General features: G+C 40.3%; 4 protein-coding genes, 1 long non-coding RNA gene, 1 other non-coding gene and 1 pseudogene across 8 annotated transcripts in view; 5 read left to right on the forward strand and 2 right to left on the reverse strand.

Annotated features, from left to right (window-relative positions):
* The window catches only part of LOC136676615 (uncharacterized), a 43,762-nt gene extending 8,784 nt beyond the window's left edge, over positions 1–34,978 (reverse strand). Inside the window, exons 1-2 of the long non-coding RNA XR_010796306.1 lie at positions 34,899–34,978; positions 28,579–28,754 (exon numbers count right to left, since the gene is read on the reverse strand). This is a non-coding gene — a long non-coding RNA (uncharacterized lncRNA). The remainder of the gene's footprint in view (positions 1–28,578; positions 28,755–34,898) is intronic.
* LOC136677564 (5.8S ribosomal RNA) lies at positions 17,798–17,951 on the forward strand. Its single transcript, XR_010796370.1, has one exon. It is a non-coding gene; the product is annotated as a 5.8S ribosomal RNA (ribosomal RNA).
* On the forward strand, positions 18,218–24,027 carry LOC136677574 (28S ribosomal RNA; annotated as a pseudogene).
* Positions 34,979–66,880: 31,902 nt separating the features above from the next.
* LOC136677381 (calpain-1 catalytic subunit-like) lies at positions 66,881–94,780 on the forward strand. The gene is made up of 22 exons (XM_066654904.1): positions 66,881–66,896; positions 72,710–73,071; positions 73,527–73,596; positions 76,030–76,148; positions 76,426–76,559; positions 77,873–78,041; positions 79,381–79,461; positions 80,652–80,737; positions 82,179–82,253; positions 85,036–85,196; positions 85,755–85,912; positions 86,592–86,603; positions 87,334–87,545; positions 88,573–88,612; positions 89,585–89,650; positions 89,728–89,785; positions 90,061–90,125; positions 90,915–90,983; positions 91,074–91,152; positions 92,999–93,112; positions 93,214–93,272; positions 93,611–94,780. Exons 2-22 carry the CDS (start codon positions 72,817–72,819, stop codon positions 93,632–93,634), a joined length of 2,106 nt encoding a protein of 701 aa, XP_066511001.1. The 5' UTR covers positions 66,881–66,896; positions 72,710–72,816; the 3' UTR covers positions 93,635–94,780.
* A 204-nt stretch (positions 94,781–94,984) lies between these two features.
* Positions 94,985–102,506, forward strand: LOC136676608 (splicing regulator SDE2-like). 2 transcript variants are annotated; one of them, XM_066653716.1, is made up of 7 exons: positions 94,985–95,242; positions 97,624–97,741; positions 98,169–98,280; positions 98,577–98,746; positions 99,722–99,827; positions 100,962–101,364; positions 102,142–102,506. In XM_066653716.1, the coding sequence occupies exons 3-7, from the start codon at positions 98,180–98,182 to the stop codon at positions 102,358–102,360; spliced, it is 999 nt and encodes a 332-aa protein (XP_066509813.1). In that variant the 5' UTR covers positions 94,985–95,242; positions 97,624–97,741; positions 98,169–98,179; the 3' UTR covers positions 102,361–102,506. The 2 variants fall into 2 exon arrangements, with proteins under 2 accessions (XP_066509813.1, XP_066509812.1); XM_066653715.1 differs by lacking the exon at positions 94,985–95,242 and adding an exon at positions 96,383–96,814.
* Positions 95,218–96,676, reverse strand: LOC136676612 (small ribosomal subunit protein bS1m-like). 2 transcript variants are annotated; one of them, XM_066653722.1, is made up of 2 exons: positions 96,585–96,676; positions 95,218–96,317 (listed from the first exon to the last, which is right to left on the reverse strand). In XM_066653722.1, the coding sequence occupies exon 2, from the start codon at positions 96,003–96,005 to the stop codon at positions 95,439–95,441; it is 567 nt and encodes a 188-aa protein (XP_066509819.1). In that variant the 5' UTR covers positions 96,006–96,317; positions 96,585–96,676; the 3' UTR covers positions 95,218–95,438. The 2 variants fall into 2 exon arrangements, with proteins under 2 accessions (XP_066509819.1, XP_066509820.1); XM_066653723.1 differs by lacking the exon at positions 96,585–96,676 and adding an exon at positions 96,438–96,459.
* A 1,484-nt stretch (positions 102,507–103,990) lies between the features above and the next one.
* LOC136676610 (WD repeat domain-containing protein 83) lies at positions 103,991–112,155 on the forward strand. Its single transcript, XM_066653719.1, has 9 exons — positions 103,991–104,295; positions 104,818–104,938; positions 105,579–105,684; positions 106,375–106,423; positions 106,572–106,698; positions 108,631–108,698; positions 108,798–108,906; positions 110,962–111,076; positions 111,725–112,155. The coding sequence occupies exons 1-9, from the start codon at positions 104,193–104,195 to the stop codon at positions 111,884–111,886; spliced, it is 960 nt and encodes a 319-aa protein (XP_066509816.1). The 5' UTR covers positions 103,991–104,192; the 3' UTR covers positions 111,887–112,155.
* The last annotated feature ends 17,360 nt before the right edge of the window (positions 112,156–129,515 follow it).

The raw sequence follows: 129,515 nt of genomic DNA on the forward strand, positions 1-129,515 counted from the left end.
AAGTTATCCAACAGATGCAGCTCTTCCACCCAGTCTTTCCATTCTTGAGCAACTGCGAGCGGTATAATGTCGTCCTTATCCCCTTCTGGCACAGATCTTGAAGAATCTTCTTGGCTGTGAAAATGACAGGAGCAAGAAATCCCAGAGGGTCATAGAAGGAGCTCACTGTGGAAAGGATTCCTCTGCGGGTCAATGGTCTGTTGGGATGGATATACAGAACTTAAACGCATCTGACTGCACACACCACCACACTCCCAATGCTCGCTCAACAGGCAAAATATCACAGTCCAAGTCTAAGTTTTTAACTTCCTTTGCCCTTTCCTTCTCAGGTATTATGGCAAGAGCGCGGCGGCTATTAATTATTCACGTTGTCAGGCAGATGCCGCCCTTGGCTCAGATGTCTCCAAGGCCCTTATAAAGAGATATGGCTTCCTCTTCTGAGGCGAGACAATCATCCACATAAAAACTGTATAGGATGGTGTCAATCACCTGCTGGCTAAACTGTGCCTTGTTCTCTTCTGCACATTTCCGTAGATCATAGTTAGCACAGCTCGGAGAAGAAATTGCCCCCAAACAAATGAACACCCATCCTATACTCTTGCATTCTCTGACTGAAATTGCCACCAGGCCACCAGAAAAATCTCAAAACTTGTCAAGCATAAAAGCAGAAATTCTGTTGGCGGTGACTGTTGATGGACATCCTGGTCTTCCACAGCATTCCCTGCCAAGTGGCCCATTTACCGTCCAACCAAGCACAGTCTTAATGGCAAAAGGTCCATCATCTACACTCTGGACGACCTCCAGAGGTTCCAACGCTCTAGGCATGTTCATGCCAATCAAAAGCTCCACTTGCGCCTCAATTTCTGGCAGATAAACACGCTTCAAATGTGGCCAGTCATCCAGATCTTGTTGTCTTGGGATGTTACACACATTAACAGGCATTCTATGTTGAGTGAAGATATCAGGCATTTCACAGTAAACATCACTCTCCAACCCAGCAACTTCCAATTCAGTCACAATGAAACTGTCCACCATTTTCTCTTGTCCCATGGTGCGCAAGAGAATCTTGGTCTTCCTCCCAGCAAGATCCAGTTTGTCCAGAAGACCCATTGTACAAAATGACGCTGAACTCCCCTGGTCCAAAACGGCATACGTTTCCACTGTTCTTTGGCCTTTCTTTGATTTTAATTTAACTGGTACAATGGCAAGCTTACAGTCTTGTTCACCAGCCCCAGTAAGGCCACTAGTCTGGACTGTAACGGGAATGTTATCTGCTTCAGTGTCAGACTGGACCTCTTTCTCCTCCTTGTGATGGATACGAAGGATACTTGGATGTCTGAAACAACAAATTTTACATAAAAGGCGTTTTCTACATTTTTTGCTGATATGCCCAGTACACAAAGAGCCAAAACAGATGCCATTCCTTTAAAGAAAGGAAATCTTTTCATTTTGAGGTTTCTTATTACGCAGAGAGCATGACTCCAGCGTATGTCCACCCTTACAGAACAGACAAATCTTCACAGAAGTGTGATGATCTTGAGCCTCTCTTTGTCCCATCACACTAATACCGGAAGTATGTCACAGCGGCTACTGTGCCGGTACACACAGCAGAACAGCTGGTTTTACCATAATTAAATATTGGATGTGTTTGTGTGTTAAAGTGTTGTGATTTTTATTGTACATGGCATGACCAATTACCATGAAAATCATCCATGGTCCAAAATATCCAATATTCAACACTTTATATACCTGTAGTCATGAAAAGTGCATTTTTTTTATAAAAATGTACTAGCTAACATTTTTCTATTTTAATTCCAATTTTTTTGTCTTCTCTTTTTTACTTATTGGAACTGCCTACACATCAGAGAAAATGTTTGGCAGGTAAATTTCAAAATATTGATTACAGCAAGGGCGGCACGGTTGCGCAGCAGGTAGTGTCGCAGTCACACAGCTCCAGGGTGACTGTCTGTGAGGAGTTGGTGTGTTCTCCCCGTGTCCGCGTGGGTTTCCTCCGGGTGCTCCGGTTTCCTCCCACAGTCCAAAAACACACGTTGCAGGTGGATTGGCGACTCGAAAGTGTCCGTAGGTGTGAGTGAATGTGTGTGTGTCTGTGTTGCCCTGTGAAGGACTGGCGTCCCCTCCAGGGTGTATTCCCGCCTTGCGCCCGATGATTCCAGGTAGGCTCTGGACCCCCCGCGACCCTAAAATTGGATAAGCGATTACAGATAATGGATGGATCATTACAGCAAAAAGCAAGCCTAGACAAAAGAAAATAAATAAAAATTCAGGGGGGGTCCCATTAATGCTCTGTGCCAAAACCTTTAGATGGTTATCTGTTATACGAAAATATCCTTTGATGCAGTGAAGGGCAGGAGACTTTGGAATTTGTTAAGGATATTAATATTCTGAAAGACTAAATTATCTTACTTTATTCCAGAAGGAAAATTGTGATTGCTGGAATTCTGGTTATACATATAGATATTTTTATTAGAACATGCTGTGTTGGTCCCAAATATATTTTAAAGAAAATATATTTTGTACTGAATATATTTATAATAGATTTTTTTTATATTAGAGATTTTGTTTTTGTAAATTGATGTCACATTGATCTGCCCCAGTAGATTAATGTTGATACACAGTGTCAGCCAGAGCTGTTTCAATTACATTTTAGAATACACAGTCATATGATAATATTATGACCACAATATTTCTGTCCATTCTCTCAACTTCACTGACCATACAGCAGCCCTTTGTTCTAGAGTTACAGACTGCAGTCCATATGATGCTTTGGATACTTTTTTGACCCCTTTCATGCTTCAATGGGCAGGTCCCTACCAGGTGTTGCTGCAATCAATAATATAGCACAGAGCCTGTAGTAGCAACGCCACTGACACACCCACGTCTCGTTTAGTCTGTTTTCCTTTCTCAGCACATGGCTTTGTTTTATTTATGTTCATGCCCCGCCTTTGTTCCGCCTCCTCGTCTTTTCCCTTGTTATCCGTTTCAGGTGTTTCTTGTTTGTTGTGTTATTTAAGTCCCCTTCCCTCACTTCCTGTTGTCGTTCATTGTTCCTTGTTTCGTGTGCCATGTTCAAGCCGTGTTATTCTTCGTGTTCCTTGTTTTGTTAGCGTTGGTCTTCGTATGGTTTGCCATGTTAGTTGTTCTTCGTGATGTTCGCTTTGTTCTTTGTATTCTTCTTCGTGTTGTTTGCCTCGTTTCTCATGCTCGTTTCATGCCCGCTTCATGCCGCCTAGTCTGTTAATGTTTGTCTCGTTTATCTCTTATAAATAAAGTCTGTGTTATTAGCGTTTGCGTCCGCCCTCATTCAGTCCGCACCCCTCAGCCCTAACAGCCACAGTGTTTTTGAATGTGTAATTCCTTATTTCTTAAATTGGTTTGTAAAATATGTTATATAAACAATTTAATAATGTTAAATAAATTGCTTGTAGTTCAAGAATTTTCTGATGTTTTACTGGTCAACACACATTAATAATAAAAAGTCAGTATTACCTTTTAACAGCCAAAATGTGTCACTACATAACTCCAAGCTCTGTGGTTATTTAACAAAATAGGATTACTCATTTAGCCAGATAACTTTAATATTATCCATGAGGAATATTCAGCTCTTCTACAACTGCACAAGCTTAATTTTATGTTTAAATGATATGTTTAAACAGAGAAATCCATACTGCTCTAGTTTGGTTTTCCCAACTGAGCTAAATGTATATTGTTAGTTATAATCTTGAGATAAAAAGTGAGCAGAGCAGGAAAACGTGGAAACTGTGCAGAAGGTCAGCTGCATGGTAGTGTCAATATCTGTCTATTATAAATGTCGCTGTAAAGGTCGCAATAACCAACTCCAATTTATATTGCATACAAAAATAAAATTATTTGTATAATATTGACAATTGCCCTGCAAAGGACTGGCGCCTCTCCAGGATGTGCTCCTGCCTTGCGCCCATTGATTCATAAAACTTATAACTTGACAACAAAATATCCAGCTCTGACATTTGTGCTCCATGACTTTTGCACGAGTGCTTCGAGTTCTGCCCATGCTCTCTGAGGTTTGTGCGCGAGCTCTCCGTTTTGTGCGCCTGATCCCTGAGTTTTGCTAGCAGTTTTGGCACAAACCTCTCGCATGGGTGGGTTTTCTCAGGGGTGCCTTCCCATTGGATGTTGAATTTTTAAACCCTGAGAAAACCTGCCCACGCGAGAGGTTTGTGCCAAAAATGCTCACAAAACTCGGAGTGCTCGTGCACAGAGCTCGTGCAGCTTGCATACAAAACTCAGAGAACTCACGCATAAAACAGAGAGCTCGCGCACAAAGCTCAAAGTGCACGGGCAGAACTCAAAGCACTCGCGCACAAAACGTCAGAACTGTCAGAAAAAGTCATGGATCACAAATGTCAGAACTGGATATTTTGTTTGCAAGTTATAAGTTTTGTTTGAGATTATTTTTTTGTGCGATTCATTTTGGCACAAATCTGATTCCATACAAATCTGATTCCATAGACTCCGACCCACAACGACATTGAAGTGGACAAGCGGTTACAGACAATAAATGAATAAATGAATGAACATAAGACCGGTGTGTGTGTACACCAGCACAGTAGCCGCTGTTCTGCAGTGTGTACTGGCACAGGACCCAATGTGCTGCTGGGTGTACTGGCACAGTAGCCGCTGTGCTGCAGTGTGTACCGGCACAGTAGCCGCTGTTCTGCTGGGTGTACCGGCACAGTAGCCGCTGTGACATGCTTCCGGTATTAGTGTGACAGGACAAAAGGGGACAGCATAGTAACATCTCGGATACAGCTTCTACTGCGCTATTGTTTGCCATTTATCTTTCAACATATATGGTAACCTTTTAATCACAGCAAGCATGTTGGCAGGTGTGTTCAATTCAGAGAGGCCATGAACCTCTTCCATCGCATTGCAACACCCACGAAGATGAAGAGCCTTTCCATCATCTGATCTGATTAATGGCCATGAGTGGACCTTGTTCAGATAAGCAGATGCAATTACATGTTCATTTCTAAAATGATCATACAGCAGTTTTCGCTTTTAAATATCCAGCACCATTAGACATATGTTGACAGCTCTTGATGAGTTCATTGGGCATCCCCCTGGTATACTGTGCAAGGTAATGCAGGCAATCGTCAGCATTGCCTGTTTTTGCTTCTCTGACCTGTTCAAATGAACGCATGAAGGCATGGAAGTGCAGAGGATTGCCATCAAAGACTGGAATTTCTCTTTTAGACTTTGTTGATAGATCAGCATACTAGTTAATTCGCTTTGTTTTTCCATAATGGACAAAAGGTTTCCACTGCTTGCTGGGCAAGCAGCTGGCTGCAGTGGCAAACCCGGTATTGTGCTACATGGTCTTAAAAGATTAGAAGGCCCCATTAGGAGAGGTGCAGGCTTATCCCTTTTCATGCCTTGTTGCACTGATTTTACTATAGGCTTCACATTTCTAATAGTTGTATTTTAAATTAAGTGTCTGTGGAACAAAGGTCTCTACATCAGCATTCAGGATTTCAAAAATTGTTTTCCTTCGTTTTAAAATATGATTCCATTCCAGATCTAATTCTCAGCACATCGACCTTTGCAACAGTTGCAGTGATGTCTGCTTCAAGTTGAAGTTGTTCTTTCTTTCTCTTCAATTGTTCCTCCTGTTCTTCAATTGCATGTTTTCTTTGAGCATATGTTGACGTGCGTGCAAGGCAGCCATTTCGGCTTCTGCCTTGAGATGTGCAGATATAGCTGACAATACCTTTGAGCTTAACTTACTGCCTTGATTTGATACACTATCGGATGGCAACACATCATCATAGATGTCATGCTGAAGATTAAGAAACAATTGAGGTTCCTTTTCAGCGTGGTCTTGACAACCCATGTCCCCCTCTGATGGGGTTTCCTGGGATGGCACAGTGTCAAAAAATGGCCTGCTTGAACATTTATCAACCTCAGAAAGCCATATTTTAACATCCTCAATAAAACCTTTATTGTACTTTGTGATGCTTGAAAACCATGCATTTTGCTTATCTTTCTCGTCAGATGGAATTAAAGGCAGCAGAGATTCATGCAGTGCACTGCAGTGAACAAATATCTAAATATTTGGGGCCAGCCATATTGCTCAGAAAATAGTCGTTCGCCAACTCGTGCATACATGGTGTCACTAATAGCAAGAAGTGTACACAAATAAACCAGTGAATTTGAGGTGTAAGCTGACAAAAATGAACTGTAGCTTTGCCATGCTTCGTTATAAGTAGGTTGCTGTAGTGTGTTAGGCTGTTTTAGGTTTCGTTCAAGACTTATGTTGACAAGGCTGAATACATGTGGAATGGAGGATGGACTTTATCGCCACGTTTATCCAATAAATATGAAAATCTGAATCTCAAAATTATAAACCGAATACCCAACTAACGAATATCCGGAGCCAGTCCTATTTCTGTAGTTGTTTTGTATCGTCTAAATACAGAAGTCAAAGGACTGTTAATTAGCTAAGTAAAAAGTGTAGGCACAATAAGTTTTAGCCTATACCTTTCTGTTTTTATTTGTTTTGTTTTGACTGCCATGTCTATTTGTTATCATTATCATTGTTTTCTTTTTGTGAGTGCAGTATGCTAACTCACTAATCTCGAACCCCGAAGTTCTTTTACATGTGACACGTATCAGAAAATAAAAGGTCTCGAATCCAAAACTTTTCATTTTTATCTTTACTATGAACTTAAAATCATACAAAACAAAAGATGAATTCCTGACTTCTAAATTAAGTAGTGTTACGGTCAAAAGACTGTGTTACTCCTAGGCTTGAGACTTCTGCCGTCTTCTATGCACCCTCACACATTTATACTAAACTCAGCAACCCATCAGATTGCATCACATTAAAACAATTACATTTCAAAATTCTTATACTATAAATTTACTTACTATAATGTTGCTGACCATAAATATATCTCAAAATTATGTTACAAATATTAATAAAGTATTAAATCCAAATTTGCTATACAATAAACAAAAATGGCTCTAACACTTTTTAGGCAATTCATTTTTATTCTATTCATTTTGAAAAACAAAATAAACACTAAATTCACTAATGTGCACAAAATTATAATTGTCATATTAATATTAACTTGTTTTCACCACCTGTAACTTACCTGAGTTGTGTTTCCCAAAAGCATATACTATAACTACATTAGCAAACCTAGTTTGAATGATGCAGTTGCAATGCAAGTATTGTTGGAATCACCGGGGTAACTAATAAAAAGAAAACTCTTAAATTATCACAAGTAACAATTACATTTTTCTAATAAAAATTACATTTTTTATATCAAAAATAAAATTTTTACTAGTAAAAACAATAAATACTACAATATTTACTAGTAAATATTAAATTCCTGATATCAGAAATTAAATTTCTTCTAGTGACAATTGAAATCTTGCTAGTAAGATTTAAATTCTTACTAGTAAAAATAGCTTTTAAACTAGTAACAACTGAATTTTCACATGTGCAAATTGAATTCTTAATTCAAATTGAGTCTTAGATCTGGCAACCCGTTTGGCTGTTTCTGTACCCGTTTGGAAGCTGTTTTGATCGCTCGGGTTTTCCTGTTTACTCGTTTCCATTGTTATTTCTATATTTATATCTGTTTTTATAACCTACTAACCATCCATAGATCTATCTTTTAGATTGTCTCCGCAGGAATATTCATTACAGAGGCACTAAAACTGCCACCGGACCCTGGAGTAACGTTCTTGGTGTAAGTTACTAAAATTCACTAAAAGCGGTAAGTACCTGCAATTCCATGGCTACTACTGGCTGTTTTGCCTGCTCAGAGTGTGGCATGTTTAGTTTAACCCCCTTTTCCACCTCTAGCGATAAATATAGTGGTTGTATTTGTAGTAAGTGTCAGCTAGTTAGCTCCCTGGTGGATAAAGTGGACCAGCTAGAAGTGCGCATCCGGAGCTTATTATTGTTGAGGGATAAACAGCGAGATTCAGTGTTAGCAACTCCGGGTGCCTTAGGGAGAGTTAGCACCCCCACGACTCCGGCGTTAGAGCCCTCACAGCGGGGTGAATGGGTGACGTCTCGGCGTCATAGCCGGAAAGCTAAGGCTGATGCTAACGCTGAGGCCAAAGCTAGCCCACCGGGACACCACGCTCCTCCGATTCGCGTGTCAAACAGGTTTGCCCTGCTCAGCGAAGCACCCGCTGAGGAGCCTGTTAAGAGTGCTCTGGTTATAGGAGACTCTATTGTTCGGCACGTGAAATTAGCTACTCCTTTAGGGGCGCCGGCAGTAACAGTTAGCTGTTTATCGGGAGCCAGAGCGCCGGATATTAGTGGCAACCTTAGACTGTTAGCTAATAGGAGATATTCGAGGGTAGTCATTCATGTAGGGGCCAATGATATTCGTCTGCGGCAGTCTGAGGTAACTAAGGGTAATATTAGAGAGGTGATTAAACTGGCCCAGATGATGTCCGATGCCGTAATCTGCTCTGGCCCCATACCAATGCGGCGTGGCGACGAAGCTTACAGCAGACTTTGGGCGTTAAACTGCTGGATGTCCAAGTGGTGTTCCGAAAATCAAGTGGGCTTTATAGACAATTGGTTACGTTTTGAGGGCAAGCCTGGTCTTATAGGTAGGGATGGTATCCACCCCACGCGGGAGGGTGCTGCCTTACTTTCTTGCAGTATAGCACATAGTCTTTTAGTTAGTCAGCAGAGTAGTGTAGATAGCTGCTGACAATCCAGAGCCGGGACCAGGCCGCAGACAGACAGGCTAAACCGACCGTCTGCGAACTGTCTTGAGACGTCACCCAGGTTCAACTGTATTGAGACTGTGTCTTTCCCCCGAACTAAATGTAAAAGTAGAAAAACAAAATCAGCCTGTTTCAGCAACCTAATCAATATTAAATCATACACAACACCTAGCAGCAACACCTCAGAACTAAAATTTGGGTTACTCAACATAAGATCACTAAACTCAAAAGCACTCATCGTAAATGATATTATAAGTGATCATAAATTCAATGTTTTCTGTCTCACGGAAACGTGGGTTAAACCAAATGAATATTTAGCACTAAATGAAGCCACCCCCCTAGGCTATAATTATGCACATAGCCCAAGAATATCAGGCAAAGGAGGTGGAGTATGTGTAATTTACCAAAATACCCTAGAAATTAGTCTTAAACAATGTGTCACCTTCTCTTCTTTTGAGGTTCTCTCCACTATTATTACAAATCCGGTCACAAAAAAGGACGCATTTTTATTATGCAACATTTACAGACCACCAGGGCCTTACTTAGAATTTCTGAAAGAATTCAGCGATTTTGCTACAAACCTAGCGGTGTGCAATCATAAAGTTATAATTGTAGGAGATTTCAATATCCATTTTGAGAAGGAAAGTGACCCACTAAAAAAGGCATTTACCTCAATCTTAGACTCTATTGGTATTACTCAAAATGTAACAGGGCCTACACACTACTACAGCCACACTTTAGACTTAGTTCTGACACTAGGTCTTAACATTGACAAAATTAATATCTTACCGCAATCCTCAGCAATCTCCGATCATTACTTAATTTCATATGAGCTACGTTTTAGCCATAATATATGTAAGAACCCTCGCTATTCTACAAGGCGTATAATAAAACCATCTACCGCCCTACAATTTATAGAAAACCTACCAGAACTATCGACCCCAGTTCCAACTCCATCAGACCCAATGGACCTAGATGTACTAACTGATTACCTAGAAAATACCTGTCGATCTACTTTAGAAAAGGTAGCACCACTTAAACATAAAAGTATAAGACAGAAAAAGCTCGCACCATGGTATAACGATAAGACCCGTACTTTAAAACAAACATTACGAAAACTAGAGCGGAAATGGCGATCAACCAAGCTTGAAGTGTTCCATTCTGCCTGGAAGGACAGCCTTATAGAGTATAGAAATGCCCTCACTAAAGCTCGCTCAGCATATCTGGCCTCGCTGATCTCCCATAATAAAAATAATCCGAGAGCACTGTTTAGTGTGTTTTCTAGAATTACAAAAAATCAAGCAGGTTCTGAACAACTAATTCCAGCAACTCTCACCAGTAAAGATTTTATGGACTTTTTTAATAATAAAATTGAGAATATTAGACAACAAACTCTAGCCACAGGATCAAATCCATCCTGGCTGCCACCTGATGTGAATGAAATAAAACATAATATAACTGTAAAAGAAAGACTTGAAACCTTTTGCCCACTCCCACAATTAGAACTAGAGAAGATTATCACCTCCGCAAACTGTACAACTTGCACACTTGATGCAATTCCCACAAAGTTGCTCAAAGAAGTACTACCAGCTATTATTGATCCTCTTTTAACTATAGTAAACTCATCGCTTAGTCTGGGCCATGTACCCAAAGCTTTTAAACTAGCAGTTATTAAACCTATGATCAAGAAACCAAATCTTGATGCTAGTACACTGTCTAATTACAGGCCTATTTCAAATTTGCCATTTCTGTCTAAGATCTTAGAAAAAGCTGTGGCCCAACAACTTAGTTCATATCTACATAAGAATCATATATATGAAAAATTCCAATCTGGATTCAGGCAACATCATAGTACAGAGACAGCTCTAGTCAAGATAACAAATGATCTTCTTCTTGCCTCTGATCAAGGCCACGTATCCCTGTTGGTGCTTCTTGACCTAAGCGCAGCCTTCGATACAATAGACCACAATATTCTCATAGAAAGGTTAGAAAACATGGTTGGAATCACAGGGACAGCCCTATTATGGTTTAAATCTTACTTAACGGAACGTTATCAATTCGTAAAAGTAAACAATCTAAATTCAAATTATTCTAAAGTAAGATTTGGAATTCCACAAGGCTCTATTTTAGGACCATTATTATTTACATTATACATGTTACCGCTAGGCACAGTTATAAGAAACCATGACATTAACTTTCACTGTTACGCAGACGACACACAATTGTATATTTCAGCCAAGCCCGATGACAAACACAGATTAAAGAAAATAGAGGACTGTGTAAAAGACGTGAAAGGCTGGATGTTGCGTAACTCCTCCTCCTAAACAGCAACAAAACAGAGGTCCTGCTTTTGGGTCCAAAAGTGACAAGAAATAAATTATCAGACTTAATTTTAAATCTAGCTAACTTTCCAGTTAAACCTGGTTCAGCAGCAAAAAATCTTGGTGTCATAATTGACCCGGATTTATCATTTGATCAACACATAGGTAGTATCACTAGGACAGCTTTTTTACATCTTCGCAATATTGCTAAGATTAGAAATGCCTTATCCCTTCAGGACGCAGAAACATTAGTACATGCCTTTATTACTTCAAGGCTTGACTACTGTAACGCACTACTGTCAGGATGCACCAGCAGCAATTTAAGAAAACTTCAACTAGTTCAAAATGCTGCAGCTAGGGTCCTCACTAAAACTAGAAAATTTGAACATATCAGCCCAGTTTTATCATCACTTCATTGGCTGCCTGTTAAATTCCGCATTGACTACAAAATTTTGTTATTAACATATAAAGCTCTACATGGGCTTGCTCCTGAATATCTTCAAGATACAATTTCCTATTATGAGCCCCCACGTTCACTCAGATCACAGAATACTGGATTTTTAAATGTTCCCAGAATTCAGAAGGCCTCAGCTGGGGGAAGAGCCATTTCTTATAAAGCCCCCCAACTCTGGAATGATCTTCCAGAAAATGTTCGGGACTCAGACACAGTCGCAATCTTCAAATGTAGGCTAAAAACTCATTTGTTTAGTTTATCATTTGGTAGCTAATGCTCCCCCATAGATAAAGGCGGCAGATCTGGGGGGTCCATGGACACAGGGAATTATAGTATACTGAGACGCTGGTGCTGTCGTCCCGCCGCTTCTCGCGATCACTCAGGTTTGTTGACGGTGGAGCGGAGGGATGCCAGTGTTTCAGGATGCTCCCGTGTCTGTGTGTCCTCCTGGTTCTCTCCTTTTAGTTAATGCTGTCATAGTCAGATCTGCCGGAGTCATTAGCCACACTCTGGAAATTTTCATATTTTCTACTTTACAAACACAAAACAGTTCAAAACTAATTCCATCCCTTTACATCTTTCTGAGTAAACGACTGCCCACCTGTCTGTCTGGACACTGATGGATGACTGTCGAGATCCTCCTCCACGCTTCAGACGAGCTGCCCACGCTCCAGCAACCACCAAGTGCCTTGAAGCTGTCCCTACACTGAAGTTCTCATGGACTACTAACTATCATCACCAGTAGATTGACCAGAGGAGGATGGGTCACCCCTTATGAGCCTTGGTTCCTCCCAAGGTTTCTTCCTCAGCTGGGGGAGTTTTTCCTTGCCACTGTCGCCCCTGGCTTGCTCACTTGAGGGTTTTACATTTGTCTTTACATTTCATGTCAAATCTTGTCTTACTGGAATTCTGTGAAGCTGCTTTGTGACAACATCAGTTGTGAAAAGCGCTATATAAATAAATTTGATTTGATTTGATTTGATTTGAATTCATTGAATCAAGAAAAAATTATTAAAAGCTAAAATTGCTTGTCATAATATCTTGCCTTTTGTTTTGAATAGTCATAATTCCAATTAAAGACATCTTAAATTCCATCCATATTAAGGATTTCTTAAATATATTTTAAGATATCTGTAACTAAATTGTAGATATCTGAAATTAAATTCTAGATATCTTGAATGAAAATAATGACTAGTCAAATCTAGGTTAGAGATATCCAAAAATATATATTGCACATATCTGTAATGTACATTCAGTCACACAAAACTAAAATGGCTTTCCATAAGATCCTCAGGATGTCCACTGTGTTTGTCTTATGGGATTTAGTCAGTAAAGTCACTTCGCACTGCAAATGTTAAAATACTAAACCATGTTTTATGCCCGTTTGGCAATACATAAAAAAAAGAATCAGAGCAGTAAAATTGGCGTTTAATTTGGAAGAAGACATTAGCTTGTTGCTACGTCACAGTAAGAAACTATGCAACACCGCAGAGTTGTGCTACTTTGTCGAAATGTGTTACTTTGCAGCTTTGCGCATGCTCAAACCCAAAAATGTTTACGTTTTCATTTGTTGTACATGTTAAATATGTTTTTCTCCTGTGCATTACACAATCTTAGTTTATTATTTGCTTGAGTGTACCAAAACGGTACAACACGAATTAAATGTAAAAATATATAAAATTATGGGGCGTTTCTCTTTCTCGGTTGCGTTCGATGTCACCCGTCCGGGCTTATGGACCAGTAAGATCATTGAGACGAATAGCGTATTACTGACGAAATTAGTCCCGGTTTCCAACCCAGGTGCCGGGCAGAGCGATGGGGAGTGGTCCCCAAGGTCCGTGGGGCCTGTCAGTGGGGTCACTGTCATAAATCAGAGTGGTTTCCACTCGGTCCGCCTCGACCGGGTACCTTTAAGGTCGAGTCCCAACCCCGGATCTCATATCACGGTGGTATTGGGACGGCCTGTGGGTCTATAGGCCACTGACCATCTGCCCACTTGTGGGGTGGGTGGAACGGGCCGCCCCGTCGATTGTGTTAACCCGGTTAAGCCCGTTTCCACCCCGATGATTCGTTCGATGTATGCCTGGGAAGGTAAAACATTCCTGGGCATGGGGGGTCGAGCGTATGAGGGGTTTCCCCCGTCCCGAAAGAGTCGTTTTACAACCGATGATTCGTTCGATATGCCTGCCCGGGGAGGGTCAACTTCCCTGGGCACCGGGGGGTCGAACGTATGAGGATTTTCCCCCTTTTTAAACCCATAAATTTGCCCGTGCCTTTTTAAACCCATAAATTTGCCCGTGCGCGAGTCGACGGGGCCGCGTAACCCCCGAGGCGTTGGCCGGCGGTTATCCGCCGGTCCGTGGGATCTCCCGACGTGGGAGCGCACCACCGGGCCCCGGCTGGAAATGGCCGGAGGCAAAGAGCGCATTAGAGGTGACACGGATCGGTCTTCCACAGACTGCGGCTGGAAGTTCGCAGGGTCGGTCTACAGATCGACCCTTCGTCTTCTTAAACGCAGACTTCCGTAGGCTCCGGGGGCGAACCGTAAACCTATGCCGACCTCCTCGCGCTTTGAGGGGGCCAGGATTCTCTTCCATTCTCTTCCCTTAACGGCCGTCCTTTACGACCGTTTGAGCTCGGTATACGCGGAGCACCAGGGGCAGGCTTCTAAGCCGAAATACCGTGCTTAGAACGATCCTCCCCGCCTTGTGCTCCCAGCCTCCATGGCTCGTGGATGCCCGTAAGAGGCGTCCGCTTGTCCAGAATTGTTCCGAGGGGGACTTGGTCGGTCGATCCAACAGTAGGTCCGTTCAACGTCCGCGTCGGTGGTGCCTTAGAGTCGGGATCCGTTTGAGGGAAGGACCCGTCCCCTAGCCTGCACCGTCCGGGCGAGAATTATACGTTTTCCAAGTTGCGGAGCCGATTGCAGACCCCCACAGCGGGGTCGCATTCAATCCTCTTCGCTGGTGTCCCTTGAGATTATTCTCACTGGCACCATGCGCCCCCTCTCTTTCCTCAGCCAGGGTTTGAGATCCAGGGGGATCGGTCTGGTTGATCCTGCCAGTATCATATGCTTGTCTCAAAAATTAAGCCACGCTAGTCTAAGTACACACGGGGTACACACTAAGTACAGTGAAACTGCGAATGGCTCATTAAATCAGTTATGGTTCCTTTGATCGCTCCACACGTTACTTGGTATAACTGTGGTAATTCCAGAACTAATACATGCAAACGAAGCGTTGGAAGGGTTCTGGGGGTTGGCGTGAAATATTCTCCCGGCCCCTGTCCCCCGGATACGTGCATTTATCAGAACCGAAAAACTCTCCCGGCTCCGGTCGGGTCGCTTTGGTGACTCTAGATAACCTTTGGCCGATCGTTAAGCCCTCCGGGGCGGCGACGTATCATTCGAGTGTCTGCCCTATCAATTTTCGACGGTAGGCTATGGGCCTACCGTGGTGACCACGGGTAACGGGGAATCTGGGTTCGATTCCGGAGAGGGAGCCTGAGAAACGGCTACCACATCCAAGGAAGGCAGCAGGCGCGCAAATTACCCATTCCCGACACGGGGAGGCAGTGACGAAAAATATCGATGCGGGTCCTATGATCCTGTGGAGCGTAACCGAAATGAACTCAATCTACATCCGTGAGTGAGAACCCATTGGAGGGCAAGTCTGGTGCCAGCAGCCGTGGTAATTCCAGCTCCAATAGCGTATGCTAAGATTGCTGCAGTTAAAAAGCTCGTAGTTGGATATGGGGACGGGTCTCGGATCTCCTGGACAGTCCGGATGGGTGGGAAGCTCCCTTTGGGGGTGACCCTCCGTCTCGGGGTGGATGTTGTGAGACTCAGTCCCTACCACCGGTATCCTCTGCTCACCGGCGGCGGAGAAGCCCTTAGCTGGGTAATTTCACTGCGGTGCGCGGTGGGTTGGAGGGTCCGGAAGCGTTTACTTTGAACAAAGCAGAGCGCTCAAAGCAGGCTGACACGTGCCATGTCTGACTGAGCTAGGAATAATGGAATAGGGCCCTCCGTGGGGCGTCGGGGTCTCTCTTTCGGTACCGCTGGTCGTTCCGGAGTGGGGCTCCGGGGCTTTCACGGTCCTATTTCGTGGGTTTTAAGGACTGAGGGCAATGATTAAGAGGGACGGCCGGGGGCATTCGTACCACACCGACAGAGGTGAAATTCGTTGACCGGTGTGGGACGGACGAAAGCGAAGGCATTTGCCAAGAATGTTTTCATTAATCAAGAACGAAAGTCGAGGGAGCGAAGACGATCAGGTACCGTCGTAGTTCCGACCGTAAACTATGCCGACCCACGATCCGGCGGCGTTAGGTTAGCGACCATGACCCGCCGGGCAGCGTGTGGGAAACCACAAGTCTTTGGGCTCTGGGGGGAGTATGGTTGCAAAGCTGAAACTTAAAGGAATTGACGGAAGGGAACCACAAGGAGTGGAACTTGCGGCTTAATTTGACTCAACACGGGGAAACTCACCCGGCCAGGACACGGTAAGGATTGACAGATTGATGGCTCTTTCTTGATTCTGTGGGTGGTGGTGCATGGCCGTTGGTAGTTCGTGGAGCGATTTGTCTGGTTAAATCTGATAACGGACGAGACCCTGTGCCTTAAAAAGTTACACGGCCCTCCCTGGGTCCCTGTGGGGGCAGGCGGCCCGAGGGGTCAGCGGTCGGTGGCCGAACTTCTTAGAGCGATCCGAGGCGAGGCAAAGCCGTATGAGATTCGGGGCCATAACAGGTCTGTGATGCCCTTAGACGCCCGGGGCCGCACGTGAGTTACACTGGCTGGTTCAGCGTGTGCATCCATCCTATGCCGAAAGGCCTGGGCAATCCTATGAACGCCTTCCCCGCTGGGGATAGGGGATTGTAACTTTTCCCCTTGAACGAGGAATTCCAAGTAGTCGCGGGTCACCAGCCCGCGTCGATTAAGTCCCTGCCCTTTGTACACACCGCCCGTCGCTACTACCGATTGGATGGCCTGGTGAGGTCCTCGGATCGTCCCTGAGGTGCCCCTTTGCCTCGTTGAGGTGGGAAGTTGATCGAACCTGGGCATCTAGAGGGAGTAAAAGTCGTAACAAGGTTTTCGTAGGGGAACCTGCGAAAGGATCATTAACGGTGACCTGGCCATGGTGGGTGCCCGCCCTCCATGCCAGTAGCCACTCGGTCTTTAAGCAAGGCCAAATCCCCCGGTGGGTACCTTAAAGGTATGGACCCCAGACACCTCGTACCTTTCGTCGTAGGCTAAAGTGAGTCTCCCTCCGGGGGGGACGGAGCGAGCTGACCTCGGAACTCGGGGTTATGGGAGGACCGCCTTTGGGTGCATAGGTTGCCGGCCACCACCCCCGTTCGGGGGTCTCGAGTGGTAACGGAGCCGGCCGCCGGTTGTTAAACCAAACCATTGATCGTTAAAGGCTTTAATTCTGCATGCGCGAGTCAAAGGGGCTAATGCAACCCCCAGGGCGTTGGCCGGTGTTCGCCGGCCTTGTTGGGATCTTCCGGACGGGAGCGCACCACGGGCGAAACTCTTTCCCTCTCGGGTTAGAGCGGAGCTTAAGAGCGCATGCAGGGATCGGGAGGTGTATATCGGCAGCTCCCTGGGCTTCGCGAATGACGGACCGTATAAATAGTCTGAGACCCGTGCGCGAGTTGAAGGGGCTGATGAGCCCCGGATGTGGAACACAGGTGGGATCTCCACCCAGCCTCACCCTCCGTGGGGACTTGGGAGCGCACCACCGGGCCCGCTCATCCCCTCCGGGGGGAGAGCGTGGCTGGAGCGCACACCGGGTACAAACTTTAGACCGGGACCCGTACGCAAGCTAAGGCAAACTTACCCCGATGGCCGTGCGCGAGTTGACGGGGCCCAGAGAAACCCCCCGAGGCGTGGACCGGCGCAAAGCCGGTCTTAGTGGAATCTTTCAGATTTCCCAATTGCTGGGGACTTGGAAGCGAACCACCGGGCCTCGCTGGAAACAGCGAGGTTAAGAGCGCACGCTAGCCATCTACACACCCGGGTGTCTTGGTCTCCTAACACGTAAAAAAGGAAAGGTTGGGCACCACCGAGGCGATCCATCTGGATGCCAAGCCGGGTTTAATGACCCCCAGCCCGGGGTCACCCGACCATAAAATTCCCTTTGTTCATGAATCCCTTCCATCTCATCCAAGGGACGTGAACCTAACCTAAACCCTTAAATTCTGTTGTTCAAAAGGCTTTAACCCAAAGTCCCTTCCGTAGGGGCGGGCAAAATGATACAACTCTTAGCGGTGGATCACTTGGCTCGTGCATCGATGAAGAACGCGGGAAACTGCGTTAAATAATGTGAAATGCGGAACACAGATCATCGATATTTCGAACGCACATTGCGGCCGCGGGGGTCCATCCCGCGGCCACGCCTGTCTGAGGGTCGCTTTACCCATCGATCGGTCTTCCTAGACCGCGGCTGGAAGTTCACAGGGCCTCCACCTCGGACGGCCCTTCGTCTTTCTAAACCCAGACTCGGTTCTTAAACCACCGTGTGGCGAGAGCTCCGGACGTAGGGAGAGCCATTAGGTCCGGGTCCCATCCCTTATCGTCTCTCCCCGCTGGGCTTCCCGCCGTTGGAGGGTGGGCACCGTAATACGGCGAGCGGCCGGGGGGTTCGCGCCCCGCGCCCCACAAAACTGCCTCGTAGCGCGACCTCAGATCAGACGAGACAGCCCGCTGAACTTAAGCATATCAGTAAGCGGAGGAAAAGAAACTAACAAGGATTCCCTTAGTAGCAGCGAGCGAAGAGGGAAGAGCCCAGCGCTGAATCCCTCTTTCCCCTGACCAAGGTGGGCCGGGAAATGTAGCATACGGAAGTCCGTTTAGTCTCGGTGCGGACGTGGGACCAAGTTTTGCAAGGAAGTGTCTTCCATAGATGGTGAAGGCCCGGTATCGCCCCGCCTCCCGCCGGGTAGATCGGGCTTCCCGGAGTCGGGTTGCTTGTGAATGCAGCTCAAAGTGGGTGGTAAACTCCATCTAAGGCTAAATACCGGCACGAGACCGATAGTGAACAAAGTACCGTGAGGGAAAGTTGAAAACAGTACTTTGAAGAGAGAGTTCAAGAGAGCGTGAAACCGTTGAGAGGTAAAGGGTCGGGGGACCGAGAAGACCGCCCCGCGGGATTCAGCTGGGCGGACGGCCCGCGCTCGTGTGGTTCCGTGACTTGGAGGCGAGTTCATCCGGGCGAGAGAGGGGGCGACCCCACTCCCTGCTCGGCCCTGAGCTTCGCCTCCCGACTTCGGGCCTCTTGGGCGTATGAAGGCTCGACCCGTCAGGTGCATTTTCCCTGCGTGGTGGTGAGTCGCGACCGGCTCCGGTTAGGCTTGGAAGGGCCCAAGGGTGAAGGTAGGTGCGTCCGGAGATGGGGCCCACACGGCCACGGACACGGGCGTTCCGCTACAGCCCCTCGCTCCGACTTTGCCGATAACGCCGGGGCCGCGGAGCAATGTCCTTTCCGCGTTCTCCCCTCCTTCGGGATGGGGATGGGGATGGGCCCCCCCCCCGATCCTTCGGTCGAAGCGGGCCGGTTGGGCTGTCCTCAGCCCCGGGCTAGGCCCGCTACGGCGATACGGGGGGTGATCCAGGCACACAGCACCCAAACGCCTAAGGTCAGTGGCTAAGTTCGTACCCCAGCTGACCCGTCTTGAAACACGGACCAAGGAGTCTAACGCGTATGCGAGTCAAAGGGCTTGAACCCCGGAGGCGCAACGAAGGTGAAGGCCGGCGCGCATCGGCTGAGGTGGGATCTAAGACACCCCGTCCATGGTGGGTTGACAGCGCACCACCGGCCTGCTCTCCACCGAGTGGAGAGTGGAGCAAGAGCATACGCGGTGGTACCCGAAAGATAGTGATCTATGCCTGGGCAGGGCGAAGCCAGGGGAAACCCTGCGTGGAGGCCCGTAGCGGTCCTGACGTTTAATTCGGTCGTCCGACCTGGGTATAGGGGCGAAAGACTTAACGAACCATCTAGTAGCTGGTTCCCTCCGAAGTTTCCCTCAGGATAGCTGGCACCAAACTCAGTTTTATCCGGTAAAGCAATGATTATAGGCTGCGGGGCCGAAACGGCCTCGTCCTACTCTCAAACTTTAAATGAGTAAGAGGCCCGGCTCACAGGCTCGGAGCCGAATGATCGAATGATGGTGCCAAGTGGGCCACTTGGTAAGCAGAACTGGTGCTGCGGGATGAACCGAACGCGTGGGTTAGGGCGCCAGACGCGACGCTCATCAGACCCCAGGAAAGGTGTAGGTTGATATAGACAGCGGGGCGGTGACCATGGAAGTCGGAATCCGCTAAGGAGTGTGTAACAACTCACCTGCCGAATCAACTGGCCCTGAAAATGGATGGCGCTGGAGCGTCGGGCCCATACCCGGCCGTCGCAGGTGTCACAATCCCCAATTTGAAACACAGACCGTACGCCGCGACGGCGCTGAAGCCTCTGGCGTGAGCCTGGGTCGAGCCGCCGCGGGTGCAGATCTTGGTGATAGTAGCAAATATTCAGATGGAATCTTTGAAGGCCGAAGTGGAGAAGGGTTCCACGCCGACAGCGCTTGGCCGTGGGTTAGTCGGTCCTAAGGGATAGGCGAACGCCGTTCGGAAATGCTGGGGCGATGGTCTCGTCTGCCTCTCGCTGACCGAAAGGGGATCGGGCCAATATCCCCGAACCTGGGAGCGGGGAGATTGAGTGCCGAGAGGCGCTCTCATAGCGGTAACGCAAACGAACACGGAGACGTCGGTGGGAACCCCGGGGAGGATTCTCTCTCCTTGCTAAAGAGCTGGAGCCCCCTGGAATGGGATTGTCCCGAGAAAGGGGCTCAACGCTCTGAAAGCCGCATGCATCTGTGAGGCAGCCGGGACATTCCCCATCGGCCCTTGAAAATCTGGGGGAGGTATAGTGAATTTCCCCCCAGGCCGTACCAATATCCGCATCAGGTCTCCAAGGTGAACAGCCTCTGGCGTGTTGGAACAATGTAGGTAAGGGAAGTCGGCAAAACAGATCCGTAACTTCGGGATAAGGATTGGCTCTAATGGCTGGGCTCGGTCGGGCCCTTTAGCTGAAGCGTAGGCCGAGGGCCCGGAGCGGCCTGGCTCCGGGGAACTGTTCTGGTTCGCCCTTGCCCTGAGGGTCATGCGGGCAAAAGCGCACGGCGCCCGGGTTGACTCCTGCGTCTGTCGGTTAAAGTGCATGGGTCGCAGCCACGCGAAGAAGTCGATGTTCCCTCCCGGCGGTGCTTAGGGGACTCGGTCGGTGACGTTGGGAGGCGGTCGTGGATGGGACTCCATAGGGGACGAACCTCCGCCGCGTTTCATCTTCGGCCCTTCCTTCCCAAAGTCGGCCGGGCTCCGAGGCCCATCGCCGGGTCCCGGCCACACTCGCGAGCGCGGCCTTCCGTTCTCCCGTTCGGACGTGGGGGGGAAGACTCGGGAGTTGTGTGCGGATGCGTCGCCGGCCGTAAGGGCTTGGGGGGACCAGAGCGGTGTGACTGGAGCCGGGTGCGACGAGCCGAGGCCTCGTGGATCTATCGGGTGTGAGTCTCGCCAGCTCCGAGGCGGTTCTCTCGACCGGCACCCAACAGCCGAATTAGAACTGCCACGGACCAGGGGAATCCGACTGTTTAATAAAAACACAGCATTGTGAAGGCTCTTGGACGGTTTTGACACAATGTGATTCCTGCCCAGTGCTCTGAATGTCAAAGTGAAGAAATTCACCCAAGCACGGGTAAACGGCGGGGGTAACTATGTAAATAAACCCCGGAGTTCGTTAAGGTGAGCAGGGTGGTAGACCCAGCTCCAGGGACTCCGAGTCAAAGCATTGTGTGCCTCCACCTCCTCGTGGTAAAACCGGGCAACGTCCTGTGCGGTCAGGGAGGCTAAGAGAGGCTTCCCATGTGACAGACTGACCGAACGTTCACATTAGCCAGGTCTCCCCGGGTACTTTGCGCTAGCAGGTTGTAGTGCAGGTACCCAAGTGCTGGTTCCCTGGGGCGGGGACCACCACTATGGCAAGCCCCTCAGGGTGCAACGTCCCTAGCTGGTGTTCGATCACCGAAGTTGCTTAGGTCTCGAAGGGCATCTCATAGGCTCCGAATGGCGTTCCAAAACCCTATAGGTTCCGAGGGCAAAGATGGTGCTTGGCTAGGAGATGTCTCTTCTGGGAACATCTCTTTCGTGGGTTGGTATGATCTATCCTCGATAGATCCCAGGTGTTGGTCACCTATTCCCGGAAGGCTGCTGGCTGACTTTGGGCTTGGGTCTCCGACCCACACTTTATTAGGTAGGGTGAAAACCCATCCTCATGGGCAAAGGACGAGTTGATTCTCTTTGGTGTGCGCTGGTGACAGTCGATCTATGAGGCTAGAGGCAAAGGCGTGAATAGGTCAAGCTTCCTAGCTGAATGGACGAACTGTGCTGGTAGCATATCGGGGGTGATCGCCGACCCTTGGGCCCATGAGGTAACGGCAAAACGGCCGTCCCTAGTGACGTGTGGACGAGTATATAACCTACCAGTCCTGTGTCGGTCGATGGCACGATGGGATGGCTTAAAGACTCTAACGCAGTGACTACACTGGGAAGGAGCGCCAGCCTGGTTTCAACTGAGGCGAACATGCCGGCACGGTCAGGCGCCATACAGAACAGGGTACAAAACAAAAATAGTGACTCGGTGATGGGGAACTTCTTCCCGTGATGGGTTCTTCATCCCCGACCACACGGTTGGTCCCCTGCTAGGGTTTGACTGTAAGAGCAACGCCACCCAGGGGAGACGTTGTTCACATCAGGCTGGTAACCTGCATGACAGTCTGGTTGGTTGGCCCAATGCGGACCCAACATGTGTGGTCTAGCCGGTCAGACTCCCTTACAAGGGAGGGGTGGTGGTTAAGTTGGTTCCGTCATGGCCCGTTCTCTTCTGTGAGTGGGAAGGTATCAAGGTATACAGTATCGGCTCCGATCTAATGGCGTGCGGGCTTCCCCGCCCTCCCTCTCTGTGGATACCCGGGAGAGGTCACGGGCGAGGCTAGCCTGGTTGATCCATTCAGCTTCACTATGTTTGACGTTGTAATAAATACGGCCGGATTCGACCTGTGTTCAAACCCCTGCTTGTGTTCACAGGTAATCCACCGTGGACAAGGTATCGTTTCGAATCCGATGAGACCGAGAAGACGACACGGACCGAAGCGTCTTCTCGGAAGAAGGAAGAAGGATGTTCTATCTCTAGGTCGGGCTCAAACGGATCAAGAGACACTCAACGGCGCTGCAGGGGGCAGCGTTAAAACCTCCGAAACAGAGTAGCCCGCTCTGCTGTAGATAACCAAATGCCTCATCATCTAATTAGTGACCTGCATGAATGGATTAACGAGATTCCCACTGTCCCTACCTACTATCTAGCGAAACCACAGCCAAGGGAACGGGCTTGGCAGAATCAGTGGGGAAAGAAGACCCTGTTGAGCTTGACTCTAGTCTGTCACTGGGAGGCTACATAGGGGGTGTAGAATAAGTGGGAGGCCTGCCAAAGGCCAGCACCGGGGCGGGCTGTCCGTGAAATACCACTACTCTTACTGTTACCTCTCTAACCCGGTGAAGGTGTCGGTGGGAACCCTTTCCTTGCTGGGGGTTCCTTGTTCGAAGGTGCTAAGCCCTGGGTGGGTCGCTTGGCAGTGAGTCCAGGTACACTCATGTTGCGGGCTTCCCTGCCCGGGGCGAGTCCCTCCGGGGACAGTGACAGGTGGGGAGTTTGACTGGGGCGGTACACCTGTCAAAGCGTAACGCAGGTGTCCTAAGGCGGGCTCAGGGAAGGACAGAAACCTCCCATAGAGCATAAGGGCAAAAGCCGGCTTGATCCTGATTTTCAGTATGAATACGGACCGTGAAAGCGGGGCCTAACGATCCTTCCATCTGCTTTTTGGGTTAGATGTCGGCTCTTCCTATCATTGCGAAGCAGAATTCGCAAAGCGTTCGATTGTTCACCCACTAACAGGGAACGTGAGCTGGGTTTAGACCGTCGTGAGACAGGTTAGTTTTACCCTACTGATGTTGACCGTTGCTCCGATAGTAATCCAGCCCAGTACGAGAGGAACTGCAGGTTCGGATACATGGTACTCGCGCTTGGCTGTGCAGCCACTGGTGCAAGGCTATCATCCGAGGGCTTATGACTGAATGCCTCTAAGTCGGAATCCCGCCTAGAAGGAGCGATACATCCGCGCCCAGCATCGGTGAGCTTGGTCTTGGATAGCCGCGGTGGGAGGCGGTTTCCTCCCCACCGCCGGTGACGAGAGCCGCATGACACAGGAACCGGACCGGGGCTAATGAACGCCTCGGTCCACCTCCCTCCTGAAAGCAAATGTCTCTTGATCCGGGTGTGAAATGACTCGTAAACGACCTGATTCAGAGTGCGGGTGTCGTAAGTGGCAGAGCGGGTGAATAAACTGCGATCCATTGAAAGTCATCCCGTCCACTCAAACATTTGTCGGGGGAAGGCGAATGCCTAACACCCCCCCGGCCCTCTGGAGCAGTCCAGGTCTCGCAGTGGGTGAAATTGGACTTGGTGCAATTTCTGAACCTCTGGGTCTCTGGGGCGCGGGCCCCGAGAGTCCGTACACCGGTTAGAGGGAGCCGGTGGCGGGCTTAGGGAGGCAGGTTGCACCCTTAAAAAGTCCTGGATGTACCTCGCAGGTCTCGCAGTGGGCGGAATGAGACAAAGGAATATTGACGGAGCCGAGGAGTGCTCCGAGTGGCCGAAAAAAGTGCTCCGAGCCTGGGGCAATAGAGAACCGTAATTCACGCGGTTTAAAAACTCAGGTCTCGCAGTGGGCGGAATAAGACTTAAAGGAATGATGACGGAGCCAAGAGGGGCCTCCCCTGGAGGTCCCATGGCCGAGAAAAGTGCTCCGAGCCCGGGGTGATAGAGAACCGTGAATGCCGCGGTTAAAAACCCCAGGTCTCGCAGTGGGCGGAATGAGACTTAAAGGAATGATGACGGAGCCAAGAGGGGCCCCCCCTGGAGGTCCCTTGGCCGAAAAAAGTGCTCCGAGCCCGGAGCAATAGAGAACCGTAATTCACGCGGTTTAAAACTTCTCCCAGTCTCCCAGTGGGAGCTCGTTCCAGCGGGGCGGGCTGGATGGTTTAGTCCGAGGAGGAGGGCTTAAGTGAGGGCCGGATAGGTTTGAGTGGTGCGCTGGGTTCCTGGAGGTTGAGCCCCGGAGGTTAGGAGCGGGGCGATGGTGTGAGTGAGGCCGAGTTGGGTGAGCAGGGGTCAGGCATGGGTGTGGGCGGAGATGGGGGTCTTATCCCCGGAGGTAAGGACCGTGGGGGCAAGCCTGAGATTGTCCACCCCGGGAATAGTGAACTAAATTCGGCAAGGCGTTGTTAAAAAGGGGGGTCAATTCCTTTTTTTATTCAATAGAAAGGCACAAAGGGTCTCAGATGTGAAAATTCAATTCAGCCGTCATTTTTTGATCAAGTGCTAACCCTAATTTTCCATTATTAACTAAGTTGCTATCTCAATATTGTGAAATACTAAGTCAGTATTTTAAGATACTGAGTCAATGTTTTGAGATGCTATGCCATGTAATTTGCTGGATATTATATCATTGGTATAAAACAATTGAACCGAGAACATGTATCAGAAAAAGCTGTGACTTATATGAGGAGTTAAATAAGTATATCATTCAGTAATAAAAATAGTCTGGGGGGGGACCTACACTTTCTTCTGGAGGGGGCCAGAGATGTGATGGAAAGGAAAGAGTAGAAACAATTAAAGGCCCACTATGGCTCTTTTTGTGTAAAATGTGTGAATGTTGATGGTAAGCAGGTGGTTTCTCACTCATCTCTATATGTTCTTCTTAATAGTTAAGATAAAAAGGTGCTTTCGCCAAACTTGATGTGAGGGCTTAAGTGTGGGCCGGATAGGTTCGAGTGGTGCGCTGGGTTCCTGGAGGTTGAGCCCCGGAGGTTAGGAGCGGGGCGATGGTGTGAGTGAGGCCGAGTTGGGTGAGCAGGGGTCGGGCATGGGTGTGGGCGGAGATGGGGGTCTTATCCCCGGAGGTAAGGACCGTGGGGGCAAGCCTGAGATTGTACACCTCGGGAATAGTGAACTAAATTCGGCAAGGCATTGTTAAAAAGGGGGGTCAGTTCCTTTTTTTATTCAATAGAAAGTCACAAAGGGTCTCAGATGTGAACATTCAATTCAGCCGTCAACCCTAATTTTCCATTATTAACTAAGTTGCTATCTCAATATTGTGAAATACTAAGTCAGTATTTTAAGATACTGAGTCAATGTTTTGAGATGCTATGCCATGTAATTTGCTGGATATTTGTAGCCCTTTGTCTCTTTTTCCTACCCTCTACTAGACAATAATAGAAACAATCTCAAAACAATGAGATACAATCACTTATGTCTCAAAATAATGAGGATACTGTCTCAATATGATTACATACTGTCTCAAATAATGAGGATACTGTCTCAATACAATCACATACTGTCCCAATACAATGAGGGTACTGTCTCAATACAATCAGATACTGTCTCAAATAATGAGGATACTGTCTCATTACAATCACATACTGTCTCAATACAATGAGGATACTGTCTCAATACAATCAGATACTGTCTCAAATAATGAGGATACTGTCTCAATACAATCACATACTGTCTCAATACAATGAGGATACTGTCTCAATACAATCACATACTGTCTCAATACGATCACATACTGTCTCAAATAATGAGGATACTGTCTCAATACAATCAGATACTGTCTCAAATAATGAGGATACTGTCTCAATACAATCACATACTGTCTCAATAAAATCACATTCTGTCTCAAAATAATGAGGATACTTTCTCAATCCAATCAGATACTGTCTCAAAATAACGAGGATACTGTCTCAAATAATGAGGATACTGTCTCAATACAATCACATACTGTCTCAAATAATGAGGATAATGTCTCAATACCATCACATACTGTCTCAAATAATGAGGATACTGTCTCAATACAATCTCATACAGTCTCAAAATAATGAGGATAATGTCTCAATACAATCACATACGGTCTATAATGAGATACTATTTGAAAATAATGATAGTACCTGAAAATATTGAGATTGCAACTTAGGCATAAAAAAGTGCTTTATATATTTATTTATTCTATTAAACTGCTCTCAAGAAGTATTTATAAATCTTTTCATTGGTATAAAACAATTGAACCGAGAACATGTATCAGAAAAAGCTGTGACTTATATGAGGAGTTAAATAAGTATATCATCCAGTAATAAAAATAGTCTGGGGGGGGACCTACACTTTCTTCTGGAGGGGGCCAGAGATGTGATGGAAAGGAAAGAGTAGAAACAATTAAAGGCCCACTATGGCTCTTTTTGTGTAAAATGTGTGAATGTTGATGGTAAGCAGGTGGTTTCTCACTCATCTCTATATGTCCTTCTTAATAGTTAAGATAAAAAGGTGCTTTGAGTTTAAACTTGATGTGAGGGCTTAAGTGTGGGCCGGATAGGTTCGAGTGGTGCGCTGGGTTCCTGGAGGTTGAGCCCCGGAGGTTAGAAGCGGGGCGATGGTGTGAGTGAGGCCGAGTTGGGAGAGCAGGGGTCGGGCATGGGTGTGGGCGGAGATGGGGGTCTTATCCCCGGAGGTAAGGACCGTGGGGGCAAGCCTGAGATTGTCCACCCCGGGAATAGTGAACTAAATTCGGCAAGGCGTTGTTAAAAAGGGGGGTCAATTCCTTTTTTTATTCAATAGAAAGGCACAAAGGGTCTCAGATGTGAACATTCAATTCAGCCGTCATTTTTTGACCAAGTGCTAACCCTAATTTTCCATTATTAACTAAGTTGCTATCTCAATATTGTGAAATACTAAGTCAGTATTTTAAGATACTGAGTCAATGTTTTGAGATGCTATGCCATGTAATTTGCTGGATATTTGTAGCCCTTTGTCTCTTTTTCCTACCCTCTACTAGACAATAATAGAAACAATCTCAAAACAATGAGATACAATCACTTATGTCTCAAAATAATGAGGATACTGTCTCAATATGATTACATACTGTCTCAATACAATGAGGGTACTGTCTCAATACAATCAGATACTGTCTCAAGTAATGAGCATACTGTCTCAATACAATTACATACTGTCTCAATACAATGAGGATACTGTCTCAATACAATCAGATACTGTCTCAAATAATGAGGATACTGTCTCAATACAATTACATACTGTCTCAATAAAATCACATTCTGTCTCAAAATAATGAGGATACTTTCTCAATCCAATCAGATACTGTCTCAAAATAATGAGGATACTGTCTCAAATAATGAGGATACTGTCTCAATACAATCACATACTGTCTCAAATAATGAGGATAATGTCTCAATACCATCACATACTGTCTCAAATAATGAGGATAATGTCTCAATACAATCACATACGGTCTATAATGAGATACTATTTGAAAATAATGATAGTACCTGAAAATATTGAGATTGCAACTTAGGCATAAAAAAGTGCTTTATATATTTATTTATTCTATTAAACTGCTCTCAAGAAGTATTTATAAATCTTTTCATTGGTATAAAACAATTGAACCGAGAACATGTATCAGAAAAAGCTGTGACTTATATGAGGAGTTAAATAAGTATATCATTCAGTAATAAAAATAGTCTGGGGGGGGACCTACACTTTCTTCTGGAGGGGGCCAGAGATGTGATGGAAAGGAAAGAGTAGAAACAATTAAAGGCCCACTATGGCTCTTTTTGTGTAAAATGTGTGAATGTTGATGGTAAGCAGGTGGTTTCTCACTCATCTCTATATGTTCTTCTTAAAAGTTAAGATAAAAAGGTGCTTTGAGTTTAAACTTGATGTAATAAGTATGTCATCTTAAGCCCAGTCCTGCAGTCCTTCTCAAGGTCTATACTTTGACTTACAGGAGGAAAGACTAGAAAGGTTCTTGGTCAGACGTGTGGGTTTCAGTCAGACATGTTTTTGTTAAACAAATCAAAGAACCCCTCACCTGTCGTCCATCTGCAGAAGACCTTCAGCACCAGGTTTGTCATGATGCAGATTAAACTGAAACCTTGCAACAGAGAAACCATCTTTAATGTCCCCCTGCTGATTTCTTGGGGAGCTGTTCCTTCAGCGTGCTGGATTTTCTTACCTCTTTGCCAGGTCTTATGTCATGTCCTTGTGCTGAATTCAAAGAGAAAACACAGTTCAACACTTAGTAGGATCCCTCTCAGAGGAAGGCAGCACTGTATAGTTTTACCTTAGAGCAAAGAGACCTCACCTCCAACCTCACATTAATCAAACTCCTTGGAAGGTTTTAATAAAAAAAAGATGTGAATGTAGATCATGTGCAGTTTGAAGATTTAACACATTCAACACATTCTTGTGTTGTCTTCTTGTGTTGATTAAACATGAGCATTTCACAGACTGTGATGGGCCAATTTAATCTGTTCTCTCAGGATTAATTACCCATGAGCCTAAATATGTGGACTGTATTATCCTCACTTTCACAAGATTATGAAGAAAAAGAAAACTCCAAAGAGCAAAATGATCATAGAGCGTCAAGGAAATGTACAGCATTTTCAACACAGAGTTACTGTGTAATGCTTCACTTCTACAATTCAACTTTAGTTATCAAATTAATGATAATGCCAGGAGATTTCAATAGAATACATTTTGTGATCACAATCATTCATTCATTATCTGTAACCCTTATCCAGTTCAGGGTCGCGGTGGGTCCAGAGCCTACCTGGAATCATTGGGCGCAAGGCAGGAATACACCCTGGAGGGGGCGCCAGTCCTTCACAGGGCAACACAGACACACACACACACATTCACACCTACGGACACTTTTAAGTCGCCAATCCACCTACCAACGTGTGTTTTTGGACTGTGGGAGGAAACCCACGCAGACACAGAGAGAACACACCAACTCCTCACAGACAGTCACCCGGAGGAAACTCACGCAGACACAGGGAGAACACACCACACTCCTCACAGACAGTCACCCGGAGGAATCCCACACAGACACAGGGAGAACACACCACACTCCTCACAGTCACCCGGAGGAAACCCACACAGACACAGGGAGAACACACCAAACTCCTCACAGAGGGTCACGCGGAGGAAACCCACGCAGACACAGGGAGAACACACCAAACTCCTCACAGAGGGTCACGCGGAGGAAACCCACGCAGACACAGTGAGAACACACCACACTCCTCACAGACAGTCACCCGGAGGAAACCCACGCAGACACAGGGAGAACACACCACACTCCTTATAGACAGTCACTCGGAGTGGGAATCGAACCCACAACCTCTAGGCCCCTGGAGCTGTGTGACTGTGACACTAACCTGCTGCACCACCGTGCCGCCCTTGATCACAATCAACCAGCAACAAATTAAAATAATTGGATGATAAAGCTAAACTTTCATTAACAGTGTTAGAGAGGATATCAAATATTGAGCTCCAGAAATTAATACGTTTGGGACAATCCCAGAACAAATGAATTAAAGTTATTTGATTCAGAAAATGTATAAACTTCATAACTTTATGCCTCAGGCATATCCAAGATAAATGAATTCCCTCCATCATTTTTGATCAATAAACCTACTTCTTTCTCCCACCGATCTTTAAGGGAATCAAGACTTGTCATGCTCCGTCATTAGCAAGGAGTATATATCTTTATCTTGCCTTTGAATGAAGTGATGTCTCTTTTTGAGTCTAGGAGTGTGTCTGGGGGGTTGCAGGGAATTAAGTGATATTCATAGATACAAAGCTATGAATCTGTATGTATCTGAAGAAGTGTGTCTTGAGGATATTAAATGTCTCAACAATGTGATCAAGAGAGATGAGCTAATGATCTATAAACATATCTGTAATTGTATAAATCCCACGATTATATGGATTATGCAAGGACTATATGAAGTGTCATTCAAAGATGGCAAGAAAGCATGGTTCTTTGCAATGTGGGCAAGTACTGAAAACTTATAATCCAAATTTTGTTATAGGTTCAGAGTATGTCAAACTAGAACCTAATAAGGCACACAGTGAAGTGTTTTTAGATTTTGCCAGTCAGGCTTCTTTCTGTTCCCTCCTGTAAGAAAGCTTTTGAATATTTGCTGCCCAATAATAAAGCTGAAAGTTTGGCAGTTATGTCTCTCCACATTCGCTGCAATATAGCTTTATTTATACGTGGATTCTATTTATACCATTATTATAGTCAGAAGAGAGCATTTTTTAAGACTTTTTTTAAGACAACATTTTTTGAAAAAGGTTTTTGTTAAAAATACTGGTCTACTTTGAAACAAGTAGAGTTTACAGGGTTAATTCTACTTTGCAAAGGCAGGTACAGAATCCCAGTGATAAATATCCCCCTTGAGAGAGGACAAAAAAAAGAGAAAAATGTGCAAAATATGGATAATCAAGTTTGTGTGTGACCACAACACCAAGGTATTTCATTTTTTCCATGCTTGCTTTGAGCAGCGCTGTGCAGATAAACGAGGATTCTCTTGCAGCTAAATTTATGAGCATCAATTTAATGTTTTGTGTAAAAATCTTATAGCCATATTTTTTATCCAAATTCCTTTAGGAGATTAAGCATTACAGGAATAGAGGAAGAAGCCTCATACTAACATTCATTCATTATCTGTAAGCGCCTATCCAGTTCAGGGTCGCGGTGGGTCCAGAGCCTACCTGGAATCCTTGGGCGCAAGGTGGGAAAACACCCTGGAGGGGGCGCCAGTTCTTCACAGGGCAACACACACATTCACTCACACCCTCACACCTACGGACACTTTTGAGTCGCCAATCCACCTACCAACGTGTGTTTTTGGACTGTGGGAGGAAACTGGAGCACCCGGAGGAAACCCACGCAGACACAGGGAGAACACACCACACTCCTCACAGACAGTCTCCCGGAGGAAACCCACGCAGACACAGGGAGAACACACCACACTCCTCACAGACAGTCACCCGGAGGAAACCCATACAGACACAGGGAGAACACACCAAACTCCTCACAGACAGTCACCCGGAGGAAACCCACGCAGACACAGGGAGAACACACCAAACTCCTCACAGACAGTCACCCGGAGTAAACCCACAAAGACACAGGGAGAACACACCAAACTCCTCACAGACAGTCACCCGGAGGAAACCCACACAGACACAGGGAGAACACACCAAACTCCTCACAGACAGTCACCCGGAGGAAACCCATGCAGACACAGGGAGAACACACCACACTCCTCACAGACAGTCACCCGGAGGAAACCCACGCAAACACAGGGAGAACACACCACACTCCTCACAGACAGTTACCTGGAGGAAACCCACACAGACACAGGGAGAACACACCACACTCCCCACAGACAGTCACCCGGAGCGGAAATCGAACCCACTACCTCCAGGCCCCTGGAGCTGTGTTCGTACTAACATATCATGTGCATAAATGTTCAACCAATTTCATTTTAGGTCATTTTGACGTCTTATGTCATTTTAATGAAATGGTTTATTTAAAAACATACTTTAGTTATAGTCTGTGTTGTAATTAATGAGACACACCAGAAAGTAGTGTGTATGGGTTTACCATACTTTGTCTGTGTTGCCCTGTGAAGGACTGGCGCCCCCTCCAGGGTGTATTCCCGCCTTGCTCTGGACCCACCGTGACCCTGAATTGGATAAGCGCTTACAGATAATGAATGAATGAATGAATGAATGTAATTAATGAGGCACACCAGAAAGTAGTGTGTATTCAAAAGATCACATCTAAACGTAAAGAATGTAAAACATATGAGATCTAGAAAACAAAAGTGTGATGTATGAACCTAAAGATGTTCTATTTACACTCACCCACCAGAGGGCAGACTGCCACTAGGGCATCTAGGGATTCTGAATGTAACCAGTGTGGCAGTAGTTCAAATAAATGAGTGAATGAACCAGCAAGAAGTTGTCCTCCTCGCTCTGTGTCTCGAGTAATAATGTTTACTTAGTTACACTATAAGGGAGCAACATAACAAAAAGTTTACCAAATGCATAAGCTTCCCAGTGACAATCACAGCAAATATGTGAACGTGCAGCACAAATACACACATTGTGAGATTAGAGCAGAATATTACTGCATTTATTTAATGCTCCATGAAAACATTTAATATATTTCGAATACATTTCAGTTACAAAATATAAAGATCAATTTCCATCAGAAATCACCTTTAAATGCAAAGAAAGAATGCTATGAAATATCTAATAATATTACTGTATAGTTTTTGAGTAAAATGCATCCAAACTCCCTGTAAATGGCCACTGAGTTTAATAATGAGTCGAGTTCACTGTTTTCCAAAATGGTCATTTCTAATAAGTAAAACCTACAGATATCAGTTCCGTGTTTGTCACACTATGTACCTATGAAATATGAAGGGATATTATTGTATAAATTTTCAGTAAAGGGCATCAAAGCCCCATAAATGGACATTGTTTTTAATGATTAGTCAAAATTAATACCTAATTAAATGGTAATTTCTAATAATTAGTCCATAAAACCCATTTCAATGTTTAGCGCACGATGTGCCTATGAATTATACATTGATTATAACATTTTAGGGAGTCTGTCAAGATGGATATTTTCATGTTAAGGTGCTTGGTTAATGTAACCTAATCATACTTGAACTTCAGCACATCATGGAATGAAGTACTAGTTTAACTGTAAACACAGTTCTTCTGTTAATAAGTTCAGTTTATTAAAGTACAGCCAGGTCCCTTAAGTATGTAAAAAATTACCTGATTCTTCGTTATTTGTTTTAAAGATTAAACAACATATTTATAAATATGGGCAAAAACATTACTTCTTACAGCTGTCTTTTTTCTGTATACGTGACTTGCACTACATCTACAGCATTTTAGCTGATGCTCTTACCCAAAGGGACTTACAAGGTCACTTTATTTACAGAGGTGGGCCAGTGCTGTGTTAGGAGTCTTGCCCAAGGACTTTTGTTGGTGTAACACTGCAATCCCCCAGACCAGGAACCCCAGTGTCACTTATGGTGTGGCAGCTCACTGCCAGGTAGTGGCATTATCCATTGTGCCACACCAACAAGCTGAAGTACAGTACAACTGTGGCAAATGGATTCATTGACTATTTATTAAAAATGGCCAATTTACGATGTGTTTAATACAACTTTTTATTAAAAATAAATAAATAAATACAAAAATAGGAGGATTATTTGGGAGGATTTTGAATGGCATTTACTTAAAAGCTGTACAATATCATTACATCATAATTCACCGTTACATGCTACGATTAAAAAAATAACTAATACATTTTGGTTTCATTGAGTGCTGTATTGAAATGACCATAATAGTATTTTGTATGCCATTTACTCAAAAACTGTACAGTAATATCACTTTATATTTCATAGGTACATAGCACTGTAAACACTGTATTAATATCTGTTGGGTGTATGGACTACTTACTAGAAATTATCATTTTATTAAACATGGAATCCCTGCTGAAAAAAACTTCACCAGCTTAAATCTTAACCACCTTATGGTATGTTTTCATTTAAATTTGATGGTGGACTACAAGAATGATCAACCTGACCAACCCTGAGAGCAAGGAGACGGTGGACCACTGTTGTTCCACTGAGGGCAAAGTTGGAGGTCCACTAGTGATTTACACAGCGTTTTCTGGGCGGACCACTGCTGATTAAACAGAATTTTACACAAAATGCCACATTTTAGCACTTTTCAATTCACAGTCCAGTTTACATTTTTCCTTCATTAGGTTCTTTTTGTTATTCTTTATTAATAAGATTAGTAAATCATTTTAATCAGCACAGTGTCAACATTTTTATCATAATCATTTTATATCATAACTCATTGTTATATCTCTCATAGTTGTTGGTAATATTTGTATTAGTGTGTTTTCCGGAATAAAATTCTCTGTGAATGTAGAATCTGTTTGAGGAGATTATAAATGAGTTATATCCGGTACAGGACTTTGACCATCAAGGGCAACTACCAGCTAAAGCTGGTCTTCGACTGGATTTTTCAGCAGGGACATCGATGTTATAAATGTATATATCAGCTATATACTGCAGACTCAGTGCTCATGTCCATTTCACATACTATGATTTTATCTTTAGTTATATTTATCTCGTGTTAATCTTTTCTGAACGCAACTTTAACGTATGTCTTACCGGACGAATTTGTAATAATGTATCTTCTTCAGAATTACACACACACCGTACAATAAAGTATATGTAACAGTGTGAAAAATTGTTTTGTAGACTGTTATGGGGAATCTGAAAGGCAAAAGTAATAACTTACGGTTGTTTATTCTCCAAATCGCTTAGTTATGGCCAGAAGGCCACTGCGCCTGAAGAGCTGAGCTCTGATTAAGGCAGCCGCCCTTTGAGAACATACGGTTAAACTAGCCGCACGTCAGCTTTTAGTGCGCGTATACTAGTGACAGAGCGGTACTCAATGCGCGTGAAGACCTGAAAGTAAGTCCTTCATTTTAAAGGAAAAGTAACCGCATTTAAGCGGTTTATATATTGGTCATTTCTAGTAAGTAGTCCATACAACCAACAGATGTCAGTTCAGTGTTTACTAGGCACTTATAAAATATGAAGTGATTTTACTGTATAGTTTGTGAGTAAATAGCATTCAAACTCCCCATAATTGTCCATTGTTCTTAATGATGGCTCAAGTTTACTGCTTTATAAAATGGTTATTTTGAATAAGTAGTCCATGCACCCAACAGATATCAGTTCAGTGTTTGTCATACTATGCACCTATGAAATGATTGTGGCTTCTGACATGGTGAAATGGCGGGGTTGGCTACACTCACACAAGGAGAGCACAGTTCACAGACAGTCACCCAGAGCGGGACTCTAACCCACAACCTCCATGTCCCTGGACCTGTGACTAACCACCGAGCCGTCCCGGCGGGTAACAGACTAAAGTTGGTAAAGTTGGTTTCATATTCAGATTTCTTTCTTCATTAGCCCCTAAACGGTGCATCATGCAAATGAGGTTACAGTTGCAAATTATTGTTTTTGGGATCCAAAGACTAGCACCTACAACTCAGTTTATGTCAGAAATAATAATAGAGCTGTTTGATAGTTATTTACGGAGCTACTAAAGTCTCATAGTGGAAAAATATTATTTAGAGACTTAATCCGTTCCCTCAATTTAGTAATTTGTTCCCTCAATTTAGTAATCTGTTCCCTCAATTTAACAATCTTTTCAGACGGACATGACACAGGCTATGCGTTAGGACCTTGTTTGATCTCTCCTGACCATTCCTTATTTACACCACAACCACTTTTTACAACTAAAACAGTAATAGTTCAGGAGGAAGGAGTGACTCTGAAGGGACTCATTTCGTTTTTAACTGAGCGAGTTTGGCGCGGCACATTCAGCTGGAGGTGGGGCAGTGGGCTCCGGCACAGAGTCGCGGCCAAAATCACATCTCAGTATCAAGCGAATTGTTGTGTAAAATCAAATTGACCCGTTATTGTCTCTATTTATCCGTTACTACATAAAAAAAAAAAAAAAAAAACAAAAAAAAAAAAAAAACGGGGCTTTTGTGGACCGAATTGAGTATGAACCGAGGAAAATGACATCAGGCAATACCTCATATTGTCCTAAGATTTAATTTGACTCCTCATTCAATGTAATGAGGCATTGTGTGATGATAATGTCACTTTGGGGATTTGTGACCCCGAGTTTTGTAAAAAGGACACAGTTACACACCTAGTGAGTCCATTATTGCTGGTCAGAACCTAATGTTGCCCAATTTTCTCATGTCCATAACTCAATCCATGCAATGTTTGTTTGTAATGTTTGTATGTTTGTAATTAATTACATAAATTTTTGATACATTTTTTGATAAATAATTTGATAAATTACACCAACGGAAAAAGGACAGTTCGAGCGTTCATGTGTCACATTCATCTTGTATCTGTTTATTAAAAGTATTGTACCTTTATTTCGGAGGCTACACTTTGCTGCAGACAATACAGAATGAAGAAAATAGTTATAAACATATAAACACCTCTGCATAATGCTAAATTAATCAAATAATTACAAATAAGCAGCTTTACAGCGTCACTGACGGTGTAATCCTCTACACAGCGTGCTTATTTTTTATGGTTTTATTTATTTTTTTAAACATTCATTCTTGAAAAACAATGACAATAGCAGACCCACTGGATTTTACTGAATAATTTGCTTAATACTGAGATGTGATTTTGGCCGCGGCTATGTGCTGCACAACAGGAGCCCACTGTCCCACCTCCAGCTGAATGATCAGTTAAAACCGAGTCCCAGCGGATTCAAAATTACTCACCCTCTCCTCGACCTGAACTATTCAGCATTTAGTCGATTAAAACATGGTCGTAACGTGTAAATAAATAATGGACAGGAAAGATCAAACATGTGTCCTAACGCATAGCCTGTGTCATGTCTAAACTGAGGGAATGAATTATTAACTTGAGGGAACAGATTACTATATTGAGGGAACGGATAATAATAATCATACACAGGATAAGATGTAAAATATTCTATGCCAGTCCATTAGAGCTTCACATAGGGCCCACCTCACTCTCTTCCTACCTGCAGCCACACAATTTCTATTGTTCCAATCCTACAGCTACACCCTGTGGTTGCTGACCATTTATGATCCGATCAGCATCCAGCTTCCCTTAACATCTACGGTTACTCATTGAGCCCAGCCAATGAGTACTCAAACCACCCACTGTATCACTAGCTGTAGATTCCCAGGTTCGATCGACTTCCCATCTCCCTGAGGCAACCCCCCGCTGAAGGGATGCCTCGGGGACCGTCTGAGGACCTCACCTAGGCATCCGATCACTAGTAGCGACGGGCGGTGTGTACAAAGGGCAGGGACTTAATCGACGCGGGCTGGTGACCCGCGCCTACTTGGAATTCCTTGTTCAAGGGAAATAGTTGCAATCCCCGATCCCCAGCTGGGGAAGGCGTTCATAGGATTTCCCGGGCCTCTCGGCGGAGGATGTATGCACATGTTGAACCAGCCATTGTAACTCACGTGCCACCCCGGACGTCTAAGGGCATCACAGACGTGTTATTGCTCCAACTCTCAAGCGGCTTCGCCTTGCTGCAAATCACTCTAAGAAGAGGGCCGCGTAACTGTTTAAGGCTTGGGGTCTCGTCCGTTATCGGATTTAACCAGACAAATCGCTCCACGAACTACCAACGGCCAAGCACCACCACCCACAGAATCGAGAATGAGCCATCAATCTGTCAATCCTTACCGTGTCTGGGCCGGGTCAGGTTCCCCGTGTTGAGTCGAATTAAGCCGCAAGCTCCACTCCTGGTGGTGCCCTTCCGTCAATTCCTTTAAGTTTCAGCTTTGCAACCATACTCCCCCCAGAGCCCAAAGACTTGTGGTTTCCCACACGCTGCCCGGCGGGTCATGGTTGTTAACCGAATGCTGCCGGATCGCGGGTCGGCATAGTTTACGGTCGGAACTACGACAGTATCTGATCGTCTTCGATCCCCCGACTTTCGTTCTTGATTAATGAAAACATTCTTGGCAAATGCCTTCGCTTTTGTCCGTCCCACACCGGTCTATGAATTTCACCTCTGTCGGAGTGGTACGAATGCCGCCGCTGGTGAGCAGAGGACACCGGTGGTAGGGACTGAGTCTCACAACATCCACCCCGAGACGGAGGGTCACCCCCAAAGGGAGCTTCCCACCCATCCGGACAGCCCAGGAGATATGAGACCTGTCCCCAAATCCAACTACGAGCTTTTTAACTGCAGCAATCTTAACATACGCTATTGGAGCTGGAATTACCGCGGCTGCTGGCACCAGTCTTGCCCTCCAATGGGTCCTCACCCATGGTGTTATATTGAGTTCATTTCGGTCGCGAAACCCTCTAGCAAAGCCACGTGTCACTATTTATCATCACTATCTCCCCATGTCAGGAATGGGTAATTTGCGTGCCTGCTACATTCCTTGGATGTGGTAGCCGTTTCTCAGGCTCCCTCTCCGGAATCGAACCCAGATTCCCTGTTACCCGTGGTCACCACAGTAGGCCCGTAGCCTACCGTTAAAAGTTGATAGGGCAGACACTTGAATGATACGTCGCCGCCCCAAAGGGCTTAACGATCGGCCAAAGGTTGCCTAGAGTCACCAAAGTTACCCGACCGGAGCCGGGAGGGTTTTCGGTTCTGATAAATCAAATCAAATCAAATCAAATCAAATTTATTTATATAGCGCTTTTCACAACTGATGTTGTCACAAAGCAGCTTCACAGAATTCCAGTAAGACAAGATTTGACATGAAATGTAAAGACAAATGTAAAACCCTCAAGTGAGCAAGCCAGGGGCGACAGTGGCAAGGAAAAACTCCCCCAGCTGAGGAAGAAACCTTGGGAGGAACCAAGGCTCACAAGGGGTGACCCATCCTCCTCTGGTCAATCTACTGGTGATGATAGTTAGTAGTCCATGAGAACTTCAGTGTAGGGACAGCTTCAAGGCACTTGGTGGTTGCTGGAGCGTGGGCAGCTGGTCTGAAGCGTGGAGGAGGATCTCGACAGTCATCCATCAGTGTCCAGACAGACAGGTGGGCAGTCGTTTACTCGGAAAGATGTAAAGGGATGGAATTAGTTTTGAACTGTTTTGTGTTTGTAAAGTAGAAAATATGAAAATTTCCAGAGTGTGGCTAATGACTCCGGCAGATCTGACTATGACAGCATTAACTAAAAGGAGAGAACCAGGAGGACACACAGACACGGGAGCATCCTGAAACACTGGCATCCCTCCGCTCCACCGTCAACAAACCTGAGTGATTGCGAGAAGCGGCGGGACGACAGCACCAGCGTCTCAGTATACTATAATTCCATGTGTCCATGGACCCCCCGGATCTGCCGCCTTTATCTATGGGGGAGCATTAGCTACCAAATGATAAACTAAACAAATTAGTTTTTAGCCTACATTTGAAGATTGCGACTGTGACTGAGTCCCGAACATTTTCTGGAAGATCATTCCAGAGTCTGGGGGCTTTATAAGAAAAGGCTCTTCCCCCAGCTGAGGCCTTCTGAATTCTGGGAACATTTAAAAATCCAGTATTCTGTGATCTGAGTGAACGTGGAGGCTCATAATAGGAAATTGTATCTTGAAGATATTCAGGAGCAAGCCCATGTAGAGCTTTATATGTTAACTGCTCGGTGGCAGTTAGCTCAACCCAAGACGGAGGAAGAATCAACCCACCGGCAAAGGAGTTCGAATGCAACCTCCGGTGTGGGGGTGTCTGCAATCGGCTTGGCTACATGGAAAACATATGATTCTCGCCCCAGACGGTGCAGGCTTGGGGCCGGGTCCTTCCCTCAAACGGATCCCGACCTAAGGCACCACCGACGCGGACGTTGAATGGACCTACTGTCGACTAAGTCTTCCCCCTCGGAACAATTCTGGACAAGTGGACGCCTATTACGGGTGTCCCCAAGCCATGGAGGCTGGAGCACAAGGCGGGGAGGATCGTTTTAAACACGGTATTCGGATTAGAAGCCTGCCCCTGGTGCTCCGTGTATGCCGCAACTCGAATGGGCGTAAAGGACGTCCGTTAAGGGAAGAGAATGGAAGAGAATCCTGGCCCCCCTCAAAGCATGAGGGGGGGTCGGCGTTGGTTTATGGATCACCCCCGGAGCCTATGGAAGTCTGCATTTAAGAAGACAAAGGACCGATGGGTGGCTGGCCCTGCGAACTTCCAGACGCGGTCATGGGTAGACCGATCGGTGTCACCTCTAATGCGTTCTTTGCCACTGGGTCTTTCAAACGGGGCCCGGTGGTGCGCTCCCAAGTCCCACATGTGAGTGGGAAAGGCTGGGAGATCCCACATTAGACCAGCGGATAGATACACCGGTCTACACCTTGGGGGTTATATGGGCCCCCTCGACTCGCACACGGGCAGAATTGAGACTTTAAAAAGGGGGAACCCCTCATACGCTCGATCCCCCATGCCCAGGAAAGCTGTCCCCTCCCGGGCACATATCAAACAAATCACTGGGGAAATAAGAAAGGCTTTGAGACTAAAGAGGGGGAACCCCTCATACGCTCAATCCCCCATGCCCAGGAAAGTTGTCCCCTCCCGGGCATATATCGAACGAATCAATTTGGGGGAAATAAGACCCCGCACCCGCGTGATACGATATCCGGCCTTGGAATTCATGCCACTTAAGGGACCTGGTCGGAGCAGAAGATCAAGAATGAGCACTGGCAGAACTGGTGAAAGACTTCCATAGACACTAGTGATTCTAAATTTAAGCCGAAGGAGTGATGCCCTCCGGTCTAAAGTGGTGATAAGCCCGGCCTCCCCTCTGGAGGTGTTAAATTTTAAAGCGAAATATTTCCATGTTCACTTTATAAGCAAATACAGGTACCCCCCTCACGCCTTGTAGTGAGTCCGAGGGGGTGCATCACTGTCGGTCAAACGAACGAGGTTCCAATGCCTGGATGTCTAAAGGGCATATGCCTTTACAGACTGGTCCCGTCGGGATATTATGGAGGCATTAAAAAAGACGAAAGTTTGGGTAACAGCAATGGCAATATGCTATGCACGAGGAGTGGCGTCCCTCTGGGCTTAAGGGGATGGTATGGCACGGCCTCCCCTCAGAAATTTTTCAAGTTTGAATTTTAGACTTCCAGAGGGGAGGCAGAGAATACCAACCCCTTTGCCAAGAGGGTCGCCACTCCTCAGGCTTAGCTATTCGCATCACAGGGGTGTATGGAAGTCGTTCACCAGTTCTGCCAGTTCTCGTTCTTGAACTTAGAAATTTTTCAAGTTCGAATTTTAGACTTCCAGAGTTCAAGAACGAGCACTGGCAGAACTGGTGAAAGACTTCCATAGACCCTGGTGATTCTAAATTCAAGCTGGAGGAGTGACACCCTCCGGTCTAAAGTGGTGATAAGCCCGGCCTCCCCTCTGGAGGTGTTAAATTTTAAAGCGAAATATTTCCATGTTCACTTTATAAGCAAATACAGGTACCCCCCTCACGCCTTGTAGTGAGTCTGAGGGGGTGCATCACTGTCGGTCAAACGAACGAGGTTCCAATGCCTGGATGTCTAAAGGGCATATGCCTTTACAGACTGGTCCCGTCGAGATATTATGGAGGCATTAAAAAAGACGAAAGTTTGGGTAACAGCAATGGCAATATGCTATGCACGAGGAGTGGCGTCCCTCTGGGCTTAAGGGGATGGTATGGCACGGCCTCCCCTCAGAAATTTTTCAAGTTTGAATTTTAGACTTCCAGAGGGGAGGCAGAGAATACCAACCCCTTTTCCAAGAGGGTCGCCACTCCTCAGGCTTAGCTATTCGCATCACAGGGGTGTATGGAAGTCGTTCACCAGTTCTGCCAGTTCTCGTTCTTGAACTTAGAAATTTTTCAAGTTCGAATTTTAGACTGAGTATACTCATATATATATATATATACTACTGTGAAAAAGCCCTGTACAAGTAATATATACTTATTAATTAAAAGTAATATTTGTTTAGGCACACCCAAAATTTCCTTTGCACTGGAGCCCATAAGACACTAGGTTACACCACTTATGATTTTAATGTGTCAAAATGTAGATTAAAAAAATAAAATAAAATGACATTAAATGCTAAAATATCATTCAGTGGCAGCTTATAGCCTGTGATGTTCCAAAATAGCAAATGCTTTAAATACACACTAATATTGTATTCATTTATACATTATATATACCTTTTTGATGTTCACTTCTGTAAGAAAGAAAATTCTTAAATGTTGGTAATATAAAAATAAAAATTTTAACATATATTAATCATCAACATCAACCCATATCTGTTTTTTAAAATCGTTTCCATATGGGTATATATGGGCCTTTATACTGGTAATGAGTTTATTGTCATATATGTATGAGGACTGCGACAGCAAAGGCAAGTGGCATAAAACCTGTGCCAAATCTACTGTGATTATTGGTTGTGTTTGTGTGTAATTTGAATAATACCAATATTGTATATTGTACTTCCAGTCTTCACTGTTACCTCTGTCTTCACAGTTGTGGCAGTACGGTCAGTGGGTGGATGTGGTAATTGATGACTTGCTGCCCACCAAAGGTGGTCAGCTGTTATTTGTTCACTCAGCTGACAAAAATGAGCTCTGGAGTGCACTGCTGGAGAAGGCCTAGGCAAAGTGAGTGGGTGTGATATAATTCAGTAAATCTTTATTAATAACTTAAATGGGGCAAGCTAAAGCCTTATTTAGACACAGCTACATCTTCATGAGGACATGTGGTTATGCACTTATTACCAGAGCATCTCTTTGATTTTAAATCCTGAATGCACCATGTCATATTAATAGCCTTCTACACTACTACTTCGCTGCAACTTCGACTGCTACCAGTATGGAGCTGGTCAAGGAGGCACTGTAACATGAATGGTACAAATCAGGAGGTTGTTCAAGCCTGTGGTAAACTTCTGATGTTTTACTATGTACAACAGTCAATCGTAGAAAACGCTTCAAAAAGACTGCTCAGAAAAGCAATATTATAAAAGAAATATCCTAAATGTACAGAAAGTAGCTCAAATATTTTACAATAGTTTTCTGTGTTTTTTTAAATTGTATATGAAATCAGTAATGCTACAAAACTTCTTTTTTACGTATTTGGACAATAATCACTAAATACATTTTACAATATATTTGCAGTATTTTTGTTTTCTTAAAGTACAAGCAAATGTATGTAAAATTACTTGTCTGTAATGTCAAATATTCTTTCCATACTTAATTAATTAAGGTTTTTTACTTTGTAATTTTAACATAAATCTTATTCAATTTAACTGTATGTGTAATTTCAAATTCAAATACTGTAATTGCACACTCAGGAGTACCTGCACATTTAGCTGCTTCCTTCACACTGTGGACATATCTGCTTTGCAACCCATTCTCTATACGTCATAAGAATGGAAATATATATATATGTTTTTTTTCCCCTGATTTTGCTATATTACAACATGGAGTTAATTACCATTAGCTCATTAACTCATTACCATTTCACATTGTCATGCTGAAACATGGGACACCAAGGTAGCAGAAGCATGCACTGAGGTGATTATAATTTAATAAACACAAGCACACAATGACCAACTACATATGTACAAGCTAAAACAAAGTAGGCAGGATGATAGCACTAAGTACACTGGTGGCACCAGGAACAACGATGAATTGTCAGAGCCTACACTGACAGAGCTTAAATAACTAGACCTAATAGGATAGGGTTGGCTGTTACATAAGCATAAGACCAAACCAACCTAAAACCCATAAAAAAAAACAATGATAAAGATTAGTCTTACTAATCAGATTCTTACTTTGAGCAAATTAGAGGCAAATTAGGCCATCGTGTTGGGTGACATTACATATAGCAGAATTAGCTAGAATTAATTATTAATTATTTTTAATGAATTTAATCTGACCAGAAAGTAATAATTCCGTACAAGAAGGTTGCACACACAAACTAATAACCAAGGATTGGTTTTATCACACAACTGGTTAATTAAAATATCAAATAATGAATATTGATTATACATTCACATAATGGAATGGACTACAGCAATACATGAGGGAGGAGTGAGATTAATACATGATGGAATTATTGTATGATAACCAATACTCTAAATTCTAAAAAAGCTATAGTTTATCCCAGTAATATACCACACCACTCCTGAGTAATGAAATTAAATGGGCCACACAACCTTACATATTCCTGGAGTAGCATGGAGACGATGCGCAGCACTTTACAGACTCACAGGGCTTTCTGGAGCTCCTCTCAGACACAGGCCTTGTAGCACTGCAGCAGTGGCCATTCCTTTTCTTCCGCTGGGCATTTGTTCAGAGACACAGCCTTGGACATGGCACCCACTTCATTGGAACAGTTGGCATTCTGAGGGTGCATGTGGGGATTCTCCTTCACAGGGTCTGCTTCCTTGTGAGTGCCATGTCCATGCATATCTCTCCTGGGCCTTTGCTCAGAGACACCACCTCAGAAGGTGATCATTATGAGAGTTCATGTGACCTTTTCCATCACAGTCCTGAATCTTTTCTCCCACCGCTTTAAGGGTTAAGAGGCCTGAGGTCTCTTTCATGCTTTGGGCATGGCATCGAGTGCTGAACTTCTGTTGTTCCTCTATTTTCCCCATTTCGGTCTTGCATCTCTGTTCTGTTCTCAACTCAGAACAGCATTGCCTACAACCCCTCCAAACTCACTCTTTGATTCTGAGAGAAAAACTGACTTTTCCGCTGACTGACTGAAAAAACGCTTATGGTTTTAAGCCAGCTCTCAGGAACCCCACCTTGAAGGCATAATTGGTCCTCAGGGATTGAGGAAGGTAAATCTAATTCTGATTGTATGTTCTTTTAGACTAGAAACTCCCTGGAGTAGTGACATCACATAATTTATGACATTTGACAAGACAAAGGAACAGCAGAATTAATCCTGGACTTTTTCTGTTAACTGAGGAACCAAGATTTCTGAATCATGCTTTTGCAATTATTATCTAACAATATTCCTAATGCAATCTTATTACACATGAGTCTCTCATGTGAGCATATAATTTTAGGATAGCCTATAGTGATTATGTCGATTGACAAATTAATTAAAGATGTAATATAAAAGATTATGTTAACAAAAAGTAATATTCAGGCAAAACCATGTTTTACATAATTCTTAACCAAATAGCACACACAACAGATAGCTATGTGAAGATGTTGGTGATTCATAATTAAAATGTAATTTTGAACATATCATTATAATTCCCTTTTGATTGTCCAACTGGAATTCATTTTATACAGTCTTATTCCATATGCAACAGTTTTAAACCAATATGAATTAAGATTTAATTCCATGGTTTGAAAAGTTTTTTGATTAAACAGTTTTACAGAGAGCAAAAGTTGATCCTTGAGGTGTCTCTGCCATCACCAAAAATTCTTGATTTTCTTGAATTCTTGAATTTCTTGACACCTTTAGAGGCTTTAGAGGAGTTGCCTGTAGTGTTCATTTTACAACCCTACAATCAATTTGATCATACAAATTTAGAGATAATGTGTAAAAAAAAATCTGCCATTTATTTGGAATAGAATACCTTTATTTCACTTTTATTTTTTAAGTGTTTAATCTTAATAATTCAGTAAATATCTGTAAAATAATGGTGCTTCTCTGTAGAATGTTTAATGAAAATTTCTGTAAATATATTGTTTTCCCAATTAATTTAAATTAGGATATTGGACTTTTGTGGTTTTTGTTTGGCAGCCATTTCTGCCAGTCATTTGACTTTTCGTTTTTTTTTTTTGATTGATTGATTTGTTTTTAATTATTATTATTACAGTGAATTCTTCTGACAGATTTAATGACTCATAATTCTTTTATTCTTTGAACTTAACAGTTAAAAAACTAATTAATAATACACTTATAAAGTGTTTTGTAATAAATGAATGCGTTTTATAAAATTTCATATAACTTGAAACATCACACAACACTTTGGGACATTCACAAGAGATAATCATCTTAAAAATAATCCAGAGAGTGATTATGCCAGAAGCATTGTATGGTTAATCATGGTATTCTTATTTATTGTTTATTTTAACTGTGCTGTTGCTCTTGTTTGAAAGCTTGGATTAGTGCATTTTTGAGGCTACAAATCAGTTAGACCATTAGAGTGTATCTCTTTTCTTATCAGGGTGAATGGCAGTTACGAGGCTCTGGTTGGAGGCCATGCTATTGAAGGCTTTGAAGATTTCACTGGTGGAATTGCAGAACGCTATGAACTCAGGAAAGCTCCACCCAACTTGTATAATATTATGAAGCAGGCCCTGAGTCAAGGCTCTCTGCTGAGCATGTCTATATATGCAAGTATCTAATAAGAATGACTTCAAGTATAGTCCTATGTTACAGACAGGTGACAAATTAAGGCCAAACAACATTTCTTGGAATATTGAAATGTCTTTACACTTGTGGAGATTAGGGGGAATTCACCTGATACATTTTTACTACATCTCTGATCAGTGCTTATAGGATTCATGTTTGTAGTAACTTTAATACCTCTCGTGTAATTATAAAAGGACTGTTCTTTCAGACAATCTCATTACATCTTGCGTGAACATTTTCTGTCACCTCAGGAACATATCACACAAATACACTTGCATCATGTACATTTAAAATGCTTTTATTTATTTGTTTGTTTCTTTATGGCTATATTTTATGGATTTGACATTCAGAATAAAGAGGGTCATGTTTTCAGTCACTTTTTCACAACAAAATATAACAGATAAACACGGATAAGGAGATTTATTAACATTGCATGCACAGCTCAAAATTAAGCTTCAGCTATTAATGAAGATATTATGACTGCAGCAGGTCACCCTCTTTCATCCTAAGAAGACACATTTTACAACAAGTTCTTTTTAGACAACTCTTCTAATTTCCTCACAATCGTTATACTCCACTACAGTCATCAGTTTAATTTACAATGATCAGGGTAGCCCAAATTTTTCTGCCTCATTCACATTCTTCAGGGTCACAAAAATCATTGTATTTATCCACAATCATTAGATTTATTCACAATGACCAGAATAATCCAAGATCTTCAAAATCATATATATATATATGATATACATATTCATATACATATTCAGTCATCAGGTTAATATTTTTACCTTACACCCAAAATCAAAATAATAGAGCTAAAAAAATGCAGCTTCTCTGTCTCAATGGTGTGTGTTGCCATTGTAATGTACACAAAATTATGTTCACCAGTAGGGCTGTAAGTCAGGCATGTTCAGTAGAATATTAAGAAAACAGCCACGTAGTTCTCAGGGAGGTATGATAAGAGCATTTAGATGATTTTTCAAAATGTGTTCAAAGGGCCTTTAAATAGTTTGTAGTAAACTTGTTGTATTTACTGTCACAGATAACTACAATTATATTTGTCCATTGATATTCATCATCAATATTTCATGCACCTCTAATAGGACGTAAATTTAATTGTATCATGTAGTTCTTCTCTCTGTATATCAGCATATATCATACACAATTTTGTTATACAGTATTTTTAAAACTTTACATTTTTCGTATCACATAATAAGTAGAAAACATTTAATGCTCCAATATGTTGCATTTTTGAGCAGGGCAAAAATAATGAAACAGAGATGAAAACCAATGAGAAGCTTGTGAAGACACATGCTTCATAGAGAGATATATATATTATTATATATTTTCATTCATTCATTCATTGTTTACAACCGCCCATCCAGTTCAGGGCCATGGCGGATCCGGTGCCTACCCGGAAACATTAGGCGCATTTGCGAGAACACACCCTGGAGGGGGTGCCAGTCCTTCGCAGGGCAACACACAGTCACACATTCACTCACACCTATGGGCACTTGAGTCACAAATGCATCTACCAACGTGTGTTTTTGGACTGTGGGAGGAAACTGGAGCACCCAGAAGAAACGCAGCCGGACACGGGGAGAACACACCAAACTACTCATAGACAGTCATCCAGAGTGGGGCTCGAACCCACAACCCCAGGACCCTGGAGCAATGTGACAGCAACACTACCTGCTGCGCCACTATGCCACCCATATCAGTGGCAGATGCTGGTCTTTCAAGGAGGGGAAGCTCAATTTCTGCCTACATCATAAAATGTGTCGGTTTATTTATACATAAAATTTACCCTCCGTTCCTTTTCAAGAAAATGATCTGTGACCCTGTCATACCAACAAGGGGTCTTTTCCAGGGACTTGACTAGTGTCCTCTCAATGGCCAGCAGTGCTAGGCTGCTTAAACGGCCTTGGCCCGTGTGAAGTGTGTCCGCCTGTGAGTGCTTTGTGACGGTGGAGGGGCTCAGCAGCACCCGCTGGACAGAAACTGCGATAGAAGTCAGAAAGAGTGATAGAAGTCAGTTTCCAATAACAAGCAGCTACAACGATTTGTCACTAGTCGTTTTTAACAAAGAAAATGCTGCTAAAAGGATTAAGAAAATCTCCGGTTAAACTCAGAACAGAATGAAAATGTAATGCTCCCACGGATCTTTACACCAAAGTATCACTGATTCGCTCATTTCGCTGTCAATCAAAAAGGGATTCAGCCTCAGACAGATCATCCAATCATTATGCAGAAGCTGAGCGTCCGGGCCAGCCGAGGCCAGCCCACTGCCCCAGAGACCCCCAGAGACATTGAGCGTCCGATGGGCGGGACAAAGCCCAGCCTTTATCCAATGACTCATCTCGTTTCGCTGCACATCGCTGTTTCACTATTGAACTCTGTGGACGCTCACTGTCCACACTTTTTAAAGCACTGTCTTTACCAGTGATAAGAATCTGATTCTGAACAAAAGTTGAGCGCGTTGTAGTGCATATTTATTCAATGACATGTACACATAACAGTATATATTTGATCACTTATTTTTTGACATTTTAGGGGAAGCTGAGCTTCCCTTGCCTCTGTGTTGCAGTCACACAGCTCCAGGTACCTGGAGGTTGTGCGTTTGAGCCACACTCCATGTGACTGTCTGCGAGGAGTTGGTAGGTGGATTGGCGACTGTGTGTGTGTGTGTGTGTGTGTGTCACCCTGTGAGGGACTGGTGTGTTCCTGCCTTGCACCCAGTGATTCCGGTTAGGCTCCGGACTGGACCCACCGCAACCCTGAATTGGATAAGCAGTTTCCGACAATGAATGAAGGAATGAATGATAGTCCTTCTACAAATTCACATGCACAATCCAGGTAAGAAGAAAGGGAGGCTTTCTGACAGTCTAAGCCAGTGTTATTCTAATCCTATTCTATCTGTTCAAACAAACTTGATTCAACTAATTTTGTGAGTAGGGTGTTCTAGGACCTGGTTCTGATGCCAAATTAAAGCATATGTGATCATCTGAACGCAAAGAGTAATACATAATACTCTAAAACAAGGACATACTTCTATAAAGAATCATTTAAAACCATGCAAAGAAACTAGATGAAGTACAGTGAACTTCTCTGAATGTCTGTTTATATTCTTAGTTTTAAGTTGAGCCAAATTTCCTGAAAGGTTGCACCACTATCTTGGAATTCATTATACCATAACTACATTACAGTGAATTTCCATCTTATTAAGTTCACTTGTAGCTACATGCACTGACTATATTGTCATATACACCCACTATGACTGAGTGGTCATGGTAGGTTTGCTGAATATTATGATTATTGCAAATCACCATTATTGCACCATTTCTCCCATGTCCATTAATGGAAAGGAGCTGCTTTAAATATTTATTTGAATAGTGGGCCATTTTCTACAGTGTTACTTGAGGGTTTACACCTTTAAACTGATTATAATCTAATACTGTGCTGAGTACAAAACAAATAATACAGTCCTATAATTCTGTAATCAAATTAAAATAATGATTGTAGACATGAGAGACCTAATGGATTTCATAAGTTTGCAGTTCCCCCCATAATCAGATTACGAAAAATATATAATTAAAATATCAGAAGTGCTATGTATTTCGTTTTCACTGAAACCTAATATTTTAAATTATATAACTAGTAGAGGGTATCTAGTTCTGTTGGAGAGAAACTATGCCCTTTTTTCAAATCACAAAAGCTGCTTTTCCTACATTCACCTTCCCACAAAACATAGATCAACCACTTGCTTGTTTCTGCCAACTTGCTGCGTACGCCCCTCCCACTTGCTGGCCTCCGGCCTGCAGAGATATGTAGTTGTGGGCTCCTTTTAAGTTGGCCCCTCACGTCCTAAAACAACAGTGCAGTGGCTTGTTTGCTTGCTGGCCACATTTATGGATCAGGCTGCATTTGTTTTTGGTTCGGATGAGACATCGCCTTTCAAATATATGCAATGTAAATTTAAACAAATTTTTTTAAACAAAAATTTAAACAAAGGATTTTATTTTCGCATAAAATTATGGTATATCTATGAAAAACAAAAACATGTATTTATGAATGTGACTGTATTTGTACAAATTGCAGACCGTGAGACACAGATGTGGATTAACGTTTGCGCATTTGTAAAGTTTTTTGAGACTAATCACTCTCCATACTAATGTGTGTGTGTGTGTTTACAAAAATTGGAGTGCGTTCATGTGAACCTATGCTAGCAATTCCACTGCAAAAGTGTTTCTTTTATGATTTCCCTACCTTCTTTTAAAAGTTACATAGTGCAGATTCTGCAGTGCTGGGCCCTGTGAATCACAACAGCAGAGGCTCATTTTCATATTACTGTTTCATATTCAGTGAAGTATCATAATCATTTTAAAGCTGTAGAGTAAACATATTAAACACATATTGTAGAGTAGGGTTCCTCAATAGGCAGCCCACAAGAGTAAACCTTTGGTCCACCACAAACAATCACAATGAGTTTATGTCCAATAAGTTTTGTGTGAAATTTTAGTGAAATTCCTAATTTTTCAGCTCTACTGCTAGGATACCGGTGCTCTTCAGATGTGAAACTGCTTTTCTGTAAAGTCACTTACAAATATCTCAGATATCTCAGAAAGCATTTCGCACCAGCCTCAACATGATGGCTTTTTTATGCTTGCTACTGAGATGGTGACTCAGCAAGTACTTTGGCTTTCCAAATACAGAACAACCACAGCATCCTCCCATCCTGTTTGTACTTTGTATTGAGAAACAGCCTAAGTGAAATGTAAAAACCCAGTGTGCCTGGGACTTAACGCTACTTGTGCCAAAAAAAGCAAACCAATCAATGAGCACCGCCCCAGTTTCAGGTCTCTTGTTTCATCCAACACTTCTTTCATTGACAGAGTAAAATCAAATAACTGTAGTTAGTTAGACCTATTTACATAGAATTAATAGTAATCATAATAATCTTAAAAACAATAGCTTCTGCTTTTGAGAGTAAAATCCTACCCGATATAGAAATATCACCTTGTAGCAACAAATTTATTTTTTCTAATGTTGAGAACAAAAGGTTCAAAATTGATAGATGATCTTTTTTCTAGGACATTACATATTGTAATTCCTAAATATTTAACTTAACGTTTGACTGGAATATTGCAGTTTACCAAGTCAGTGTTGGACTTAACAGGAAGCAGCTCACATTTCTTAATATTAAAATAAAGGCCAGAAAAAGACTTAACGTCATTCAATACACATAGAATTTGTTGCTTATTTTTTTTTTAATCAAGTTGTGTCATCTGCTAGTTTGCTTATCAAGAGAGTGTATTCACCATAATGTATACCTTCTAAGAGACGTGAGGCTAAGAGCTGCACCAGTAAAAGTAAAAAAAAATAAGATGAGATTGGGCAGCCTTGTCTGATGCCTCTATTTATATTAAATCTTTGTGTGGTATCATGTTGCAATATAATTAATTACTGTTTTTATCTGTTTTTATATAAAGTTTGAATAGTATTAATACAATTTGGACCCAAACCAAACACATTTAAAGCTTTGAAGATAAAAGAATGGTCTACACAATCAAAGGCTTTATAGTATTCAAGGAAAAGTAGAAAACAATCATCGGCCCAACAGATCAAGCACTAGTCTAATATTGTTAGAAATTAACCTTCCTGATGAAGGCTGACTGAATTTCATCAATAACATAATCAAGAAAAATATTCATTCTTTTCAAATATATAGAAGCAAGTATTTTATAGTCATTATTTAAAAGGCTTACAGGGTGCAAATTTTCCAGTTGTGTGCAGTACTTCTGAGGTTTAGAAATTAATTTTATAACACTTTGTGTCATAGAAGAAGGAAGTATAACACAGTTAAGGCTTTCCTTGTAAACCTTATATAAAAAGGATTAGATTCCTTTGGAAATTTTATATAAAATTCAACTGTTAAGCCCTCATTCCCAGAAGTGTTTAGCTTCAATTTATCAATTGCATTGGTAATTTCTTTAGGATAGGAGATTCACATACAGTCCTATAATCTTCCTATTAGAGTAATATTGTTTAGGTTAAGTGAATTAAAGAAGAAAGATAAGGCCTGTTGAGAGGATTTTTGAATGATACAAATCCTGACAGAATGATTTACAAAATAATCAAGCGATAGAGTTATACTGATTATGCTGTTTCTCCAAATTAAAAAAAGTAACATGTAGGCTCACAAGGGGTGACCCATCCTCCTCTGGTCAATCTACTGGTGATGATAGTTAGTAGTCCATGAGAACTTCAGTGTAGGGACAGCTTCAAGGCACTTGGTGGTTGCTGGAGCGTGGGCAGCTGGTCTGAAGCGTGGAGGAGGATCTCGACAGTCATCCATCAGTGTCCAGACAGACAGGTGGGCAGTTGTTTACTCGGAAAGATGTAAAGGGATGGAATTAGTTTTGAACTGTTTTGTGTTTGTAAAGTAGAAAAAATGAAAATTTCCAGAGTGTGGCTAATGACTCCGGCAGATCTGACTATGACAGCTTTAACTAAAAGGAGAGAACCAGGAGGACACACAGACACGGGAGCATCCTGAAACACTGGCATCCCTCCGCTCCACCGTCAACAAACCTGAATGATCGCGAGAAGCGGCGGGACGACAGCACCAGCGTCTCAGTTTACTATAATTCCCTGTGTCCATGGACCCCCCGGATCTGCCGACTTTATCTATGGGGGAGCATTAGCTACCAAAAGATAAACTAAACAGATGTGTTTTTAGCCTAGATTTGAAGATTGCGACTGTGTCTGAGTCCCGAACATTTTCTGGAAGACCATTCCAGAGTCTGGGGGCTTTATAAGAAAAGGCTCTTCCCCCAGCTGAGGCCTTCTGAATTCAAAAATCCAGTATTCTGTGATCTGAGTGAACGTGGAGGCTCATAATAGGAAATTGTATCTTGAAGATATTCAGGAGCAAGCCCATGTAGAGCTTTATATGTTAATAACAAAATTTTGTAGTCAATGCGGAATTTAACTGGCAGCCAATGAAGTGATGATAAAGCTGGTCTGATATGTTCAAATTTTCTAGTTTTAGTGAGGACCCTAGCTGCAGCATTTTGAACTAGTTGAAGTTTTCTTAAATTGCTGCTGGTGCATCCTGACAGTAGTGCGTTACAGTAGTCAAGCCTTGAAGTAATAAAGGCATGTACTAATGTTTCTGCGTCCTGAAGGGATAAGGCATTTCTAATCTTAGCAATATTGCGAAGATGTAAAAAAGCTGTCCTAGTGATACTACCTATGTGTTGATCTAATGATAATTCCGGGTCAATTATGACACCAAGATTTTTTGCTGCTGAACCAGGTTTAACTGGAAAGTCAGCTAGATTTAAAATTAAATCTGATAATTTATTTCTTGCCACTTTTGGACCCAAAAGCAAGACCTCTGTTTTGTTGCTGTTTAGAAGGAGGAAGTTACGCAACATCCAGCCTTTCACGTCTTTTACACAGTCCTCTATTTTTTTTAATCTGTGTTTGTCATCGGGCTTGGCTGAAATATACAATTGTGTGTCGTCTGCGTAACAGTGAAAGTTAATGTCATGGTTTCTTATAACTGTGCCTAGTGGTAACATGTATAATGTAAATAATAATGGTCCTAAAATAGAGCCTTGTGGAATTCCAAATCTTACTTTTGAATAATTTGAATTTAGATTGTTTACTTTTACGAATTGATAACGTTCCGTTAAGTAAGATTTGAACCATAATAGGGCTGTCCCTGTGATTCCAACCATGTTTTCTAACCTTTCTATGAGAATATTGTGGTCTATTGTATCAAAGGCTGCACTTAGGTCAAGAAGCACCAACAGGGATACATGGCCTTGATCAGAGGCAAGAAGAAGATCATTTGTTATCTTGACTAGAGCTGTCTCTGTACTATGATGTTGCCTGAATCCAGATTGGAATTTTTCATATATATGATTCTTATGTAGATATGAACTAAGTTGTTGGGCCACGGCTCTTTCTAAGATCTTGGACAGAAATGGCAAATTTGAAATAGGCCTGTAATTAGACAGTGTACTAGCATCAAGATTTGGTTTCTTGATCATAGGTTTAATAACTGCTAGTTTAAAAGCTTTGGGTACATGGCCCAGACTAAGGGATGAGTTTACTATAGTTAAAAGAGGATCAATAATAGCTGGTAGTACTTCTTTCAGCAATTTTGTGGGAATTGCATCAAGTGTGCAAGTTGTACAGTTTGCGGAGGTGATAATCTTCTCTAGTTCTAATTGTGGGAGTGGGTAAAAGGTTTCAAGTCTTTCTTTTACAGTTATATTATGTTTTATATCATTCACATCGGGTGGCAGCCAGGATGGATTTGATCCTGTGGCTTGAGTTTGTTGTCTAATATTCTCAATTTTATTATTAAAAAAGTCCATAAAATCTTTACTGGTGAGAGTTGCTGGAATTAGTTGTTCAGAACCTGCTTGATTTTTTGTAATTCTAGAAAACACACTAAACAGTGCTCTCAGATTATTTTTATTATTGAAGATCAGCGAGGCCAGATATGCTGAGCGAGCTTTAGTGAGGGCATTTCTATACTCTATAAGGCTGTCCTTCCAAGCAGAATGGAACACTTCAAGCTTGGTTGATCGCCATTTCCGCTCTAGTTTTCGTAATGTTTGTTTTAAAGTACGGGTCTTATCATTATACCATGGTGCGAGCTTTTTCTGTCTTATACTTTTATGTTTAAGTGGTGCTACCTTTTCTAAAGTAGATCGACAGGTATTTTCTAGGTAATCAGTTAGTACATCTAGGTCCATTGGGTCTGATGGAGTTGGAACTGGGGTCGATAGTTCTGGTAGGTTTTCTATAAATTGTAGGGCGGTAGATGGTTTTATTATACGCCTTGTAGAATAGGGAGGGTTCTTACATATATTATGGCTAAAACGTAGCTCTTATGAAATTAAGTAATGATCGGAGATTGCTGAGGATTGCGGTAAGATATTAATTTTGTCAATGTTAAGACCTAGTGTCAGAACTAAGTCTAAAGTGTGGCTGCAGTAGTGTGTAGGCCCTGTTACATTTTGAGTAAGACCAATAGAGTCTAAGATTGAGGTAAATGCCTTTTTTAGTGGGTCACTTTCCTTCTCAAAATGGATATTGAAATCTCCTACAATTATAACTTTATGATTGCACACCGCTAGGTTTGTAGCAAAATCGCTGAATTCTTTCAGAAATTCTAAGTAAGGCCCTGGTGGTCTGTAAATGTTGCATAATAAAAATGTGTCCTTTTTTGTGACCGGATTTGTAATAATAGTGGAGAGTACCTCAAAAGAAGAGAAGGTGACACATTGTTTAAGACTAATTTCTAGGGTATTTTGGTAAATTACACATACTCCACCTCCTTTGCCTGATATTCTTGGGTTATGTGCATAATTATAGCCTAGGGGGGTGGCTTCATTTAGTGCTAAATATTCATTTGGTCTAACCCACGTTTCCGTGAGACAGAAAACATTGAATTTATGATCACTTATAATATCATTTACGATGAGTGCTTTTGAGTTTAGTGATCTTATGTTGAGCAACCCAAATTTTAGTTCTGAGGTGTTGCTGCTAGGTGTTGTGTATGATTTAATATTGATTAGGTTGCTGAAACAGGCTGATTTTGTTTTTCTACTTTTACATTTAGTTCGGGGGAAAGACACAGTCTCAATACAGTTGAACCTGGGTGACGCCTCAAGACAGTTCGCAGATGGTCGGTTTAGCCTGTCTGTCTGTCTGCGGCCTGGTCCCAGCTCTGGATTGTCAGCAGCTATCTACACTACTCTGCTGACTAACTAAAAGACTATGTGCTATGCTGCAAGAAAGTAAGGCAGCACCCTCCCGCGTGGGGTGGATACCATCCCTACCTATAAGACCAGGCTTGCCCTCAAAACGTAACCAATTGTCTATAAAGCCCACTTGATTTTCGGAACACCACTTGGACATCCAGCAGTTTAACGCCCAAAGTCTGCTGTAAGCTTCGTCGCCACGCCGCATTGGTATGGGGCCAGAGCAGATTACGGCATCGGACATCGTCTGGGCCAGTTTAATCACCTCTCTAATATTACCCTTAGTTACCTCAGACTGCAGCAGACGAATATCATTGGCCCCTACATGAATGACTACCCTCGAATATCTCCTATTAGCTAACAGTCTAAGGTTGCCACTAATATCCGGCGCTCTGGCTCCCGATAAACAGCTAACTGTTACTGCCGGCGCCCCTAAAGGAGTAGCTAATTTCACGTGTCGAACAATAGAGTCTCCTATAACCAGAGCACTCTTAACAGGCTCCTCAGCGGGTGCTTCGCTGAGCGGGGCAAACCTGTTTGACACGCGAATCGGAGGAGCGTGGTGTCCCGGTGGGCTAGCTTTGGCCTCAGCGTTAGCATCAGCCTTAGCATTCCGGCTATGACGCCGAGACGTCACCAATTCACCCCGCTGTGAGGGCTCTAACGCCGGAGTCGTGGGTGTGCTAACTCTCCCTAAGGCACCCGGAGTTGCTAACACTGAATCTCACTGTTTATCCCTTAATAATAAGCTCCGGATGCGCACTTCTAACTGGTCCACTTTGTCCACCAGAGAGCTAACTAGCTGACACTTAGTACAAACAGAACCACTATCTTTATCGCTAGAGGTGGAAAAGGGGGTTAAACTAAACATGCCACACTCTGAGCAGGCAAAACAGCCAGTAGTAGCCATGGAATTGCAGGTACTTACCGCTTTTAGTTGATTTTAGTAACTTACACCAAGAACGTTACTCCAGGGTCCGGTGGTAGTTTTAGTGCCTCTGTAATGAATATTCCTGCGGAGACAATCTAAAAGATAGATCTATGGATGGTTAGTAGGTTATAAAAACAGATATAAATATAGAAATCACAGTGGAAGCGAGTAAACAGGAAAACCCGAGCGATCAAAACAGCTTCCAAACGGGTACAGAAACAGCCAAACGGGTTGCCCCATATATATTCTAAAATACATCATTTACTCATTATGTTGAAACATAAATAAAGGTTTGAATTTGCTGACTCGTTCTTCAGGGAGAGTGCACAACTAAACTGTCAAACTTCGAGACACTGGCAAAACAGTGGCAAAAAAAGCGTGACCAATAAAACTGTTCCCACTAAAACTGAATAAGGTAGGTAGGAAATCTTTACTTTTTTGGGTTTCACATGTAAGTTATGTATAATAGTTCCCAATCTCCATAATCCCCACCTCTCGGCCCACCTGTCAATTTTTAAATCCCAGTGTGGCCCTTGAGCTGAATAGTTTGCCCATCCCTGATCTAAACACTGTAATTACCTAATACAAGGCATGCTGGGGGCTGCCTTGCATTGTCCTTATATGTCCAGACCTCTCCATAATCCTTAAGCTAATGTCACAATTTCACAAGGACCAAGCTCCACAAGAATTATTCTTAGTCTGTTTAAAAAGCCTTGTCCAAAGAGGCCAGTTTTCAGTGCATTTTTATTTAAATCAGAAAGAGTCACTGCTCACCCCAACTTCAAGCATGCTGCAGCAAGAAGAAAGGGAGCAAAAGCTCTCATTTTCACTGTTTTTGTGACAACACAATGTTAACAGAAAGGGAGACAAGTCTGAACATCTTGTTGTATCCTGTGTTTTCCCATAGCGGTGCACCCTACAACTGACTGGGTTACCTTATTTCATAGTTTGAGAGTTGGCAGGCACTGCAGACACCCAAATGTATGTGCACAGCGCAATGAATGTTTAGTGAATATCACATCAAGCCATGATAAGTTTATCCTTTTTTCTCACAAGCATGTACACTACTGATATGATTATCAGCTCAATCATCTTTTAAAAGAGCACAGTAACAATAAGATAACATTTTGAGTCTAGCAGTCATTAGCTGAGTTCCCTTTTAAAGTTTCCAATGATGCTGTGGAGACTTACTTTTAAAAGTTGTTGATTTGTTTTTGAATTTAGTAGGGAAATATTCTTATTCTCCTGCAAATGTAAAGGTCACATGTATGAGGAGCTTGTTTTAATAATCTTATACACCTATAATACACTTATAATAACCTTATATTAATTTTTATATTTTGAATACACTTTAAAAACACAGACACAGAGACCCAGTGGTACTGTTATATATACTGTTATGTACAAGTTTGCTTATTTATTTACTTATTTATTTATTAATATTTAAATATAATTAAAATCCTCATTGAAGACATCAGGCAATTGTTTAATCCTAGTCAAATGAACATTAAATTATGTCTCACTAGTTAATTAACATTAATTAATGCTAGTCAAGTCAAGTCAAGTTTATTTATATAGCACATTTAAAAAGACAGTGAATGTAAGCCAAAGTGCTGCACAATAAAAATCAACTAACAAAACAAACCAGATAAAATTATAAAACATACATGTAAAAGAAATAAAACAAATAAAAGAATCCAACAATAAAACGTTGTGGAGAAAAATACAGATAACAAGACAACATAAACCAAGGCAGAGACAAATGGCTAAAGTAATTTAAAAGGACCCAAAGGCCAGAGAAAATAAATATGTTTTTAAATTGGACTTAAAAGTTACTACTGTAGGGGATTGTTTTATAAAGAGTGGGAGACTGTTCCAAAGTCTTGGTGCGGCTGCAGCAAAAGCCCGATCTTCTTTGAACTTCAACCGAGAGCGAGGGGTGTCTAAAAGCAATTTGTCAGAGGAACGTAGGGCACGTGAGGTAGATCGAAAGCAAAGAAGATCCGAAATATATTTCGGAGCCAGGCCATGGAGAGCTTTGAAAACAAACAGTAAGATTTTAAATTCAACTCGGTATTTCACTGGTAGCCAGTGCAACGATTTCAACACAGGGGTAATTCTCTCCCTTTTCTTGGTACCGGTCAAAAGCCTTGCAGCTGCATTTTGGACCAGTTGCAATCGTGACAGGCTGGATTGAGATATACCCAGGTACAGAGAATTACAATAATTGATACGGGAGGAGATAAAAGCATGTATAACTGTTTCCAGGTCTTTAAAAGACAGTATTCTCTTAAGTTTAGCTATATGACGGAGTTGAAAGAAACTACCTCTCACAACAGTGCTTATTTGCTTTTCAAATGTAAGATCGGTGTCTATGACGAAACCAAGGTTTTTTACTTGGCTGTGTACATTAGATGACAGACGCCCCAGTTCATTGGCCATGGTGGGGGTCAAGTGGGAATTTTTCTTTTTATCACATCTGTCTTGTCTTGGTTCAGTTTAAGAAAGTTTTTAGACATCCAGCACTCCACGTCCCTCAAACAATCCAACATGAGTTTTAGTGAACAATTCTCTCCTGATTTCAGCGGGGTTATATTTTATAACCAGATAAATATTTGAAGTCCTCATATAATTGCAAAATATTCAGTTCAGTTCCATTTTTAACAAAGTCATTGTTCGTTTTCTTCACTCTGTTTTTCACAGTAAAAACAGCTCATTTCCTCTTGACCTGTTCACCATATTTCTAAACTATTGACAAGGCAGAATAAAAGTACTTGATAAGGAACAAACATTAATCAGTTATAGCTCATCTGTTTAAATGCTTGAGTCATCCTTATAGAGAGGCCAAGAAAGCAAAATGTGCCTTGTTTTCTGAGTAGGTAAGATAGCCCTCCCTCCCCTCATCACAAACACAATGCTAGACAGTGACATTTGTTAGCCTTCATAACAGATCTGGACAGTTAATGTTTTTTTCAGGCATTTTGAGCTGTCCAGTGATGTTGTGTAACTTGCAGTTGGGAAAAAAGAGGTAGTGGCATGTACTGCCTTTTTCTTCCCAGGTTGGTGGCACTGTATGTGACTGGGAAAGTTCTAACTAATGGGTGGAATTGGTGATGATTAAATTATTGTAACCGTACTGCCCACATATATAGCTTTACATTTGCATGGGTGCAGTAATTTATTTTTTTACATTGAGCCTGTTTTGCTTGAACTATAGGCTATGCCACTCCCATTGTGTCTAGTAGTTTCTGTACAGTTTATAGTTTCTTAGTTCTGTACATATGCAAGAGCATTCAGAGAATGCGCACAAATATGGATAAAATGAACACAGAGTACAGACATAAGGCTTTGTTTGTGTCTATATCCATATAGGGCTGTCGCAATAACCGCAATACGGTAAATCCGTGCTATTAACCAGCCAACTGCAAGGAATGGCAAGAACCGTCACCACCGCAGTGTATACGTGTATTCCCTTTCATTGCATGGTCTTTCTTGTTTTACACTTTAGTGTGTGTGTGTGTGTATAATGAACGTTTTTCCAACTGTTGGCATCTGAATGGCGGAGTGTCAGTGACACAATGGCAGCCAACCTAGTAACAAAACCAAATGCAACTTTGACAGCTTGGGAGCATTTCAGCTTTCAACCAAACGAAAAAGGGAGACCCAGGCAATTTAGATGATGGCAATATGCAAAATCTGTACCAGAAAGGTCACTGTGAAACAGGCAAATCTAAATTTGAGTCTCATGTAGCTACCTATAATCCAGCTGTCGAAGCCCAACTGCCTCCACCAGCACCAAGTCATGGAGCTGTCCAAAAGGAAGAATTCAGGCCGGTTCCATGTGACAATTAGGAGTGTGGCACATGAATCAGGATGAATTAAGTAATTTGGGGCAATAATATCGGATATCGCAGTTTTGAACCCTGTTAAAATACCACACGGGAAATTCTTTCACTGCGACAGCCCTATATCCTTATTTAATGTTGAGCATAAATGAGCCTTAAGCTGTTTATACAGGTGTAGTGGTGGCTTAGCTCCTGATACTTGGATGTTGTCTGTTTCTCAGAGAAGATCCTCAGCAGGAAGCTGAGTCCTCGGTCTAAAGGCTGGCCTCATCTGAGACAGCTTCTCAGAGCTCAAGTGGATGCTTCTGCTGCCTTTATATTGCATCACACACACCAGAAGAAGACAAACAAACACAGTGTGAACTATTAAAAATTCACTGTGTTCTAACATAATTCTCTTTGTCTAAATCTCGAATCTTTACCTAAACCCTGTGTAGTGCACAGTGCATGTCATAAAATGATGCCTTCTATATTTAAGAAGTGCATTGTGTGTCACAACACACTGTTGTCACATAAAGTACTTTGATGTTTCCACTGCATGGTACCTGTTCTATTCAACTCTACTTACAACTTTACTTACATCCTACATATTTGTCTGTAAGCTGTAAATCATAATGCAAAAGGTTTTCTTGGTGCCTCAAAATTTACAGAGTGAAGTTTACACAGTGCTGTTGGGTCTCATTTACCATGTTTGTTGGGGCTTGGTCCCAGAGGAGTCCAGAATCAGTGACTAATTGAGATTCAAATGGAACTCTTTCTTCTAAGACCCTCCAAACCATGAAAAAATGTTCCAAAAAGAGAAGCAAAACAGATGCCGAAGCAAAGAGAAATTCCAGAGGCAAAAAACCTTCCAGGAATAAAACAAAACAAAAAACCTCCAAAACTATAAAATAAAGACGGGCAAAATGCAAATTAAAATAAATATCAAGTAACTGCAAAAAGTATTAAGGTAACCAAGTATCTTTTAAGAATATGTATTTGATACATTTGTTTTGTTTTGCATTCACAACATATTGATTCTAAGAATTTTGCTTGCAGATTTATTTTTGCTTTTGTAGACCTTTTGGCACAAAATTTACTCCATGGCCCCCAAATTACTACACTCAGCTTGTGTATACATTTCTTATAAAACAACTGAAAGCCATGTTAATTCATATAGGTGTAAATAAATAATTCTGTTAAATAAATATAATTATTATGAATTAGGTAAATAAATACAATAGTTATACAAAATACTTTTTATTTGCCCTTTCTGAATCAGCATTAAAAGCTCTTCCAAATATCAGTATTGGCATCAGCTATACTAGCCTGGGTTTTACTTGGTATCGGATCAGAAGGGAAATGTGTGGAATCACACATCACTACTGCTTGACACATGTTTGAAAGCTTTATTTTGGTTTCATTTTACACAGGACTGTACTGATAGCAACTTCCAGTTGTAAAACTTTAGCTTTGAGACGATGTGGGGTTGCAGTAATATGGAGATATTTAACAACACATAGATAAACAGTATTTTTCATATAAGCAGCCTGGTGTCATTTATTTATTTAATAACAAAGTGTTTAAAAATTAAAAATCACTTGAACATAAGATCTGAGATCTCTGTAACCTTTGCCTTTTATAACGTTTGTCAAGCATTCCTTGGAACACAAACAGCTGTGTCAACATGCCCCTTTACAATGAAAATCAAGAATTATAAACACAATTCAAGTCTTCACTCAAAACCCACCTGTTCAAGATTGCCTTTCCTTTAAAATGACTCAGTTGCATTGTTTATTTTTTTTTCCAGTACTGTATACTTGTGTGTTTTTCGGTATTATTTATGTTTATTGTTTACTTTATACTCTTTATAAGGTGTCCTTGAGTGATAGAAAGGCGCCTATGAAATAAAATGTATTATCATTATTATTATTATTATTATTATTATTATTATTATTATTATTATAGCCGTGTTCCGTATTCCTTTATAGGATCAGATGTTTAATAAGAATTCAATCTGATAACATCCTTGGATTCACTTACGTTTAAATTTTTTTAATGAGAATTATTCCCATACTGGTGACGGAGGAATATCTGAGTATATGGATTGAGGGAACACTGTGACTAGAAAAACACAATGCTGAGCCTGTGAGTCACGAAGTCATGACTTAAAAATATTAAAATTAATTGTTAAGATGAAAAGCTAATTAGGTACTCTATAAAGAAAAATAAATGGAGAATGGATAACCTCCATGAAATACATGCAGTTATATTGAGAACAGGATGTTTTTTCTTTCTCAGCTTGATAGTTACTGTCTTGTTTGCCACTATTCTCTATATATCTATCTTCTCACATAGTTATTCATGCTCTTGTACTCTTTCCATCCTTCTTTCTCCACCTTTGCACTGACATATACATAAAAACACTGAAATTGACTCAACAATGACATCAATAGAAATAAAAACTAATAAACAGGCCAAAGCAACAAAGTTGGAGTGATATAAATAAATCTAAGAGGTGTTTGGGGAGAATCTACATTTTATGATAGGTTATTATAAGCTGAGTTTGGATATGTTTTGCTGTCCGTCCCCCCACCCCTCTCTCTCCATTCTTTTCTTTCTCTCTTTGTGTTGCCAACCAATTGGCAAATATAAACATATAACGAGTGTTTTAATTAGGACAAATTAATAGGTTTATATCAATTTATAGTATTTTTTATAGAATATTGAGCTGCTGTGAGCTAGTCAGATTCAAATCACACACTAATTCTAATATTCTGTCAATCAATATTATGAAGATCATTTACACATTCTGAAGATATGATATAACTTTAAGAGGTGGCAAGTGTGTTACTTTAATTTTAAACATCCTATCAGCAGACATGATAGTAATAAAATGGCTGGACACACAAACACATTATTAGCATGTACATTATCTGGTAGAGTGTAAATAACTATATTGCATATATAGGTAATTTCACTACAATATATAGACAGATCTTTTAGCCTATTCATATGGGCGATTCTACAGCCCTTTTCATTTGGGGCATCTAGTCACCGTATCGTGGGCAATGAAGTCATATCATTTTCACCTTTCTCTCTGTCACGGGCTGTTATTTAAAAAAAACAAAATAAAAAACAATCGAATATCCATGGCTGACTGACTGACCACACACACACACACACACACACACACACACACACACACACACACACACACACAAAACACATAAGGAGACAAGTGGACATCATTTTATTCTTTTGAGCTAATGAACATACAGACAATAATCTAGTTCCTTGGCCCTACCAGTGGTATAACAGCTTTCTTCTCTGCCCAGTTCCGTGGGCAGTGCTTGATTGACAAAAAATAAAAAAGAAGATATCTACCTAACCACTACCTGACATTAATAAAATAAAAAGAGACATGTCATTCAGTTCTTTAAACATGAATAGTGCTGTTAATGATAATGTATTGGTACCGATTAAGTGTTTAAAGTACATAAATCCTCATCAGAAATAAAGTCACCTACTTAACTCGCCTGCTAACCATAGTAAGTGCATGCATGTCTTCAGGAAGAGACGTGGGGGAGGGGTAGGAGAGAGTGCATTATACCATATGTGAATCTTGAGAATCATATGTATATTGTCCTTGCTAAAATATTTTGTTTAAAACATAGGCACTTTCTATGGATCTTTTTCCATTTAAAACAATTGCTTATGGGAGATAAACACACATAAAAAATATTTTTTTCTCTTATTTTTATGGGTGTTTGGACACAAATTAGGGGTGCTTCAGGCTACAAGTGCCCATGGCAGGTAGGCTCATGACAGGACCTGTTGCTTTAAGAAATTTAACTGTTTAGATTTTTTGACCAGGGCTCTGTAATCATTACATTTTGCCTTTATCAGTCCATTTACAGATTCACTGCAGCAGAACAAATTCTTGAGAATTTCTTTGAGATTTCTCTGGAAAATAGGCTTCCCTGGAACTGTATAGGCTGTGTTGCAAGGTGTTTTAATGCCTTCCTCAGAACCATTGGTGGACAAAGCACACAAACAATGTACTTGTGTAAAAGTTTAGATACTCAAGGTAAAATATTACTCTTCTAAATGTAGAAGCCCTCCTTGCAGACCTCTACTTGAATAAATGTACAAAATATTTACCTTCAAATGTACGTAAAGGAGCAATCTGTAAGATATTTACTGTGTTTAGTCATAAAATATTCAGGGTGTGTGATAGATTAAGGAAACAGTCAAATCTAAACCCTGCTGCCTCTCATAGCATTGCTGAAGCGGTATATTCTCTTTGAGAAGTGCCCAGTCCTGAGCAGAGTTCCTGTGATCCTGCACTCCAAGGTCCTGTCTATGTCCAATCATTTTATAGTCGAAGCCCACAGCTGCCAGGTCCACCAGTGACTTGCAGCCATGATGTGACCAAATTAACAGAGTTAATGTTATATATTTACCAGACCCAAAAAGCCCCATTGCCCTTCTAGAACTCTCCATGACCAGCGTAAAATGAGAGGAAATATTGGCCTTATATTTGAAACTGGAGGCAGTTTACAAGCATAAACACTACCGAACAGAGTCAGAACAAAAGGTTTGACTATGAAAATTGTGAATAAGAATTATGAAAAGTTCTGCCTCCTAAATGACATTTATGGTGGAAGGGAAAATCGATAAGTAACTTGTCTAGTGGAAATATTTAAGGTGGCTTTGGAAAGTAAAGAGAAATGGCAGCCACTCATTATTTTTTTTTTTTGTCTTTTTCTTGCATAAGTAAATATTTTACTGAAATAATGAACTCTTTTGGGCGGCATGGTGGCGCAGCAGGTAGTGTTGCAGTCACACAGCTGCAGGGACCTTGTAGGGAGGCGGAGGGATGGTGTAGCTTTACTAAGTTTCAGTGCTGAGCCAAGAGTAGCAATGACAGAGGCTCTATTCTGTATATTACAGGTCAGGGAATTTTAAGGTAAAATATTACATAGTGTTATTATAAATTCTATGTTTTATCTATATTGTCACGTCCTTGTCCTGTCGTGTCTGTTGTCCCTGCCATGTGCTAACTTGGCACTTGGCTCTGTTTGCTATTGTCCATGTCTCCACCCATGTCCCGCCTTTCTTCCTCCTCCTTGTCAGTGTCATTTGTAATCCTGCACCCTCGTTATCAGTCCAGGTGTCCCTTGTCTGTGGTGTTCATTTAAGTTCCCTTGTCTCTGTGCTTCTTGGTTGGACATTCCACCTTTAGTTTGCTTTCTTCTGTTGGTTTGCTTTCTCCAGTCTGTCTGTCTTGTCTATTACTCATTCCCTTTAAGTCAGTCTTTGTATATCTCTTGTCTCAGGTCTGTTTGTGTCTTTAGTCTGTTTAGCTTTCTGGGTTCAGGTTAGTCTGTTTAGCTTTCTCTGTCTGTTTAGTTCGCTCTGTTTGTTTGTCTGTTTAGCTTTGTGTTCAAGTTTATTCTGTTTAGCTTCTTTGTCTAGGCCCCTATTAAGCTCTCCATGTATTGTCCTTCTGTCGAAGTCTCTCTGTCTGTCAGGTCATTCTCTTCAAGTCTCTTTTTCTTGGTCTTTCTTTGTTTCAGTATCCTGTCTCATTATCCTAGTGTGTTTTAGCAAGTGCGTCCGCCTCTGTCAGTCCGCGTACCTGATATATATAGTGTATTATCTATAGTATTTTTTGCCTATAGGGTATAGTTTGAGCTATTTCTGCACAGGCTATGTTTTAGATATTGTGACTTTTTGTGCTTAGTGCTCAAACAGAATGTTTATACTTACTATACCTAGAAGGAACAAAACATAGTAAGTGCACTACACAGCATCTAGTCAGTGCTACACCTAGAAGGAACAAAACATAGTAAGTGCACTACACAGCATCTAGTAAGTGCTAGAAAGAGGTTAAGTGCAGTATAAGTGCAATACAGTCTGTTATGGTGCGCACTTAGGTGGATCATAAAGAGATGGGTCTTCATGCTGCATTTGAAAACCAAGAGAGTCCCCTGTTCATAAAACCAGTGGAAGTTCATTTCACCATTTGGGCGCCAGGACTGAGAAGAGTCTTGATGCTAGTCTTCCATGTGTCTTGGCAAATGGCGGGTCCAGTCGAGCTGTACTTAAAGCTCGAAGGGCTATTATTATTATTATTATTATTATTATTATTATTATTACTATTATTGTACTGTAGCATAATGACACTTAATTGGTGATAACTTAAAATTCAATCTATAGTTTGATCAGAGGAGGATGGATCCCCTTTGTGAGTCTTGGTTTCTTCCTCCAGCCTCGAGGGAGTTTTTCCTAGCCACTGTCACCTTCGGCTGCTCGCATTTGGCTTTGATTTAAATGTTCTGTTCTGATACTAAATATGTGAATCTGCTTTGTGACAACGTCAGTTGTAAAAGGCGCTATATAAATAAATTTGATCTGATTTGATATGATTTGATTAAACCTGATGCGATCAGCTACAGGAAGCCAGTGAAGAGAGTGCAGCAGTAAAGTGACGTGGGTGAGATTAGGAAGATTATGCATTCTGGATCAGCTGAAGGGGCCTGATGGCCTGCAGAGGAAGAGCAGAGTTGCAGTAGTCAAGCCTAGAAATGACTAGAACTGGACTAGCACCTGGGCAGCCTATTGAGAAAGAAAGGGTTGAACCTGATGGATGTTGTACAGCAGAAATCTGCATGACCGAGTCAGGTTCGCAATATGGGTTGCGAACGATAACTGGCCATCCAGAAACACACCAAGGGTCCTTGCATCTTCGGGCAGAGCAATCAAGGAGTTCTCAAATGAGATAGTAAAATCTTGGTGAGGACCGGCTGTTCCAGGGATGAACAGCAGCTCAGTCTTGCTAGGATTGAGGTTCAGGTGGTGAGCTGTCATCCAAGAATAAATGTTACTCAGATATGACAAGATGTGACTGGAAACATGAGTGTCAGAAGGTGGGAAGGAAAGCATTAGTTGAGTGTCATCAGCATTACAGTGGTAAGAGAAACCATGAGAGGTAATTATATCACCAAAAGAATGGGCATATAGTGAAAAGAGAAGACCTAGCACAGAGCCTTGAGGGACACCCATGGAAAGCCTGCATGGAGTGGAAGTAGATCCATTCCATGTTACCTAGTAAGAGCGATGCTTCAGATAAGACTCAAACCATTTCCAAGCCAAAGCAGTGATTCTGATGTTGCACAGGACCAACAGGAGGATCCTGTGGTCGACTGTGTCAAAAGTTGCAGAAAGGTCCAGAAGAATCAGAACCGATGACAGTTTAGCTGATTTTGCTGCCTGGAGCTCCTCAGTAACTGTTACAATGGCAGTTTCAGTTGAGTGCGCCGGTTTGAAGCCAGACTGGTTTGGGTCCTGGAGCTGGTTGTGGTTAAGTAAGAGGCACAATTGATACTGCATGTTCAATAATTTTATAGAGGAAAGGAAGGAGTGATACCGGTCTGTAGTTACTGAAGTCAGAGGAGTTCAGAATGGGCTTCTTCAGGATGGGAACTCCCCTGGCAGTCTTGAAGGCCGATGGAACTTGACCCAAAGACAAGGAACTGTTTATGAGCATTGTGATGAAGGGCAGAATGTCCATGGAGATTGACTGGAGCAGGTTCGATGGGATGGGGTCCAGTGGGCAGGTGGTTGGCTTGCTGGATTTGAGTAGCTGTAGAATGTCATCTGTGGAAAGAGAGGAAAAGCAGTTTAAAGAATTTACAGCTTGAGAACAATTGGAGGGAGAGGGGACAGAGGGAAAAGACTGGCAGATTTTATTAACCTTCTCCTCAAAGAAGGTGGCAAAATCTTCTGGGGTGAGGGAAGAAGGTGGTGGGGGAGGGGGGGAGGAGATATGTTCAGACACGTTACAGTTTTATTCACACATAAACCAAAAGGAATGGTAGATTTTTATAATTTTGTGGAGTAAAAATTAAGATATTTGTGGGTGAGTGTTCTGAGAGTTGAAAACCTGAGTGAGAGGGAGAGAAGGGGCTTTTTTGAGCCGCATGGGTGTAACAAGGTTGGGAGGAGTTGCTTGTAGTTGTTTAGGGCCACTGGCGACAAAGATAGAGAGTTGTGATGACAGCTATCCGGGTCTGGGTAGGGCTACGGTGTAGAAGCAGGGGCTGTTTTTGTGGTGATTTGTTTGGAAGGCAATTGCAGTGAATTGTGTTGTGGTCCCTTGTGGGGTGGTAACTAAGTTTGTAGTGGATAGACCACTAGAAGATTGTTGGGAGTGGGTTTCTCTGGCTGCTGACTGTGGGAATTGCCCTTGTACATGATCTTCTTCCTCTTGTGAATATTTTAAATTATAAAGTGAATTATATTCCATGCCTTTGTGTAGTTGTTTTGGTCTCTTTCCAGACCGTACTAGATTAACATATGTGGTGGCATTCATTCATTCATTTTCTGTAACCGTGGGTCCGTAGTCTAACCGGAATCACTGGGAGTGAAGCAGGAACACACCCTGTATGGGGAGCCAGTCTTTCACAGATGGTAAATGCAAAAAGTGAATAAAAAGGAGGTTAGTGAATCCACAAATGAACTGCTTTTAATAAACTGGTGCATGACTGAGCACCATTGAAAACTACAAAGGGGAAACATTAATGAACTGAGATGTCCTGACTTGGCAGTTATGCTGTGATGGTGCCGTTCCAGTGGCATAGAGGGAAAATACAGAGGAAGTGAGAAATGGAAGGGTAATCTAGAGGGATGACAGGTGAGGCAAAATAACAAGCCCTAAATGCGGAGCAGACTGTCAGCACTGCAGTAACAGCATTGAAAAGAGAAGACAGCTTGTCACAAAAAAGCAAGCCCTGTGAGACAGAATCTGTATGGTTCTGAGGAGTGTGGTGGCAGGGTAGAAAGTTAACTCAAGGATAGTAGACATGCCTACATAGTGTAAAGCAGGTGCCAGAAGAAAAGGGTGAATTGAATTTGAGGAAGACATCCAGGAGAGAGTTTGCATCAAGTGCCTGGGGGCTGGTCCACACCATCGCTTGAGGAAAGAGCATGAGCTGGAAATTAGGGACTGGGAGCAATGTGGCTGCAAAGAGGTGAGGTCAGGTTTAAGGCCCACAGCAGATGGAGGAGAGAATGCGATGGCAGGGTGCTGTGTGGCCACTAGGGTAGAGATACAGACAAAGATCCTAAACTGCACTAGCTGGAAAATTAGAAGCTGGGAGCAGCCTGGCTGCCAAGAAGACAGTATAGGATGAAAGTCCACAGCAGTATCTGAGGACAGGGTCAGGGCTGTAAAAGTAGAGTCTAAGAGCAGCGCAGCCGCAAAGGAAAGGTTGGGCAGAATTTCTGCGGTAGAAGGAAGTGCAAGCTGCAAAGCTTGTGCTGGGAGCAGTGCAGCTGCGAGGCAGAGAGTCAGAAACAAAGGTCCACAGCAGGAGAGAGTGTGAGCTGTACAGTAGCCGCAGGGCACTGCAAAGTTGTGAGAGGGGAGGGCACAAGGTTGAAGGTCCACAGCATCGTTTGAAGAGACAGCGCAATCTGCGAAGTTGGAGGCAGGGGGTGGTGTAGCCACAAAGCGAGGGGTTGGGAGGAATTTGCGGAAACGTTCTCTGTTAGCTGAAAAGGAGCTCTTTGAGAAGGGGGCAGGTCTACCATAATGAGGAGGCATGTCTGCCTCTGACTCTGGTATTTACTGCAAAGACTCTGGCATCAAATGACAACATGGCAGACAATTTTAGCTTAATTTCTATAGAATGAAAGGAAATGGAGGCACGCCATTCATGTTTTTTACAGTCATTGGTAAATAGTGTATGTTTGGCAACCACACTAAAACTATCTTTAAACCTAACTCTATACCTAATCAAAAACTTATCAAAAAGCAGTGTTTTGACAAAACTTTTTTGCTGCCTTCTTTGGGCTCCATGTCTTTTAAGGCCTATTTACACTGAAATCACACAAGTATATTAATGGTGTCTTTCATGATTTCAGCAATGGAGTCTGGTGTACTGCAACACTGTCAAATTTTGAATTAGAACCTCTTTTTATTTTTTTATGCATTTTACATATGCTTTAAAACGAGGCCGACCAATTAATGTGCCATTGTTATGTTAAAAGACAAAACAAATGAGCGGGAAGAGTGCAGCTGAACAGCTCGTCTTGTTTGTAGCAGAACATAAAAGTTGAAAGAGCAAACAAAACCCTAACTACAACAATGTGGCAGTTAAAGAATATAGTTTTTTTTTCTTAATTAGAGGAGCAAAACTGCTGAACTCCTCGTGTTGTTCTGTAGACTTCAGACTACAGAATTCAGTGTGTGTCCTTTAGTTGAAACGCTTAAATTAAAATGATAATTTCACTACATTTTGAGACCAAAAAAAAATACATCAGACCTGGTGTGAAAGTTTAGTTAAGATGGGATAGTATGTCAGAGGGGAAAAAAACAACTGTTCATGATCCCTTCATGATCTAGATAAATTGTTTTGAGGAGAGCAGTGGCTCCCTGGACTGAAGATGAAGTCTTTATATATTTGACTGCTGACAATTTTCTTATTCTTATTTCAAAACATGAACTGTGAGATTGGTCAAGGCCTGTGATAAGTTAATTCTCACAGAAACAAATGTGTGATAAGATCAGACTTCATTGAAAATATATGTACAGTACTGTACTTTGGTATCCAGTCTGCATTTAAGAAAATGCTAGTGTTGATAATATTATACACCACTAAATAACCATAACTTAACATTATGCAAATAAATATGGTGGGCGGCAGCAGGTAGTGTCGCAGTCACACAGCTCCAGGGGCCTTGAGGTTGTGGGTTCGATGACTGTCTGTGAGGAGTTGGTGTGTTCTCCCCGTGTCCGCGTGGGTTTCCTCCGGGTGCTCCGGTTTCCTCCCACAGTCCAAAAACACATGTTGCAGGTGGATTGGTGACTTAAAAAGTGTCTGTAGGTGTGTGTGTGTGTGTGTGTGTGTGTGTGTGTGTGTGTGTATATGTGTGTTGCCCTGTGAAGGACTGGCACCCACTCCAGGGTGTATTCCGGTCTTGCACCCAATGATTCCAGGTAGGCTCTGGACCCACCGCGACCCTGAATTGGATAAGCGGTTACAGATAATGAATGAATGAACTTAGAGCATGGATTGTTGAACAAGTCTGAACAAAATAGTTATAAAAAAATAAACATAAAATGAAACCCTACAGAACTAAACTTAGCACAAAAAGGAAGGAAATTTGTGCTTGGTAGATTATTTCTTTGTTGTAACAATGCTTTTAACAATACACAATTTTATTTATTTATTTATTTATTTATTTATTTATTTATTTGGGTTTTTTTTTGAGACAGTTAAAGTTGTCTCAGTTTAACAATGTGTTTACTTTACGATTATGGGGAAATGATTTTCTCTGGCATGTTTATGTTCAGAAGCTCTGCATCTTTTAAAGTGCAACTTTAAAAGAGGGGGGAAAAAGATTTTTTTTTTGTTTTTGTTTTTTTTAAATGGGTCTGATCCTCCACTACTTTTGTACAATTCAAACCATTTTTATTCAGTTTTATTCACTGTAAATTTCTGAATTACCACAGAAATTTACCAGAGTTGTGTATGTGTGTTTAGAAATGAGTACAAAATAAAATAATGAATAATTAAATATTAAGCAGTAAATAAACATGCATAGATGCTGAGGTATTCATTCCAGCCTCTAACAGTTTTACACCTCTTTTTAAAGAAATACTGAAGAAACTCCACCTTACAAACCACCTGAAGGGGGAGGAGAAAGCCAGAGTTATTTAACTCTCCTCCCTAAGTCAAACACACAAACCTGGGTTTGTGTTTATGCATGAGAAGGAAGCCATGTCTGGATCATTGTCCATTTTAGCCAAGAATCGAGCCCATGCTGCGGGTTTGGGCAGCAGCACCAATGCTGTCAAGTACCAGAACCAGGACTTTGAGGCTCTGAGGAACAAATGCCTGACAAGTAATCAGCTCTTTTGTGATCCCACATTCCCTGCAGCACCAGAGTCTCTGGGCTTCAGGGAGCTGGGACCGAAATCTTACTATACCAGAGGGGTGCAATGGAAAAGACCCAAAGTAAGTGCCCATAAATTTGAATTTGTTAAGTGACATAAATTTTAATTTTTATAATGAAAGTTTAAAAATATTTACCTCTTTTAAAGGTATATTTACACTGTTTGTAACTTTAGTGACAATAATGTACCTCTACTGTACCTTTTTTTCTGAGTGTATAACACTTTACTAATGGTTTAATTATTACCCTCAATCTAACCCTTTAATCTAATGCCATTGAAAATGTTGTCCTGTGAAGGACTGGCACACCCTCCTGGGTGTATTCCTGGTAGGCTCCGGACCTCTGGCACCTGCTTTACACCGCGACCCTGAACTAGATAAGCAGCTACAGATGAATGAATGAACGAATTAATAAATTGAAAATGATTTATTATTCTCACAAAACCACAGCTTTGCAATTTTAACTGAGGAAGTAATGTCTGTGTTGAAGGCACTATTATGCTTACGTTGTTTTGCAGGAACTGGTCTCTGACCCCAAGTTTATCATCGGTGGGGCCACAAGAATGGATATTTGTCAAGGAAATATTGGTAAGTGTGTATCAAATGTCATTACCAGTTTAATCACATTTTTGTCTTCCCTAAAACATGTTTGAATGTACAGTGGATGTGTTTTGTCTCAACACCATTTAAAAGTGATTATTATGGGCTCACAATACACAGAATAGTGTTAGCCCCATTATCAGGAGATCAAAAGTTTGATCCCTGGGGATGCCACAACTTTCTGATGTCAGGAGTCCATTTGAGTTTAACGGTCCCTCCCCACAGTGTACACAGTTACAGTGTAAACAGGGAGTTGTAGACAGCTGGAGATCAGTAGAGGAAAATCACTGGATATTTTTTATTATATTTTAAGAAAGAAATGTTAGTGTCGCTGTCACACACCTCCAGGGACCTGGAGGTTGTGGGTTCAAGTCCCACTCCAGGTGACTGTCTGTGAGGAGTTTGGTGTGTTTTCCCTGTGTTTGTGTGGGTTTCCTCCGGGTGCTCCGGTTTCCTCCCATGGTCTAAAACCAAACAATGGTAGGTGGACTGGCGACTCAAAACTGTGTGCAAGTGAATGTGTGTATGCTGCCCTGTGAAGGACTGGTGCACGCTCCAGGGTGTATTCCCTTGCGCCCAATGATTCCAGGTAGGCTCTGGACCCACCGCGACCCTGAACAGGATAAGCGGTTACAGATAATGACTGAATAAATGAATGAATGTTGAATTCATGTCATGCAGTGAAAAGCTCATACACAGGATGGTGTCAACGTGACTAAATGAAATACAGTACACACTGAATTTCATTTACAGGAACACGAGGTTCCTGGGCTTTGGCTCCCCCTACCTTTACTTTTGGGAAATCTAGTCAAACCTTGCCGTGTAATGGGACTGATATTAAAAATTAACTGACATAGTTTTACATGGTTGCAAATTCAAACACTTTTCTTTTTATTTACAAAGACTGAAAAAATTAGTGTGAGATTTATGTTCACCCTAGCCAACTCAACCACCAGTAGAAAAATAGCAAAAAAAGATTTCCGGAAACAATGTCCAAATTTGATGCTCAAAATCACTCAGTTCCACAGGGCTTTAGTGAAACAAATAAAAAAATATAGACAGCTGTATTAAAACCAAAAAGAAATGTTATCACTTTCCAATCATAACCTGCTAAAGATTTGGGGACAGGCAGGAAAAACCTAGCAGAACTGATTCCTTTAATTTAGGACAAATGCTCATTCATGATAAAGTAAAAGAACAAATAAAGACACTCATTCTTCAGGTTAAGGAAGGTGCACTTTTGATGGTGTGCTTTTTCAGACATGAGTGTATTTTGGAAAATGGTACAGGTGAAAAAAACAAAAAAACAAAACAAAACACAACACAACATTATATGGCCAAGGGGTCTCATTCCCCATTCCACCAAAAATTGGGGAGTTTTTTTAGTTTTTTTTTAAATAAGGTACAATAATGTTCTCTAATTAAAGGTACATATATGTACCCTTGGGAGTACCTCCACAGTGACAGCAAAAGATACCATCACTGTGACAGTTTTTCTGACAGTGTAGAGCATTTAACGTGTGCTGCACCATTCACATTGTTCTATTTATTTTGATTCAGGCTGCATTTTATAAACTAAGACAGTGCATATTCTGTCACTATAATTAATACAATATTTTAGGAAGTAACTCCATCTTTAAAATCCATTTATTATTAAATAATTATGCTATATAAAACCACGTCAAAACAAGGCTAAAAAAATAGTCAATTATATCATTAATAAGGTACACTATATTGACAAAACTACTGGGTCAATTACACCTACAGGAGATATGACATCTCATTCTAAATTCAAGGGCATTACTACGGAGTTGGTTCACCTTTGCAGGGCAAGTTTATTCATAGAGCATCTTTTATATACGATTTATATAAGATTTTGGAGTGGACATGTCTGTGAAAATGTTTGCCAATTAATCCAGAAGTGCATTTGTTAGACCAAATGCTTATGTTGGACATTCCATAGGTATTTGGGATTAAGGTCAGGGCCCTGTAGGCCAACCAATTTCTTATACACCAAACTCACTTGCTTTGTGCAATGGGGCACAGTCATTCTGGAGCAGACAAGTATATTCCCAAACTGCTTCCACAAATTTGGAGACAAACAATTGTCCAAAATGTCTTGTGTTGTTGAATCTCTACCTTCAATTAACTTTGCAGTTGGCACGGTATTGTCAGGTTGGTAACATTCTCCTGGCATCTGACTCGTCCAGCTTATACCTAAGCTGATATTGTGAGCTTACAGAGTTTTCTCCCCTATTAAGTCATCATTAGTCCAACCTATTCTCCTAATTACATCATGCTGAGAGGGTGAAGGTAGCATATGCTTATACATGGTTCTTGTTACTGTTACTATAGTAATATTTATATGTGCAAAACTTCTGTAGTTGTGAGGAAATATTTTCTTAATTTTTATCTTTGCAGGTGACTGCTGGCTGCTGGCGGCCATTGCCTCCCTCACTTTAAACGGAGACATTCTGGCTCATGTGATTTATCCTGATCAGAGCTTTTCCAAGGATTATGCTGGAATATTTCACTTTCGGGTCAGATTTTCCTCTTTTATTGTACACCTCAAAAACTGAATTTGTCTTGTCTTCTTGTGCCAGCATTAAAAAGAGGTTTTGTTGTGAGTAACTTGCAATGATTTTAGGGGCGTGTCTTTAACCAGTCTTCCGCATATAGAGCAGCCGAAGAAGACTGATCATTGGTTATGTTTGTGAGTAATCTGCTGTGTGACTTCTTGCAGGAGAGGGCAAAATTGTAACAATAGTATTATATATTGTATTTCCAGGCTTCAATGTTACCTCTCTCTCTCCACAGCTGTGGCAGTACGGGCAGTGGGTGGAAGTGGTCATAGATGACTTGCTGCCCGTTAAAAATGGCAAGCTGATGTTTGTTCAGTCAGTTGACCAAAATGAATTCTGGAGTGCACTGCTGGAGAAAGCCTATGCAAAGTAAGTGTGTGTGGTATAGTTCACTACAACGTATATATATATATATATATATATATATATATATATATATATATATATATATATATATATATATATATATATATATATATAAAACTTGGTGGTACCTTCAAGGTGACATATTCTGTACTTTTAATCATGGATCCTTATTAATCTGTCCCCATACGTCCCATTTCATCTCCAGGATTTATATAATTTTATTTTACACCATTCTATAATGAAAGATTACAAATATTCACCCCTTCTTTTGCAGAAGACAACGTAATGTACCTTTAGGGAACGCAACTAAACTTTAAAAACCACTGGTACATTTACACTGTTTGTACATTTAATGACAATGATGCACCTGTGATGCATCTTTCTTTCTGAGAGTTTTTTTGCTTTAACATGTGGTTATGAAGTTTATACTAGAGCATTGCTTTAATTGTAGTCCTGACTGCACCATGTCACTATAACAGTGGCCTGGTACGCTGCTACTTCAGTAAAGATACATTTACCTTCTATAAAAGAAGCAGAAAAAATAACCTCAGGAAATATTTATACTGTATGAAATGATGTGTGTAAATACCCCACCACATCTTGTGGAAAATAAGTTTTTTGTGTTATTTCTCAAGTAAGCTGCTGGTCAAAGTTGCATTAACAGGTGTTTTACAAAGTGCAACACAATCCTAGAAGAAAATTCAAAATGCTACTCAGAAACACAATGCTTCTGGCAGACTATGTTATTAATTAAGATTAACAGTTATACAATATAAAAATAATACACTATAGACATATAAACTGATTAGTAATGATTAATGACAATTATTATTGACAAAAGATATTCATCTTAAAAAGAATCAAGACAGGTATTGGGCCAGAAGCATTCTAAAAAGAAAAGGTAATTTAGATACCTGAATGTATGTATGTAAAACATACATTATTGGTCAATAAAGTAACAAACCTTTTAAAGGTACAAAAGTGGTCTTAAAGTTGGGTTTATTTCCCTAAAGGTACATTAAATTCTCTTAGCCAGAAAGAGATGTGAATAAGTTTTCATTAAAAACTGTGTGAATTAAACATACATAATATAGGTCCTGGAGATTAAACTGGCCATATAAAATCAACACTGTTTTAAAATCTAGTTATAATAGAATAAGGTACAATTATGTTACCTAGTTAAAGGTACAAAATATGTAACCTTGAGTAACAGTTTATAGTTAATCATATTTATTGTGTATTTTAGTGTGGATTGCTACATTTTTTTCAGGCTTTAAACCAGTATGACTGAGACAGTGTATTTCATTGCTTATCAGGGTGAATGGCAGTTACGAGGCTCTGAAAGGAGGTCAGGCTATTGAAGGCTTTGAGGACTTCACTGGGGGAATTGCAGAAAATTACAAACTCAGCGAAGCTCCACCCAATTTGTATAATATCATGAAACAGGCCCTGCGTCGAGGATCTCTGCTGAGCACTTTTATATATGTAAGTAGCTAATAAAAAGAGCCTTAATTATAGGCTTATAATTTCTCCTGCCTCTCCATCATAGCACTAGACGGGTTATTGTAAGAGAGCAAAGATGAGGTTAAACAGAGCAAACTAACACAAGCAGCATGCAGAAACATATATACTGATTAAATATGTTGACAAGTAGAACATAAGAAAAAAGAAAACAGCTATAAAATGGGAAAATTACTATAAACTCAGGTTTCTGCTTCTTGCTTGCAGTCTTGGGCTCTCACACTGAACTTAGCATTAGTTCAATTAAATTAATGTCTGAACATTTAAGCAGTCACAGACATAGGAATTCATAGCTAGGTCAAAAATCAACCTTATTTTGGAACCTAAGTAAGAATGTTATTTAGAACTTTTCTTTTCAATTAAGTTAATATGGCTCCTCAGGGCCCTGAATGTAAATTTACTAATAATTTCTTATGAATATGTTCCAAAAGTCTAATATATGCTGTACTATTGGTCCTAAAAAGTTAATATATTGTCCAGTCACAAGGCTCACATCACTATGTTGTATTAAAACCTCTTTTTCAAACCCTAAAGTTCTCTGGAAATACAACTGCAATTGAAAAGTAAAAATTTAAAAACCCATCTTCTCCTATACACCAAACTCACTTGCTTTGTGCAATGGGGCACAGTCATTCAGGAGCAGACAAGTATATTCCCAAACTGCTTCCACAAATTTGGAGACAAACAATTGTCCAAAATGTCTTGTGTTGTTGAATCTCTACCTTCAATAAACTTTGCAGTTGGCACGGTGTTGTCAGGTTGGTAACATTCTCCTGGCATCTGACTCGTCTAGCTTATACCTAAGCTGATATTGTGAACTTAGAATTTTCTCCCCTATTAAGACATCATCAGTTCAACCTGTTCTCCTAATTACATCATGCTGAGAGGGTGAAGATACTGAAACTTTACAAGTAAAAATGTAAAAACCCATCTTCTGTCTCAAAGCAATGGTAAACAAAATTTTGTTCAGCAGTGACAGAAGGCTGTCAGTAACATATGTTCATTAAGACCATAATCACAGAGTTCTCTGAGAGATCTAATGAGTGCACTTTGACCATTTTTCCAGGGACATTAAATAGTTTGTAATAAAGTTTGCATGTATTGCTAATTGCTTAACTGTGCAATATAGTTCTCCTGTCAGTTTCTCAAACTCCTTTATTCAGCATTTCCTTTCATTTGTTCCATGTCTGTAGCTCAGTATACATCATACACAATCTTGTCATACAGTATTATAATAAGGGAAAGAAAATTTGATATCAAACGTTAAATATTTAATGCTCCAATGTGTTGCATTTTTGAACAGGGAAACTTTAATGAAATGGAGGCGAAAACCGAAGACAAGCTTGTGAAGTTACATGCCTACTCCATTACTGCAGCAGAAGAGGTCAGGCACGCACACACAGTACATGAATAGACAAATATTAAATTGATCTAAATTAGGTAAAATTAAAAGTTATACAGAATTTGTGTTTAAACAGGACACAGGTCAACCTTGCAAAGTATTCAAGGGGTTTTAAACTCCATTTCCATCTCCATGAATATACCATTTCAGACATTTTTCTGGAGGGCATGCACCTGGTTCAGAAAAGGTTCCTGGGTGTTTTACCTACTGTTAAACACACAGTTAAAAAAAAGTCAAATGTTTTAGTGAGAGAAGTGAGAATCACTATTCTCCCTATTACTGGTCAGAGGAGCGTCTGTTTTTTGTAGCTGTCATTTTTTAGGTAAAAAAATTTTCCTTTAAGAGCAGCTGAACAATTTGAATTTCTGAGGAGCAACATAAATATATTATATCTATTATATATATGTATTAATATCTGCTGGTCAAAACTGGTATAACAAGCTAAGTGTTAGCCATTATATTTTTTACCCTTCAGGTAAAACTATGGGGAAAAATAATTTTGCGAAATTTGTTTATGCTTTTAATGGCTAAAAATGTAAAAAGTAATGCTATACATTTTTTCAACTGTTTTTGTGGTGTATAACAGGCATGAAAAAAGTGGAACTTAGTCTCCGGAACATGCATTACACTTTTATCTTCATTGTGCCCAAAAGGGCTTTCCTATTTGAAACAAGGCAAAGACAGAGCATAGCGTGACAGTAAACCAGCCCCTCCACCACATATACAGACACACACTTAGACTTGTTTAAAACCACATCAGTGCCACTAAACAATATGTATTGTTTTCCGATGCTAAGCAGAGGTGATAATTTAGTTTGAGTTCCCTAGTTTATACACCCTTTTTGTATAAGGAAATTATTCTGAATGTTGGTTGAATGCTGGTGCCATGTGGACCCAGATGGATATCAAATCAGCATGCCTGTTGTGAAGATGAGAAACATATATAATGTCTGTATGGGAGTTTCTTTTTTCCTTTTCATTTCATTCTATTAATTATTCTTAATATTTAGGAGAGTCGTCCTTACCACTGCAAGTTCCCTAATGAACACTCATCCAACATATATTTACTGAAAAAAAGCTGTGAAATTACGTAGTATTCATGGTAATTCTGAATGAGGTCACTATAATTTGAACTTTTTGGAATCCTTAGGAAGTGATGGTTCATGTTGCAGGTTCATGTTGATGGAAATGTGGTGCAGTTGCTGCGTATCAGGAACCCCTGGGGAAATACAGAATGGAATGGAGCATGGAGTGATAAGTGAGTTTGACAGTCAACTACACAGTAACTGAGTCATTGCAATGAAGAATAATACATTTTCATTTTTACTAAATATCTCCTATTTTCCTTCTATATATTTGACTGTATTTTTCAGTTTAAACAAATGCTAATCATGAAAAAGTCTATCTGCACTACTAAGACCAGACAATTAAACAGTACTACAAAAAAATGAAAAAGCTGATATGTTTGTTTTTTTTGCAAGGTCTCAAATAACATGAGTGGTTTCCCAGACAGGGATTAAGCCTAGCCCAAAATCAATTCCCAATTGACAGGTTGCTTTAATCTCGGAATGCTTTTAAGTGGTGTGGGATGGCGGAGTGACAGGTAAAGCCTGATATGGATGAGCATTTACAGAAAATGAAACACCTGTCATTTTAGTGTGGGCGGTTTCATGGCTAAATTGGACCAGCCTGGTGGCCAATCTTCATTAATTGAACATTGCACCAGTAAGACCATGTGCATCCAATGGTTCAAACATTGTATCCTGAAGGCGGTGCTGTGTATCAGGATGAAAAATGCACCAATACACACAGCAAGACAGTGAAAGATTGGTTTGATGAACATGAAAGTGAAGTTGAACATCTCCCATGGCCTGCACAGTCACCAGATCTAAATATTATTGAGCCACTTTGGGGTGTTTTGGAGGAGCGAGTCAGGAAATGTTTTCCTCCACCAGCATCATGTAGTGACCTGGCCAATATCCTGCAAGAAGAATGGCTTAAAATCCCTCTGACCACTGTGCAGGACTTGTATATGTCATTCCCAAGACGAATTGACGCTGTATTGGCCGCAAAAGAGGCCCTACACCATACTAATAAATTATTGTGGTCTAACACCAGGTGTTTCAGTTTCATTGTCCAACCCCTGTATATATAATATATTTATATTATATAATATAATTTAATTTATATATATATATATATATATATATATATATATATATATATATATATATATATAATTTGACATAATTTTGTATTATGATGTATAAAACTTGTATATCCTTGATGAGAAATAAGTTACTCAGTCGCTCATTTTTATCAAAAGACTCCATAAAATGGCATTATTAAGTGTTTGGTTGTTTACTGACAGTGTCTTGATTCAAATTCTGAGAAAATAATTATTTGAAGTAAGGAATTACAGTTTGTATCATACAAAGGGTAACGTTGTTTCATATTCACCTGTTAGAAACAGCAATTCAAACAAAGAGCGCATTGGTTAATATATAGTTATATTGAGCTAATCAAAAATGCATAAAAATACTGTACCTGTGTTAATTTAAAAGATATCCTGTGTTGGCTTCCCCCACTGGTGCAAAATGTTTGGAATTAGACTCTTTTTCAGGAAATCTACTCCTGTTTGTTATTGTTGCTTTTACTTACATTATAATCGCTGAAGATCTTCATATCTTCTTTTTTAGTTCTGAGGAGTGGAATCTTATTCTGCCTCTGGAGAAGGCCAGACTTAATTACTGTGCAGAAGATGGAGAGTTCTGGTGAGTCATTTAACTGCCACTGTCCATTACCATTATACAGTTTACCTTCAGGAAAAGTGAACTTGGTATCCTTTAGTACTTTTGAGTATGTGTACACGTTTACCCTCTCCTCTGGAAAAGTGAATGCAGTATAAGCTGTTTTTTTTTTTATTTTTTTTTTTTTTTGGGTGCCTTTGAAGATTCACTACTGTAACAGTACATGCAGTGTGTGTGGTCTACATGGGATTGAGGATCAGCTTTGCTATTTTTGTATCATATCTAATTATGTTAGCCAAGATTATGCTTCAGTATATATTTTACCCATTATATGCAAGTTTCTCAACTTTAGCTTTGAATATTCACATTTTATTCCCATTAATTCCCATGGTAAATGTCACAACTTTGAAAATCCATAGAATTTTGCAACCCTAGTTAGGGTACTGCCCTACCTGGTGGAAATTAGTTGTCTATGTATATTTACTTCTGAATATAATTTTTTAATAATAACTTATTTAAAGTAAAAGTACGTTACAGATGTAAACTAATAAGTAATATATAAAATACATTGAGAAAAGGGAACTATGTCTCCGTTAGCTGTGTTGGTGCAGCAGGTGACAATTCAAGCACCCAACAATGGCTGGCACAACTGGCACAGACAGTCACTAACCACTGCTTAGACAAAATCCACAAATCTGACACCTAAATGCCGCTTCAGCTATCACCCCATTGTCAGCTGGTGGGGGAGTAAGGACACCTGACAGTTTTAGACGATAATGATGAATGTGTTTACTCTTGGGACAAGATTCCTGCTTCCTCCAAATTCAATAAAATCTCTTCCCCAAAATCTTTCATTCATTGTCTGTAACCGCTCATCTAGTTCAGGGTTGTGGAGGGTCCAGAGCATATCCAGAATCACTGGGCGCAAAGCAGGAACACACCCAGGAGGAGGAGCCAGTCCCTCACAGCATGACACATACTCACACATTCACTCACTATTGACACTTAAGTCACCAATCCACCTACAAATGTGTGTTTTTGGACCATGGGAGGAAATCGGAGCACCCAGAGAAAACCCACTTGGACACAGGGAGAACACACCAAACTCCTCACAGACCTGGAGCAGGGCTCTAACCCACAACCTCCAGGTCCGTGGAGCTGTGTGATAATCACCATGCTGCCCTCATATTTAACATAGTTTTACTAATACTACAACAGTTTAAGTGTCATCCTTGTCCGGGTGACCCAGCTGTACAGATTTTACTTTACTTTTACTTGCTCTTTCTAAAACAGCTCATAAACAGTTGTCTACAGTTTATTGCTCATCATGCAACATTGTAGGGGAATTAGAATTATTTACAAATGATTCCCCATTCTACTACTGCCAGAATATTTTCACAGTATTATATACAAAACAGGTATAGAAATCCAGTTAAATATGTAATCATATTCTGTAGCTTTGACTGTAATAATTATGTTGCAAAATTGAATGATGGAAGTGTGGCACTAAAGAATAATAGAATTGTCAGGATCGCAGAGGAGGAGACACTTGCTAAAACACAGTGAACTTTTATTTAAACAAAAGATAACAAAACAGACTTCGACAGAAAGACAACACACAGGGAGCTAAACAGACTAAATATGAACACAGAGCTAAACAGACTAAACCTCAACACGGAGAGTTAAACAGACTAAACCGTACTGACAGAATGAGAGAAGCACAAGGAAGGAGCAGACTGACAAACAAAAGGGAAGAGAAGCGATTCAAGGAACAGACGAGACAGACAGACTAGAGAGAATGAAACGAGGAGAGAGCAAACTGAAGCGAGGACCAGATGGGACAAAACAAGGAACAGGATCAAGTGACAGACAGACTGGAATGAGCAAAACGAAAGGTGGAAACGACAACAGTGAACCAGGGGAGACAGAAAGACTAGACTGAGCAACATGACAAGAGAGTAAACGAATAAACGACCAGAGGAAGCGAGATAAGGGGGCTTAAATACACTACATAGACTAGACACACCTGAGACAGATAACGAGAGGGCAGGATTACAAATAAGACACTGACAAGGAGGAGGGAAAAAAGGTGGGACAAGGGCGGAGACATGAACAACAACAAACAATGCCATGTGCTAAGTGAGCACATGGCAGGTAAAACAGACAGGACAGGACAAGGGCGTGACAGGAATAATATATGTTCTCAAAGTTCGCTATGATTGTATGATTGAGAGATTAATATGAATAGTTAAGCCAAAATGAAATTTATATTAATGTTATACAAAGCTATTAACATTCAATAGGTTGCTATTCTGAGAAGAAAAAAAATATGAATAAAGTGAATAAGAAGAAACAAAGTGAAACTCCCAAAATGATACTGGTGATAGACAAGGGGTTGCTCTGTTTAATGACAATATAGGCATTATGAGAATTCTTTGAGAAATCCATATCAGTAGGAATACAGTATGACTTTATGAGAAAATTATAAGTACAATTTTGCCAAAATCATACAATTGATAGCCAAGAGGTCCCTCTGTTTAATGACAGTGGAAATGTATTTATATTGGGTACAGTAAAATTTAATGTGTATTTTTACCATTTTATTTAATTTTACCATTCAAAACCAATTTATGGGCCGGTCAAATATAAATGTTAAAAAAAGTGTCGTGACTGAAATCGCAAGTCAGACCACACCTTAAACATCTTATGCTGTGATCCTTGAATATGCTGGCTCGCCCTCAAAGACCTTAAGCCTATCCAAAATCAACACCTTTGTAATAAGTCATGTCTTTCATGTCTTTCATAGGATGGCTTATTCAGACTTTAAGGAGCAGTACTCAGAGGTGGAGATCTGTAATCTGACTCCTGACGCTGCCAGCAGAGTCAGTGCTACTCAGTGGACCCATCATCAGTTTGAGGGCAGCTGGACAATTGGCTGTACCGCTGGTGGCTCTGAAAATAACACAGGTGCTTTTACATGACACTACATAAACAGGACACTTCAGTGGTTAAACTGAGAGGAAACCAAAAATAAAAATCTCAGGTTGTGCTCTTGACATCAGTTTTTTAGGTTGCAGAACCAAGAAAAAAAATAAGAGATGCTAGATGGTTTTCAAACCTTTAAGACAAATTTCCACCCATTATCAAACCAAAACCTCCAGGTACCACCTAGTCTTACCACTGAAACATATGCCTCTGGTACAGAGGAAGAACCTGGGGTGCACAAGTCTATGCATGTTCTACACAATATTCTCAAAATTAATTACTAAAATATATAGAAAGAATACAAAAAACTAGGCTACACATTTATGAGAACATATAAAAATGTATGGGAAATAAGCGTTTTGAAAAAATTAAAACGAGAATTCAATAAACCTTACCCATATCAGTAATAATGTTGAAGAGATTTCAGTGCCTTCAGGTCTCAGGTTCATATTTATGAACAATTCTCAAGTTTCTCTTCATTTTATACCAAACTGCTGTTACTTTGTTTACATTTGGGATTCTCCCACATCTCCCTGTCAGACACTTTCTGGAAAAACCCATTGTACAGGATCACCCTGCTGGAGGAAGGTGATGATACTGTGGATGGCAACATCCTAGTGGCTCTGATGCAGAAGAACCGTCGATCCTTACACAAGGAGGGCCAGGGATTATACCAGATTGGTTTTTCTATCTATAAGGTCAGAGGTTGAAAATTTCAGGGTGAAAACAGGGTGAGTCAGAAGTCACAGAACACAACTTTATTTCAGAAAAGAATGTGAAAATGACATCTGAATACCCTAGCAAGTAAATGGTGGGGAACCTATCTTTTCAGTCTATGTTGGGAACATGGCTGCCATCTTGAAATCTGCCATATTGGATCAAGGGCAAGTTTTTGCAATGGGAAAATGGTCATGTAGCATATCAAGGTTTGTTTTAAAATCGATTACCCCAATGGTTCTTTTGGTTTAAATGTGGGTTTGTCAACCCAGAAAATTAAACACTTTTTTGTTTGTTACATGCTTGTTTCAGGCTCGTTACAGGCTCAACTAGACCCTAAATGCTCAGCGTTACAATGCAGGGTACAGTGTTCCCAACTTTCCCTTGATACAGTATGGCAGATTACCAGGTGACCACCTTGTTCTGGACATAACATAAAAGATAGGCCCCCTCACTCATTACTTGCTGGTGCATTCAGATGTCATCTTTCCTTTCATTTCTGAAATAAAAGGGTGTTCTGCAACACCTTTTGACACATCCTGTAGTCTGGGAAATGATCTAATTATCCTCACTTTTTACTCATTAAGGTTGTCTAATGTAATTATGCATTTGTAGTATTTTGCAGTTTTTGTGATATGTGTATCTTTTGCTTTTTTTCAGGTCCCAGAGGAGGTAAATGTCTTCTGAGCTGCGTTCATAAGAAGTACATAAAGTTGTAGCCCATTGTTTAATACACTTTGCGATAGGCTTCCAGACTTTCATCAGTAGTGACTTTCTGACCTGTCTGATTATGACTGACTAATGGACCACCCACATCCCAGCAGCAACACTGCTGCGACTGACACCCACAAAAACACACAATACCGTTCTACTGAGAATGGGTTATGAGGGAAATAACATTTGGACATCAGAAAATACTGTATAAATTACATTCAAACTTTTAAAACTTAACAATCCTAGAATTACTTGCAATGACTAATATAGCTGCAGTGCGATTAAAATTGTGAGCTAGTACACATGAAATAAATTTGGAGTCAGTGAATCAATGGGTCTGTATTTTAGGTGGAGTTATAGCTAAAGAATTTATGAAGTGAATTATTAGTTTAGCATGATAGTGTGTATATATAAGAGGTGGAGGTTGTTGAGCTCTATCAACAATACACAGGGTGAAGTTGAATTCGAGTCATTGTTGCTCAGGGGAATTGGGTTTCAGTCTCTGATGGAAATGCACTGGTGGAACTTAGTGTGAGTTTAATGTTACAGAATTGAGTAAAATATTTTACAGCACAACATTGTATAAAGGCAGAATTGTACTGGTACTTAAGCTGCCTTCCAGTTACTATAAATTGTAAAAGATTTTATGGTGCCCATGGATTTGTTTTACCATACTTCTCTGCCATAGCTGTATGGAACACAATGTTTACAATGGAAGGATGAGGTTTACCTGGGGCTCCCTTGCTCTGAGAGGTCTGGGATCTTCAGAAGCCAGCGAGAAGTGAGTGCACGATACCGCCTGCCTCCTGGAGATTATATAATCGTCCCCTCCACCTTGGAAGCTGAGCAAGAAGCCAACTTCATCCTCAGGGTCTTCACCGAAAAACAGTCTGATATAAAGTAAGCAATTTTTTTACTAATTAATTTATTCATGTATTTATATACACATATCAATCATAACATTTTGACCACCTCCTTGTTTCTACACTCAAGGTCCATTCTTTCAGCTCCACTGACGAGACTGGATAACTGTACTACATATTTTTTTCTGCATACAATTTTTGCTTCCTTTCACCTTGATCTTCAATGGTCAGGGCCCTCAAAAAACAGGTATTATTAGGGTGTTGGATCAGTGTGTGTTGCACGGATAAAAGTGGATCAGACACTGCAGTGCTGCTGGAGTTTATAAAGCCCTCAGTGTCAAAGCTGGACTTAGTCCACCAACCAAATATATCCAGCCAACAGCATCCTGTGTCCACTAATTAAGGACTAGAGGACGACCAACACAATCTGTGCAGCAAGAGATGAGCTACTGTCTCTAACTTTACATCTGCATGGTGGACCAATAAAGGTAGGTGTGCTTAAAAAAGTGGACAGTGGGAGCCCTGCTGTGTCTGATCCAATTGTACCAGTGCCAAACACCACCACCAACAACACTGCAGCTCTGAGAATGATCCTGCTCTGTGAGGGTCCTCTGGGTGTCATGTCCATTGAAGAACAGGTTGAAAGGGAGCATGCAAAGTATGCACAGCATGTGGTGGACAACAGTCTGTAATTGTAGAACTACAAAGTACTTTTGTAGGGTCAGTGAAGCTGAAAGAATGGACCATGAGTGTAGAAACAAGCAGGTGATCATTGTTGTGGTTGATCAGAGTATATACAGTGGTAAACATTTGTTACATTGCTAGACACATATAGCGTACTTTCAGATCAGAGCCAAAATACAAGAAGCAACATCTGTTTAACATGTTATCATGGTATTGTCTGATGTGTTCGTCTAATTTTTATGTCAATACGAAACCTGATTTTGATGACTGCTCTGATATTACCTGTCTCACTGTTGGTGGGCATTACTGTTTAAATTGTCTAATGCGCCTCAAAAAATTGAAACATTGCAATGGTCTCACATCTTTCTCATATGTTTTAGAGACGTTGACAATGAGGTGTCTTTCGTTCTGAATGATGAGGTAAGAACCAAGGTTAAAAAGGGCTTCCTTTAAGCTACATTCTAAGATTTGTTTGTAGAAGTGATGGGACATTTCATACTGAGGTCATAGCCATTACTCCTCCACTTATGTACACCAATGATTATCTTTTGTATATATACACATGCCATTCATAGGGGCGATATTTTTTTATTTGTGGTCTTCTAGATACAGGAAACTGAGGCAGGAGTAGAGTGGGAGTATCTAACCTAATTTCAGGATGTTTCCTAGGGTTAGGTGAATTTAAATGATCAGAATTAATCTATGACAAATAGTCCTGAAAATGTGGCACCTTATAAAAATTGTTGAATTTGGAGTAGGTTGGGGTAAATTGATAACAGTGGATAAATTGACCACAAAACTGAAGCAGTATCAAACCCAAAACACTGTGAAATGTAAAAGATAATTTAATAATTAATTTGCCTTTTGCTAATAATCATATTTATCCTAAACTTAGACTAACAAAATTAAGTTCTTTTTTTTACTTATTATTATTATTATTATTATTATTATTATTATTTAATTTTCCACATATCTGAAAAAATTAACCAATGTCCCCAATTTTTAGATGCCTTGCTAAAAGCATGTCCTAAAAGACTTCAATCCGTGGATTTTTCCTGCTGGTTGTGGGAATCAAACCAGCAAGCTTCCGCTCCCAAGCCTGCATTTCTAAACATCCTAATCTTGATTCATACATATCTTAAGAGACAGATAGCCTATACAAAGTAGATTTGGAGTTTAGCAGAAAATCATGTCCTTTAATTTCAGTGCAACTCTTGTGGTACCTTCTTAGCTAGTAGATGTATTAGTCTATTAATAATACTCTATGCATCCCCAGCATGAAATAGGCTGACTTTTGTGAGCCCATATAAAGGAAAAAAAACTAGAAATTTCTCATCCAACCCTTCTCAGATTTGATGCTGTTAATTTATATTTTGTAATCATATTTTGCAGAGAGAGATCACTGCGCAAGATATTGACGACTCATTTAAAAACTTGTTTGCTCAAATATCAGGACAGGTAAGAAGGATTCATAGTGTGTTTTACTAAGTTGATTCTGCTGTGCATCCATTTTGTAACTCTCTCTCGTTCTCTAGGATAAGGTGGTGTCAGCAGATGAATTAAGGGGCTTTCTGAACATTTATATAACCCGCAGTAAGCCATATCAGTTCTGCCTGTTTCATTAGTGGTATATAGTGCTACTTGCAACAGCAGCATTCTTCTAAATATGATAAAATGTTTAAATACATTTATTTATATTTAGTATATTATTGCAGATTTAGTATTATCAAGAAAAATAATAAAAAACAATGAGCTAGATTAGTGTAGCTAAACTGAGTATGAGACAGGACTATATTTAACAGGAATGATGTTGGAATCACAGCTAAAATATATGTAATTGTGTGTACTCAACTCTCTTGTGTTTTCAGTCCAAGGATTAAAAACAGATGGTTTCACTTTGGAGACCTGCAGATATATGGTGGATCTTTTTGACGTATCCTTTTTTACATATACAACCAACCAATAATATGCCACTAAAGCAGTTTTTACATTAGAGATTATTTCCTTAAAACAATTTAAACACTCTGAAAAAGACGCTGTACCTTATTATTATTATTATTAACCTTATTATTTAACCTTATTGTTGATAAAACTAGAAAAGAGTGTAAATGTACATTTAGGGCTTTTTAAGTCCAGTTGTGTTCCTGAAAAGTGTATTACATTCTCTTCTCCAGAAGGAGAGGTGAATATATGTAAGATTTTATTATAGAACTGTGTACAATAAAAGAATATAAAAGACCTGGAGATTAAATGGGGCATATGCAATCAGCACAATTAAAAAATGGATAGAATATGGTATAATTAGGTTCCCTACTTGAAGGTACTGAAATGTTTCCTTAAGGGTACCACCAAAGAGACAGCTATAGTTTTTACAGTGATAGTTTTTCTTAGTGTATGGATATAACATTTCCAGAGCTCATTTCAGATTGTCTGAAAGACGATGAAAATACATGCTGCTGCCAGAGGAATCACAGAATCTTGTAGTGTATTTTACAAACAAATCTCAACTTTTCTGGTTTGTAAAAACACCGCTAAACCTGTTGGGTACCTGTGCATTCTGCAGTTGTGGTGGTTAAGCATCATGTAGCCTGGTGTGTTCACACTGTGCTGATCAGAAAGATGTTACAAAATCTTATACTTGGGGTTTTGAGTGTTAGTTTTAAATTTAGTTCTTAACCAAAAAGATGGCTACTAAATATCTTTGACTTTCGGGGAACCTCAGGATGATGGCAGTGCTTGTCTGGACTTGGTGGAATTCCAAATTCTGTGGAATAAAATCAAGAATTGGCTGGTAAGACCTACTTTACTCCTAATCCTTTAGTCCACAGCTTGTGCTTTCTGACTTATGAATGTCTTGGTCTACATTCTTTTTTCTTTGTAGGACATTTTCCTAAAGTTTGATCTGGATAAGTCAGGCAACATGAACTCCTATGAGATGCGTCTGGCCTTGGAAGCAGCTGGTAAGATGACCAGTCTTTATAGTGATAAAATATTTATTATGGTTGCACCCTGCTGCTTTAGCAGTGGCACAACTATATTGTTCTTCTTCTACTTCTTCTGCTGTTTCTGCGTCTTCTTATTAAGCTAATCCTTGTTCGGTTAACTAGTTATGTTTGTAACCCTGTGTTATTTGTATAATAGAAATGGCATTCTTGAAGCTGAAACATGTATGGCCTTTGATGCTCTTTGTAATGAAACACAATAGAGAAACCTGCATATCAATTTCAATCAAAGAAGAATGTTGACATGCTGTTAATACATTAAAGGTGACGTTCATAATTTTAAAAATACTTTTTATAAAATTCAGAGGATGTTTCCACACCATTTCCTAGTTCTCCAGGCTGTTTGTGCTCTGAAAACCTGTTTAATGTGTTTATGAATCCCTAGTGTCAGTAAACAGTTAAACACAAGGGCTCAGTCAGATATGCTAGGCTTTCCCTCTCCCTGCTCATGGCAGAGAAAGTGCATCTGGAGGTATCAATAGCCTTCCAAACTTTGCAAATCATGAAAAAAGATAAGGATATTTCTTTATTCTTCCATAGGTGGGTAAAATTGACCTAGTTTTGCTGTTTCAGATTACTTAAAGGAGACCCCTACTGTGTGAATATAAACGCAGATAGAAAGTGCTAGAAAATTAAACTCGATTTACAAATTAGTTTCTGTGGTAATTAAACAGTGGATAAAACTCACACACAAGTTAAACTGCAGCCACGTACAGAAAAATATTTGTGTTGTTAAAACATACAGCAAAATATATCGTTCCACCTTAAAAGTTGTGGAGTTTCTGAATTTAAACAGCCTATAGAGACGAACTCTTCCCCAGAATCATCATCATTTCCTTAATAGTGATAATATATATATATCAAATGCTTTTAATGTTTTTTTTCTTTTGGCCTGTCAAACAATATGTAGTTAAAGTTGCCTCTTTGCCAAATGTACTTTTACACAAATAGAGGAACACTTTTAAGATGGAACAATAAATACAAATAAGAAGCTAATTTTATTCACTATTATTTCTATTTCTTACTATAAATAAGAAGCCTTGCTCTATTTCAATCCTGAGGTGCCTTGCATGAAGTTACATGTTTCCCATTAGTGTAAATCTTTTAACTGTTGAAGTATGTTCTGTCTGGTGTACAATTTTCAAGCAAAATGTAGCTCTTATATATCAGTATCAGTGAGGTAGCTGGTTAACACTGTTGGAAATCTTTCTTAGAGGATGCAGGTGTGTGATACATCAGTTAGCAGCGATGTGGAAAACTGGACGTAATAAAATGAGAGCAAGAGCCTAAAGTCATGGACAGACACAACACATTTCAGCAAGTTTTCTGGAGTCTTAATGAAACATCTGTGACATGCATTTGCTTTTCAGTTCTTGTTCATGGTTGATAAGGGCTGTTTTAGTGTTAAATTACCTGAACTATTTAGTGTTTCACAGGATTTTTACTGCCTTTTTTAATGACTGATTGACAAGCAGAGAGGTACAGTAATGCCCCTCTAAATCCTGTGTGCCCCTGTACATGTAGTCTAGAAATGCCCCACATGATGATTTACACATCAATGCACTACTTTTATTTATAGTTTATGTATATTCCAACTATTTCGGAACTGGGGTTTGCATGAAATTAATTATCGAAAGCAGTACATAGATTTTGAAGTTCATGTTGGTGAATCAATGTATTCCTTTTTATAAATGGAAATAAAAAGGTTTAGTGTCAAATAAGAATATTCACAAATAAACACCAAAAAATGAATCCATCTTTTTAAATCATTTGGCTGGAACTGTACTTTTGTACATTTTGTTAGGCTTTACACCCAATAATATGGTGAACCAGTTACTGGTGGCCCGATATGCTAACAACGGAGTCGTCGACTTCAACAACTTTGTCTCTTGTCTGGTCAAACTGGAGACCAATCTGAGTCAGTATCTGCTCCTGTTATTTTACTACTTTTGTCTTTTATTTGTCTGTATAATCTGTTTCATGTCCTAATGGCTTTTCAAACCCAATCTCCCCACACAGAAACCTTTAAGCAACTTGATAGAGATGGGACTGGATATGTTAAACTTAACCTTGCTGAGGTGAGATATTTTGTGACCTCTAGGTAGATCCGACTCAAGGCACCCCAGAAAGCCCATATTTAACTCTAATACAAACATTGTTGTCAAATGTTTGCAGACATTATTTTGCCCATAGTTGTTTCCTCTGAAATCAAGAAAGAGATATTTAGGCTAGTCTATTAGATAAATATTTTTAGGCTTCAATTCATTCATTCATTATCTGTAACCGCTTATCCAATTCAGGGTCGCGGTGGATCCAGGTGTGTGTAAATATGTGTATACATATATAAAGATATTAGTCACCATAAAATTGCAATGTGTGGAAAATCAAAAATAATTTTTTTTTTTTGGATTTTCAGTGGCTGCAACTGACCTGCGGTTGAATTTTGAATCAGCAGCGAGTTCACATCTTGTCCACAAGAGTAGATGGCTATTATAACACCTGGAGCAGCCTTAACAATCCAGTAGCTTTCTCACCTTTCTTTTTCTTTAATATCAACTCTGATGACGTCTGTTTGATTGCACATACATTGCTTAACCCAGTTTAAATTAACACATATCCTAAAGCCCAGGGGTCACCACTCTTATCCACAAAGAGCTGGTGTGGCTGTAGGTATTCATTCCAAACAAACAGAACTTAACTCTTTAGAGACTAGACTAGTGGATTAAACCAGTAGAATCAAGTGTGCACCGCTTAACTGGAATGAAAACCTGCAGCCACACTGGCCCTTTGTGGATAAAATTGGAGACACAGGAAAGCCTATCTACTTGGGGCTATGCAAATTGTACAAAGTAGAAACCCCCATTCTGGAAAAGCTGTGATATTTTGTAAAATGCAGTGACTCTTGAACTGCAAAAATAGTGCAAAGATTATGTTCTCACTGAGCCTCTTGATTGTATTTTGGAAACAGAAATACACTGATCAACTAAAAGAAAGTAAGGAAATGTGTGTTTGGTAGATTATTTCTTTGTTGTGACAATGCTTCTTGACAATAAAGTTTATAATGCTGGAAAGCCTGTTAATTTCTTTTAAATGGTACCACATTTGTAAGGACCATGCATTTGTGAGATGAGCAGTCAAGGTATGTGGGTTTCACCCATGAAAAATGTACAAATCCAAATCCAGTGAGTGGACATGGTTTAAAAATTCCAGATTACCAAAGAGGGTTTGTTTACCCTTAATCTAAGGCTCTGCATTACTTCAAGAATCAACTAATCCAGCATGGTCTGTTTTTGCTACTAAATCTGTGTGCCTTAAATATTCTTATATACAAAATGAAATGTGTTTTTAAACTCATACTGGATGCCTTATAAAGATTATATAGACTGATATTTTTGTGAACTTTGGTACCAGCATAAAGTTTATATCCATTCGATAACAGCCATTCTCAGCACGTCCAGAAAAAAGACACTGAGGCTGAGTTGAGTATGTCACAAATGATCTTGAATCAGTTAGGTCCAACAATGTGGGGATATTTACAGCTAGAGAAATGGCTTATGGACTCAAATAAAACATTTGAATATTATTAAATTAATGTCCTGTTTATTTTCCATACAAGTATCAACTCTTTTACATTTGAGTTTCACTTAAAATGTCCATTTGGATCTAGGGATCTGAAAAATAACAGCTGATGAAACAATTATTTTCCTAATAAAGTTGATATTAATCATAACATGGCACTGATGTGTTTTGTATATGTTAGTCCAATCTAACAAACATTCATTGTCTATAAGATCATATCCAGCCCAGGGTCGTAGTGTAGCTGGATCCCACACAGAATTACTGTGCACAAAACAGGAAGACAGGAGCACACCCTATGCGTGGTATCAGTCCATCATTGGGCATCACATACTCCCCAGTCACTCACACAAATGAGTAGCCAATCCTCCAACATGTGTTTCTGGACTGTGGGATGAAATCAGAGCACCCAGAAGAAACCCATACTGACACAGGGAGAACACACCAAACTCCTTACAGGTAGTCACACAAGGTAATGGCTCAAACTTAAAACTGAATGGAAACGTGTGACGTTGATTCCACTTGTTCTGCTACAACAACAAAAAGTTATTTATTTATTTATTTATTTATTTATTTAAGCAAAATAGACTTGGCTTATCTGTCCAAGAATGCTTGGGCCCCTATTTGTTCACATGTTCCTGCAGCATATTATCAGTTAGAGAGCGTCGCTATTCCTTGGCTTTTTCTTCCACAAGCCCCAGCAGCATCGCGTCCGCCTCCAGCAGCGTGGTGTCGACGGCGGAGCCCAGGAAGCGCGCGCTGAGCTCCAGGTCCCGGAGCCGGAGCCTGACGCTGCTGCCGCGTCGGAACCGCACTCCGTCCGTCGCGGGCCGCCGGCACACGCACGGAAACTTCCCGCCGAAATCGATGTACAGATCGTCCCCTACCACACGCACTATCCGACCGATCACGATTTTGTCCTCTGCTGGGCCCATCTGCATGAGAGGCGAGCGGCGCAGCAGTGCGGCAAAGGAGTCGGTGGATCCGGGAGAGGAGCCTCGTGGCACGGCGGAAGACCGGGGGCGGTGTCGGGTCAGGGATTCCTGCTGGAGATCCAGCTCCGAGTGCTGCTCATACGCAGCGGCGAATCCTGTCCTCGGTGGTGGCGGCTTCTCTTGTGTTTCTCCCGACTCGGAGTTGCAGGATCTCCGCGGCGTTAAAGTCGTAGGCTTAAAGGCGTTTATAAAAAGTCGGTGTCGTACTGCACTCACAACCTTGTGACAAAAACACGCCATGCTGCTCTTTAAAGCAAACCGTTGAACCACTAGGTCTTCGTCAGCGGAGTCACCCTCCCGAAGCACGGGGCTATTACTGCCACCTATAGTACAGTACAGATTACGCCATTCTTTAAGCAAGAGTTTTGGCTAATTTGTTATGAGTGCATGTGTGTTGTCCAGTCACAATAAAACTAAACACACACATAAATTCTTTGCCCACTTGGCACTATCCGTTTATATCATTCAAACTACAAAATTGCCAGCTTGGAGTTTCCTGTCAGGTTTGCTAATTTGCTTCTGTAGCTTCCAATCAGGGCTGCCAGGTTTCTTCTGTAGTTTTCAGACAAAAAGTACAAAAAAGCATGGTAAAATGTATTAAAACAACCAAAATACTAATAATATTGAATTACAGGTGATGTAAATTTTTATATTCTTCCTCGAAGAAACTACCTTGGCGTTTTGTATTTGAAAAAGAAGGGTTCTAATAAGTAGCTGGTATTCGCCAAGAATTGGGACAGATCACATATTTTTCAATGGACAGCGTCACGAAAGTATATTTAAAGAGGACCTTAGCGCAAGAATTAGAACAGAGCCTACCTGCTTTTCGCTTTCGCATTAAACGGTCCCTTTGCTCTTCGGCTACCGTAGTGACGCGCGTATGCGTTGTGTAAACGTCGCTGAATGCAGACGGTGTGAATTTGGACTTCGACTAAACAATAAAGAACATGGATATTATAGTGGTTTCTCCCTCTTTTCGGTTTGTTAACCTTACTATGGAACACGGCTCCACGGTCAGGGAGCTAATAGGACTACTGTCCTCTAAAGACGTAAGTAACATTTTGTCACTTTATAAGTATTTTCTCTGTGCTTGATTCGGTGTCACATTATAAGGAGTTGTAATTTTCTGAAAAATTTTAAATGATATTTTTACCGTAAAATTTCTGAGGAAATCTAGGGACGCTGATGCTGTTGGTTCTTATTCGTTGTTTCCTGTTCCACTTTAAGTGTACGTTAGCTATCCGTTTCATCATTTAATGTGGATCGAAAAATTCGAATAAGGGCAGTTTCAGCAGCAAAGAAAGGAAAATTCGTCTTCCGCAAATAAGGTACAAAGGTACACCCGTCGTTCACCTATTGCCAACAGAATGAGGCAAGTAGAGCTGGACAATGTGAAATTTATATCACAATATATTTCTTAATTTCGGTCAATGCATTCCGATATCAACATGGAAAAAAAAGCCACAGAAAAACTAACAAGAACTCAAAGTAACGTGACACAACTATCAAACAAAAACTTCTTTCCTTTGTCAATATAAATATTTTTAAACTAACATTAAAATTGAGTGCACTGAACCAATGGCAGCACCTTGTAATGAACATCAGTCAGTGACAGATGCTGTAAATGTGTATTTAAACATTTTATATTGTGATATTTATAGATATTGAATTATTGTCCAGCTCTAGTGACAAGGGGACACTAAAGCACTAAATACTGAACAGCTGCACATGGCCCTAATATCACAATATCCGGTGCTAGGCATCAACTAGGGGTACTTACTTTTTTTTAAGAATACCTTTTAGAACAGTGTGGATAGTAGTTGCCACCCTAAACAAGTCATTTTCGGTTTTCTTTTAGGGTTTCCTGTCCTCAGATTTCTATGTGAAGAACAATGGACATATACAAAATGACGATTATGAACTCCAGGCTGGAGCTCTGTATCGTGTGGAGCCTCGTCTTTGTGGTGGCAAAGGGGGTAATGTACACTTATAACATAGTTTTCACTTCATTGTTAAAGTAAAATCATTTTATTGAAGTCCCTGTTTGCAAGAGCTGCAGTTTTTAATATTTTAATATTTCTTAACACCATTGACCCGTCAGAAACAACCAAACACTATGTGCTCTGAAATCATAAACCTGGATGTGACAGAGATATCATACTAAACACTTATTTGATTAAACACTTTCATTCCAAAGTCTGGGACCCTTCATTCAGGGTCTACAAAATGTGTTTTATGTATTTTTATATATTCATATATTATGTGAGCTTTACTTTAGAGTTAATATACATGTAAAAATTAATCACTTAAATATTTTGTGCTTCTTTTTGGTGTTATAAATTAATTATTGCTCCTTTTTAATATTTCTCTGCTCACTTTGCTGATTTTCTGTCCCTGTGACAGGTTTTGGCTCTATGCTGAGGGCTCTTGGGGCTCAGATTGAGAAGACCACCAACCGCGAGGCTTGTAGGGATCTGAGTGGCCGGAGACTTCGAGATGTCAATCATGAAAAAGAGTAAGTGCATAATATCTTTATGGCTTTCTCTAAGCTCTTGTTTTAATATGGGGTAATATGGGATAGCATCTTATTCCAGGGGCATGTAATATATGAAGTCTAAATAGTTTTAGGTTTAGTATATAGAATATGATCTTTTTCTCACTGGTATATTAGTATAACATTATATACAACTGGGGATGTTAATTTTTTAAAAACATTTTAGGAATGCATTTGAAAATGAAAGTAGGAGCTTAAAGTTGGTGATGGCTGAAGCCATACAGTAATGTTTTGTTTTTGTGTTTGTATTTGGGCAGGATGGCAGATTGGCTAAAGAAGCAGGCAGAGCGAGAAGCAGAGAAGGAGCAGCGGCGCTTGGAGCGCATTCAGAGGAAACTGGCTGAACCCAAACATTATTTCACAGATGCAGACTATGAACAGCAGTGCCATGACCTCTCTGAAAGATTGGAGGATTCTGTATTGAAAGGTTTGTTTCTGTAGTCTACATTAAGTTCCAGTTACACATAGGAGTTCCTGATCAAGTGGTTTTGCCCCTGATCCAGATCTGAGTCATTTAATATTGAGTATGTTCCAATATTGATTGCCTATATTCTAAAAAAAAAACTGTTGCAGTGTGCACACTTTAAGTACATTAGTTATTAAAACCAATCCAATGATTGACAACAAAATATCTCTGCACTGCATTAAGAAAAAAAAATGCCTCCATCCAAGATACAAAATACTTTTACAAAATATCAAAGTAAACAGAGTTTCTACAAATTACTTGTGTTCATCTTAGTGCATAATTGCATTAGTAAAACTAGAACTCTCAAAATGAAAGTGCTGTTGGACTAGTTTTGTTCTCCAATTTAACACTTTTCATATTGTGGACGTTTTAGCAGTGTCCAGCCTTTTTATTACACCTGTGTCATCACTGACTTGTCATCAAAGCAGATACGGATCATTTATAAAATTATTTTATTGGCCCCAATACAGATCCTTGACATTGCATCATGACAGTCCTGCATTACATTGGAAACGAGGGATATACCTAGTTTTAAGTCACACAAAATGTAGTAATTATTACAAGGCCAGAATGTAACTTCTGTCTATTCTGTCTAGAATAATAATTTTGGTGTAATCACTACTAGAGATGTGTAGTTTGTGTCACCTTGCAAACCAGGAGTGACCAAAGCTGGACTGAAAGATCGGTAAAAGAAATACTCCATTTTGGGCTTGCTCACTACACATAATCAGTAAAATGTAAACACATTTCAAGCTGATAATAGTGATAGTATAGTGATGTACTTTCTTTATTGCAGTCTCTTTTTTTATTATTATTAATTTTAAAGGAGATAAAATTAATATCTAAATATACTTTGAGCCCTTCCCTAATCCCCTATTTTCCAAAAATGCACCCGATATAGAAGGGCAGAACTAAAACTGGGTTCTTTTGTTACAGGTATGCAGGCATCCTCCAGTGGACTGGTGCAGGCTGAGGAAGGACCTAGTCGCAAACGTCCAGCAAAGAAAAGTGAAAATTCACCTACAAAGAAAAAATGCTTCTGGTAAATAAATATGTAATTATTCATGGTATTGAAGTATGTTCATGAAGTTTTATCATCCAGCAGTTTTTTTTATTGAAGAGATTCTTTTAATCAAAAGCATTCCAGAACAAAGTCTGATCCATCAGGTTTATGATCTGATCCTCACCAATTTTTGTCTGAACATGACCGCTATCAAATTGATAAAGTAAATAGCTGTTACATAATAATAGTGCCTGTTAAGCTATCTTGTGGCACAAGTGAGTGTTAATGTACACACCAATAATATATTCATTGTTAGATTTCAGTAGTTATTCTACATGACATTCTACAATATTGATCAAATTAGTCATTATTCATTCATTATCTGTAACCGCGTATCCAGTTCAGGGTCGCAGTGGGTCCAGAGCCTACCTGGAATCATTGGGCACAAGGCGGGAATACACCCTGGAGGGGGTGCCAGTCCTTCACAGGGCAACGCAGACACACACATACACACATTCACTCACACCTACAGACACTTTTGAGTCACCAATCCATCTACAAACCTGTATTTTTGGACTGTGGGAAGAAAGCAGAGCACCTGGCGGACAACACACCAACTCCTCACAGACAGTCACCTGGAGCGGGAATTGAACCCACAACCTCCAGGCCCCTGGAGCTGTGTGACTGCGACACTACCTTCTGCACCACCATGCCGCCCCAAATTAGTCATTATCTGATTTTTAAACAGTTCAGTATAGAGATTTCGATTTTCACATATCTATCCTTCAAGTGTGTGGTTGTGTGGATAAAGAGCTGGAAAAACACAGTGACTGCAGTCATCACATTATAAACATACATGCACAAAAGAAAATAGCACTTCAGAACTTGTATCAATGTAAAAATGCTTTCAGACAACATCTTAAAGTGATTGGTCTTACAACGTTCTAATTGATATAAAGTATATTTGTTGTCAGCTTGTCTTGGCCAGATTAAAATTTTTTAAAGATGATGATAAAAATGGATGTTAATAGTAGTAGTAGTAGTAATAATTCTGACTTGAGCAGAAACAAATGTTTGAGAAATTATGTGAATCTTGATCAGTGTGAATAGTTTGGTCCTGTTAGATTGAGACAAATATTGCAACAGCTAATGTAATATTTCGGAATCCCCCAGGACTGGTCTCGAGGGCCTGGACAACATGGACAGTTCAGATACAGACAGTGATGAAGGTGAAGTTCAGGCTTGTTTCTTCTCTTCAGCCTCAGCCTGCACCTCTGGGGCTTCCTGTTGCACTCAGCCAGCTGTTGTACCAGCAGTTACCAGCAGAGAGAGTGAGATGTCTGAGGTTCAGGCACAGCCAAGCTGCAGCAGTTCCAGTAGTAGCCCAGCACCCTGCTTGCCCCAGCATAGCGAGGAAAAAGAAGCAGAGGAAGAACAACCCACAGTTGAAGCAAACACCCAGAACAATAGCAATGGACAGGAAACTGAGAAGTCCATTGTCACAAAGACAGAGGACATGGGAGAGAGCCAAAGCTGTCCAGCTGACAACATAGTTAAACAACCAATAGAAACAGTGGTAAAATCACCTTATATTACACACAGTCTGTGTTTTTTGTAGACAATTAGCCAATAGATTGTTGTTTGTCAAGTTGGTAATTTAATTTTTTTTTATTTAAATAAATTTGTGCTTAACCAGTGACTGCATTTTCAGTGTTGCATTGGAGCTATGTGAGGCTAATATACACTATATGGACAAAAGGAAAGAGAAATGTGCTGCTCTGATAGTAGGTAACTTGACACTATATTTTGGAACATTGCTGTGATGACTGGATGCCATTCAGCCACAAACATTTAATGAGGTCAGGTGTTGATGTTGGTTGTTTTTTGCTGAATCACAAAGACCACTTAATCTCATTCAAATAATATTGGATGATGCTCCTTTACTCCAGTGAACACTGTTCCTTTGCTTCACATCCAAATGATGGTTGGGGCTTTATACCATTTTAGCTAAAGCTTGCCTTGTGTAGTTTTTCCAGCAATTGTACAACTAAATGTCTGCGTCAGCAATGGATGCACCTTATCTTATACACCAATTATACATGTGTCTTCAAAGTTTGGATCTATAGTGTGTGTAGTAAGGCATAAGCATCCCTTATTGCTCCTGTAGCTCCAGTGCAAATCTAAAGTAGCAAATTTCAGATGTCAGACATATTTTGGGGCAGGGAAAATCAACATATAATTTAAGCTTTTAGGTGTAGGCTTTTACGGCGCGTGTGTGTAACATTTTTACTGATGGTTACATTCTCTCATTCTATTTTTATTTCTCTCCTCTTTTTCGCTATCCTTCTCACAGCAAACAGAGGGAGACTTGAATCTGCTTTCTGTGAATTGTGTGGAGGATCTGGAGGTGCTAGGTTTGGAGCGTCTTAAGGCTGAACTCCTGCAGAGGGGGATGAAATGTGGAGGAACTCTACAGGAACGAGCTGCTCGTCTCTTCTCAGTCAGAGGCCTGAATCCAGAACAGATTGATCCTGCATTCTTGGCCAAACCCAGCAAGGGCAAGAAAAAATAGCAAGAACTGACTATTTTAAGCCTCACTTCTGTTATGTGGTGATGTATCATGTGGTTCTTCACATATAGTTTAATGTAGGCCTCTTAAATATCCCATAAGAAAGGGTTTTTGTATTTCATGCAATAGTCATAATTTTATAATAAAAATATTAAAATAAATTCATAATGAATGGTGAATTCATTCCGCATTCCAAAGGGAATCTTGCTTAAATCTTGCTTGATTAAAGGGGTATAGTCAGTCAGTAAATAAAATATTCAGTAAATGTTAGCTGGATTAGATGTGTGTGGATTTTTCTTTCTTTTGTACATTTCATTTAGTAAAGTAAAAATGCACATTTCTAGGAAGTTTGTGGAGGTTTTTTATTATATAAAAATTCTGTGGAGTAAAGAGAGTAGAGTGTGATTCTAGTAGTAGTTTGTGTACCTGACAGTTATCTTGCCACTGCAGAATTAATATATATTTTATCTATACATTATATACTCAAGTTTTTCTCAACCTCTTGCTGCATCTGAATAATTGAAAAGCAGTTCTTGAATTTCACCTGCTCTGTAGCTCAAAGCCTCACTAAGAAAATTTACTGGTATGTAGCTTTGGATTGTTACTAGATTAGGCAACATCCAGGAAAGCAAATAGAAAATCAGGTTCAACTATTTGGACACCAGTTTTAATCATATGGAAGAATTTTTATGCTGCTTAATGCAAATAATACCAGACAGAACACCATAATAATGAATGTGTCTCACAAGTAACACATGGTACCTCATCATACTTGTGTCAATTATTACATACTTGTGCCACAGATCTTTACACCAAAAGGGTCGCTGATTTGCTCATTGATATATATATATATATATCTCAGTGGCGGATGCTGGTCTTTCAAGGAGGGGAAGCTCAATTTCGGCCTACATCATAAAATGTGTCGGTTTATAAATATATATATATATATATAATGTGTGTGTGTGTGTGTAATCAGTCCCTGCTGCCACTTGTGCTGTCTTCAAGCCCTCCTCACACATTCATAATTAGAGTTTTGAATTTAAATTTCAAAGAGTTTTGTGAAAAACATTAAAATCATTCAATTGGCGTTTGATTGGGGAACAAAAGGTGCCTACACCTTTCCCCTTTTTAGAGTTTTTGCACCATGACATACATGCCCCCAACTCAGAAAGACTGCATTCATTTAAAAAAAATCAGTTTAATTACATTCTGGTGATATTCATGTGTGTTTATCTTGTAATTATTTTATTTGCAAAATGACTCAGCTTGAAAATCCCACCCTGTAAGTTGATTTGTATTCATATTTGTGATTTAAGAAATGTTGGTCATCTGAATTTACCTCTTCAAGTCTGTTTTCGTAACACCGCAGTGTGCTGAAATTCTCAGCCATGCCACTTATGCCTGATTATTTTGCTCAGGATACGTCTTCTAGAATGCATTTAAAAAGTTAATAAATAAACCTTGACATGTTAAAATGATAGTAAACATATTTTCCATTGTATTGGTTGCTTAATAAGTTACCTTACAGCAATAATATAAAACTCTGTCAAAACCGTAGATGAGTTCTGTCTGGTTTATCCTCCGCGTCAGCAGAGGTCAGTAAAGACTAAAATAAGACTTGTCTAAAGTCATTTTCAAAATGGCCGTTGAAAGTATGAAGTGACATCCCAGGACAGTATTTTTTGGAATTTTAAAGCGTTATTTTTGTGTATTTCAGAGATTTAAATAGTAGCTGAAACGAGAGTAAACTAAGTGTCGATAAAACGTTTTTATTCGAACGTGTCTAAAGTGCAGTGCAAACAGAAACAGCCGGTTATTTGCGTGCTTTCAACCCCATGTCTTTCCCGGCTCCGCGGCCGCAGCCACCCCAACTCCCCCGGGTTGTGCTCCGGACGGTAGAGTGTCAGCAGGGCGCCGTGAGGGCAGTGCGGTTTAACGGTAAACACCACAAAGACCTCTATGGTTCAAATATCTTCCTAGAGAAAAAGTTCACTTAATAAAATCTCCTTTTCTCAAATATGAGTCGACTTTGTTTTAAATGGCCCACAGTATTTGAGACTATAAGCTAAAAATGCTAGAACTGTTGATTTTGTTAATATTAACGATTTTCGTTAGTGATGAATACAGTAATCCTTGGCACATTTATCGCTTTCCAAATGTTTAAGTATATTCTCTGCAATGTAATATAAAAAAAATAATTGCAGACTAGGGTCCAGTTCCCAGCTTAGGCAGGAACATACTGCCAGTAAGAGTCCTTGAGCAAGTCTTTTAAAACTGCACTTGCCTGTACCATGTTTAATTTACCCTGTCAGAATTTGAAGTTCTAGTAACTAAGCAATTGGAACTAGTAATATGATATAAGCTGTGGGTGACTTATATTTAAATATAACTGAGAAACAGTACCTACCTAAGCACTCAGTACAAGTCAATATTCTAACAAAAAAAAACTTTACTTTTCAGCTGATGGCAACTACTTTCTGACTTGTGGCAGTGACAAAAGCCTGAAGTTGTGGAGTGTGAGCAGAGGCACGCTGTTAAAAACCTACACTGGCCATGGCTATGAAGTGTTGGATGTTGATGGGTACATACTTTCTGAATCCATTCTGTTTGTTTAAAAAAATAAAATAATAACAATAAGAAATACGAATAAAATTCTATACTCATGAGCCGTTCTCATTGCTTTTCTTGGAGTGTTTGTTATATTTGTTTATAAAGTAGCAAAAAAAAAAAAAAAAGTTTTGGTACTAGTGCAGTAGTATCATATATCATATATAGCTTTCTATATGAGACAGTTAAGCTATTATAATGTGTGCCCAATGTCAACATGGGGACAAGTAAATTTTGAAGACAGAACTGTGTTCTTTGCAGTTATAGAGCTCCAACCAATACTTTAATAATGAGCTGCAGTGGAAGTATATTCCAGAACTAATCGTCCAGCATCCAGCCCCTGATCTCAAGAATGTTTGTGTGTATATAATGTTAAAAAGTCTTGTGTCTAAATGCAATCAAATCCTTAAAGAAATGTTCCAACATTTAGTTTAAAGCATCCCGAAGATATGTAGAAGCTGTTACTGCTGCTAAGAGTGACACATTGTTAAGCCCATTCATTTTGTAAGAAATATTGGATGAGCCTTTCTTCATATACTTTTAAAAGTATAGTATATTTATCTAGACCTACTTTTATTTTAAAGATTTAATGGTTGGCTCTTCTGTTCTTCCAGCTCATATGATAACAGCCAGCTGTGCTCCTGCAGCTCAGACAAGACTGTGATCCTGTGGGATGTTGCGACTGGGCAGGTCACACGCAAACTTCGCGGACACGCAGGGGTAGGAAGAGTCTACTAGTGTACTTTGGCCTTCCTTCAGTTTCCGACTCTCAGCACAATACTATTAATGCAAAGTATTGCAAATTTAATCTTTTAGATAAAGTGAATGAGAAGTTGTGTCCTTGAGTTTTGTTGAGCTGTAAAGTGGGGTTTTGTTAGCAGAAATTTGTGATGATATTATCAGTTCATAATATGCTGTGTGCGCAGCAGGTAGTGTCGCAGTCACACAGCTCCAGGGACCTGGAGGTTGTGGGTTCGATTCCCACTCCGGGTGACTGTCTGTGAGGAGTTGGTGTGTTCTCCCCGTGTCCGGTTTCCTCCCACAGTCCAAAAACACACGTTGGTAGGTGGATTGGTGACTCAAAAGTGTCCGTAGGTGTGAGTGAACGTGTGTGTGTCTGTGTTGCCCTGTGAAGGACTGGCGCCCCCTCCAGGGTGTACTCCCGCCTTGTGCCCAATGATTCCAGGTAGGCTCTGGACCCACCGGGACCCTGAATTGGATAAGCGGTTACAGATAATGAATGAATGAATGAATGAATATTAAAACAAACTGAAGATCTGAATTAAACATTAATTATTACAAACCTAACTTTGAAAATAATTATATGTGTAGCAAAACAATAACATTTGTTGTGTAGTGTGGCCTACGTCTGTATTTTCTCATATTGAATCATTTGTTTTTCTTATGTAGAGAGTGAACAGTGTGAAATTCAATGAAGAAGCTACAGTGATGCTCTCAGGTGAGTCTCCCCTGTGATCAGTCCTCTTTCTAAATGTGTCCAGCTTTAATTATTTTTTCACACCTTTGGACATTGCTATGGTATCCAATTGAGAAACAACTGACTTTCTTGCATGTGTATAGTTGCTATTTTTCATGTGTTGTTTCAGGCTCTATAGATGGTACGGTGCGTTGCTGGGACACACGATCCAGGAGGATGGAGCCTATTCAGGTCCTGGATGAAGCACGGGATGGTGTCAGCAGTCTGAATGTTGTTGAACATGAACTGCTGACTGGGTGAGGAATAAACTTGTATTACTTATCATACACACACAAACACACACATATATATGTACAGCAGTATCATTCTCTGCTCTTTTGAAAAGGCTTTTACATTAGATGTTGGAATGTTCTCTAGATTTTGTTTATTCAGCCACATGAACATTAATATGGTTCAGCGCTGATTGATGAGGAATAATTCTGAATTAGTTCTGAATCATTAAATATAACTCTTAACAAACAACTGTCTAATTCAGCCCAATAAAATGTTATTATGCTTTATCCATGTAGAGAACATAATTCAACTACTATACAGCCCAATGCTCAGGGAATATATACTTATGTGCTGTTGCTCCAGAGTCTCATATGCACAGCAAATTCACTAGTGCTAAATCAACACTATTAGTGTTAAATTAACACTGTAAGTGTAATAATTTAACACTCTCAGTGTTAAGTTAACACTAATAGTGTGGATTTGACACTGGAGAATTTTCTGTGTGCTATTGTCCAAAGCTTTTATTTAAAAAAAAAAATAATTAATGCTTCTATGTTCATATCCAGTCATTTCTGACTGGCCCATTCATCAACTGTTTAAAATAATTCATCAGTTCTATGGCCTAGTAATACTGTCATCATACTGTCTCCCCTCCCTAATATTTTTTTTTTTTATTGTTACTGTACATGTCTTGCATTGTTACACATATTGCACTTTTGCACTTAGAGAGTGTTCCAAATCCTAGTGAGCTGTCTAACTAGAGAGCATTTTACGCCACACTGTGTGCGCTCCCAACACATAGGTTGTCTTTTTTTAGATACCTCATTATGCTCTCTCCTAAATATCTTTGGCAGATTTTAAGGCAGCATGGAACCCTTTTTTTTTGCCATGAAGGTAATCCCATGATGCAACACAAGAACCACCTCTGTCCATTTCACTCTTCTACCAGAGCAAAAATAATTAAAATCATGATAAAAGCAGGAAGAATAGAATCCACTGCACTGAAACACTGAGACCTCTCTAGTCACTGAGGTAAGGTAACTAGTTGCTGAGGTAACCGGTTTTGTGCTGTGCATGGGAACAAGCCGTGAACCAATCGCTCTCTAACTAGAGCGTCTCTATAATCTGCCTCATGAGGACAGAAGGCCATTAGAATGCTGCCTACTTAAACAGCTGTCTATGTAGTCAGTACCTACTTAGGCAGTTCACTAGGCTTTGGGACAGACATTTAATGTCAGGGGGACGTGAAGGGCGGACTAACGGAGGTGGACGCACACGGTACAACACAGATAATTTATTAATGAAATAACAAAACATACACAAACGAACTAGAGGGAAAACACCAAACGAGGAACTGGAAACAAAACGAGTAGGAATATGGAAAAACACGACTTAGAACATAGCAAAAGAGCACGAAACAACACTACAGGACTGGGGCATGAAACGAGTAAGAGAACAACACAAAACAATACAATAAACAAATCAAACAAATGACCGATAACAGGAAGTGACAACAACGGAACTTAAATACATGAACAAACAAGACACACCTGACACAGATAACAAGGGTAAATGACAAAGGCAGGACAAAGGCAGAGACATGGACAATAACAGACAGACAGAGCCACATGGCGGGGGAAAACAAACAAGATTGGGCCAGGATGTGACATTTAGTCTTTTATGAGTTGTTTTTTGTAGAACCTTGGTCCTTGAGAACTTTGGTCCTGTGTACTGTGCATACTGCATGTGGTTGAAATTAATTGAAGTTAAATTTACTTTGAGTTCATACAACCTCAGTGTGTATAATCTACAACCTGTGTTAGCAATAAGTATACCAGCTGTGTTACAAATGATTTAATATACTGTATGAATATGGCCTTTAATGTGTTAGCATAGTTTTAAAGTAGGACTATTCTGGTGTTGAGATGTGAATATATTCTCTGTATGTTTGTTAGTTCTGTAGATGGCAGACTGAGACGCTATGATCTACGAATGGGTCAGCTGCATGTGGACTTTATCAGCAGTGAGTGTTTCTGATAATAAATGTGCACCTTACTGCTCACAGCAGGTTTGGATCATCCTTAATTTGTTTCTCTGTCTTTGTCTTTATGGTGTGATGCAGGTCCGATCACGTGTGTGTGTTTCAGTCAGGATGGCCAATGTTCTTTGAGCTCCAGTCTGGACGCCACAGTGCGTCTTCTTGACAAAAACACAGGAGAGATGTTGGGAGAGTAAGTCAGCCAAACACTCTTTTACTCTCTCTTTATCTTTTTCTTTAGGTGGGTTTCTATCCAAAACGTTCGCCTATGTTTTGAGTAAGAATATCGACAGAATCAAAATAAGTCCTTCAGATGACTTAGGCACAGTGATCAGGGATGTCATAGAAATGAAGAAGGAGAGATCTCTGAGTGGGTTGTTTATGTCAAAATCACACTTTATATCAAAAAGCTTGATTTAGTATTTTTTGGTTGTGTGTCTGTGTCATTTCTGTGGCACAGAACTTGTTCTTAATATTTTGAGTGGAAAATGCTGTGTCTCTGACTTTTGCTCAGTGCTGCTGTGTGTCTAACTATATTCCACACATGCTTTAAAATAAGAAGCTTGGATGCTGGTGTGAGAACAAAGTCATCAAATTCATAGAGGAGAGAAGAGGAAGGAGAGTTTGGGGGAGTCCATTAAAAGCCCATGGTCACAGGATCAGTATGGGGCTCTGGCGCTCCCTTTGTTGCATGCGCAGTATTTATAAACCAGCTGAAACGTCATCATTTATTTGAGAAATGCTCTTTCATCAGCCTTTTGCGCATTTGTGCTTTAGCCATATTCTGCATTTTCTACCTCGTTTGAGCGTGAATCTCTTTTGGCAATATTTGGTTGTTTTTTCTAATTTTCCGTTTTCCATCCAGATTTTTTAGTGCACATTTTCATAATTCCCAAAAACTCTGAGTACTCTCTTAACTGAGAGAAGCTTTGCTGTGACAGTTATAAATGTTGTCTCTGACTCTGCTCCACTGTCTTGTGGTGTTCTGCAGGGTTCGTTTCTGGGGCTGTTGTTATTTTCACTTTACATGCTGCTTTTGGGGCAGATCATATAGTTTGAATATTGCTTAGCATTTATTTTCTGATGATATCCAGCTTCATCTTTCATTTAAACCTACTGAAATCCAGAATTTACATAGGCTCATTGACTGTCTGGATGGTATCAGGGACTGAATGATTGAGAATTTCTTACAGCTAAATGTTGATAAGGCAGAGGTTCTAATTGTTACTCCTAATAAAGTGACTTCTGTGATCAAAAAATCTCTTGGGCTTCTTTCTCCTGCTGTCCACTCTAGGTGTTATATTTGACCAGTCCTTGTTGTTTGACACACGTTAAACAGCTGACAAGGTTCTGTTTCTCTCATCTGAGAAATATTAGTAAGTTAAGATCTGTAGTTTCAAACGCAGAGCTAGAGATGATTATTCCTGCTTTTATTTAATCTCACATTGATTATTGTAATGCACCCTTCTCCTTACTTAGCATGTCTGCTCGTAACTGCTTGCAGGCAATACAGAATGGTGCAGCTAGTTTGCCTACTAAGCCAAATAGATGATCTCATATAACACCATTATTAATATCTCTGCATTGACTTCCTTTCGAGCAAAGGATTTAGTTTAAAATTCTTACCCTTTCTTATAGAACTTTACATGGTGCTCCCTTTTATATAGCCAATCTACTTCATCCACACGTATCAGTGCGCTCCCTTAGGTCAAGTAACTCGAATCTGTTCTCTGTCTGCGTTCCCAACTGAAGACCAGTGGGGATCGAGCATTTGAGGTTGTTGCTCCTAAATTATGGAATACGCTACCAAACTTTTTAAGAGTTGCTGATTCAGTGGAGACTTATGTTTGGTCATTTTAGATTATGTAGGATTACCTAGTTTGTAAAGCACTTTGTGACTGTTGTCTGTGATAAGTGCTGTATAAATAAATTTTACTTACTTACTTACCACCTTAACCAGTCAATATTGATGATGCCTACACACTCTGAAAGGCAATGTCTACAATTGTGGGGAACTGCATGTCTCTCTGCTTTGTTTACATTCAGAAGCTCTGTGTCTTTTTAAAGTGGGACAGTATGTTTGAGGAGAAAAACAACTGTTGTGTGTATGTGGCTGGAGTTTACATTGTCTCTAAGTTTTAATTCACTGTTTACCAGAATTACCGTAGGAAATTCATTAGTATTTAGGTTTAGTATAATTAGATTGCTAATTTTATTAGCTTTGTGTATGCTTGCTACTCCTGTGCAGGTACACTGGGCATAAGAATAAAGACTATAAATTAGACTGCTGTTTATCCAACAAAGACACTCATGTGCTGAGCTGCTCAGAGGATGGCCATGTCTACTGCTGGGACCTGGTGGAGGTGCGTTAGTATTACTGATACATGTGATGCAATAGAACCTAAACTACTTGCCAAAATATTCCCTCCTATTTGATGCTAGTTTAGAGTTTTGTGTTGTATTTCTTGGCCCAAACCACTTTGTCTCCTGTTTGCAGTGCTGGGTCTCAGTATGAACACCTGATATTTTTCCAGCACCTTGAGGAAATTTTGCTGAATATTACTAAAAGTATATTGGATAGTAAATGTACACAGCACCATTTAATACATCCTCTACAAGGAAAACATAAATTAGGAATATTTCTGCAAATTATACTGCAGATTTTTTCTTTGTTAAATCAGAGTTAGAATACAAATACAACATGCAATAACTTTTCACAGTTATTTTCCTTAATGTGTCAAATTCAACAAGTAAACAATAATGTAATTGCACATAGCAGTGTGCAATGTGTAAAGTAAGATCTGTGTAAAAGACATTTAAAAAGTTAAAAAGACTTATTTTTTTGAAAAATTTTGAAACAATTCCCAGTTACAGTGTATACTTTAATGTTGTGGTTAGTATGCTGTTTTAATTAGAAAATGACTTATACTCATATTCAATAATTTCTTTCCTGACACATTTAGCAACTGTTAAATATAAATAATCAGTCATATTGCACTTTCTGCTTCCAGGGATCACTCACTCTGAAGCTGCCTGTTGGAAAGGCCGTTGTCCAGTCTTTGTCCTTCCATCCGACAGAGCCCCAGCTGTTGACCTCCATGGAGGGGCGTGTGCAGGTTTGGGGGACAGAGCCAGAGAACACAGAGGAGCAAAATATCATGGCTGACCAATGACTAGTCAGTGTCATTAGATGAGCTGGACTCATTACCCTAAGAACTTGTGTAAATTTATTTTTGCAGTAATGCACATATTGTTATACTCTTTGTATTACACTGACTGAATAAACATGTTTAAACAGGCTTTTAAAAGCTTTCAGGTGGTCCTCATAAAATAATTTACTGTAAGTTTTATCGTTTGGGGACACAGTTTTGAAGCATCACTTATATAAACAAATGTTTTGTCACATGACAAGTTTCCTAGTATTGAGGAATTAATAATCCCATTCATCACAACAACGATTTGAGCATGTAAAAGATTTCTGGTTTTAATAATATCTGTACACAAATATACAGCATAGAGAAATGAAATATTTAACAATAAATAAAAAAATCTTTAAAAGATAAATAAATAATTTAGTGTACATAAATACATTATTACTTCTAGGGCTGTCTTAATTCTTACAAAATGCTTTAGCTCACCAAATACAATTCTAGCAAAGTAAACCAGATCAGAAAATACAACTGCAGTGTTTCATTATACATGTTGCTTATTAACATGGAATGTATTTCTGTATGTTATGTACAGCCTGAGTGAGTCTGAAATGCAAATTTTGTTTGCTGAAGACTGGTCAAGGTTTCTGGCACAATCCTATTAAATGTACAATTTGTATAGCCATCACAACACAGAACAGTGATCAAGCTTAAGATTGTTTTGATGTCCTCAAAAGCAAAACTAGCAAAAGAGAACAAGTCAGAGTCAAAGCTGTTTTGGTCAAAAAGGCAGTTTTCTCTGAAAATGTAGATTTACAATGGAGCTAAATATTTTCCTATTAGCGACCAAACTGCATGCCTTATCAAAACTATGACCCATGTATAATTTCATCAAATACAATCAACAAGCATATACACAAACCTTTTGCTCTGGAACCTGAAATTATGTACGGTCTGAGCCAGTCTGTGAAATATATCATCTCTTGGTCTCCCATTCAGGAAGGGTTTGAGGAGATTTTTGTCAACAAATCACAGACCCTCCCCAGCCAATTAGCCCATGCAGCTGCAAGCAGAGGCTGAGAGCTTCTCCACTTTGTGCCAGCGGTGGGCATTGTCAAGGAAGGCCATGTCCTCATGGCGAGTGGGGCGGCAGCAGGTTGTTTGGTACCCCACTGTATTAGTGTGTGGCAGTGTGCCACTCTGCTGAAGGTTTGCCAGTGTGAGGTCGTGGTTTGACGGCAGGCGGGGGCAGGCACCCACACAGTATTTGAACAGCACCATCTCATCAGAGTCGTATCCCAGGCCCAGGTCTCGCACCTGCAGCAGGATGGAGCGCAGGCCACATGGTGCATCGGCACTGCGGCGTGACCGAACCACACCCTCCTGATGTCCCTGCTCTTCTCCACTTCCTTCTCTTAGCTCCACAGGGTGCTGGGTTCCTTGGTCCCTCAAGGCTGAAACAGACAGGTCAGGTCAAAATAAAATTTCTAAGGCCACAGATATAAATGATGTTCAATGTTCCATGAAATATTGGTAACTAAGCTGAATTGTATACATTATAACGGTATGTAAATCATTGTTTTTAATCCATTGCATTTAAAATGGATGGATTGTACCTTAAAGGAACACTAGGAAGGTTGAATTTTTTTGCTCCTTGGGGTTTCCCTCTAGTGTAAATTATTTTTATAGCAATGTACTAAATTCAGAGGAGGGTGGGTGTGGTTTCCTACACCCTTCTACAAGTTACATAGTGCAGTTTCTGCAACACTGGGCCCAGAGTAGCAATGACAGACTCTGTTTTCATATTAAAGGTCAGTGAAACATCACACAGATACTGAAGTTGTACTTTCAAGGTAAAAATACTAATGTTCCTTTAAGTGTAACATTGTAAGAATATATAATAGGTTATATATATAAGGGACATTATCCCTTTGTGTCGTACCATTAATAACATTGCAGGTGATTGTTAAAAAATAAAATACAGTTCAGTTTGATTATTAAGCATTACATGGCCATACTCAGTTTATTATCTACAAAAACATAAACTACAAATCAGGACTTAGTACTGACAGAATCACAGTATGACATATCTGGGATCATGCACATTCAGGCCAGTGATAAAGATTACCAGTGTCTGTTCTAAAGCAAGGACACTTATTAAATTCATCTCATCTGAATTCAAAGTTCATGACCTCTTGGCTTACCCAGTAGTGTCTGTAGCCAGTGTCCCTCTCCTAGTTGAACACAGAAGAATAGCATTATGAACTTCAGAAGGGATCTCATCTTTTGTTTTTTTCTATATTCTGCTCCTTGTATGGCGAATAGGGGCGAGTCCGTCGATGATGCTGAGGCATTCTGGAGACTTTCATATATATACTCATCTGAGGAGGCACAGGGAAGGGGTTTTGTTTTTGCCCCTCCCTCCCCCACCATCCCTCTCACCTGTGGCCAGGGCAGGTGATCAATTCTAGAGCCAAAGGCCGGTTTGATCTCCAAAAAATGTACATTAAAATGGCACAAAATATTTTATTTATTAATTTTTTGACAGTCACAGGTGTTTTCCAATGCAGGGCCTTGAGCTTATGGGAGATGGTGGTAAATCATGTAGAGCTGGGCAAAACATTCATGTTTATCTGAAAGGCTTTGGATGCAAGGCTTAATATCTTGGGGCTATGAAGGTCCTCTCATGCATATGCGACATGGCCCGGAAATTTTAACATTGTTAAAACCATGAAAGTGGGATGTACAGATGGACGAGTCATAAAAAAAGAACAACATAGACCATGGCAGACATGTTTCTGATACTCCAAGAATGATGACTGTTTTCTGAAATCCAAGCATAAATTTTGGGGATTTTATCAGTATTTTTTTTTTACCAACATTCCTTAAATAGCTAATGCTGGAGGAATAATGGAATGTTTCTGGCTGGCAGTAGGATAAGAGCACAGTCATACGTTTCCCTGTGCTTTATATGGTTATGCTCAGGGGAAGAGCCCTGAAAGGCGTGTACATGGGCATTTATTTGATTTTAATCTTTTTTTTTCTTTCTTTCTATTAGTAAGTATTAATGCCATTTTCACAGTAAATATTTATGAGGGTAGACTGTAGACTGACCACATGCTGTCAGAACCAACACAACTGCAGGGTATCTATTATCGACAAATGTACATGTAGTATAAGATCTGGATTTAATGACACGTGCCCTTTTAGGGACTGAAAGAGGATATTAATCAAGATCTTCAAATATGATATGGTTTATATATATTAATAATTTGTGTACATTAATTTTAATTCAGTTGTCACACACAGTATATTGTCTTGAATTACCAGTGGAAGCAGAAGCCAGTGAGAGGTCTGGTTGTTCCATAATATTCGGAAACTACAGCTGTGCTCTAACCTAGATTTCTAAACGTATGTTACTTCATCATTCGTTGTCTATAACCGCTTATCCAATTCAGGGTTGTGGTGGGTCCAGAGCCTACTTGTGGGAACATATCCTGCGGACAAGGGAAAGCTCACCAAACTTCTCACAGACATTCACCCAGAGCGGCACTTGAGCTCACAACTCCATGACCCTGGAACTGTGTGACAGCGACACTATATCTGCTGCGCCACTGTGCCGCCCTATATAAATTCAAATTAATTAATAATGTTTTACAGTGGGGTGGCATGGTGGCGCAGCAGGTAGTGTGGCAATCACACAGCTCTAGGGACCTGGAGGTTGTGGGTTCAAGTCCCACTCCTGGTGACTGTCTGTGAGGAATTGGTGTGTTATCCCCGTGTCTACGTGGGTTTCCTCTGGGTGCTCCGGTTTCCTCCCACAGTCCAAAAACACACGTTGGTAGGTGGATTGGCGACTCAAAAGTGTCCGTATGTGTGAGTGAATGTGTGTGTGTTGCCCTGTGAAGGACTGGTGCCCCCTCCGGGGTGTGCTTCCACCTTGCGCCCAGTGATTCCAGGTGGTCTCTGGACCCACCGCATCCCTGAACTGGATAAGCAGTTACAGATAATGAATGAATGTTTTACAGTGTATTTTTTACAAATTATGTCTGTAGGTCCATTATGGTTTGAACATTTTTTAGAAAGGGAAAACATGAGGATAAAATTCTAATATTTGATAATGTACTCTAATTTATGTTCGAACAGTAAGGCATTTATCACTTTGTAATGTTGTCATACCTTTTCATTAAACTAAAGACATTCAAGGGCTGAAAAACATCAAGTGATGAAGCTTTTCATTTAATTTTGTCCTATTCAAACTGTTATTAAATTGTGCAACAGGGTCTCGTTTTGCTACATTTTGCATTTCAAATTGCACCACTGATGACCCTTCACCAAAAAAAGGATACTAATATCAGAATACTAGGAATATACTTGTAAGTATTGGCCCATGTTTTAGTTTATAGAAGTATATTTTAAGAATATATCATGTGTAAGAGTTTTAGTACACAACTAGATTAAATCTAAGATACTAAAAGTATATTAGAATGTAGGTATTTTTTTACTAGTTATATACTTCTATCACACTTATAATTGTAATGGATTATATGTATTAAGCCATTTACAATATCCTTAAACCCATCCTGATATGTTGAAAACATACATATTTTATTAGCCTATTCCAAGTATTCATAAATGTGTGTATGAAGAGATATGAATCTGCCAACCCTGAGTGAAAAAGCAGACTTGAAACTTTGTCTAAGCCTGACTGTAAGCCAAAATCTAATCATAAACCTAACCCTAATCTTAACTTGAAGATTTAATTGCAGAGTCTAGAAAGATAGAAGCAGTGATTTCAGTGATACAGTTTATTTCAGCTCTTCTTTGAGTAAATAAATGAGAGTTTGAGTTTATGCATTGAAACAACGCCACCAGTTGATGTGTGCTCACTTAGTGAACATACAATATCTACAGTTTGTGATAAAGTAACATTTGACAACGTTTTAGTAGGTATGAACTTTTAGTGGTTAATTTACATTTTAGGGATGAAATCATGTTGCTCAAAAATATTGTCAATAAAATCAGCTTCTGTTTCTGTGTTGGTTAAATAACACCGTGTACATCAAGAAAAAAACCCCAAAAAGACTTATGATAATGATTTGTCTTATACTAACATAGTAAATGTTTGCACAGTGCAGAAGTCCAGCCAAGATGCCTCTAAGCTCAGAGAAATCAATGGCACTTCTAGACAGTTAGCTTAAGCCTTCCTTCTCATAAAATATTAACAGACTTCTGAACGACATACTGTAGTGCTTGATAAATGTTTCCCAAAGTAATCCTGAGCTCATGTGGTTATACTGAAATTAAATGAAGTATTGTTCTTGATGCAGTGCTGTTTGAAGGACTGGAGATCACAGTTATTCAGGTTTGGTGTGTGCTCTTGCCTTTCTGACAAAGATTCCTTTGAATTTTTAAAATTACATTATGCATTGTAGGCAGTGAAATCAAATTCCTCTCTATCTTTATTTGAAGAACATAGCAAACTAAACTATTTTTCTTACATGTTTGTAGGCAAAGGGGGTGAACCTCTTGTCATTTTAGCTTTCAAAAAGCCTTTCTTGGATTCTGCTTTTGGGCTTTAATGGCAGCAAAGGAAGTAGGTTTACAAGAGACATAAAGCTTACCAGACAAAACAGGTAAAATCTTCATATTTTCATATTAATTGTTCATACATAGTTTTGGAATTATTACCTTTCCAACATTTTCTGATTTGGGGTTTTAAATACCAAAAGTATTCGATCATCAGCCTCCACAGCTTGAGTGACATCCCATTCTTTATCCACAAGGTTTAATATCATATTGGCCTTTCCTTTTGCAGCTATAACAGCTTCAAATCTTCTGTACAGGTTTTCCACAAGGTTTAGGAATGTGTTTATGGGACCTTTTTAACATTCTTTCAGAAGCGCATTTGTGAGGTCAGACACTGATGTTGGACAAAAATGCCTGGCTTGCAGTCTCCATTCTAATTCATACCAAAGGTTTTCTGTCAGGCTGAGGTCAGGCCATTTGAGTTCTTCCACACCAAACTCATTCATCGAAGGCCACATAAAGTTTGGAGGTCTGTAGTAATTGATTATGCAGAAAGTTGGCAATCTCTGCGCATTATAGCCCTCAGCTTCCGCTGAACCTGTGCCGTCATTTTTCATGGCCTACAACATGTGAGTTTCTGTCATTCCCAATTTCTTCAACTTTATTATAATACCACTGGCAGTTGACTGTGGAATATTTTGTAGCAGTGGTGGACTCAGACTGTTTGAAGGGCGAAAATATAAAAAGGCACCTAGTGCACGACACAGGGCCCCACCCACGTGCCAAAATCCTGTGATGCACCATGTATGTTAAAAAGATTTGATCCTTTATTTTTTTTATTTAACATTACATTATTAGAATTTGATTACACATTGCAAATATAGACTGTCAGGTCATCAACTTTGGGAAAGCCAGGAGAGGTATTACAAGAACATTGCATCATGTTTTCTCACTTGGAAGAGCATATGAGAGGGCACTTCACAAGTTTTTTTATTACGGGGATGTGGAATTTATCCCATTGTGGAAACACCTATAGGACACTATTTAACAGTTTCTCCACAGGCTTCCATTAGAATATTTACCCATATTTCCATGTAGATACACCCTTTGCATTACATTTTTGCTACTGGAAAGGGCACTCTCAAGGAGGGGCACAATAGAGGACACTTAATAATACATTATTTTTTACTGAAAGCAACCATATAAGGGCACCTTTTAAGAGGCCTAATCAAATGTTCTTGCTCTAGAGGGCACACCATCATAATTTATTGCAAAAAACTGCACCTAACAACTGCACTCTTATTTATTTGCCATATAAAGGGCAGTTAATAAGGCACTTTGTCTTGTTATGCCACTCTAGAGGCCACTTTAGCAAAGCTTTTTCAGCCATGGGCCACCAGTGTTTAGTAGCGAGGAAATTTCAGGACTAGGCTTATGGCACAGGTGGCAACCTATCACAGTACCATGCTGGAATTCACTGAACTCCTGGCCATATAGTGTGCATACACATTTAGGATTAGATGCCTGTAACACAAACATTGGGACATAAATCACTATTAGTGCTTTTCCACTGCATAATCCCTGCTCTACTTGACTTTACTCACTTGGTACCCTACCCTACTTTTTCAATAGGAGACAGATTTAGATCATGTGGCATTGTTTTGCTGAAATATATGGACTTCCTTTAAAAAGACATCACCTCAATAGCTCTCTAAAATCTAAGGTATACACCTCAGCAACAATGGTACCTTCACACATAAAATTCAACCATGCCTCTGGTTTTTTTATGCAGATGCAGACTGGGCTGTGTGAAAATAATTTAGCTATAGATAGGCTCTGGATTAAACAAGCTTTAAATTTTTACCATGGATATACATCATCCACATTAAAATAACCCAGGATCAATGGAAAAGGTATCTGAACAATTTGGCATATGGCTTAAGTCTGAGGGGGCCAGTAATACCACATGCTTTACAGGGAAACTTCCATACACAATTCAACATCTGTCTGTTTTTCCCACTCAGAAGCAATCCATCACCTGCAGGATTAGAATCATAGCTCTTTCCATTGCTGCTAGACTCATGCTGGCTTTATATTCTGTTGTTGATTAGGTTGGAGTTCACAGAATGATTCTCCAAAAGTACTGTGACATTTAGACATTTTTAATGAGGGTGTTAGTTCTGAAGTTCTTTTTATTTCTGCAAATCTTGAAAGTTTATTATAACTGAAAACAGAAAAGTATTATTTGTGAATAAGGACAGTATTGTAGTTGAATATGGCATGTGGTAAGTGTGTGTTGAGACTTGTAGTTCAGTGGTCCTGACTAAACAAGAATATAAAACATTGTTACATTTTGTCCTTTTTTGGTTCAAGTTCACACTACAGTCACTTTTACAATCGAACCAAAGGAAGTAAAGAAAAGTAAAAGGTAACACTTTAAATTACAGCTTGCTAATTACTGGATAAGTACAGAGTAAGTACCTGTTAAGTAAGCTATAAGATAAAATAAGTACTCAATAATATAATAAGTACTTTTATTTACAAATAAGGTACTGAACTATTTACTGAACACGTTGTACTTCTAAGCATAATTATAGATTATAAAACTGAATAAAATATGACAGTTTATGCAAGTGACTATTATTGTCATTATTATAAATAAGGAATGCAGCTAATATTTTGAATTCACTGTAGTTCTGAATTTAATTATACATCCTATAAAATGATTTAAAGTGCACATACAGAGAAGGACGTTGTCAGCTACTTTCATTACAGGCACTAGCAGAATTTCATGGTACTTTGAACTCATTACAGGTTCAGGACATGTGATTTACTACAATAATCATCATCACATACTCTGGAGATATTCTACACTGTATTGAGTCATTATATGTACATAGCTGACTAAAGATGAAATGGGTGTTTTTCTTCTGCTCACATGGGTACGGCAGGGAATATGCATCTGTGCTGGTTTCCAGACTTTCCGGCTTCCTCAACTCAGCAGACTTATCTTTTGGTTATTGTCCTTTTATATATTTTATATATTTCTTTTATATATTTAACATCTTTTGAACAACCCAGACAATAAAGTAAATGCGCACTCTCCAGACTTAACCTTAAGTGTTATATAAGTAGAGCTTAATATCCAGTACCTTCCTGTAACTTACCATTAAGTACCCTGCAAAATAGGAAGTGCAGGCTGTAAATTAAATGTAGCTTTGTACCAGGCACTTTCCTGTAACATACCCTTAAGTACCCTGTAATATACAGGGTTCATACACATCTTTAACCAACAAATTTCCATGATTTTCCATGCCTTTGAGGCAAATTTTCCTGACCATACATTCTCTGAAACATCTGTGTAGACAAATTGAGATTAAAAAGATATTTGTGTAATATAATATATATATTAATGAACATTAATGACAAGCCAAATATGGTTTGGTTAAAAAAATAAACATTTATTGGAGTCACACTGATGCAGTGTTTTGCAGAATTAAATGTGTGAAACCCTGAGAAGTCCATTAACATAAGTAATTAGCATAAATAACTGGGAGACAAGTTGAAAAAGTATTTAGTAAATAAAAGTGTCCATTAATTTCACTTAACATTAATTTCAGCAGTCAGTATTATTAGAGACTGTTTTGGAACACAAAATTTCATAATCAACACAATTTTAAATGAACTATGCCACTTCTTTACCATTAATCTAACTGGCCATTAACAACCTCCCTGTTTGAATCCCCCTGACACACTTTATTTTTTAACTTCTGCAAGCTTCTCATTAATGTGCTTTTCAATTTTGAGTTGAGATGCTTTCTTTTCTTTTGCAGTCTGATGGAAACTGTTGGATTTTGTGATGAAGACAAGCATAATCTTCACCACATGCCAAAAAATCTCAAGGTTCTTGATATACTTTGTATTGAGAAACAGCCATTCTCAATCCACCGGTGCTTGCAAAACTTCAGCATTGGAACACTGCATCCAGTTGCTGTTATTAAATCAGCGTGATGAGCAGGGCAGTCATGGAAAAGCCATAAAAGGCTAGAGAGTCTGTGTTCAACTTCCCATCCAGAGGATTTATACCCATCTCTGAAAGCACTGTGCAGTATGTGCAACACACACGAACCAATGTTGATTAGTGATTTTCACACATCAATCTGTACTTGCTTCTGAACTTTCCAATTTACCTTGTATTTAGTTTTTACCTGTGAGCTGTGCCATAACCTGACATTCATGTCTAACTGTTTAGCCTGTAAATAGCGGTTCATGCTTTCATCATATAACATAACATACTTTGCTTGCTTCTGGACAAAGTCAAATTCTTAAATAAAATATGACACCAACCTAAATGAACATATTTACAAGCACTTGCGTTCACCACATGCAAATCTGGCAGCTATCTGGCTGTCAGGGATCATGACCCAAAAAAGCCGGCTTGTCTTCACATGACTTAAAGAAATAGTGAGAATTAGCCACATTTAGCACCCATAGTACCCCCTGAAGTTAAGGCTTTGTTTCTGGACACAGCACTTGAAATGGTCCCGTTTGATGGTGAATGAGAGGGTCGCACTACAGGTGGAAGAGTGTATCACGATGTTAACTGGGGTGAAAAAGCCGGCCATGGGTTTGAGAGCTGATTTGTGTGCAACAGCAGATGCCTGGTGCTTAGTTCATTTAGCATGGCTATTTAGCAGTGCCTTGCCCATATTAGGTTTTACTACACAGAGCACATTTTGCACGTCCTGTGTCCTTGTCTTGTCCATGCCTTATATTTGTCTGAATGAAGCCAGTCAGAATTAAATCAGCATTTCCCCAGCATTATGCAAATTCACATCTTGTCAATAAGCACAGCTGAAACTCAGTTCACAGCCTTACTCCTCACAGAGGATTAATGTGACGTGACTGATCTGCCAGAATATCAACGTATTGTTTAACTATACGTTATTTAAAATAGATCTCAGTCAATATCTGAACCACTGGGATTTAGGGGTGTGACCAGACACTCATCGTACAAGATGAGACGAGACACAACATTGGGTTCATGAGATGGGATTTTAAAATATTTTTAAGAAAACTTCAAAGATTAAAAATATGTCTGGAAAAGAATTTTATTTGTCAAAAAACACAAACTCAACCAAGTTTCTCTCCTGTAGGACTGAGTCTCTTGAGATTTAACTGTATATGAACTATGTAGGATTTTCTAGCTTTTAATTGAAGCAGTATGTGATATCTCACCAGTGGCAGAAACAACACCAGACAAAGCACACTGAGCTCAGAGTGACTCGCTTATTTGTCATGTCTGTGCTTCTGGATTATACTGAGGTTCTTCTTTAAATATTAGAGCACAGTGTCATAATCAGAAATGGCTCAGGGATAGCTTTATTATTGGTTGAAAGACACCCTGAAATGAATGAAAGTGGATGGAGAGTTACTCTCGAATGGTCCTCCCGTAGCTCTCCCTTCCTGTGGCACGCTTTGGAAGGCAAATCCTGGGGGCCTGCTGTGTCAGAGCCAAATACTCAATTATTCAAATCTTTCTCTGGTCTGCCCTCCATAGGACATAGGCAATTATGTGAACAGTTACTTTGGCGATGCAGGCGGTTGTCTATACCAAGGCATGGCCAAACAGCAAGTATATTTCTACCCTTACTCTCACAAACCATGCTAACAGAGAAATTGCAGCAGGGTTCATTTTAAAGAAACCAAAGCTGAAAAGTCTGAACACACACTTAGTATAAAGGAAAGAGAGGAAAATAATAGTGCCTGTTGGAAAAGGGTAAAATGTAGCAAAAGGATAAACTGAAGCAAGTCCTGTCTTTGTGGTTTGCCAGTCCCTAGCCCAGGTTCCCTGTCAAAGAACTGTAAAACCAGGTAACTATCCATCGTTAAATATCTCATTAGTACTGACAAGGAAAGTGGCAGCTACAGCAGAAGTGCATCATAATATTGGTAAACCCTCCATTTCCCTTGTGGTGATTGTAGATGTAACAGGGTCTCATGGTGAAAAAAAATTTGCATTTACTGTACACATACCAATCCTAATCAATCCTACCAAACAGTGTATTATATATTTCTAATACAGCATAATTTATATTTATTCATATGTGGAAATATGAAATCTAGTTTTATCTGAATGTTAGTCCCACATTGCCAGACTCTCTATGGAGAGTCTCTTAAAGTGACCAAGAACCTCCTACTACTGCAGGAAAAGAAATATGACTGACATGCAAATCACAAGTCTGACACCAATCACAAGTCTGTTATTTTGACGTGTAGAAGGTGGCAGTCTTCATGATTCATGATGGCCCAGTAAGAGCCATGATTCACAGAAGTGTGTATACGCAAATGTGAAGAGAGCCAACCAGAATGCAACTGGCAGAATCCTGAGCGGGAGGCCAGGTTTGCGCACTGAAAGTATCACACTCTTTCAACTTGTGGGCAGAGTGTACATGACTGATACTATCTGCATGTATACAGTGTACTTTTGTGACTTGTGTAATTCACTTTATAGGGAATGAGAAGCAGATTAGAATTTCAGCTAGAGACAGGCACACTGTGTGACATCAGCTTTTCAGAAAAGCTCAGTTTTCCTTGTCCACACGAGAACAGTGACATTTCAAAAGTTTACACCGTGGAGGAGGTTTTCAAAAACCTCAGTTTTCGTTTAGATGAGAGACCAAAAACCTTCATTTTAAAAATATCCGTATCCACAGGGATGGTGTCTAAGGTCCGGCCATGTATGTAGTATAAACAAATAATGCCTACCTTATTGCCTACTCTTGTGACAATGCCCTATAGAATGGAAAGTTCAATGAATGACATGAAAGAAAACTTGGATAAAACAGAAAGAAGATGACCTTAAAAATCAATGAATAAACCTTCTTCATGCCAGACACAAAGCCCACAACCAACAAGCATGGAGAACCATTGTACAAAATGTGCATAAACCTGTGGAACCCAAATCAGTATAGTGGCTCCAGATCAAATCCCATTCAAATGTTTGTTAAGGGATCAAGTATAAGAGGAACATTTGTAGAAAAATTGTGCTGGCAAACCCTAGGTGTCAAATGCTTATTAATGAATACATATTTGACATAAAGCAATATCAGATCATAAATTCCAGATGCAAGAGGCTTGCCATCCTTAACCTCAATCTGATATAATTTATTCCAGTCTCAGGTAAAATCCTTGATACAACTAAAAGATAATGTGACTGCACTTCTCTGCCTTCTGGAGTGTGTTCCATAGGAACTTCCATCAGCCTCATATCAAGTCAGAGCACCTGTATTATTTTTCATACCTATCAGTGTTTTCACAGCATAGTTAACTGGATTTAAAAGCTTTGGTTTTGTGTATATCTGCTGATGCGTGGCAGATCTTTTGGCCTACAGCCTGCAAGTTGATTTGATCCAGGAGAATGGACCCTTTCCAATCCCAACAAAAAGAGATTAATATACTGATCTGCTGCCACACGCCTCCATTATAGATATGAGATATTGTTATCCCTTTTTTTATCCCAATCTGTCTTCTAGAGGGTTTCTGCAGCCTACCTGAGACCTGCTGGAAAAACACAGAACACAAGAACACTTACATAGACATTAGATATAGAAATTAGGCTATTTCTGGAATTGTATCCAATTCAGAGATTAAAATCCAACCAACCAGGGAAAACTTGTGAATAACTGGCCTTAAATGACCCAAGGTGGACCAAAAACCTTTTGGAGTGTGTCAGACAACAAACGTCCAATTCCTGTATCATAAAGTCAGATAAGAGGAAGAACTCCAGACAAACTATTCTAATCTGTCTGCTAGTTAGTAAGCCCTCCCCTCCCTAGCCTGTTAGCCATGTGTTTTATAGTGTGAGGCTGAGAGTGGTTTTTCCATTGTGTGACACTAATATTAGATGCCTGCCATTCTGCTTTCAGACAGACCCAGATTCCACAGGGTCTGTGTAAGAGCATGCCAGAGGGATTGCTGTATCTTCCACTGTACTCTTCCGTCTCATCCCTCTCTACATGCAGGAACTCACGGAAGGAATGTGTTCCTCCCCTCTTCCCCTGCCCCCTCTAGTGCAATATTTAGCAGTGATAAATTACTGTTCCATCTCTTTCCTCTTCTTTCTGTACATCTTTCCATGGTCAGTCCATCCACCACTTGACTGTGGACGTGCACTGAGGCATGGAGGCTTTCATGTCTTAATAGTTCTTAATATTTAACTAACATCTAAAGGGAAAAGTATTTTCTTGTGTGGGATTTGACTTTCTATCAGCATTCAATTATATTCAGTTGTACCTGAAATGCTGTTGGTAGGGGCTTGACACAGAGATGGTTTCTGTGTCTCCACTGGTAATTATACACAATTTAAGAAGTAAAATATCCTATGCCAATCCATTAGAGATTCAAATAGGGCCCACCCCACTCTCTTCCTACTTGCAAACACATCATCCCTGTAGTCATCAATCTTTCATTCATTAATTCATTATCTGTAACCGCTTGTGCAGTTCAGGGTCGCGGTGGGTCCGTAGCCTAGCCAGAATCACTGGTCGCAAGGTGGAATCACACCCTGGAGGGGGCACCAGCCCTTCACAGGGCAACACACATACACACACTCACACACTCCAGGTACCTGGAGCTGTGTGACTACGACACTAACTGCTGTGGCACCGTACCACCCTGTCATTTATCATTGAACATTTATGTAATTTATTTATTCAATCCTACACCTAACTTCTACAGGTACATTATTGTTCCTATAGGTACAAATAGTGTAAATGTACATTTAAAAGTACTACAGTGGTTTTAAAGTCCGGTTTTGTTCCCTCGATGTACATTAAATTCTCCAGAAGGAGAGGTGAATATTTGTAAACTTTTAATATAGAACACTGTAAAATAAAACAACATAGGTCCTGGAAATGAGTCGAATGAAATCAACACAACTTAAAAATCTAGAAACTTATTGAACATGGTACAATTATGTTCCCTATCTAAAAGTTCTGAAAACATCGCTAAAGTACCCTCTAAAGTGGCAAAAATGAGCTTGTGGGGCCCAAAGTTGTGCACTAGGTGCCCTTTTAAATTCTTCGCCCTTGCCCTTTAAAACGTCTGAGTCCGCCACTGTCTTCATATGCTGTATGTTGTTGTAGGGCCATGGCAGTAGAGAGTTTAATGTTCCCACACTTTTAAGGACAATTAATCCTGTCGCACAAAGAAAAGATGGATTATCCACTTTCAGGTGTTGTTAAGACATTGTGCCCTGACTCTCAAGTGTGGCACATGGTTTTTACAATAATTAGATGAGTACCCGTAGCTTTTGTGGTGTGGGGCTTGCATTTGGATTAAAAAAGTTTCCCCTTAACTCTGACCAGGGCTGTTAACCATTCCTCTGCCTTGAGGGAGAGCCTAGCATACTGGACTGAGACAGTTTTTTTTTTTTAACCCATTTACTGACAGAGGCTTTGTAAAAATATCTTAGATTTTCAAGCACACAAAGACTGTTAAACCTTGCTTTTAAGGCACTATCCACTAAGTTCCAAATACTGGGAATAGGTAAGCTTTTGTCTGGACAAATCAGCAACATTTAATTAAACCAATTTAAGACTTCTGATTATTATTGAGTGAACAGTGTTTTGCTTTGGCAAGAATGAGTTGGATATAACCTGGCATTCTTAGGATTAATCACCAGCAATGCTATGCATTTCTGTCCTAGATGTCAGATACATTATAATCCCCACAGTTTAATCGTATTAACCCTTTAAAGCCAAATGTATCAAATATTATACATGATCTTTGGAGATGACTCTTTCATCATCTAATGAAAAGAAATACAGAAACAAACTTTCATCCTTTTGGGGCAAGTGTTCTGAGTTCTCTACTGAACTGTGAATGAAGTGGAAGCATTTCCATGCATTTACCAAACCATTACAACATTGTTGTTATCATCATGAAAACACAGGAGAAAATTACAAGACTACGTTTTGCCAAACTGAAGCAATTCCAGGTATGATTTTTATGATGTTACTTGTAGTAAAACTAAGCATTTTTGTTCCATTTCATAGATGTAGTGTATTGTCCCTGTCAAATGCTCATTAATTATGTTAAATATTCAGAAAATTCAAACTGTTCATTACAGCAGCAAAACACATTTAGACAATTTTACCAAGTATTTTTAAGAAACAAAACTTCAGTTTTTTTAGTTTTAGTTTTCCAAAAGTCTTTATGTGCAAAATGTATTGGCTCAGTTGTCAACATAGATTTTGTGAGACAGATTCAAAGGAAGATGATGATGATACAGGTGAGTGTGGGAGGTCTGCTGAATGATTTCATACCTCAAGCCAGTTCAGACAGTCAAAGAAAGAATTCTAGTTGTATATATATTTTGTTGTGAGACCAACAAAAAAGATCCTTTGTGGTTTTGATGTTTTTATTACCACCAATATATGAAAGGTCAGAGAGAACAAAAGAGAATAGAGAGTACTCATAAGTCAAGGACCTCTGGAGCAGTGTTTCTCATCGGCTCAGTGTTAACGGAATGAACGGAGACAATCATTTGCTATTCATTGTTTAATTGATATGAATCGAAATTAAGAAAAAGTTGTAAAGAAATCTAAAGAACAGTTTTAACTGATGAAGTGAGCTAAATTCAAAGACCAATTAAACAAAAATATATATTGTTAAATGCCTAAATATGATGCTTACAAAATGTATATGATCCAAAATTAAAAAAATAACTACATTAGGATTTTTAGTTAAAGGGTCATGTAATGTGTGATTTTCAAATAAATTTGTTTTATTGTACTATTATTTCATGTGTCAGGTTTTAAAGGGTTAATATTCCATGTAAGGAAAAACTTGTTCCTTATGGGTCTTCAGGCCTGATGCTGATGAACCTACTATGTCATAGAGAACAGAAATGCATGGATGTGTTGCTGAGTTTCAGGTGGTTGGCAGAGAATTCCGGAGGGTGCAGGTTTCTTTTTTGGGTCCATATAGGGTTTGTCTGTGTTGGGCAGGAATGCAGGGGGTGTAATAAAAAGCATTTTCTGGGAATTAGTGCAGAATCTCAAACTCGCCGCTTGACTGCTGTTTACTCTATAAATTTGATCTGGCACACCTAAGGCGAAGGACAGCACCCAGCCTCCTCCACCAGCTGGTTTTGTCTCTCTGTCTCCCATCACTCCATTGAGCATCACTTGTATCCAAAGGCTCGATTGGACTTTTGGATAAGGACAATCCCAAATCTCAGTTCCACATTCCGATTTGTCTAATAGCTCACAGTGCATACCGTTATGAGCAAGGGTTCAGCTTCTATTGGCCCACTACTTCTAAATTTCCTTATTGCTTATTACTATCTCTGTCTTTTCCTCCATCATTTCATCCTAAACCATTACTGCCTTTGATATTTGTGCATACCCTCATTGCAAAATTTACATTTTTTCTCTACACATGCATTCTATTCTTTGAATTTAATCAGAAAATCACATGGGTAGAAAAACAAGGTTTAATTCATTCACATTCATTTCAAAATATATTATGTCAAAGCCCTAGCATAGGCTTAATTTGTACACGATATATAATGTAAATCCACATGTGTCTCAGATAATATTATTTTATCTGCCTGGCTTTCATGAGCATCATTTCATTTCATACTTTCACATATATTTGCCTGGCTTTCCACAGGTTCAGATAGAGCTTTGGGGTTTCTCATAGCCTGTTTCTCCATAAAATAAAATAAAAATCTCAAAACTGCACATTGCAGGTAATTGTGTTGATGGCAGTAAGATCTACACAGCCAGCATGAGCCAGCACAGTTTCTGATTGTTATTTATTGTTATTGATTTAGTTATAATTTATATTTTACTTTCACCTGTATTATATCTCTGATTTATCTTGTTATATTTTCTAATATTAGAAAAACACAGTGGCCCTTAAGTGCCAGGGATATTGTTCACTCCATTACCTAGTACCAATGTACTTTATTGCAGCTGCCATTTTGGCATGAGGCAGCTCAGTGTCTTAATGACTTGTTTCTTACTAAGCCTGATGGAAAACTATAGACAGAAAGGAAATACATTAATCTGTAGAAGGGCTTCTGGCAGGTCCTCCTTACTGAACTTACTGCTGT

The sequence above is a fragment of the Hoplias malabaricus genome, chromosome X2, assembly GCF_029633855.1.
Source record: "Hoplias malabaricus isolate fHopMal1 chromosome X2, fHopMal1.hap1, whole genome shotgun sequence".
In the NCBI taxonomy this organism is placed as follows: Eukaryota; Metazoa; Chordata; class Actinopteri; order Characiformes; family Erythrinidae; genus Hoplias; species Hoplias malabaricus.

Bases quoted from the DNA above. Each gene is read 5' to 3' on its own strand.
- LOC136676610 (XM_066653719.1), top strand. From the start codon at position 104,193: ATGTCTTTCCCGGCTCCGCGGCCGCAGCCACCCCAACTCCCCCGGGTT. The intron at 104,939-105,578 runs GTACATACTTTC...CTGTTCTTCCAG, and splicing joins GAAGTGTTGGATGTTGATGG to CTCATATGATAACAGCCAGC. The intron at 111,077-111,724 runs GTGCGTTAGTAT...TTCTGCTTCCAG, and splicing joins ACTGCTGGGACCTGGTGGAG to GGATCACTCACTCTGAAGCT.
- LOC136676612 (XM_066653722.1), bottom strand. From the start codon at position 96,005: ATGGCGTGTTTTTGTCACAAGGTTGTGAGTGCAGTACGACACCGACTT.
- LOC136676608 (XM_066653715.1), top strand. From the start codon at position 96,713: ATGGATATTATAGTGGTTTCTCCCTCTTTTCGGTTTGTTAACCTTACT. The intron at 96,815-97,623 runs GTAAGTAACATT...GTTTTCTTTTAG, and splicing joins GACTACTGTCCTCTAAAGAC to GGTTTCCTGTCCTCAGATTT. The intron at 98,281-98,576 runs GTAAGTGCATAA...GTATTTGGGCAG, and splicing joins GATGTCAATCATGAAAAAGA to GATGGCAGATTGGCTAAAGA.
- LOC136677381 (XM_066654904.1), top strand. From the start codon at position 72,817: ATGCATGAGAAGGAAGCCATGTCTGGATCATTGTCCATTTTAGCCAAG. The intron at 76,560-77,872 runs GTAAGTGTGTGT...ATTGCTTATCAG, and splicing joins CTGGAGAAAGCCTATGCAAA to GGTGAATGGCAGTTACGAGG. The intron at 87,546-88,572 runs GTAAGCAATTTT...CATATGTTTTAG, and splicing joins GAAAAACAGTCTGATATAAA to AGACGTTGACAATGAGGTGT.